The 141,268-nt window shown below is 41.4% G+C and overlaps 7 protein-coding genes across 8 annotated transcripts; 3 read left to right on the top strand and 4 right to left on the bottom strand.

Annotated features, from left to right (window-relative positions):
* Nucleotides 1–2,228: 2,228 nt before the first annotated feature.
* Nucleotides 2,229–17,809, bottom strand: lrrc28 (leucine rich repeat containing 28). Its single transcript, XM_069657836.1, has 10 exons — nt 17,700–17,809; nt 16,926–17,130; nt 16,752–16,792; nt 16,462–16,499; nt 16,219–16,356; nt 15,436–15,642; nt 15,251–15,353; nt 14,894–15,078; nt 3,450–3,609; nt 2,229–3,302 (listed from the first exon to the last, which is right to left on the bottom strand). Exons 2-10 carry the CDS (start codon nt 17,091–17,093, stop codon nt 3,233–3,235), a joined length of 1,110 nt encoding a protein of 369 aa, XP_069513937.1. The 5' UTR covers nt 17,094–17,130; nt 17,700–17,809; the 3' UTR covers nt 2,229–3,232.
* Nucleotides 17,810–18,527: 718 nt separating this feature from the next.
* Nucleotides 18,528–73,181, bottom strand: igf1rb (insulin-like growth factor 1b receptor). The gene is made up of 21 exons (XM_069664644.1): nt 73,082–73,181; nt 63,623–64,189; nt 38,825–39,128; nt 38,316–38,452; nt 37,873–38,017; nt 35,697–35,905; nt 35,318–35,444; nt 33,492–33,724; nt 32,725–32,892; nt 32,418–32,625; nt 30,580–30,884; nt 30,237–30,370; nt 28,896–29,055; nt 28,677–28,776; nt 28,263–28,333; nt 27,951–28,180; nt 27,713–27,834; nt 26,486–26,634; nt 25,831–25,960; nt 25,575–25,709; nt 18,528–24,360 (listed from the first exon to the last, which is right to left on the bottom strand). The coding sequence occupies exons 1-21, from the start codon at nt 73,170–73,172 to the stop codon at nt 23,844–23,846; spliced, it is 4,242 nt and encodes a 1,413-aa protein (XP_069520745.1). The 5' UTR covers nt 73,173–73,181; the 3' UTR covers nt 18,528–23,843.
* Nucleotides 73,182–79,733: 6,552 nt separating this feature from the next.
* On the top strand, nt 79,734–89,702 carry ap3s2 (adaptor related protein complex 3 subunit sigma 2). Its single transcript, XM_069657992.1, has 6 exons — nt 79,734–79,895; nt 81,188–81,279; nt 81,898–82,009; nt 83,466–83,537; nt 86,845–86,952; nt 88,723–89,702. The coding sequence occupies exons 1-6, from the start codon at nt 79,827–79,829 to the stop codon at nt 88,846–88,848; spliced, it is 579 nt and encodes a 192-aa protein (XP_069514093.1). The 5' UTR covers nt 79,734–79,826; the 3' UTR covers nt 88,849–89,702.
* Nucleotides 89,703–97,028: 7,326 nt separating this feature from the next.
* LOC138594717 (aminopeptidase N-like) lies at nt 97,029–110,411 on the top strand. 2 transcript variants are annotated; one of them, XM_069665960.1, is made up of 20 exons: nt 97,029–97,633; nt 97,784–97,926; nt 98,229–98,368; nt 98,579–98,705; nt 100,105–100,259; nt 100,746–100,859; nt 101,349–101,492; nt 102,302–102,367; nt 102,687–102,752; nt 102,885–103,060; nt 103,565–103,641; nt 103,780–103,913; nt 105,055–105,110; nt 105,196–105,343; nt 105,439–105,530; nt 105,645–105,755; nt 105,922–106,089; nt 107,153–107,293; nt 107,633–107,714; nt 107,839–110,411. In XM_069665960.1, exons 1-20 carry the CDS (start codon nt 97,029–97,031, stop codon nt 107,989–107,991), a joined length of 2,898 nt encoding a protein of 965 aa, XP_069522061.1. In that variant the 3' UTR covers nt 107,992–110,411. The 2 variants fall into 2 exon arrangements, with proteins under 2 accessions (XP_069522061.1, XP_069522142.1); XM_069666041.1 differs by having other exon boundaries at nt 98,238–98,368.
* Nucleotides 110,412–112,223: 1,812 nt separating this feature from the next.
* On the top strand, nt 112,224–125,616 carry LOC138601931 (aminopeptidase Ey-like). The gene is made up of 21 exons (XM_069673293.1): nt 112,224–112,270; nt 113,941–114,555; nt 116,002–116,144; nt 116,489–116,628; nt 117,180–117,306; nt 118,350–118,504; nt 118,615–118,728; nt 118,867–119,010; nt 119,289–119,354; nt 119,533–119,598; nt 121,713–121,885; nt 122,000–122,076; nt 122,161–122,294; nt 122,376–122,431; nt 122,509–122,656; nt 122,784–122,875; nt 123,766–123,876; nt 124,006–124,173; nt 124,299–124,439; nt 125,093–125,174; nt 125,347–125,616. Exons 2-21 carry the CDS (start codon nt 113,945–113,947, stop codon nt 125,506–125,508), a joined length of 2,910 nt encoding a protein of 969 aa, XP_069529394.1. The 5' UTR covers nt 112,224–112,270; nt 113,941–113,944; the 3' UTR covers nt 125,509–125,616.
* A 1,904-nt stretch (nt 125,617–127,520) lies between these two features.
* Nucleotides 127,521–128,399, bottom strand: mespaa (mesoderm posterior aa). Its single transcript, XM_069659597.1, has 2 exons — nt 127,716–128,399; nt 127,521–127,607 (listed from the first exon to the last, which is right to left on the bottom strand). The coding sequence occupies exons 1-2, from the start codon at nt 128,397–128,399 to the stop codon at nt 127,521–127,523; spliced, it is 771 nt and encodes a 256-aa protein (XP_069515698.1).
* A 5,073-nt stretch (nt 128,400–133,472) lies between these two features.
* Nucleotides 133,473–134,370, bottom strand: LOC138589408 (mesogenin-1-like). The gene is made up of 2 exons (XM_069659709.1): nt 133,624–134,370; nt 133,473–133,514 (listed from the first exon to the last, which is right to left on the bottom strand). The coding sequence occupies exons 1-2, from the start codon at nt 134,368–134,370 to the stop codon at nt 133,473–133,475; spliced, it is 789 nt and encodes a 262-aa protein (XP_069515810.1).
* Between the last annotated feature and the right edge of the window lie 6,898 nt (nt 134,371–141,268).

Raw genomic sequence — 141,268 nt, forward strand, 5'->3', positions numbered from 1 at the left:
GTAGAACCGCCCACCAGTGAGGAATGGATAGATATAATACACAAGATTTACGTAATGGTCATTCCCACAGAATGCAAAAAGAAAGGTTTTATGGGATTTGGTCTAAATGGACTGAGCATGTTAAACCTGTGAGATCTGATTTCATTTAAAGCTATTGGTAACTTGTGACCTGCTCTCGTCGCCCTGCTCTGTGTTTTATTTTCAGTATTACCATGATTCACTAATCTTCTTTCCACTTTGTAAGACACTTGGACTATCAAAATAAGGAAGCTTTTTCCCTTCCTCTGACTTTCTTCATGAGTGCAGTAAACGAAACAGAGATCAAGAAGCAAATGTTTCACCTGCACTCACATACTAAGCAGGAGCTGATATGACAGCTGATATTTGTTGTAAATATATCATACTCTCAGTTGATGTAGACTTGTATCATGTGTGTATATTATATGACAATGCAGCATGTATTTGTAATTTCATATGTGCAGTCAGCAGAGATGTGATAGTCCCAGAGGGAGAACAGAGAGCCGAAGCACCAGCCAGAGAGGATCATGGTCTTACACTCTGAATCTGAACACTATTGATCCTAGTAATGGAGCAGCTGTGCTTTCAGCTCCACCTCTCCACAACCCTCTGTTACCACTTACATACATGCATACAGGATTAAAGCTTCAAGTGGTCATTCTGTTTGAGAGCAGCTGGAATTATCAACATGGATGTGCTCTGTTTTGAGATGCACACTAGAAAATTAAAGCAATTAGAGCCCAATTATCTGTTGGATGATATTATTGGATTGATGTTCTAACAGTAAGATCGGTATCGTTATATGCTCTTACTCTATACTTTCCAGTACTCTCAGAGCTGTCTGCAGCTCATGCAGCAGGGCATCACAGCTGAGAAGATGATGGTCTGCACTGGAATTGGTTGACAATGTGTTATAACGTTAAATACTCTTAAAAAGGCCGTCTGAGTACTTTTGCCCGGTCATATCAGTTAGAAAAATCCACATTAAAAGGGGCTATTTCTAATCCAGCCGTAAAAGAAAATGTATGACCCGTCATATCAGTAATCTGTGAACTTATGTCTCTAAAATCGGCATCAAGACCTGTCTCAAAAACTCAGGTGGGGTTTTGCTGTAAAAGAGATTTAGCGCCAGTACAACCATTTTGTTTATAGTTTTTAGTATGCAAGTAAAAATTTATGCTAATTCACTCACAAAATGTCCCTGCAGGAGTGCCTCACTGTCTTTGGACTTTTGAGTTTGCTGTTAATTTGCTGATGTCCTTTTCCAGACTCATTCTGCATTAAAAGAATTGCTGAAGATAGTCAACAAAATACTGAACAGGGAGTGTTTCCAGTTAGTGTAATTAAGAAGATATTGATTAACTCCCAATACTGACTCAGGAGTTAATCAAAGCTCCCCTTGCAAGTTTGGCCTAAAGTAACTTGGCACAACCCCTTCCCGTTGCCGGGAAGTCTGTCACGTCTGCATCCTGCAGGCAGGGAAGCTAAAGAGCCTGGTTGTCTGGACTCCTGACACTTAGAGCTACATGAAGCTCATTGACTGAGTTACATGAAAGACAGTTAGAGATATTATTTAAGAAACTATAATATCTCCAAACACATGCACATTTATTCAGAGGACACAGAAAGCAACTACATGAATTGGAGGAGTTTAGGATTGATAATCTGGGTAAGTGTTGAAAAATCTTTAAGGGGCGGTATTATGCTAATTTCAAGCTTCCTATTTTACTCTGTCATACCTGTGGAGTAGCTTAGCATCATTTACAGTGAAAACAACTCATCATTTTTCTTTTTACTTTGCAGGCCCTCATACAGCCTCTGCCTGAAACTACTCAGTCAGCTCTTTCCCTTTAAGAAACCCTGCCCCTATAAGCCCACTTTCTTCTGATTGGCCAGCTCTCTGAAGCCTGCTGAGTCTGCACTTTGTGACTTAACAAAGTGCAGCGTGTAGAATAAACTGTGTGAAACCTGGCGTTCACAGCAGACTGAGCTGAGAAGCCTGGGGATTACTCCAACATACTTTTACCTACAGATTTGAAACTTCACCCACGTTTAGAATGAGCATCCAACAGTGTAACATTATATATGTATGTGTTAAAATGTGAAACAGCATAATTCCTCCTCTGAGTGTTTAACATGCAGATACCCAACTGTCTCTGTATCACCTTTCCATGTTTCCACTCTTTGGTGTAGAAAAGATACAAATTCACTGAAAGCACAAACATCAGTCAACATTTACTGCCAATGCAACACAACAAAAACAAATGATAAATTAGAATTGTACAACACAGTAATGAACAAAAACACACAGGTGTCAGTTAAACAGGAGAATCGCACAGTGCCTCTGAAGTGTACACACACGTTTTAACCTGCAGATGACGACAAACATTTCACTTCAAACTGAAAAAGTCTGCAGACATAAAACATCATCAGGGTTGTAACAACAACTCAATCATTAAGGGTTCAAGCTATTTTACACAGAGTGCGTTTAAGTTGATGAAATGATAAAAACTATAGTTTTTAATCATGCCAAATGTTTTGGTCAAAATGTTAAAATGGGTACCTGTCCTTCAATATGGCTGCAATTCACAATTTACTGTGACTCCAATCTTTGGCTTGTTTATTTACTGGAACTTAAATTTTATAAATAAATTCCTCATTGAATGTCAATAACACTCTGCGTCGTCCCAAACTGCAAAATATAAACCTTCAAAAATCAGCAAAACAACCTTCACTACAAATGTTTACACCTCAAACAGACTCCACATTCAGCTGGACGTGTCTGCTGCAAAACATGTCTGTGCGAAAAACGACCGATTTGACAAAACCAAACAGTGCTTGTCTTTAAAAAGTGCACATTGTGAGTATTTACTTCACATCTAACACTGTTAGTTTCTAGACAAAACTAGTTTAATGAGCAGAAAGATGCACTCTCCACAACAACACCTCACAGGCATAAAGTCCTCCTTCAGGAACATCATGTAGGTTTGAGTCTTTGAGTTCAAAGTGTGTTGATACGTTGCTGAATGAGCCGTGTGTCCATCATCTGCAGCCCCAAACCTCTGCTGCTTCTCATTGGTTCTCAGTACTGTCAATTAAGCACAGAGCTCCTCCTGCAGACTTTGAGAGCCACACAAACTACAAGCCGCTTTCTGCCACCTTCTGGAAACCGCGCAGCAGCTCCTGAGCGAATGTGTACAGGAAGAAAGGGACGTCACCCCTGGAGGTTAAAGGTCCGGAGGCAGTGACTGGAGCAGCAGTAGGCAACGAAACTCACAGTCGTCCTTCAGGGGAAAGAAGAAGTGAAGAAAGAGATGAGCTGAAAACACTACACTGTAGCTAAAGAGACGGAAGTTGCTGCTTAGTTGTTACTCATCTGTAGTAGCTCTGTAGGAAATCCAGGTAGTAAATAAAAGTGTGTTTGTACTGACCTGCGGTGCACTCCTGCCAGAGCCGTGTCACGGAGTGGGAAGAGTTTGGGGTAGATGATGGTGAACATGGCCTGACTGCAGCGGTGACAGTGTCCCAGGGGGAACTGCAGCAGGTCCAGCAGGCTCCTCGGGAGGGTGATGGGAGGTAGCAGGTTGAGGTCTAAAAACACAACAGGAAATTTAGTATTTATTAAAGACCAGCTCCAGTCATGTTTTAAGACATAAAATAATAAATTGTCTGATATGTTTTTTCTGCAACATATGTATAATTACCTAAAAATCCTCCCAAGGCATCTCCTCCTTCTCCCTCATTAAAAATTCCCCAATCTGCATCGGCCCCGCCCACTATTTACTACGTTTCACCTTTTGTAAAATTACAGCTGAAAACAAAACTGCCGTCGTTTAGTGGCAACTTCTTAAAACTTAGCTAGCTTGAAATGTAGTAATTAGTATTAGTAACGTTAACGTTAGTAGTCAGTAGTTTGCAAACATTATGATGACGGTTACAGATGGCTCGCGCATCGCCGAAGTGGTTGCCATAGGATACACATAATGATATGCATAGTGTAGGAGCCGAATGCAATGTTATGGGGAAGCAGGGTGAATTTGTATTTTTTGTTGTTACAGTAGGTGGCGCTGTGGTCATTTAGATCACAGCAATAAAGGTAGTGGAAAATCTGTAGCAGGCAGTGTGACCCCGGAAGGGCAAACGGTTTTTGACCGCTAAGGCACAAGATTGGAATGTCAAATGTTTGGATGAAGGGACGCACATTTTTGTTGTGCAACGAATGAACCTTGGTTGATGGAACAATCAATGGAGACGTGTGGACTCGTTCCTGAAACTTACACAGAAGGAAGTTTGGACAATTAAGCGTGTCAGATAAGTCGCTCCTGGGTCAAACCCCTCAGTAGCTTGTAGTAGACTAAGCTCCTTTAACACATAGTGTCACCCCGTCCATTAACGGGATTGGCTCCTTAGGTTTGTGACGTCTCAAACCTGCCAATCTGAAAACGTGTTGTTCAGCCTGTCCTTGGTACACTGCAGTTTAAAAGCAGACAGGCCCAGCCATGGAGATGACTGCTGATGTTGTCCCTGATTTGTCTTGTAGCACATGAAGAACACCACACGGAGACGCTCAAAGAGACATACTTCAACACTGAACTGTAAATATCTACCTTGACATGCTACTTTAAAAAACTTTGCAGTACGGTTTGGACAATTTGGGAATCATGGAAGTTACAATGTTACAATTTTCATTTTTTGACGCTTTTGTCCAAAGCGACGTACATCTGAGAGTTAATACAACACAAGCAACAATCGAGACAGGAGGGAACAAAGTCAGTAAGTGCCAACAAACAGCTTCAAGTGCGATCGGACACTGGTGCCAACAGTCAGTGCACAGAGGCAACGCACAGGGTTGTTTTTTTCAGTTCTAGTCTTCTAATCAACCCTAGACCAAAACTTAGTTTCAGCTCTTTTGAAAGCCTTGTTCCGAGTTTTTCACACCCAGCTTGGAAAACTTTACAGCCTGTTTTATTTGTGATAGTATACCGCCCTCCTGGCGCATACTCTGATTTTCTAACTGAATTCTCAGAGTTTTTATCAGATTTAGTCCTGAGTTCAGATAAAATAATTATTGTAGGGGACTTCAATATTCATGTAGATGTTGATAATGATAGTCTTAGCATGGCATTTATGTCCCTTTTGGACTCTATTGGTTTCACTCAAAGTGTAAACCAGCCTACTCACCGCTTTAACCACACCCTTGTTCTAGCTTATGGCCTTGAAACCGAAAACTTAATTGTCTTCCCACAAAATCCTCTTTTATCAGATCACTATTTAGTAACAATCGATGTCCTATTAACCGACTACTCTCCAGTTAACAAAAATGTACTCACAAGATGTTTGTCTGATAGGACTGTAGCTAAATTTAAGGAAACAATTCCAGCTGCTTTTAATTCTTTACCACATCTGTTTACTACAGAAAGCTCTTATGCTAATGTTAGTCCCTCTCAGCTTGATCAGTTTGTTGATAGTACTGCAGGTTTGCTGAGAAGTACTCTAGACTCGATTGCCCCCTTAAAAAAGAAGATTATTAAACGACAGAGGCTAGCTCCATGGTATGACTCAGAAACTCGTAACTTGAAGCAAATGTCACGTAAATTTGAAAGAATGTGGCGATCCACCAAAACAGAAGAGTCTCGTTTACTCTGGCAAAATAGTCTTAATAAATACAGGAAGGCCCTACGGCATGCTCGAGGTGTCTACTACTCCTCCCTCATAGAAGAACATAAAAACAATCCCAGGTGCCTTTTCAGCACTGTAGCCAGGCTGACAGAGAGTCACAGCTCCACTGAGCCAAGTATTCCTATAGGCCTCAGCAGTGATGATTTCATGAGCTTCTTTAATGACAAAATCCTAAAGATAAGAGACAAAATTTGTAACCTCCTGCCGTTAACTGGTGCAGATGTATCTTTGGAAACTGCTCAAAAACCTGATGTTTACCTTGACTGTTTTTCTCCAATTGACCTTCCTGAGCTAAATTCTCTGATATCTTCGTCTAAACCATCAACCTGTCTTTTAGACCCGATTCCAATCCAAGCTGCTTAAGGAAGTCTTTCCCTCAATTAGCACTTCTTTACTAGATATGATCAATATGTCTTTATCGACGGGCTATGTACCCCAGTCTTTTAAACTAGCTGTAATTAAGCCACTTCTTAAAAAGCCTACCCTAGATTCAGGCACCTTAGCTAACTATAGACCTATATCTAACCTTCCTTTTATCTCAAAGATCCTTGAGCAGTCGCTAATCAATTATGTGACTTTCTTCATAACAACAGTTTATTTGAGGACTTTCAGTCAGGATTTAGAGTCCACCATAGCACTGAGACAGCCCTTGTGCGAGTTTCAAATGATCTACTTACTGCTTCAGACAGAGGACTTCTCTCTGTACTCGTCCTGTTAGATCTTAGTGACGCTTTCGACACGATAGACCATCACATCCTGTTACAGAGATTAGAACATTTAATTGGCATTACAGGATCTGCACTAAGTTGGTTTAAATCTTATCTATCAGATCGATCTCAGTTTGTTAATGTTCATGATGTGTCTCTATGCAAACCAAAGTTAGTCATGGAGTTCCACAAGGTTCTGTGCTCGGACCGATTCTTTTTACCTTATATATGCTTCCTCTGGGTAATATCATGAGGAAACACTCCATTAATTTTCATTGTTATGCAGATGATACTCAATTATACTTATCTATGAAGCCGGACGAAACCAATCAGCTATCTAAACTAGAAGCATGCCTTAAGGACATAAAGATCTGGATGACTAGAAACTTTCTGCTACTTAATTCAGTTTTCTGAAGTTATTGTGCTCGGCCCAAAACACCTTAAAGACTCTTTCTCTAATGATATAGCTGCCCTAGATGGCATCAGCCTGGCATCCAGCACTACTGTTAGGAATCTGGGAGTTCTATTTGATCAGGATATGTCCTTCATCTCCCACATAAAACAAATATCAAGGACAGCCTTCTTTCATCTTCGCAACATAGCAAAAATCAGACACATCTTGTCTCAAAACGATGCAGAAAAACTAGTCCATGCATTCGTTACTTCCAGGTTGGATTATTGTAACTCGTTACTATCAGGCTGCCCTAATAAGTCACTAAAAACTCTGCAGCTGGTACAAAATGCTGCAGCACGTGTGCTGACAAGAACTAGGAAGAGAGATCGCATCTCTCCTGTATTAGCCTCTCTGCACTGGCTTCCTGTAAAATCTAGAATAGAATTTAAAATCCTTCTTCTTACTTACAAAGCTCTTAATGGTCAGGCACCATCATATCTTAAAGAGCTCATAGTGCCATATTACCCCTCTAGAACATTGCGCTCCCAGGATGCAGGCCTGCTTGTGGTACCTAAAGTCTCTAAGAGTAGTGTTGGAGGTAGAGCCTTCAATTACCAGGCCCCCCTCCTCTGGAACAATCTACCAGTCAAGGTCCGGGAGGCAGACACCCTCTCTTCTTTTAAGAGTACACTTAAAACTTTCCTCTTTGACAAAGCTTATAGCTAGGGCTGGCTCAGGCTTGGACTAGCCCATAGTTATGCTGCTATAGGTTTAGACTGCCGGGGGGATCTGACACACCAAGCTTCTCTCTCTCTCTCTCTGTCATATTAATGCAGCTCATTAACTCTGTATCTTCTGGTCCCATTAACATTACTAAACACATATCTTCCCGGGAGTTCTTGTACTCCCTTGTCTTGAAGGTTCCTGAGGATCGTTGCTGCAGACCACCTGCTGCTGTGGACCTGCTCGACTGCAACAACTACTAACATCAGCCTTCCCCATAGTATCATTATTGTTGCTGCTAATGCTAATAGTAGACCTGTTGACTTCAACTGTTACAATTACGATTACCTCAGCCCTTATCATTACTCTGCTTCTCTCGCCAATTTATTTATTTATTTATTTAGCCAATCTTCACCCTAGTCTACCACTATTATTGGCATTGTAACCATAAGTATGTGTCTGTTGTTGTTCATGTAACAAGGACATATGTTGTTGTGGTAACAAGAACATATGTTGTTGTTGCTCTCTTTGCCTGTCTCTATCCTGCATCTCCTTCTATCCCATTTTCGGCCCATCCAGTCGAGGCAGATGGCTGTTCACCATGAGTCTGGTTCTGCTCGAGGTTTCTGCCTGTTAAAAGGAAGTTTTTCCTTGCCAATGTTCCGAATTGCTAGGTGCTACTCATGGTGGATTCATGTTGGGCCTCTCTTTAAATAACTTAACAAAGAGTCGGTCTAGACCTGCTCTTTCTGTAAAGTGTCTCGAGATAACCCTGGTTATGATTTGGCGCTATACAAATAAAATTTGATTGATTGATTGATTTTGAGTGTGCAGGAGGGAGTGTAGACCTGGATGAGGGCGTTCAGGTAGGCAGGAGCCGTTTTTGTTGCTGTTTTGTAAGCAAGCAACAGGGTTTTGAATTTGATGCGAGCGGCGAGCAAGTGAAGGGATATGAGCAGTGGATACTTGACATAAAGCAAAGAAGGATGTAATAGAAAAGAGGCCTCAAGTCAACAATTTAAAAACAGCAACATGGGGTGCTGGTTTGGCTCAGCTGGTAGAGCAGGTGCCCCATGTATATAGAGGCAAAGTCCTTGTCTCTTCTCCATATTTTTCCTCACCAGCTTTGTTGCCTGCTCCATTCACTCTCTCATTTGCAAGACAAACACCAACAAGCTGGCTTTCCCCTCCTGGGATCCCACCCAGGTCTCGTGCAGCACATCGAGGGAACCTCTCACCTGCCTGCCATAGAGGAGCTCAAAAGGCGAGAAGCCCCTTGATGCTTGGGGCACCTCCCTGTAAGCGAACAGGAGATATGGGAGCCACTTGTCCCAGTCTTTGGCATTAGTGGAGATGAACTTCTTCAACATGCTTTTGAGAGTTCTGTTGTACCTCTCCACTAAACCATCGGGATACCTTTTCAAAAAAATGTTATCTCTTTGAAATATAAATGAGCTTTGAAAAAAGAGTGAATATACTTAGAGGTATTTTAACATTAGGTAACATTTGATTGACAGATGTTGATTTTGAATGTAAACACGCAGGCAAAAAATGAGTAGGAGAAGAAATGGAACAACGGAACTCATCAAAGTCACATAGAATGCAACTGAACATGAAAGGCATAATTCCGTGACATCATCTGGTGCCTATAAAAGAGAGCAGACGCCCACAGTCAGATCGTTCCAACCCTTCATTAGTTACACTACTAAGAGAAAGAACACGCACACTAAGAAAATGCACACTGACAAAGCGTTGCAGGAGCATCAAATAATCTCTTCCCTAAGAGCCGAACTGGACTCCCTCCGTCAGAGGATGGCAGAGGAGGTGGCTGTCCTGCAGCAGAATGCCTTGGAGAAGGAGAACAAGTTCCAGACAGAGCTGGAGGAGCTGAAAGCTCAGCTCTGTGTTCGTAAGATCGTCCAGCATGACTACGAGGAGCTTGAACTGGAGCACAAGACCAGCCAGCAACGTTTCACTGCTGAGCTACAGGAGGAGAAGAAGAAGAAACAGTGTCTTCAAGCAGAACTGGAGAGGTGCAGAGAACACAACCAGCAGCTCGGCCAGAGGTACCAGTGTGAGGTCCTCACTCTCCGACAGCAGGCTGAGAGCGCTCAGCATCAACTTGAGGCTCAAGTCAAGTTTCAATCGGACAGGCTGTCGGAGAGCCAGGAACAGATCTGCACCATGAAGGCTGAGCAGGAGGCCATGTGTCAGACAATTGCACAGGAGGTGAACATCATGCGGCAGCACAGTGCAGAGACGGAGAGCCGTCTTCTCAGGGAGCTGCAGGAGCTGCAAAGTCAGCTCAAAGTTCAGCTCCTGAGAAATGGCGAGCTCTCCAAGGAACTGCAAGCTAACAGAGCAGACTTAATTTCTCAGAGGAGAAAAAGAGCAAGGCGAGAGGAGCAGCCAGAGGAGCCGATGTGCCTGGGAGAGAACCTCCCAGGTGCAGCCGCCCCTGAAGATGTGGAGATGCCGGAAGTGTCTGAGGAAAAAAAGACACCGTCCATCTGGACGCGGGCCAGACACTTCCTTGGGTTGAAGAAGCCTCAGAAGTGGAAGAAAAAGTAAAAGTCTTCCCTTCCCCCCTTCCTTCCCCCCCTTTTCCCTTCTTCCTCCCTCCTTCTCTACCCCCCTTCTTTTTTCTCCCCCCTCCTCTCCAAACCCTACCCTTTCCCCTTCTTTTTTCTCCCCCCCTCCTCTCCAAACCCTACCCTTTCCCCTTCTTCCTCCCTCCTTCTCTAACCCCCCACTTTTTTCTCCCCCCCTTCTCCAAACCCTACCCTTTCCCCTTCTTCCTCCCTCCTTCTCTACCCCCCCACTTTTTTCTCCCCCCTCCTCTCCAAACCCTACCCTCTCCCCTTCTTCCTCCCTCCTTCTCCCCCCTTCTTTCTCCCCCCTTCTTTCTCCCCCTCCTCCTCCCCCCCCCCACCCCCCAACCATTTTCCCAGCAGATATTTTGGATTGCAATAGCAAAACAATCCAAAATATTTGCGGTCTAAAAGGTTAAACTGAAAAGGGGGGCATGGCGGTGCAGTGGTTAGCACTGTCACCTCACAGGGAGAACCTTCCAACCAGCTGGTAACTTCCTGTGTGGAGTTTGTATGTTCTCCCCATGCCTCCCTGGGGGTTTTTCCCCGGGATGCTCCAGTTTCCTCCCACAAACCCAAAGACATGCACAGCAGGTTAATTGGCTACAGTAAATTGCCCCTTAAAAAATAAATAATTAGGCTAATAAACATTTAAAAAATGCATATAAAGTTGTATTGTGTTTGACATTCAATTTATAAAGATGGTGATATTAACTGTTTATCTCGCTTTGCTTTTTACACACAAGTTGCATAAAAACACAGCTTCATGTCTGTTTTGATGTCTTCATGTCTGTCATTGGACCTCCTTCATTTTGTTATGTGTAAATACTTATGCTCCTTCCTGACTGTCAAAGATTCAATTATTCTAAAAAAGTTGGTGGTAACTATCTACCTCAATATCATTAAATGCAGAGGTGTTCATGACAGAGCTGAGTCTTTAGCTTCTTCTTAAAGGTGAAAGGGACTCTGCGGACCGAATGGAGTTTGGGGGACTACTGAGAAGTACAGTCTAGTTTGCGACTTAGGGCCCTGTTGTGATGGGAGTACCAGGCGCCTTTCATTGGCAGAGCGTGTAGACCTGGATGAGGGCAGGAGCCATTTTTGTTGCTGTTTTGTAAGCGAGCAACAGGGTTTTGCTCGAACAATGAACAAGGCAGATTTTTTTTTTAACACCTTTGTGTGATCATCATCAAAATTGTAGGCCTGCTCAATGAATACAATTCAACACTAATAAAACAAGTAAAGACACTAAATGTTGCCACTTAGCCAGCAGATGTCCTACTACAACCTTTGTTTTACTGCAGCTTTGTAGTTAAGCTTAGTTAACTAAGCTGTAGTTAAGAACATTTTATCTTTACAATGGTTCATTTTAACGTCACACATTGAGCACTAAGGAGCAGAGACCATCAGCAGCAACAGCAGTTCATGCAGCAGGTTGACCAGGAGACCTGCAGCGCCACCCAGTGGCCACATGTTGTAATAGTTGGTGGCCAGGATGAATAGGGAAAGATATGGGTTACTTGTTTTATTTACAAGCTACAGGAATATTGTTACCAAGTAAGAAAAGAGGACTGTGGACTCAAAAAAAAAAAGTGCTATAATTTATCAGAAAATATATTTGACAAAAAAAGGGCATATTGGGGTTAGAATAAATACTTTGTGTTGTTTGACGTTTTAAAATGTTTGTTTTTAATCCTGACTATAATACTGGAGTATGATTATGTACGGCCGTTTATTATTCAGTATTTTTGGTTTAAGAAGAAGTTTGTGTATTTCCTACACAATCAACAAGGCCAGGCTCACCCAGAGCACAACCCAGGTTAGAGTCCTCTTAGAGATCCAAGAGGACTCCCTTGCCAATCTCCTCGATCAGCTCCGAGAGCAGTGAGAGCAGCTGCCAGAGGTTCAGCCCAAACATGTCCGCTTTGCTCAGAGGGAAGAGGACACTCTCCTATCAGTGCTGAGGAAGGTCAGGGCGAGCCTGAAGAAGGCTAACAGACACTGAACAAAAATGTAAACGCAACACTTTTGGAGAGAAGCCACAACCAGAAGGAGATGGAGAAAACAACAGCCTCCTGTCTCACTAAAGTAGATTACCAGAGACATAAAAACAAGAAGCTCACATCTGCTCTGAAGGAGGCTGAGAAACAAGGCGTCAAGTGGAAGAAGGAAAAGTCAACCCTCCTTCAGACCACAGAAGGCCTCAGGAGAAGTCTGCAGAACAAGGAGCAGCAGTGGAAGAAGAAGGAGAGCTCCATGAGGTCCCAGCTGACAGACCTACAGAGACAGAACAGCGAGAAGATGTGCAACCAAACCTTGCTCACCTGCCTCGATGTCTTTTAAAGAGAGCGTTGGCTGCTGCTGACGTGCTCAAAATAAATAATGAGCATAAAATAAAAAATTAAATAAACAAACACAAATGTATGTTACGTTGTTCTACTGTTGTTGTTGAGAATGTAAAGTTGTATTAAACTCACGTGTAAATGTAATCCCTCCCCAGTGTCTCTCAGGTGCATTATAAAGTGATGAACTTACCTGAGCTCCTTGTTTAGAACGTGTTACCTTTTTAACCTGTTTACACTATTAGACCTTCTTAAGTAAATGAACCGTCTCTAAACTAATTATTATGCTCACCGTGTCCTCATGCTTTTTGTTTGTTCCTTTAAAAATAACTTGATTAAACTTTGACCTTTGACCCAGGGTGTCAGTATAACACAGATGCAATACTGGTTTAACCTGACCCAGGACCTGTGGGCTGTTTAGACCCTGATATTTTGTAAGAGTAACTGCACACTTAAACATATTTTGTGAGCTGTAATCTAAATTATATTGCTGTACTGAGATAAAACTCATCAACGCTGGTGTTACCAAAATTATTTCATTTCATGGGTTGGAAATGGCTCAAACACGCCATCTACTGTTTTAAATCAGCCCTGAACCTTGCCAGCTGATGGTGACGTAAAGGCAACAGTTTGGGACAAAATTACATCAAAATTTATATAAAAAAAAGGAATGATAACACCTGTCAATCAGAGGGGGGCGGTACACCCCCCCGGCCCCGTCTTTGAGAGGGAGTCTGTGAAACCGCACTCATTTTCAAAAATATATCCTGATCCAGACATCATTCACTGGAGTTTACACTATTTTTGCTAGCACACTGTACATTAGCCTTCTAGCTAATGTTATGTTCCACTCAGAGACTGCGCCCATTCTCTCTTCAGAATCAGAAATACTTGTAACAGGCTGCACGCGCAGTCAGCACATACGCACTTGCATTGCCTCGGCTCCGAAAGCTCCGGTTACAGGCGTTAATGGGGCTGGAGCCAACGGCTCGAACTGATCGGGCTCGGGACCACCACGGCCCTCCACCACACTAAAGTGCTCTTCAGGGGACTCTGGAGGGGAGAAGTCCTCCACCTCAAAAGAGACCTCTGTGGCATATGTGCCTTGTGACTCTGTGTCGCTCTCCATCTTTCTCTGGCCAGGGGAGGGGATGTCACTGAGCTGCCGGACACACCCACCCACCTCGACCCCCCTCTCAGCCCACTTTGAGCATTTTTCAAAATTGTGCAGTGGGTGGAGTTATGGTCAGACCTGTGGGTGCAGTTACAGTTTAAAGACCAGCTACAGTCATGTTTTAATACATATAAAATGCTCTGCTTGAAATAATAAATTGTCTGATATGTTTTATCTGCAAAATATGTTTAATTATCTTGTAAAAATCCTCCCAAGGCATCTCCTCCTTCTGCCTCATTAAAGATTCATGAATCTGCTCACTATGCACATTTCCAACCGCCCCCTCCGTCGCGAAAACAAAACACGTCTCTGCCGTCATTTAGCGGCAACTTGTTGAAACTTAGCTAGCTTGAAATATTGTAATTAGTAGTAACGTTAACGTTAGTAGTCAGTAGTGAGTTTGCAAATATTACGATAGACAGTTACAGCTGACTCGCGCATCGTTGAAGTGGTTGCCATAGGTTGCACATAATGATATGCATAGTGCCACCCCGTCCATTAACGGGATTGGCTCCTTACGTTTGTTACATCACAAACCCTGCTGTTCTGAAAACGTGTTGTTCAGCCTGTCCTTGGTACACTGCAGTTTAAAAGCAGACAGGCCCAGCCATGGAGATGACTGCTGATGTTGTCCCTGATATGTCTTGTAGCACATGAACCGTTGTGCTTCATTTCTATCATTTTTAATACTCAAAAATAACCTAGATTCCTGTACAGAAGCAGCAGCAGAGTCACAGCACAGAGAAGCAGGAGTCAGATTTCACCCATCACATGACGACAGAAAGGAGAGTTGAATCAGAGCCATGTAAACCAACAGCTGACCAACAAGGACAAGGACGTGGGAGCTAAAATTAAAGATCAAAGTCATGCAGCATTCACAGGGATTCAGGCAGACAGCAGAAGAACAATAACACACGGAAATGAAGATAACAATCAAACAGTATGACTGAGGGCAGAACTGCAAAATCATTGTGTTTTCATCTTGTGTGAGGGAGCCGAGTAACTTCGGACAGCAGTGTTTACTGTCAGCATGGCCGTGTCGAATTCATAAGCCCTGCTCTCATCCACTGCCTACAATGGTATCTAGTTTGCTGTCTACTGTCCGTCTGAATCACTGTGAATGCAGCAGCGCTCTAAAAATTAAGGTCAACAGCAATCATCAAAAATACTTGTTGTAATCAGTAATACTGGTGTTGTCATAAGTGTAATAACAGGAGGGAAAAATGTCACCCTGTGACATCTCAAGTGTTTATTCAACCTCTCACCTGTTGGGCGTTGGCTGTAGATGCGGTGCAGGGTTCTCATGGCGAGCTCCTCCAGGGGCACCACGTTATCCGTCCCTGAACCCACCACCTTCACTTCAGCTGGGAGCCCGACCAGAGCCTCACTCAGCGCCTCACCCAGTACCTCACCCAGGACACCCTCCAACACCTGCCCTGACACGCCGCATCTGTACGAGAGCAGGACACAGATACGGCCTTAAAATCACATGTAACATTATGTAACTGCATTTCTTCTGAGGTGTTTCTGCTCTTTAACTGATTACATTTATTTGATCTGATTCATTAGAATGAACTGAACACCACTTTAAATCTGTATGCCACAGTAGTGAAGTGTGTTACCCGCTGCAGCCGATGACCTTGTTATACAAGTAGGACGGGAGGCCCTTTAGGTCCACGTTGTTGTCCACAAACACAAACTGCAGCTCCCGGGATCTGCCCAGATCTGAAACACACACATACAGATATGAGCAGTGCCTCACTTGGTATATCACTATGGCAACATGCAGATAAGAGGGTATATTAACCTAGCGGTAGGAAGGTCAGCCGGTTAGCGGCCATGGAGAGCTGGTTGAGGCGGTGGAGCCAGCAGATCTGGCGGGGAACGTGGCTCAGCAGGTTGTGGTCGGCTGTCAGGTTCTGCAGAGACACACAGCGGTGCAGCCGGTCAGGCAGAGACATCAGCTGGTTCATGGAGATGTCCAGGGTCTCCAGCTCCTGCAGATCTCCGATCTCTGAGGGTATCACAGAAACAGGATAGACAGCCTGAAGCAGATGACTAACATTTAAAAAATCAACACATCTCAGAAAAAACAGCATAAAGATTTACTAAATGGATTTTTTTAACAGGGTAATTTGGTTGCTTTAATCCTTTGTCATTTTGTATATATGCTAACTAGGGGGTAGAAATGTAAATGTAACATTAAAATATAGTTGTAAAGTTAAGCAACAATCTTGTTTATCAGTCCCCTGTGGTATGATAATACTTTAAATAATCTTGATTTTAGTTTCAAATTATGAAACCTGGTTTTATCTCTATTTCATCTATTTGAGATTGAGAACCTCTGACACCCTCTGCTGGCAAATTAAACACTTACAACTCAATACAGGTTGGTATTCTCACAACAAATGTAAAAGGTGAAATGTTACAATCTTTGATATACTGTACTAAAGAGGTTTCTGTTACAGTATGTTTATGTCAGCTTGTAATATAATTCATGGTATTTTTCTCATAAATAAACTTGACCTTTCACTGGACAAAGACCATTTCATGAGAAATATCTCTAAGATTGACTGGTACTGTGTTTTACCTGGAGGAAGACATTTCAGGTGGTTGTTGGACAGTCTCAGGTGCCGCAGAGACCTCAGCCGGCCGATCTCTGGACAGAGGAGCTGGAGTGCGTTGTTGCTCAGGTCCAGTGACTGCAGTCTGGCCAGGTTTCCAATAGCTGAAGGATCAAATTAAAGATGCTGTCAGTGTCCTTAAAAGACAAACTCAACATAGCTAGACTAACTAGAACAGATACGTGATTATGATATAACAGAGGACTTACCTTGAGGAATAATAACTATGTTGTTTGAGTGCAAATACCTTGAAAGAAATAAAAAAAAAAGCATACATTTTAAAACACCAAACTATTGCATATATTGTAGTTCTATGCTCTTAAAACAGCTTGAGGCCTTACTTTTCATGTCTTGGAAGTTACAGAACAGCCAGAGCATCTGTTTTACCAGCCATCCCATTACAGTGTCTAATATTTCCCACAGACTAGCATAATATCATGGAACTATTGGCTGTCAAAAAGCAGTTGTTTAAAAAAAAACACAGCTAAGCTATACTCACAGTTCAATCAGATTTGGAAGCTTCTGAGCAAGATTGTCAGGCTGAGAAAGACAGAAAGAGGACAAAACATTTTTGTGTCACATTCTGTTAGGAATTTGTGTTTATACTCAACAATAGGAACTGTATTAGTGATGTCTTATGGTGCTTAATCAGCATGCACTGTGTGAATAATACCAGTGTAGTGAGTGAGTTCCTCTTCATGTAGAGTCTCTCCAGAAACTGCAGGCCTTCATCCTTCAGCAGTTCTACAGGGAAAATATTCAGGTTTCGGTAGTTCAGAAAAAGGTTCTTATGGCGCTCCTGCTTGGCCATGAAAATTGTCTCATGGAGTTCAGTTGCCATTTCTGCAGTGCCTTTTCCTTTATGGCATTACGATTTCCTAAAAAAAAAGAAGAGGGCTTTAGTGACAGGAAAGCAGTGTTTGTTTTCTTGATATTTGCAGGTGAGAGCAGGGTTAAACAGCATGCAACAGGATCATCAAAGCTAAACGTTGTTGTACTAAGTCAGTTTTGTATGCCCCTAGTTAATGGTCTACTGGCAAACATACACCAGGGGGGTATAAGCTCGTTCAAAGTTTTACAAAAATGATGACACACACGAGCCCAGCGAGCAAAAAAGTCTAAAGTCTGATTGTGTATGCGTAATTTATTTTATGTTGCTGCAGGAGGTAATGGCTGCGTTGACAGGCCACTCATAGCTGAATTACAGCCAGTAATAAACTAAATCAACTAAGTTCTCCGGTGGTTTTGACACTGAAATTGCAGAGAAGCTTGTATTTAGAGACATAATATATACATAAAAACGACACTGCAGCCTGTAGCTGGCATTATGTTAGCGCAGACGAAGTGACATGATGCTCGACTGTTATACATAGGACAATTAGCATGCTAGCTAAGTGGCTGCTATTACAGTTGATAACAATAAACCGCAACGGAAGCAGTCATTTACCTTAATCGTGCAGGACCATTTTATTCTAATTCATCAGTTAAATACACACTATAAGTCCGTAAAGGTACATAAACTAGCGCTTAGCAAGGGGGTGATGAATAGCAACAGTTATTTGCCGTAAACAACGTAAGACGTCACGTCTAGTCTCGTGTCAAAGGTCACGCGCATCTTTTTCTTCTTCTGCTTCTAAATTCACTGCAGACAGCACACTGCTGCCACCTGCTGTTACATCGTTGAAATTGAGGTCATTTTGAGGTTTTACATTACACCTCTACTCCCCTTCAGTTAAAAGCAAAATTTACTTTTCTCCGCTAAATATATTTTCCAATTATAATCAAGATTTTATATTCAGCATGGATGATTATTTAACAGAACTAACAATAATAAAAACATTACCAAGCACAATATACAATACCTTTATACTGTTTTCAGTGCATCTGGTGTCTTTGCTGTAAATTCTGTCTCAAAAGACACAAATGTACTCCACAGAAAACACAAATATGTTCCGCCCAGTGGTGACAAAAGTATTAAAATCATTTTACAAAGCTACGATATGAAGAAATAATTGCCAAAAAATGTGCTTTTTGTATGTTATTTTATGTTTAGGTGTCATCTTATTTTACTAGTAATAACTTGTTACCCCAGCCTTAATGGAATAAAAGGCTGTTAAGCTCCAGGGACTCCAGGGATATTCCACTCTCTCTTCAGTAGTCTGAACCAGTCCTCCATCTTTTAACCGTTCAGTCATGGCTTCAGTTTTATATTAAGTTGTTAAGCTAATGTACTCTGCTTGTAATGATACACATGTTCAAACAGAGAGACAAAACAGTTTGCATACATTTTTATTCATCTTAAATCTCATGTAGAAAAAAAGAATCAGAGAAACAGACATTCTCTTTTCCTTCAGCCAATAATTTTTCCAAGTACTCAGAATATATTGATAAACAGGAAAAATTCTTACAACAGCATGTACAAAAGAAAAGCAAAATGAAACCTCAGTCTAACAGATCATTTCAATAGAAACGCAAAAGTTGGAAGGCTATGAATAATTTACACACATCAAAATATCGGTAACAAATTGGCCATCAATGTAACAAAAAGGGGGAAAAAATAAGAACAGAGATTTTTGTTCGATTTTATGTCCGCTCTGTGAGGTGTTCCAGTGGTAAAAGTGAGGCAAAAATCAGACCACAAACACTGAAATACACATCCTGCTCAGTCAGCTGTGGTGAAAGGACTCCTAACCAAAACATTGGAAACTCGCAGCCTGAAACTACAAACCTGCTATGAAGGAGAAGAACGAAAACCGTGACCTTTAACCATTAATGAGGAGAAACAAACAGCTTCCAGTGAACATTTAAGTCCATTTAAACTGTGCGGGAATCCAGAGTACCGGTCTGTTATTTCACTCTTACAGAGTCTCATGCTCATTTTCACTGCAGCAAATACTTTAAGTATTAATGAAATAATGCCATAAATGTGTGTTGTGCTGATAGTTAACTGGTTTAACTGTCATAAACTAGAAACACAGATCTCCAGAGAAAAACTCCCTCTTTTTAAGCAGCCACAAGGGACTAACAGAGGTCCATTAATGCCCCTCTATGGACAGGTATGTAGTGAAACATCAGCTTGCAGACATGTATATTAATGCTTCAAATTCCAATCCTAATGTGTCAAGACGTTTAAAAAAACTGCTTGTTTAGACACACGCCTTAATCCAAGAAACATTTCTAGGATATTACTGTAACACACCCCGTGCTTCAAGACAGCACAGTCGTACTACAGTTAAAGGGATCATACTTCCAACCCTTCTTATAGCCCAGTTTGTGCATCTCATGTATGACCATTACAGAGCAAAGCATCCAGAGTTGTTTTGAAGGTATTTCCAGAATCCTTTTTCCTTCATCCAAATAAAGATGGCAGCCAGAAATCCCATACCAAGTTTGTAGGCAAAGCTAACAATTATAATAGTCTATATTTAAGTTACATTGTGTTAATTTACATTTTCATTCAGAAAAACGAGTGAAGATTTTTCTTATGTTGTCTGAAACAAGAAAAGAGATGTGTCATGTCCATCTACCTGGATTGTAAAATGTATTCCAAGCTTGGGAGACAGGTTACAAATCTATATTTCACAACAGATGGGACATTTTTTCATCCATTTTTAGGAAGGATGGGTTTAAAGTTTTATATTTACTTTTTTTTTCTCTGCGTTGTAGCTAATAGTATCGTTTGTTGATTAATTCCGTTGTAATTTAACGTCTCTTTTCTCCTAATAAACTAAATAAACTAATAGAAGCATGAACTACTTTGCTCACATTTGCTTGCTGGTGAAAATGCTCTACTGTTCCAAAAGTTTATTGACCAATGCTAAGTTAGCTTCAATATATCCCCAAACAAAAGGAGGGCAAAGAGAGGATGAGAAGTAGTTCGAAAAGTCTTAAAGGATTCTGGACTCCGGTTTATGAAAGAGCAACAGGTATGTAATTAAAACCCGGTGAGCTGGATGTAATGGTGACACATTTGAGGCACAAACTGGGAGAGACGTCAGGCTGCAGGTTAGAAAACAGAGCAGTAATCAGGGAATAGCAGGAGGAATTCTAATCTATGAGGATCTTGAATGATTTGTTGATCATCTGCAGATGGAGAGAAATATATATCTACCAGCATCAACCTGGACTTCTCTATTTTCCATCATGTTTCTGTGCCCCCTCCCCTTCTCCCCTCTCAGGATGGTTTGGTTTGTGGTTTGAATTTGACCGTATTAACAGCACCCAGTGAGATCGTCTTTACAGCCGGACAACAGAGATGAGATGTGTGTTTTCTGTACATGTAAATAGATTGAAAAAAAATAAGACAGTGAGGTAGATGGATGGTTGAAGGGAAAACAAAACCTTCCCCCAAAATAGCAAAAGAACATCTAAATACCAGAGGGGATTAAAAAAAAAACAGGTGGGGAATTTGTACAGTGATTTACACTTCACAAAATAAAACAACATAAATAACGAGGGAATATCTGCGCTTCTGAGGTGGATGAGCCATAAATATCTGTTCTACATAATCCTCTCTGTTTGTACTTTATATTAAAGTGTTTCTTCAGTAACCTTTAATACAGTCTGTTTAACGATGTTCAGCACAGGGGTTCAGATACAAGAATTGTGTGATCAAATGTGTTTTTCTGATTTAATAAAAACACGTTCTGATCTGCGTTTGTTCCTCTGATGAATCAATGAAGTGTCGTCCTCTATATCTTAAAGCATGAAACAAATCACTCAGTGCTGTTAGATAATTCCACTTATCTCTCAACCCAAATTTAACTTCAGCAATCATCTACGAATACAAGCTAATATGTTGGGAAAAGATAAATAATTACTCCAGCAGCATACAGAGAACCACCCCTGATTCAAGAGAGAAGTGGATCAGCAGGAAGTGAAATCACCCTACAGACAGATGTTTGCTTTTCTCTTGTGAGAAATGAGTTGCTACATTAAATTAATTATATTTCGCATTTACTTTGTACCTTGAACCCAGTGTTATTACACAGCACAATCATATGGAAGCCTGAAACTGACAAAATGTAGTTAACTGTTATCAGACAGGTCAAAAAGACAACAGAATTAACCAACAAGCAGTACCGTCAGCTACAACGTGGAGTTAAAAAGGAAATATAAAGCTTTAAACTCATTTATCTGAAAAATGTATGTGACTTTACTCCTCTTTTGTCTTTCTCATTTTGTTTTTTAACTCCTTACTTTTCCTTTTTCTGCTCTTAGCAAACATTCAATCATTTATCTGCTCTAAACCCTCCCCACATCATCGTCATCAAAACTATGCTAACAGTTAGCTGGCTAATGCTATTCCCTTGTTCACCGACACCTCGGCTTTTATCTTCATTTCAGGTTATCTTCTCATCTCTTGTCTACAACTCTAAGACTTTGTGTTGCTTTAACACTGACATTTTTCAGGACGTAATTTAACGTCTCCTTTCTCCTAATAAACAAAAGAAACTAATAGTAGCATTAACTACTTTGCTAGCATTTGCTTGCTGGCTGATATGTTAGCTTCAGCTAGGTAGCTAGCTAAAAAAAACAGCCCCAAACAAAAGGAGGGAAAAGGAGCATGAAAAATATTTGATGTGGGCCAAACTTTAATAAGGAAAACTAAGGTGTTGGAAAACAAAATGAGCCAATTAAATATAAAGAGGACTAAAAAAACCTACATTATAATGTATTAAAAGACGCTTTAAGTCTTTTAACATGGTTTGATTGGCGATAAAGGGGAAGTTTTGGGATTTATATTTCTTTTTCCACTTGCAGCATTATTTATTTCTGTATTAAATAATATTTTGACTTGTCTGGTTACTACTTTTTGTCAGTAAAGGGGCTCCACACAACCAGTGCATCAATCCATCCAAAACTGAAACTCCCATCCTGGTTTCTGACTGTTTTCAGAAACACTCCTCGTGCCTAATGATGAAAGTAAAATGAACTATAAGAGTCAGGGGGACATAGAACCAGACAGAAGTTAACACACATACACCAGGCTGGATGTTTCTGGATAGAACAGCACAATAAAGAGTTGAAAAAAACAAACAAAAGGAAAGCAGAAAAGGATTTAACTTTTCTCTTTGACCTGAGATTTAGTTGGGCCTCAGCAGTGACCCCTGACCTCCACCCTCTGAGCGAAAACCCAGAGGAGAGAGGTCGAGGCGTCCCGAGAGAACATCGATGGACCATCACTGTCCTCTAGTCAGACGTGAGGGGAAGTTACCGGTGTTTCAAACACAAGGCAAACTCTCGTACCTTTACGGGAACACAGAAAGGAAACCAGCTCAGATACACTTTACACAGTAACAAGCATAAAAAAATGGACTGTAGTGGAAACGCTCGTAGATCTGACCTGAAGGAGTTTTTTTTCTCTTTTTATATATAGATATTAACTATATTACAACCACAAGAGAAATAAGGAATAGCAGCTTCTTTCTGTACATGATGAATGTCTCCAACCATATAAAAGTTAGAAAAGTGACACAAACAACTGGTGCGTACATAAATGCTCTGCCCACGTAGAGGTGTTGGAGACTAATGACTAGTCTAAAAAAATACCTGTTTGTATACAACAAGGATCCTGCTCGAGAGACTCTATAGATATAGTGTTCATATTTGTTTCCTCTGTATGCTCCTCCCTCTGCAGTCCTCACTCAAAGGATGATTTTTTTTGCTTCTTTATAGACTGGATTTGGAGTTCAAACCGTAACAGAACAGCACTTTGTGAGAGGATGTGGCTCAATTTCAGATAAACTGATGTAACCAAGGTCCATGTAGTGAATTTGATAGAGTACAGTAGCTGTACTTATCAAACAGGGGTAGAGAAGTAGTGTGTGTTTGTCTTTGATCACAGATTTTAAGAGTGGCGTTTTAGCACATCAAAGGGCTTTTCTGTCGGAGGATTACAGGGCAAGACTGCAGAGGACTGAATTTTACAAAAAGTACAATTTTGGCAACAAATTTGGCAGATTTGACCTGTCTCTCTCTCTCTCTCTCTCTCTCTCTCTCTCTCTCTCTCTCTCTCTCTATCTCTCTCTCTATCTCTCGCTCTTTATCTCTCTCCCTCTGTCTCTCTCGCTCGGGTTATTTCAACGGCCGACGGAGAACCCTAACCTCTCTGAAGTGCTTTTAACTTTAGATATGCTTCAATTTCCACTTAATGCCCGCCCAAAAGCGACCAACTCCGGTCATTTATAAAGGCCTACACATTTTGTTTTCCCATTTGGAAATACAAGTAAAAAAGTAACAAACAACAATTTATAAAATAAGTTCAGCCATAAAGAGGAAGCGATGTCTTCCCAAAATCTCATTTTTTTCTTTCCTTTATCGTTTTTTTTTTTGGTCTTCACACTCAGCAGCGAGGGCAGTGTCCCGTCTGACAGCCAGCTGGTAGAAACCAAAACTAGAACAATGTGAAAAGAGAGTGTGGAGGTACAGCAGAGCATGGACTTTTCTCCACCTTCCTGTGAGTCTTTGCTCCTCTCTGAGTCGCCGCACCCAGCTGGTGGACATGGTTTTGCCGTATGTGACTTAAAAAAAGAAGATCCCGCCCACTGAGGCGGGAGGCAGGGTGCAGTCCGTGGGTGCTTCTGTCCGATCAGCAGGCAGACGACTGCGGGAGAGGCATGGTGCGTTCATTTTTGCGTCCTCCGTTCATGTGAGCGTACGGCGGCAGTTCGTCCAGAGACGGCCGCACAGACGCTGTCCCGAGCCCTGACCCTGCCGCAAGCCCCGCCCCTGACAGCCCATTGGCTGCCTGCTGGCCTGAGGGCTGCTTGTCCATGGCAGCGGCCGACGTACAGGGAGAGGAGGGGGAGCTGGGGGCTAACGAGGGGGCGGGTGGAGCTTCTGAGCTTGGTGAAGGCGGGGTCTGTTGGGAGACTGGCGTTTGCTGCGATTGTGAGGAAGAAGCCGGGTCCAGAGGAACGTCATCCATGTCGTCCATCTTGTCCAGGTGGAGCTGCGGAGCGTCGGGCGGCTTGTTGTCGGCGCTGTAGAAGAAACTAGCCTCTCTGAAAGACGGCTCCAGCTCCTCCTTTATGCTGCTGATGATCTCCACAAAGGCAGGACGCATCTTAGGATTGTACTGCCAACACATCCGCATCAGCTCGAACCTACACACAAAGACACACAGGTTAGCTCAGGAGCATGTTTTCCTGTAGTATTGGCTCTATCCAGAGGAACTGTACCTTCCTACTGACAAGCCAATATTTACTTTTGCCAAATGTTTGCTCTCTGTTGCTAAAATGGCTGCACGTAAGCCCCAGACTTCTTGTTGATGAAGCTCTCACCTGGTTCCCGCAGCGGGCAGAGCAGCTTTAGATCAGGCCTAAATCTGATGGGCCTTACACATCATGATGGAAACCTTCAAGTTACATCGAATATAGCAAGTGCTTTCTCTGGCAGAAACACTGGTCTCTTGATATTAAAGGAGCATCAGGACTTTTGGGTGAAGATTATTTTTTTGGTTTCTATATATGCAGTTGCAGAGTTTACAGCTGATGATCTCAAACCAAAACTAAAATGTCAAACTATTCCTTAAAGGCTGAATAACATGCTCCCGAAAGGAAACTGTGTATGCCATTAGGTTTTAGGTGACAGAACTGTAAGTGTCTGATGCAAAGCTAACATCAACACACTCACTTTAAGAGTCTCAATCTCTAGTTTCAAGTCTTCTTCACACAGTATGGAGTTCATTCAGTAAATGATGGAGAATAAGATAAAACCAGGGTATGTTTTATGGCTGCGCTACCTTGTGATTAACAAGTTGCAACCTCAAATTAACTAGACACCAATGAGTCAGCTGGTCATTTCACCCTGTTAAACAAGCTAGCACTAGCATTAGCTTATAAGCTAGCGTTTCCTGAAAACTTAGCTCTCAGCTCCTCTCCAGCTTCACCCCGTCATCTTATATGGTTAACTTTTTGGCTCTAAAAAATCCCAGGGTGGTAATGGACAAAATGCCAAACTCTAGTTCTTAACTTAAGTCTGTAACTTTTACACCGTATATAGTTGAGAATATGTTCGAGAGCATCTTATTATTAAATGACAGTTGTAAGAAAACCCTGTGCCTCTGTTGATGTGGATTTACACTCGAGCTGGTTCATATTAAGAACAATCACAACGTGGAAAACACGGTGACAAACAGGCTGTGGATGCCATCAGCACTGTGGTATGGGAATCTCAATAACCGCAGGCTAAACAGCAGCAGTGCTGCTTCACTCTTTGTTATTATAAATAATAAATGTCTACTCTTCATTCACACAAAGTAGAGGAAACATGGCAGACAGATTGTAGAAAGAAATGTGTGAAATCTACAAATGCTTACAGCATGTCAGGACAGTTCTGTGGTTTCTCCAGCAAGCCTCCCTCCATGACGAACCGGAGCACCTGCTCATTAGACAGACCTTGGTAGGGCTGCTCTGCCAGAGTGGCTATCTCCCAAAGTACGACCCCGAACGACCTGCAGTCAGGGAGAGAGGGAGGGGCTTAAATCAGCGTGTCCTCCACTATCAAAACCACACTTGGTTCATATTTTTTAAAGCAGTAAAAATAAAGCTGATGTGAGTTTGTTGTCTGCTCACCAGACATCAGAGTTGGTGGTGAAGACTCCGTCCTTCAGAGACTCGGGGGACATCCAGCGGACAGGCAGGAGACCCTTACCTCCTTTGCGGTAGTAATCTGTCTCATAGATGTCTCTGGTCATGCCAAAATCTAACAGGAAAAAACAAACAAAAGCAAAACCACATGATCTGATGAAGATGGCTCCTTAACAGCTGAACAAAAAGTAGTCTATAAATGGCTCCCTGCCTCTTGTTGTTGTGTCTTTCAGGTATTCCACAAGAGGGCGCTCTTTCCTGAGATGACATGGCTAGACAGTGCTACAGTAACTTTTAGGCCTTCAAGATTTCTATATTTGTTGTTACAGACCTTTGAAAATTGTAAGCATGTTTAATCAGTGGTTAACCTTGATGCATGTGAAAGGGTCTCCTTATTCTCCGTTAGGAAATCAATCTGGAGACAACATGTTTACTTGCATCTCATTAATACTGGATGAGGTCACCTGTGGATAAACATGTTGACAAAGCTATACTGTCGCCCCTTGAGGGTTCCCTTCACTGGGATAAAGGTTACATTAGTGATTTGGTTGTCTAATAGACATTTCCAGTAAATTATCATGCTGCAAACCCTCCCTCCATATTGACCTTTTGACCTCTGACCTCCTTCACAGTACTTTACCTCCTATCTTAACAGTGAAGTCCTCGGCCACCATGCAGTTCCTGGCTGCCAGGTCTCTGTGGACAAACTTGTTGGCATTGAGGTAAGCCATGCCGTCAGCGATCTGCCCGGCCATCTGAAGCATCTTCTTCAGGGGAGGGAGAGACAGACTCGACCACTGTTGCTGCAGAGACACAGACAGAGAAAGACGTCAGAAGAAGAACAGCTCAGCCACAGGTTAACAGCTCCTTAAAAGTATATACTGTGTTTAAAAAATATTATTCTTTTTAACATAGAATAAAAAGTGATTATGCAGCAGCTTTGACCAGTAAATGTATTCTGAAACCTGTTATGATGCTGAAACACAGACTGCTGATTGTTGTTACATCAATCACTTCTATCATTAAAAGGTATGATTGACTGTGGCCTTTTTTTCCACACAAACTTCAATATCAGCAAAAATCAAGTAATTTCCTTGTTAAGGAAACTACTTTCTTACTTCCTTTTGCAGAACTTGGTTTTCATCTTGTTTATTTTCTCTTGTGGCACTAACATATCAAGGAAATTCCTTGTATGCGGTACCTTACTAACACAAACCTGGTTCTGACTTGACAGATTGGCGACCAGGACCCTGTTCTTCAATAAGGATCCTAACCAGGTATGCTGTCATCAGACCAACAACATTGTATTCCTTTTGATTCAGCTTATTTTGTTCTTCAAAGACAGAGATTGGTATTTTATTGTGATTTGAACTTTATTTTTCTACACTGCACTTTTTTTGACACTTCCATGTTGTACGCTGAATTCTTATGAGTGACTGCAGTTAGACCGTTTTAGCCAGAAAGCAGATTTAGCCATGTGACCGGTTCACAGCAAAATATTTACTAAAACACTTCAGTTTATAATCATACTCTACTCTGGAAAAACAGACTGTTGCAATCCGAGTAAATACAGCTGTGCTTATGATGCAAGAAAATTCAAGTAATTAATGTGTTCAAATGATAAATCCCATTCATGAATTATAGTTACACACAAAGTGTTTTGGTACAATCTACCCGTCAGCAGTTGCAAAACTGAGTTTATTTCTTTCCTTATCAGAGTTAAATCTTTGAGGGTGCGTATTTTATTTGTGGAAATTATTTGTGAAAAATAGAGGCCGGGGTCAATCACCAAAAATAAAATCAAGCTAACACAGATATCCACATGCTCAGAGCAGGGAGCTGGTGGTCAGGAGCTGATGCAGGTTACAGGTCAGACAGTACCTCTTTAGGTCGCAGGGATCGTAAGTAACTCTTCAGGTCTCCTCTCGTCATCAGCTCCATGATGACCAGGGTGGGCTGGCCCTGAGACACCACTCCAAGGAGACGAACCTGCATGAAGCACAACACCCCATATTACCATGACACATAAGGGGTACATTTGTGAACCATCACTGCTCTGCGTGATATAGATGTGTGTGTGTGTGTGTGTTTATGCGTGTACATACCACGTGGTGGCAATTGAACTCCTTCATCACAGACGCTTCATTCAGGAACTCTATTCTCTCCCTCATGCTGGCCGATTCGTTGACGGTCTTTATGGCGACCCGAGTCTCCGGTTCGTCTTTGACCACGCCCTTCGCCAGGCCCTCGTACACCATGCCGAAGGACCCCTGGCCGAGCTCGCGACTCAGGGCGATCTTCTCCCGAGCGACCTCCCACTCATCGGGTACGTACACTGAACAGAGGAGTTAATATGTTATTGAAACCCTGCAGAGATGCTTGCTAAAGCTACGCCTGTCACAGAAGGAGTCACTCACTTTCTGCAGCGCTGAAGTACTCGGGGTTAACTGAAGCATACAGGACTCCGTTTCCAAGACGGTCACTGTTTCTGACCGAAGAAAAACAAAAGTGTTTACAGACACACTCGCACATACCTCCACACCCACACACCACACGTGCATGTATGCATACTTTTGGGCTCTGCATGGTGTATAATCACTCACATCACAGTCTTAGCTTCCAAAGAATATAAAATACCAAACTGATATACTTCTGTGTAAAAGCCTGCTGGGGTTGGAGCTACTTGAAACACTGATTTAAGATGAGCAGAGAACTCAATTTATGACTTAGAAAACTATTTCAGAATGGCAGGAGTTGTTGCATACTGTATTGAAACATTTGCTGTGCTCTTCACACACACATATAACCACATCACACAGAAGCACACACACCTTTTCTTGTTGAGGAACACCAGCATTGAGACAAAAAGGCAGATCAGGAAGACGATGATGATGGGAACAAAGATCATAGCGTAGAGGACGTTTTCATATCCTGTTGAGTCAAACACATTGATTACTTCACGTTAACATTATGTATGTGCTGTTAGAAAACAGGCGTGCAGATACAAAGGAACAAAGCAGTTTGATGATGAGTGACAGTGCGCGTCTTACGTTCAGCTACGTAGAGATCCAGAGGCTGCGTCCAGGAGCCGTTTCCAGCCAGTGACGTTGCTCTCACTCTGACTGAGTAGTTTCCTGGACTGAGGTTGGACAGCCGAACGCCTCGCTGGGCCTGATACATCTGACCAGAGACACACTCGTGCTTCTCGGTCTGACACAAACACACAAAGAAGAGTAGTTATCTTAGACTGATGTTTACAAATCGGCATCCAAAAAGAAGAAAGTCTTGCTGTTTGTCATCTTTACTGTGTTATAAATAGTAAAAAGAGTGTCAACAGCGCCACACTCATCCTCCGTCATGACCAACAAATGACATGTTGGACATGTCTGGTCATTGGGTCAGTTGATTGGTCAATATGTAGCTCAACATGTGACACTTGTTGCCACTAACCCAATTGTGGTTTCCTTGGTTTAATGGTTGCGTGTATGATACCTTACTCTCTTCACTGTTTACTGGGCTGATCTCATACTGTGTGAAAAATGTGCATGTTCTGTTTCAGATGTACCTCTCCCTGCGGTCAGACTGTTAGCTAAAAAGGTTGAATGCATTCATCAAGGTTTGGTCTACTGCTAAATTAGTCTAAAGTGAAAGCTAACATTTTAGGTCAATTCATAGAGAATTCTCTTTGATCCAACATGTTGACGAGCTAAAAATAGACCTTTGGTAATAAGAAGTTTGACGACACGCATGTTTTGTTTTCGTTAACGAGACTTGATGGGACTGAAATGTTAGCAGTGGGATGTCGCACATTCAAAATCCATGATATTTCCCCCACTGTGCGTCTAATCCGTCTGTTGAAATACAAGCAATGCATGGCTGTCACTGGTTGAATTGGTTGAGGGGCGTGTGCAGATCCCCCGTATCCGACCCAGCCATACAGGTGTTCATGTCCCAAAGCGGGCGCTTGACAACAACGCATACAAAACGAACAGGTATCATGAAGGTGGTTATGAACTTCCTCTGTTAACCCTGGCTTTCAGCTTCAGGCTTTAGATGCGTGACATAACGTTCCAGAAGTTTCCTGATACACATACAACCTGAGCTGTGATGACCTTTTATTGACTAAAAGTGGACTAAAACTATAAAGGGTAAAAATGACTGAAAAGTGACTCAAACTAATAAGAATTTTTGTTTTAAGACTAAGACTAAAATTAAAGTCAAAGCCAAAATTAACACTGCTTTGATCAAGGGTAAATCAGAGGTCAAGGGGTCAATTTTGATTTCTACATTGTGAAAACAATAAGGCAACAGACTAAGACTAATAACAGTCTAAATAAATTACTTTCACTTCATGGACTAAGGGTGTATTAATTTCCCATGGCTGGTCTTACCTCAGCAGCCAGCTTGAACTTGATCTCATACATGAGGATGAGTCCGTTGGGGTGGTGTGGCTCTGGCCAGCGCAGAAACACCCAGTCCTCGTGGCCCTCCCAGGTCACCGGGCCGGGGATGTCGTCAGCCTTTTCTGCAGGACCACAGGGAGGATAGGTTAGCACGGAGGTTTCCTGCAACTGCCTTGTGTATCCAGTATGTGTCTTTACATCATCAGTGGGTAGGTATTTCTAAGATTCAGCTGCTGCCTGTAGCATTTCTGCAGGAAGATTACCTAAAGCAATACACTGCTGGCCAAATATGTTGTTTAGCATGTACTTTAAACAGCTGACTTCTTCTAACCTGCAGGCTTTGTTCTGGAGAAGACAAACTCTGCGGCGCTGCAGCGTTGAACCTGTCGATTGCAGGCGTGGATGTCGATGCGGTACACTGTAAACGGCTGCAGGCCGGAGATCTGCAGCTCCCGCTCCGTCACAGCTTGCTCCACAAACTCAAACTCTCTCTCAGCTGGCTCCACGTCCGCGATGCTGCTGTTACCGGCCGCTTGGAGAGGAGGGACCGTGCTGCTGTTGCTGTGCAGGCGGTTGCGGCGCGGATGAGTCGCGTTGGCTATACCGAAGAGATCTCTACGGCGGCGATCTGGTGGCCTGCAGGTGAGAGGAAGACAAGAGGGGGAGGAGGTTGGTAAACAAAGGACAGATGACAAAATTCTACAATTCAATGAAAATACCAGAAGTTCCTCCCAAAATCTCTTCCATTAAACCTTTTGGCCTTTTTGGGGTCCATAGTGACCCCAGACTTATTACAAATCCTTCCTCAACCTTGAGTCCATCAGTGCTTTAGGCTTAGGGCCACCAATTAACAGCAGTATATGTGTGTAGGGGACATACCAAATTCACTACTAACATACTTGACAACAGTGCAGCAAGTTTTGCAGGTTGTTCCTGAAGGGTGCTAGTGTTAGTGCAAACTAGTGCAAACTAGGGTGTTAGTTTGGTCCGAGTCAAAGACCAAATTGTTACAGTGTTGCATTTTGCCTCGAGTTTGGTTTGTGTTCATACGGCAGCTTTTACCAGCGGACCAAAAGTTTTGATGTGCGAGGAAACTGCTCTCTGATTGGTCAGAATTTCCTTGTGGGAAAACACTCCTCAATCACACTCAGCACGATCGCGGACTTTAATGTTTTGTTTTTGGAGTTGTTGTTTTTTTTCCACTTTTAACCGACATTGATCCACAGCTCGATCAGCTGCATTCTCACTTTTTCACTGGACTTGAATACCTCCATATTTTTGTGCGTTCCACAAGCATTTGTGAAATTGTTTGGCCAGCTCATATTTCTATTTCCTCGTCGGTCCCCTACGTTTGTCCTCTACTCATCATGCTGCCTGGCTGCATGTCTGTCTCTGCAGGTGTCAGCACCCGTCAACAACCCACAATGCAATGCAGTTTTTGGGTTTTCCTCCTGTATTAGGTCCTACTTTAAGTCCGTTTATGGTCTCACCTGAATCGAACGGACCGTGGTTCATTTGGTAACGGGCCGAGACTCATCTTTTCAGGCGGACCATGGTCCGGTGGTTTGGTCAGCACCAGAGTTCAAACACATATCCTCACCTGTCCAAACAAGCCGGACTTTCCGAGTACAGTCCCTAAGTCCAGACCAAAGCGGTCAGGTGTGGAAGCCCCCTTAGATTGTGTTTTCATCTCCATGACATTTGGTTGAATGGGAGAAGAGTTTGTTTTGCGACAGGTTTCTCAGGTGTTTGGCCTCATCTGGAGAGTGTCTACAGGTTCCATATTTTAAGGGCATTACCTTATTATCTGTTATTATATCATCTTAAGTTTAAGGCAGCAGGATGAGTCCCTTAATCAAACAGAAGCCTACGCAGGAGCTCCTTAAGTGTAAATAAATTAGTAAAGAAATTACAAGGAGGAAGACAAAAGTAGGGACTGTATCGTCACCCCTCATTGGTTGCTTGTTTGCTTTCCTTGAACTATAAGCTTAACTAACGATAACGAACGACGATATAATGATGACAGGTTCTAATCTGCAGATAATAACCTTGAAAATTATCCTCAGTATGGAACAATTGCACTTTCACCACAGTGCAAAAAGGGTAATTTTTAAAGACATCATCATCATCTTGGTTCAGACAAAACAGACTGACAATGAGTCGAGTTACCTCGGTGTAAAAATCGAGTTGTGCAGGAAGTTTTCAAAGACTTTTCGGTAAGAGGCGTCAGCAGCTTCGGCCTCCAGGTCCTCCACTGATTTGGGGCAGGGGCAACAGGGGCCTTTGTCTACCCCGTCTGGGTCTGGCTTTGTGGGCTTGGTGTCCTCTTCCTGGTCTCCTACACCTATGGCTGCGATCCTTATGGGGATCTTCAGCTCTGGAGGAGGTTGAGGAGGATGCGTTCTATGATTAGTGAACTAAACAACAAGCAGTTATGTCAAGGGTATAAGGTGTGTGCGTGCGTGTGTGTGTGTACCTTTAGAGCAGTAGTTGTGCTGATACAGCTCTCTGTCCTCGGCTTGTTGCTGCCAGCGGACCAGGTAGTAAGTTTGGTTCCCATTTGGTGAGATGGGGGGAGACCAGCGCACCACCAGCTGTGTAGAAGAGTTGGAGTACGCTCGCACATCCTGCGGCATGGAGGGCGCTGAAAGAGACACAAGAACTGAATGACTCTGATCTTTGTTTCACTCTGTGGATGCTTCATTAAGTCAACCTGATTTCTAAGGACTTGTACTGTAGGAGATGCTTCCTCCTTCAGGCGGAGATTCTCTGTCTGCCAGTGCAGATGTGATTCTTTGACATCATCCCACTGCAATGACTTTACCGTGCAGCTGGATTTATTTGAAGCAGTCTTGCATTTCATCTAATTACATTAAAGTTTTTGTAAATCAGGCTTTTCCTCCACCTCTTTGACTTGCAGCTGTGTTTACAAAAACAGTCTTCCTCTCCGTCGCCTTGCACCATGTTGGGATTACATCCAGAAATGCTATCACGCTCATCTTGAGACAATACTACTTCTGTTTAACAAACAAGCAGCAATGCGAACACAACAGTTAGCTGCGTGAGACCGAAGGATCAAATCAAAGTGCAGCATCATCGACCTTCTAATCTTTCAGCAATGGGCTGAGGCTTCACTAAAATATCAGTCTCTCTATTGTAACACCTCTCTGCTGTTTGCAATCACTCTAGGACCACAGTAACGTACTATCTGCCTACGCAACCTCTGACCTTGAACTTATTTACCTGAGGGGCTGGTGCGGATGTAGACCACCTTGCTCTTGGCACCCTTGTGTTTGTCCTCGACCATGAGAGTGATGGCCTTAACAAACACTGCGTACTGCGTCCAGGGCTTCAGGTTTGACAGCAGGACTCCGGGGTCGGTGTCCTTGTCCGGCCTCAGCTCCACATCCACCATGTTCCAGCTGTTGGAGCCGCAGCCGTCCTGCCCCTCGAACTCTGTGATGTTCTGAAAAGGCCTAAAAGAAGACGGTTAAAGTCAGGGATTAACAACATTTGGCTTTAGTTTAACACACTTATTTCTGTATATATTGTAGGTGAGAGTGAATTTTGTGTGTTTTGCATGTACTCATATTTCCTAGTCTCCTAGTTCATTCTTGTGTTAATCACTGATTGAAACAAACCCTTAACAGCAATAGAAAACTATGTCTGTGTTTCCATCCTTTTTAGGTGTATTTTCAATTTGCGCATAGAAAATGGCCCATTAAAAACATGTCAAAATATCACAGCTGGAAAACTTTGTTTATCCGCAACGTAAAATGTGACATGTGACGTAAAAGCTTCAACGCCAAGGAGAGACAAAAATAGTGTCTATAGACGAACCCAGCGACCAATTTCTGTGTAGCACCGTCTAGTGAAGCAGCCATCACAGCGGTGGCAACTCCGTGTCTGCTGCTGCCTGCTGCCTGCGACGGCAGCATAGATAGTAAAGATGCGAGACAGCTGCCTCCAGTTACTGATGAAGGTACCTTCAGGCCATCTTAACATTATTTAGATTTTACATATTAAACTGTCAAAACCACAGCCTGATTACATCATGGTGAAACCATCCGCCACATAAGTGCTGTGTAATATAACACTAATTTACTAGCTAGTTAGCTTAATCATTAACAGCTGCATTTCATTTTCACAGACTAGTTGCATTGGCAAGTATGTTTTTTAATAGATATTCATTCACAGTATGTATTTTCTATTTTTCCACTAATGCACCTGCTCTGTAATGATTACATGCAGCTCTTACTTGATTATGCTAACTAGCTAGTAGAAGAACGTTATACAAGTTCATTTATCGCCTGGCGATAAACAAAATGCATCTACAGGTCACTCAGAGAGGGGCAAAATTACTGTAGTAATAATAATAATACAATTCTAATATTCCTGATCCCCTTTTTAAGAATATCTGCGCGGCCAGTGAATCTATGTAGAGTGTCCGGTGTCATACTTTATGACGTTAATGTTTGTGTATGGTGCACTTTTTTTCCCAAAGTTAGTTTGTCACGACTGTTAGAGCCACTAATTAATTCAACAGGTTCTTCCCGATGTCCTTAACATGCTTGTCAAAAGTAAAGTTACACAGAAACGGTTAAAGAGAAAATGGTTCACTTCTGAGGACAGCTTGCATTCAGACGCGCAGATGTTGTAGGGAGACGCCACAGCAGTAATGGCGGATTGTCAACTTCCGGTAATTCCCTGGATTCATGTGTATGTGATCTGTTAGGAGTAACAACTAGTCTCTAACATTCCTCACATGAATTCACGAAACAAGAAATGTCACACTTCCATCATGTTTTCTAATTAACCACCACTCTTTAATCACTTCATCTCGAGAATAATGCTACCGCTTCTCTCAATAAGATCAACACATTTACTCGCTTTTTATTTTTTGCCTTTTTTTTTCAGAAATGTGTTAATGTTTGCAGTGAATTTCCCAAAAACTAGTTAAATTTATTTGTCTATTAATTAGCTAGGGATTCAAGTTGCAGCCCCATTAGTCATTAGTAGTCAGCCTGGGGAGGAAGCAGCTAAGGACTGGTGCTATTCTAAAAACTTACGCCTCCTTGTAGTAGACGATGAAGCTGATGAGGTCTCTGTAGTCGCGGGGACGGTAGCGCTGCCAGGTCAGTTTGATCCTGGTGCTGCTGGTGCTGTTGGACTTAAACTTCAGGATAGCGCTTTCACCTGGGGAGGCAGGCATGAGGGAGAGAGAGCCGAGTTTAATCAATTAACTTAACTGTGTTTTTGTTAAAATGAGCAGTAATTAGTCTTGTTGACAAAGCGGGGCAGTCGATGCCGACATGAGCTGCAGAGCAGCAGCAGGCTCAGAGGAGGAGTTGGCAAACCGTTAGTAAACTAGAGTAAATCTCTACATGTAAGTGAACATAGTAATTTAAATTTCTGTGGTCTTCAGGCTGCAGCTCATGTGACCCTTACAGCTGGCTCTGTCGCCGTTGTTTCGGAAATCGCTGTCTTCAAAGCGGCCCTGGATGCCCGTCTTCTCCCACATCTTTCGGATCTCGGACATGCAGAGCTTCGGGTTCGCCCTGAAAAACAGCTTCCCTGCCTTGATGGTGAGGTTGTGCTGCTTCCAGTCCCAAAGATACTGAAGCTGCTGGTTGTCAAACGCTGAGAAGGCGTACATGCTGGAGGGAAGAAACAAGAAAGGATGAATGAAAAGGAGTCAACAATGTGGGCTGTATTATGCTTCTGTGTTGGTTTATTGTGTGTATTGTGATTCTGTGAGCTGAAGGACAACTGTACCATCAGGAACAATGCCTTATTTTCAGTGCATAATGGAAAACTGCACACTATGGTGTCAAAGAAAGACGGCTATATTGTGACTTCTCTATACCTGCTAGTCCTTTTCTATGAGGGGAGGCTCGGCGAACTGCACGGAAAGAAGCAGCAGGGTACCTCTAAGTAAATCTCCATGCTCAGCTGGTGCTTTAGTCAGTAGGGGGACTGGATCACACAGGGGGATAAAAATGACCTGGGAAACTAGATTAACCAGGGACTGATTTCTTGTGTTGGAGGGGAGAGGTGGTGCAGTTTGTATGAGTCATTGGGTAACACCCAGACATTCAGGAATGACTGTAATGTGGGCCTTGGGACAGTAAAATTCCTGTGAACTCAAGGAGAAACAGACTGAGGGGGAGTGAAGGCCTCGCCATGACCCACAGAGAAGCTTTCCTTGGACTTTTGGAAGTTATGCTGCATACAAGGTCTTACAAAATAGGCCCATCAGCTCCAGTAAATAAGTTTACTTTTCCAGTTAGAAAAGAGAGACTGAAGGGGCAGTGTTTTTTGTTATTTTAGTGATGAAATTATAGTTAAAAACACCAAACAAGTATGTCTGCCCTACATAAAATCTTTTACAGTCAGCGCCTCCACAGTCAAAACACAATTCCCCATTCTTTCCACACAGTTTTTGTGACCTCCTCTAGTAAAATGGAGCAACAAAACTGATTTTTCACCCAGTCAATACACCATTCCTTTCTGTTGACTATGGGGCTATGAGTCTTATTCACTACATTTAATTACTACAGAGAAAATCCCACACCAAAATCAGTCTGCACTATGAGCTGCTGGGAACACCGGCCTTTGTGGGTCTACCAAATTGATGGATCCAAACCTGAATGAACCAGCAAGGCTTTCAGTTTCGTTCTCTTTGGCGGCACCTATGGCGATAAACAGTAATTGCGGGAGCACACTTCCCAGATATCCAGACAGTGTCTCATGTGTGACGTCCACAGTTGGCTCCGGCTGTAACTCTTGATTTTCCTCGCTGACGGTCGCTTTCCTTTTTAGACTGTTTGCCTTCATCTGAGCATCGACTTTGTTTCTTTTTCTTTGGATTTTCACTTATTTTTGAAGTTGTATCTGTAGTTATCCATCTTTTCTTTGTTTGTTCAGCCGTAGTAGATTACTGTTTACTCATAACACTCGCAGAGACCGGAAAAGCAGCCGCTTAGCTCCGCCTACCCTCTCTGGCAGACCAACCACTGCTGGCTGATGGAAAGCGCAACACTAGAGTTGCAACATCACAATGGCGGATCATGGAGCACATTGGACCTCCACTGACGCGACTCTCTGTCTATACAGCTCTGGATACTTTGTTCGGGGCTGCTCCTTCACTGCTCGTCCGCTGTTCTCACCTACGTCCACAGCGCGCACCTGCTTTCAAACATGTTGTCATTGGCCTCATAAAGACCGTCCTTGTTAACACATTGGCCACAATCACCTGACGCGGTCAGCCACATAGGTTTTGACCTAGTCTTGTTTCTACTAAACTCGCACCAGACACCCAGTCTGTAATACTGCAAATGCAAAGCATCCATAGGCTCAATCACCATTGTGTTACCTCTTTGGGCTATAGACAGTGACTTAACAGACATTTATTTACATGAAAATCTTCAAGGTCACTACTTTAAGGTCTTCATAGGTGCAAAATAATGTGTTTCTCTTGTGATCAGCCCTGACTGAACATTATACAAAATGTGGACCCACGCCTACACAAGTCCTTGGACAGTTCTCAGGTCTGGGTAGACGCGTGAAGATCTCTAGTTTACATAATTAATTTACAATGTAGTGTGTTTGTCTGTGGTCTTACTCGTCCAGGAGGACGTCTCCATCGATGTATCGGAGGCTGCGGAGGAAGGCCAGCGAGCTCAGGGTGTGGGAGTGTCTGATCCGCACGTAACCCGTCACCCTCTGGATCAAACCTGTGAAACTCTCCAGCTCTGCCACCATGTTGTCTAAACACACACAAAGAAACACACAGACACACTGTTGGTTCCTGTTTCTTTATGTAGATTAATATTTTATCCATTTTTAAAGCTTCACATTAATGTATTTGTTGTTGTTGAATGTCTGGAATTGTTAGCCTAAAAAGTTATGTACAACTTGTGTAGTTCTCTTAGTTTGACATGTGCCTCATGGGGCTTCTGGTGTAGTCACTTATGGTTTAACAATGTGTAGATTTTCTGTTGTTCCTGTGGTATAAGAGATATTGTAGAGATGTTATTTTAAACTGTGGCACACTGCAGTACTTACGGCCTCTGCGGATGTTGATGTGCAGGTTGCCTTTGATAACGGTGCAGCCTTTAAGAGACTGAGCGGCATCCATGGAGTCGATGACCTTCTCCTCGCACACTTTATCACAGAGACCATCACAGGCTGTACAGAACATACTGGAGACAGACAGGGAGAGATAGGGAGAGACACGAGACAGTAAATGAAGAGGTACATTCATCCTGTGAACCCTTGTAACACTCCTCTGACCTTTAATCTCCTTCTGTTTCCGTCCCTGACAGATTTTACGTCAGTGTTTGTCAGTTCCAGCTAAATGTTTACAAGAAACTTTGTCGTTTTACAAAACAGCTGCAGGTTTATGACGCGGCTGAGAATCAATTGTTTTCTATAAACTAACTGCCCTTTCCTGCTTCTGCCTTGATGAAATTTAAGAATGGAAACTGATACGAGGGTGTGGAATTGGCTTACAATAAAAGAACCTCCACCCACTGGCTCCACTTCAGCCTACATCAGAGTGGATAGCGGCTCACCTGTTGGGTGCTGCGCGGGTGTACCCAGGTGGGCATTCAGACATGCACTCTCCCTCGTGGATGACGAAGCTGTCGTAGTCGGGGAGGTGGACTTTGGAGCAGAGATCATCACTGATGCAGCGCCAGCCTTCAAACTTGTAGGTGCCAGGAGGGCAGTCTTCCACGCAGCGTCCTTGGTGGTAGTAATGCACACACGCCGCGCATGCTGTGTCACTACCGGGGGCCGTGCAGCTGCCCAGACACTGAGGGTGGCAGCACTCGCCGTCCGCTGTGCACGCTCGCCGTGGGCACTTCACTGGGCACTCTGGTGAGGAGAAAGAAGAGGGTGTTACACTTATGTAGATAAATAAAAAGTCAGTGCATGGTTTCACTAATACCTCCCTGAATGTCCCTGTTCGTTACACACTGAGCAGACGTCCCAAATGTACAGGACCAGTCGGTCCCTGGTTTGAATTAGCCTCTGGCAGGATGCTATTGGCTACAGTCCTGAACAAATGATTTGCATTTGGTGGAGAGTGACTGACAACAGACATGCAGACGCACAAACATAGCTTGTAAAATTACCCATAAGGAAGGCTGCTTCAAACCAACTAACAACTTTACACGTGTCTTAAATATCAGTCTGAAATAAATGTGGAAGCAGCTAAATAAAGCTGTCACATCTTCTGCTGCGTGTGCTGGTGTTGAGCCCAGTGGTGCTGTGTGGAGTTCATCCCAGATCCACGGAGAAAAAAACTCCGGGTTTTCCACCGAGCCCAGCTACAAATAACTCTTCCAGTTGCTGTGGTGTCCCTCTAAATAAGAGGATATTGTAACTGATGACAGGGAGATACTGATTGAGGAGCCCGAGAAGGAAAACACAGGACTGACCGACGTACGGTGCAGAAAGGAGCCACACCTCGCGGGGGCCTTTGTCACTACAGCCCGGGGATTTAAATTAAGCATGATGTAGATGTAGTGAAGCAGCTCCTTTCACTATTCGACAGCTTTACTTTCACTATTAAGTGAAGCATTAACTTTTAACCCAGCTGGATCGACAGAAGCTCATTTGTTCAACATGACAGTACAAACAGAGCCAGAACCTCATTGGTTCAAACTCACCTTACAGACATGAAACAGTCTGCCGCAAAAACAAACACTAATTGCTATGGAAACCATTTCATCCCTGCTTCAGATTACGTGTGTGTGTGTTGGTGAGTGTGTGAGGCATAAACAGAAGTACAGGCATAACTGAACCAAATCAACCAGATGAACAGAAAATCAAACTGTAATTCTGCTTATGTCATCCTCTTAGGTTAGCCAGAGGCTCTGTTTAAACACAAACCAAACACAGTGAAGTTATGGGAAATTATGTGTTGTTTACAGGATGCTGAGTGATAAAACACTGAAGCATGTCTCAACACGCTGCCTCCGCCGTCTCTTACAAACAAACTAAAGACACCCGGCCAGAGGAGATGCCTACTGCTACTCCCCTTATTTACATTTCAGTGATTTATCCAGAATCAGTGTTTACGTTAGGATATTTGCAACTTGTACTTGTTTTATTAGTGCGTTCATAAAGTGTAAACTGATGCTGAGAGAGCTGGATGCTGAATGTAACGCTGCAAAAACCAGATGTCAAATTGGAATAGGAAGTCGTTTCCGGGGCCTGAAACACAAAAGAGAGGTTCCAACCATCTGCTTGATCTTTCAGCGCTTCAGGATGTTTGCTTTACGGGAAGAAAAAAGGCTGCAATAAAAAGACTCTGTTGAATTTTGTCTGTCGACATGATTATATGTTATTAGTTTGCAGACAAAAGGTTAATTCTTTATTCATTCAATTTATGAACAAACCCTGCAACTGAAAAAAGTGCAATCCAATAAGATCGCATCAGGGAAGACCAGAAAATACATCCAGGAAGCCGGAAAGATTTGGCAGTTCTGCCTGAAGCCCTTTTTTGTTGACTAATCAATGTATCAGATAACTGCTAACATATAGTAGCAAAGTTTTGGATATAGTATTTTATTACACGGCTGTGTTAAATACTTGATTCTGATTGGTTAAAAAGGAATCCTGGGGTCTGCTATTTCTCGATAACAGACCGTTTCTATGAAGAACAGACCGTTGCTAGGGGTTCGTTTCTAATCACAAAATTCAGGAGAATAACTGTAATCATATCAATCCGCTGAAAGAAGTCTGGTAAATATGGCGTTGACAAAACAGCAAAGAGAAAGCAAAAAAAATTGTAATATCAAAATGAAATACGATGCAAAAACTGAAGACGGCACATGAAGTAAACATTAAACTGAACACAGTACGGCGGTGTTTAAAGACAGTGAATGGGGAAGAAAATGTCAACAGACTCAGACAGCGACAAGACAGAAAACCTCAATCAGGTGCTGCGCTGATTCCTGCGGTCCTGTTCACCATGTCTTACTTCACCATCAGTGGAAATGTTTCCATTTAATGTGAGTAAAAAAAGCTAGGTTAGCTCATTTTAATGTGAGTAATAACAGCTCAGTTAGTTCATTTTAATGTGAGTAAAAACAGCTAGGTTAGCTCACTTTAATGTGAGTAATAACAGCTCAGTTAGCTCATTTTAATGTGAGTAATAACAGCTAGGTTAGCTCATTTTAATGTGAGTAATAACAGCTAGGTTAGCTCACTTTAATGTGAGTAATAACAGCTCAGTTAGCTCATTTTAATGTGAGTAATAACAGCTCAGTTAGCTCATTTTAATGTGAGTAATAACAGCTAGCTTAGCTCACTTTAATGTGAGTAATAACAGCTCAGTTAGCTCATTTTAATGTGAGTAATAACAGCTAGGTTAGCTCATTTTAATGTGAGTAATAACAGCTCAGTTAGCTCATTTTAATGTGAGTAATAACAGCTAGGTTAGTTCATTTTAATGTGAGTAATAACAGCTCAGTTAGCTCATTTTAATGTGAGTAATAACAGCTAGGTTAGTTCATTTTAATGTGAGTAATAACAGCTAGGTTAGCTCATTTTAATGTGAGTAATAACAGCTAGGTTAGCTCATTTTAATGTGAGTAATAACAGCAAGGTTAGCTCATTTTAATGTGAGTAAAAACAGCTAGGTTAGCTCACTTTAATGTGAGTAATAACAGCTCAGTTAGCTCATTTTAATGTGAGTAATAACAGCTAGGTTAGCTCATTTTAATGTGAGTAATAACAGCAAGGTTAGCTCATTTTAATGTGAGTAAAAACAGCTAGGTTAGCTCACTTTAATGTGAGTAATAACAGCTAGCTTAGCTCATTTTAATGTGAGTAATAACAGCAAGGTTAGCTCACTTTAATGTGAGTAAAAACAGCTAGCTTAGCTCATTTTAATGTGAGTAATAACAGTTAGGTTAGCTCACTTTAATGTGAGTAAAAACAGCTAGGTTAGCTCATTTTAATGTGAGCAATAACAGTTAGGTTAGCTCATTTTAATGTGAGTAAAAACAGCTAGGTTAGCTCATTTTAATGTGAGTAATAACAGCTAGGTTAGCTCATTTTAATGTGAGTAATAACAGCAAGGTTAGCTCACTTTAATGTGAGTAATAACAGCAAGGTTAGCTCATTTTAATGTGAGTAATAACAGCAAGGTTAGCTCATTTTAATGTGAGTAAAAACAGCAAGGTTAGCTCATTTTAATGTGAGTAAAAACAGCTAGGTTAGCTCATTTTAATGTGAGTAATAACAGCAAGGTTAGCTCATTTTAATGTGAGTAATAACAGCTAGGTTAGCTCATTTTAATGTGAGTAATAACAGCTCAGTTAACTCATTTTAATGTGAGTAATAACAGCAAGGTTAGCTCATTTTAATGTGAGTAAAAACAGCAAGGTTAGCTCATTTTAATGTGAGTAAAAACAGCTAGGTTAGCTCATTTTAATGTGAGTAATAACAGCAAGGTTAGCTCATTTTAATGTGAGTAAAAACAGCTAGGTTAGCTCACTTTAATGTGAGTAAAAACAGCTAGGTTAGCTCACTTTAATGTGAGTAATAACAGCTCAGTTAGCTCATTTTAATGTGAGTAATAACAGCAAGGTTAGCTCACTTTAATGTGAGTAAAAACAGCTAGCTTAGCTCATTTTAATGTGAGTAATAACAGTTAGGTTAGCTCACTTTAATGTGAGTAAAAACAGCTAGGTTAGCTCATTTTAATGTGAGCAATAACAGTTAGGTTAGCTCACTTTAATGTGAGTAAAAACAGTTAGGTTAGCTCACTTTAATGTGAGTAATAACGGCTAGGTTAGCTCATTTTAATGTGAGTAAAAACAGCAAGGTTAGCTCATTTTAATGTGAGTAATAACAGCTAGGTTAGCTCACTTTAATGTGAGTAAAAACAGCAAGGTTAGCTCATTTTAATGTGAGTAATAACAGCTAGGTTAGCTCACTTTAATGTGAGTAAAAACAGCTAGCTTAGCTCATTTTAATGTGAGTAATAACAGCTAGCTTAGCTCATTTTAATGTGAGTAAAAACAGCTAGCTTAGCTCATTTTAATGTGAGCAATAACAGTTAGGTTAGCTCATTTTAATGTGAGTAAAAACAGCAAGGTTAGCTCACTTTAATGTGAGTAAAAACAGCTAGCTTAGCTCATTTTAATGAGAGCAATAACAGTTAGGTTAGCTCATTTTAATGAGAGCAATAACAGTTAGGTTAGCTCATTTTAATGTGAGTAATAACAGCTAATTTTCAGAACAGACTATTTTTAAACAGAATCAATATTTTGTGTCAAATAATTGATTTCATAAGTAAAAAGCCGCGTAATAAGTGGGATATTTTATAGTGAGCAGGTGAGCAGGTGAGCAAGACTCGAACCCTGTCGAGGTTCCATTCTGGGAAAACAACCTGCTCACTATACAATATCCCTTACTCAAGATGCTACATTTATTAACTGTGAAATGAACAGCATTTTTATGCTTAGAAAACAATTTTAGACAGTATATGTTGATAGAAATAAATAAAAAATTCTTAATATATTTTCAAAGTCACAAAGTCAGAAAGAGGTTCCTGGTTTTATGTAAGCTTTTGCTAGTTTGTCGTCACACTGAAATACAGAGTTTGAGCATGCTGCAGAGCCCGTCAGGACACACCTTTCTGACCAAATGTATGATATATAATGACGGCCAAATACAAAATGCCTCGTTTGGTGAAAGCAGTCGAGCATACCTGCCCAGAAAACTCTAATGTCATGTTTGAATCACTCAGATCAGGTGTTCATTTTTCCATTCATAAAGTCATTTCCTCTGAGCCAGATCTGAAGTCTGCTGTCCTCCCCACATGACAAAAAACTGATCATCCGGCAGTGCCCATTAGATGACCTTCCTGCCCGCCTCCTGACTGACACAGAGGCCAATCAGAACCTTCAGACTGTGTGGTCCCACCAACCATTCAGCGGGCTGTTTGTGCTCAGCAGGAGGGAACCAGTGCCGCATTTCTCTGGCACAGAATGTTCTTTCTCTGCTCTGAGCCCCCGCCAACCCCCGACTCCATGTCGCCCTCTGACCTCTACGATGGGATGATGGGAGCTGTGTCGGAAAGGTGTAATTTTGCAATGTGATAATGTACAGCCTGAGGCCTGTTGGAGAGGAAGCCGAGGGAGAGGAAGGAGATAATCTGTGCCTGAAGTTTGTCTCAGGCTGTTCGCGTCCTAAACACAACTCAGTGACTGACCCGGGGAGGGTGAGCAGTGGAGGAGGGGTCGGTGGGTACGTACAGTGTACATCAGCATTCCTCCAGACATCTGCAACATAATGGATCCCAGCTTTACCCTCCTTACTGCACTTTTAGAGACAGGTTGATGCAGAGCTGCAGCACGAGGGGAGGAGGTGGAGGAGGAGGAGGAGGAGGAGGAGGAGGAGGAAGGGCAAGGGGTAGAGGAGGAGAGATACAAGGAGGAAGTGTAAAAGATGAGGCAGAAGATGAACTACTGAAGAACGGGATGTGGAGGAAGAGGAAGAGAAGAGAGCATGGAGGATGGAGGTGAAGAAGGAAAAGCTTTAAAGATGGAGATAAGGGGGTGGTAGACGAGGAGGAAACTAAAAGCACCATTTAACATATCACGTCTTTTTAAATGCCTCACACACACGCACAAACACGACACACACACACCTACTTGGCAGGGCTGCCAGCTGGGGGAGCCAGACAACACAAACTAACACAAATAGCACTAAGCTGGTGCTGAAAAGGAAGTGTATCAAGAAATAATGAGCATGATTTAAGCTTCTTTACTTAAAATATACGGTATCCTTAAAGATTAGACGACTTTGGCCCTTCACACACACACTTTTTGAGTGTGTGTTAGTGAGCTGTGGACTATAAGTTGCTTTTTAGCCTTTATTTGTTTAGATTTTGACAAACTGGCACCATGAATGTTCTTCTTTGGTACATTTAATTAGATAGACTAATCTAAAGAGGTAATTGAGTCATTGCATTAGTTAAATAGGGGTATAAGGAAACTCGTGGGCTAGGTTGTAGAAAGTTACTCTAAATAGTCAGAAGTAGTTTGTAATAGTAAGTGTTCACCTTTTCCATTCTGTCATCCAGCACACGGCCTGGCTGTGGGATAAAGATCGCTGTGGTGGGTCGAAAAAGCCGATACAGGGCTTCCAGGGAAACAGAAATACCAGCCCAGCAGGAAGGTAGGCTGGGAAACTCACACCAGTCACCAGCCAAAAGGCGGGAAAGTGTCTGGGTCGTTGCTCCTGAACTGATTCACTATAACAGCAGCTTAAATCAAACAGGAGTCAGTAATTAAATATCTCGCCGGCCAGTTAAACAATGAAAGCTCAAGGTGGGCTGATGTTTATTCCTCTCTCTCCTCTTAGATCAGCTGAGAATTAAAAGCCTTCTTAATTGTTAATCCTTGTTTTCTGCCCTGCACCTCGGGGTGGCAGGGACAGGATGTGCCGCACAGACACACAGGTGCTGTGATGAAGCTCCAGGCTTCAGCAGTGTTTCCTACTCAGCCTCACAGCACCTCGATAACAAGCAAAGACAGACAGACGTCTGGGCTGATGAAAGCAGGGTTGATTTGAAAATACACGCAGAAATCTGTTTTGGCGTTAATTCTTACAGCACTGACCGAAAGTTTATTAGTTAATATATCAGAGGTGAAGGTTCAATCTAGAAGTTAGCTCTAGTTTTAGGGACAAATAAGTCTAACAGCAAACTTTGGCATCCGTTTAATCTGCCTAGCTCCGTCTCTGCCAAGTCAAAGACCACTGAACCGCACTTGACAAGTTCTTTCAAAATAAAAGCCCATCTAGCATCCGTATTTTAAGATTTGGCAAACAGTACTTTCAAATAAATAAAACGCACAGTAAACAATAAAAAAAGACATAGTTTGATGACTTCATGAAGTAGTGTGGGATTATGGGAGTTGTTGTCTTCACTGTTAAACCCCTACCATTGCCCATCTAAAGTGACCACGGCTAGAAATCATGGTCACAGACAAGGTTATGATCTAAAGTTGTATTCATGTTACATTTAGCCTTGTTTGTTCTTGTTTAGTCTTTCTCTGGAAAGAGCCTCCAGTTACATTAGCTCATGTGTCAAACGTTCACCAACTTAATTCCCCGCTCTGACAAATGACACACACCGTTATCTTGACTCAAATCAAGGTTTTGTCTGGGCTTGAACACTGTTGGAGGAATTTATTAAAAATGTGTTTTTGAAATGTATCAGCCACTTTCATACTTTGTCCGCCTTTGGATCAGGCTAATTTCCTATACTAGTAAGAACACGACTTAACAAAATACATCACATATGTAGGTCATTTTTTTGTATTTAAGTGTGGAAATATTACTTAGAACAGCTTAAATAATTTTTTTCTTCAATATTATAATTGGAGGGGGTGCTGGTGCTCAGTTGGTAGAGCAGGCGCTGCATATACAGACGTTATAGTCCTCGATGCAGCGGCAGCAGGTTTCCCCTCGCTGCTTCACTGTCCTATCAATAAAGGCAAAATGTCCCAAAAAAATAAAATATTAAATATTAAAATTGGAGTATGACGTTTAATACATCACCTAAGTTTTGTTGAACAATAGGAAGGTTTTTATTAACCTTTTTGTGACTATTTCATTATTGTTTTCACACAGAAAATAAATCTTCAACCGGGTTTTAGGGTTCATATAAATTTGACTTGATAAGGAAGTTTGATGAAAATGGCTGTAGTCGATTTCTGTTTTGTTGTGCTTCAATCATTGGGTTGTCCCCATGACAAAGTCTGCCAGGAACAGGCCCTCGGGGTTCCGCCAACTTCCTGTTTGATTTGGTTGTGTAATTACCGGTCCTCATACGATGGGTAATGTCTAAGAATAAATGTAGGTAATGTTTTTGATGCTATAAACAGAATTACTTTCAAAAGGGCAGATCAGGCCTTATGTTCTTTCTAAGTGAAATACCCACAATACACCACTGTCTGTGTTACTACAGACCAGCAGACAAAACAATATTGATCTGCACCAGTTCATTCATTAGCATTTAGCCTCATTCACAGCATGCTCACTGCGGCTTTGATTCTCAGGCTGAACTCAAACGGGCGGGATGCCTCTAGCTGTAATTTATCTTAATTCTGTATTTTAATTCAAACCAATTGATTAATTGGATTTTTATTCTTTCCACAAATCGAAACACACAGATACAAACTTGTACGACAAAGTCTGCATCTGCTGCCTTGGCTGACCTCGCGCATGTCCTCCCAGTGTGGTCCAGTGCTCAGGCTGAATCGGGGAACAAAACGCACCAGTGCCGTCTCCTCAGACTGAGCAAGACATTCATGATGGACCAAAACAACAATATTGTTTTGTTCCCAGCCTCACACAAAGCGTGTTCTTTTACTTCCAGACAGTCTGTCAGCGTGTAGGTTGAGTCAGTGAAGCAGTCATTCAGAAAACCGGTCAGTCAGTCACTCGTGTGCGTGCGTGTGTTGTCTATAGGCGGATTCGCATCAGTAGAACAAGGATCTCCATTCATTCAGCCCATTCACAGTTCCACATGCCTGACTAGTACTGTACTGTTCACCTCTTAAGCCACCCAGCAGACACCAGACATGACCACCAACCGGTCAACTGGTCCAGTGCGTAAGAAGGCCACAGACACGACCACCTGCTGGACGCGCTGCACACAGAGTGCTTTAAGGACAACAACAAAGAGAGAGCACAGCATCACCGCTCACATGTTTGGACTGCTAAAATCCACCAACAATCAAAATCCCTCTATTTAAAACACAATAACAATATGTAGGAGGGTTAGAGGGTTACAGTTTCAGTTATGTAATCTCGTCGTGCCCTCTTGAGAATATCCCCACAATGCTCATTGATTAAAATGCACTTACTTGCCTTAAGCCTTTGCTCTTCAAGGGAGCTGGGGACCATTGACAAATGTCTTCCACCAAAAATAGATGAAGATTAAAATGCACACTGTTTCACATTGCATTTGGTGGATTTTCTGTGCACAATTTGGATGGAACAATTATTGGAAACAGGACACAGGAAGCAAAATATTCATTGGCTGATGCAAAGTAGTGTTTTTGGATGCAGGTTAGATGACTCATAGAAGGAGCTTCATCGGGTCCTGCACTGATTAAATTATAAATGAATTATGTACAAAATGGTTTTCAAATTCCAAAAAAGCTCCACTTTTAAGCTGAATCAACTAATATAACTTCACATTTTAACACTGCAGCAGACCCTCGAACAAGTACAGACACTCTTCCTGTTAAGCAGCAGCTGTGTTGTACAGGTAAAGAGCAGTGGTTTGCACAGTGTTGCTGACAGGAATATCAGAAGTAATGCTGGATTTCCTCCTGCTCCGCCTCTGCTCCTCCCAGTGTGAGGAGACATCCCACAGGAGATGTGTGGTCTGAAGCTTCCTGTTGATAATTACAGTCTGTTCAAAGAGAAAAACACTAACAGAGGTGAAGCAGCCTCAAAAACATTCCTGGTAGTGATGAGAAGCTGGACATGAGTCTCTTAATGGCTCACTCTCTCTCAGGAAGAGGATTCACACAGACGACCCTCCTGCCCGACATCTCCGAGCACTAAAACAAGATGGACTGTGGCTCCTGAGACACTGCTTCAAATATAGTTGTATGCTTTCTGATTCATGTGACAGCATAACTACAGGTTGACCTGTAGTGTGTGACGGTCTAGAGTAGTCATTCCACACTAGTGAGTAAGAAGGGTACGTTAAGGGGATCATTTGCAGATGCTTGGGGAAATAAAGACTGTGTGCATAAAAAATGTCCAAATATATGTTCAAATAGTCAGCTTAAGTTGATAGAAAATGTAATGGACAAATGATAATGAATAAATAGTTGAAATAGTTCCCCAATAAAGGAACAGTTGAGATATTTAGCAGTGACAGACTGCTGAAATCACTGGATTAACAGCTGAAAAAGTAAGATAAAAGTAACCTGTAGGTGAATTAAAGAAATGGCTAAAAGTATTAGGTTATTAAGCAGTTAGCTAAATACTTAAGTTAGCTAAAAGTAATTAATAATCGATGAAATAGTAAGCTAGAGATTTAAAATAGTAAGATGACAGTTAAAAATAAACCGTTGAGATGTAAGTAAACAGTAAATGCCAAAAGGTCTAACCAGATTGCTAAAGTAGTGTTTAATTAATGGTTTAAATAGTTAGATAAAAGTAATGAATAAATATTATTATAAAGCATAAAATACTTAATAAGGAGTTAAAATAGTTAGCAGAATAGAAGCTGGCAGAAAGAATCAGTAAATGGGGCGGCCGTGGCTCAGTGGTAGAGTCGGTCGCCTCTCCATCCGAAGGTTGGAGGTTCGATCCCTAAATGCTACAGTCACATGTCATGTCCTTGGGCAAGACACTGAACCCCAAGTGGCTCCCGGTATGAATGGGCATAGATGCTGATCACTTAGGCCTTTGACATCAGTGTGTGAATGGGTGGATGTGACATGTAGTGTAACAGCGCTTTGAGGGGTCAGGAGACTAGAAAAACGTGATATAAGAACAGTCCCTTTACCATTTAACAGCTTTCTAGAGGTAAAAACCAAACACCAGAAGTACTGTAGTCAGCAAAATTAATGGATAACTCTAGATTTCTTGTTGGGAATTAATCAATCCATCCATGCATCCATTCAACCAAAGAATTAATGGATACACAGTAATGTAGTTATCTAAAATTTTGGATAAACAACTTATATCCTTGGCTAACAGACAGGGTTCTGATGGTACGTCTTATTAAAAAGGTCGAATAACAGCACTATAGTGAAAGTAATTAACAGTAAACATGTCTCTCGATATTACTGCTACACCGCGGTTGACCAAGTCTGGGCTAGCAAAGTCTTACTTCTGGAGAAATCCATGACGCATTAAAGAAATGGCCACAGTAGAAAGTCAAACACGTACAAAGGCCTCTCAGATGGCCTGGGCATGTTGCTACAGGGAACTGGTGAGAAGGTGAAATAGCAACCAGGAGGCCCAGTTTGAAACCTTATATGACACAAAGGCACAAAGACAACAGGTTATTGTTCTTATAAAGGTCGATGTAGAAAGCACACCATCATTGGTTATCTTAATACCACCATCCCATTCCAAGTATGAGGCATAAGAGGAGAAAAAACAGGGACAATCCTTTCGTCACTTCCAATCTGCAAACACTACAGTTTCCTTCATTACTCATTCAGTAAGAAAATGTCCTGGAGGTTCAGACAGGAAGGGAAACATCCATGATAACAACCAGCAACCTTTCTACATCTTCACCAGCTGCTTTTCATTCTATCAAATCTCCACACGCACGACACAACAGCAAGGAAAAAACACGGGCTATCAGCCATTCAGCAACACAGTCTGCAAATCATATACCTTATAATTACCTCGCAGTCAAAGCGTATGTAACAACAGCAGACACATATTCTGTTTAAGCTAGTCTAAACAGAGCCAACAGTTGAACTTGTTGTGAACAAACATCTGTCAGATCAGCTGACACTACAGGATAACTACTGACGGGAGGAATTCCTGGCATCCCCCTGCTGACTGACCTGGAAAAGACAAGACAAATCAAATACTCGGGTCCCCGGAGCCTCCACACAGGCCAGACAATAACGGGGTGAACGAGGCTTACAAGGAGCTGTAACATCAGCTGTTTCCTAATACCTACAGCTCCACGATGGGTTACAATGAGGACAGACATCACATGTGGTTACAGTCACAGAGGGACAAAGAGTATGTCGATTTGGAGGGTTATGTCTCGGTCAAACAGCGAAACTATTGAAATGTTACACAATCCCTAAGGTTCGGGTATGACACACGAGGGGAATGCTGGAGTAATTCTGATGAAACATCACATAGTTTCTTTTCTGGAGAAAAAGGGCACGGCATTGAACTCAGGTCAACGTACTCCTACCTTAAACCTTCCTAACCCCCCATCTGTGGTCAGTTTTCACTTGGACGGGCTCATTCTATACTTCATTAATATTTGACTCATTAACTGCTCCGTCCTTTTAAGATACTGTTGACTTGACTACTGCTAGCTAGCTTTAGCTTTTGGATGTTTAAAATTCCAGGTTTAATACGGCAGATTAAATTCCCAATCCAACTGATAAAATAGGAGTCAGGGTCAAACATAGGTTGGCTTAATTTAGATTACACAGACCACCAACATCTGCACATACGTACAGGCTGCATCAGAACGAGCTGTCTGCATTCCTGAGTCTTTGTGTTTGCGTGCTTCCTTGGAGTGGGAAGACAGAAAAATCCCTGGAATTTCATGGAAAGGATGCAGGAGGCAGGAGTGTAAGATTCCCATTCACCTTGAGGCTACCCAGCCTGAAGGTCGGCTGTGCTAGTGACCTACTGTACCTCACAAACATGTTCGCAAACCTACCCAAAACAAGGTCTTCAAGGTCTGGATGTCTTTCACGTGAACCTCTTATCTTGACAAGCAGAGACGCTCAATGCTGTCCTGTTCTGATACACGACGGTGATGTATCTGAGCCCTTCACCAAACCCAAACCAACCAGAATCACAAGAGCTCAGTGAAACAGTAGCGGGGTTTACATGCACACTTTTAAACCGATTATAATCAGAATATTAGGCTCCATGTAAACCCAGCTAATGCTTTATAGGTTGGTATTATCAATGATATGCATGTCATCTACTACCACAACTTATACGAGTATGGCAGCCGCGAGTCGGACCTGCAGTTGTGGCAGGAAAACTCCCAAGCAGGGGTATGTCTTATTGTCTGAGTATCTGGTATCTAACAGTGAGAGCACACATTGCTATATTTCATTCAACAGGATTGCTCTTTGTTATGTCAATTGTACAGAGATTCAAGCATGTAGCCTGTATTTATGCTGTCGTCTGTTTGCATGTGTATGTGCACAGCGGCAGTACAGCCTCCAAACCCATCCTACTTTCCCCTTCTGCTCTAAAGTGGGTAAGACATAAGAGCAAAAGCATCAATGCATTTTGGATAAAGTCATCATTAATATCATGTTTTGCTTTTTATGATACTGTATGAAACTTGTGACATATGCAGACAAACAAACCACTCTACTGCTAGACTGGAGGGCACATAGTCCAAGGTATTTTGCCTGTTTTCTCCCTTTCATCTTTATTCGATGGATGATGGAAAATGGGTCCTAACAACAAAACATGGACTCTTCCAACCGGCCTCAAATCCAAGAGACTCATCTGAGTCCCTGGTCAAAGCTCATCCCAATCTGACGGTGTTAACAGAGCACAATTAAAGGCCACATAATTACAGTAGGCACTTCAACACAGCCAAACCAGTAATGTTCTCTTCCAGGAATTCCAGGGATGGGTGTGACTGTTCACTAAAAGTAGTCATGGATGTGCCTGGTTTACAAAGCGGCCCCTATAATTACCCAGCTTGACAGCCTCCGGGTTCTGGGTCAGGGTACGGGGTGCATGAGTACTAGTGTATCATCATGTTGTGATTTTAGTTTTGATGATCAATATCTGCTTTTAGAACAGATAAAACTGAAAGCAAAGAACAAGACCGCCATATTTAAGCATCTTTACAGACTGAATTGTAACAGTTTTCTGATGGCTTAGAAAACAGGTCTGAACTCCAGTGACCTCACAGATCATTTAACCAAATATGACTTTTATCTGGAGGAGTGGCTGTTTCAAACCCTTGCTTCACCGTGTGCCCCCACTATGACTGTATAGCCATGTATAACACCATCTAAAAATAGGACCTGACACAGCCAAGTCAAGCACGGGCCATGCATGTTTATCTTGGTAAACAAAGAACAAAGTTTTATTCCTGCCAAACAGACACATTAAACTACTGTGTAAGAGTGGGTGTCTACTCAGTTAGTACATGCTGATAGAGTTAATCAAAGCAGACATGAGCAGGAGTCCCTGTGCTTCCTTAAGCTCAAAGCACTGGGTCACACGAGGGGACAACATGACCTCTCCGCTGGAGCCGGGACTTTGAATCGCTCTGATCAGAACACCTCCACCCTCTCCCCTGTTGCCTTACATAATGCATACAGCACATACTGTCGCTAGTGTAACCTCCGCTGCTCCTTTATGTGGCTGCGATGTATGGGTCAGCATGTACTGTACTACTGTACAGGTCCCAATATAATCCCACTTAAGAGATTCCATTTTATTTTTTCTTGTCCCTGTTTTTTCTCCTCTTATGCCTCATACTTGGAATGGGATGGTGGTATTAAGATAACCAATGATGGTGTGCTGTCTACATCGACCTTTATAAGAACAATAACCTGTTGTCTTTGTGCCTTTGTGTCATATAAGGTTTCAAACTGGGCTGCTGGTTGCTATTTCACCTTCTCACCAGTACCCTGTAGCAACATGCCCAGGCCATCTGAGAGGCCTTTGTACGTGTCTGGCTTTCTACTGTGGCCATTTCTTTAATGAGTCATAGATTTCTCCAGAAGTAAGACTTTGCTAGCTCAGCTTCTCCAACATTTTTCTGATTTCTGCATTTTCCAAGCACAATTTGTCATAAAAAACACTAGTCGTGTGATGGACAAATGTAGGTTCAATACTTACAATACTTACTTACTAAAAACAACCTGTATCTTTTTAAATCTAAGACAATATTGCAGTATTCTTAAGCAAAGAACGCGCTTGAATACACACTTCCCTTTCACGGTTTGTGATTATGTATAATAGGGCTCTGTACCCTACAGGTCCGGTTGTCATGCAATGCGTGTATGAGGAGGTAAAGCCGTGCACTTGTTTTATAGCCGCCTCACTTCAAACTCAAAGAAACAACATCAGAACCTACTGAAACACTGTATCATCTGATTTGAACGGATATGAATTGCTTCAACCTTGTAGAACAACAAAGCTTTAGCACCAACTCTCACTGCCTCAGTACATCACAACACCATTCATTCCTTTCCTCCCTCTCTTCATTTCCCCGTTCAGTCTTTCAATACCTTTCTTCATCTCAGTTATTCCGTCCTTTCATCCTTCTATCATTTCTAAATAACACAGCACCACTGTGGAGAACACGGCGCAGTTAGACTACTTGTAGCTGAATCTAAAGCCTCTGGTCCACATCCAATCACTCACATGTATAATGACTTTTCTGAGTTTCTGGAGGCACACCAGCAACCCCTGGCTGCAATGTTTTCTCCCTCTATCATTTGATGTTGATGATTTGATGTTATTGGTAGAAGAAAGATATGTCAAAAAAATGTTCAACTGTATAAAAACTCCATATTTAGGCATTGAGCTACCGTGCACACACACACAGCGCATACCAATGAGAGTTAAACAAGCGCTAGTTCCCTTCTCTCACTTACTGCGTTGTCTTTTTAGAATAGCTTGCTAATGATAAGCAGTTACCACAGAGCTTTAGAGAATGCTGTTAACTCATAAGCACAACAGCAGAAATGCTCCCCCTGTTACAAACTACATCAGTGTGTTATAATACATTTCAGAACTTGGAGATGAGCTGCAGTTTATTAGTCTATTCTGCGAGTCTGTAAATATTATATCTACAGTGTTCGCTGAATGTGTTTGGGCATCTAAGACATCCAGAGGTTATTGTCTCTCAAGCACTGCAATCAACATATATAGTTAATACATAAAACTTAACTACTCCTTACTACTAGCCAATATGGTGCCTCCTTCCCATAATGCAACAGTCTTTAAAAAGGTATAATAAGTAGGATTCAGGAGGTGCTATTGTGGTTCCCTGAGCCAATCATAGCGTATAGGTGAGCCTGGGAGTGGTTCAAATTAGCAACTGGGCAACAGGTAGGTGCCTCAAACCAGGTAGGACAAGCTAACTGGCGGTTAGCATGCCAGCACAAAAGTAACCGGTGGATTGCATGCTAGCGCAAAGGAAACCGTGATGCTGTCGGTGTTAGCTCGGCAGGGTGAACGTGTTCTAGCACGAGAGAGTGAGAGCGAGCTTCTGGTGACGAAGAGCGCAGGAGGGGGGGCCCAGTTTGAATGTGTTGTTGACAAAAAGCAAGAAACAATCCTACTTATTATACCTTTGAATAAAGCTTCAATTCTCAGTGGTGGCTTTCTAATTTGAGTTTGTAGTAATGTGGCACCACTTTCCATCACTTTGCCCTAATGTTATTAAGTGGTGATTGAGCCCTACACCTAAAGATGACATCTGAACTCCACATGATCTAAGTCACTGTCACAGAAGAAAAAAAAGAAAGTGAGAATATACAGTACTTGACTTTTGGTTGTTTTTAAAATGTGCAGGGACAATGTGGAGTTGAAAGGATGCTCTGGATCTGGAGATATTAGTTCAACAAAGTCACAAGCCAACACTGACTTTCTTATCAATGCACGTCCATTCAAGCTTTCTTCATTCTTACTCATGCTGGGAGAAAGAAGTTTTAAGGTCAGCACAAAACCCCAAAAAAACACCAGTGATGTAGAGAGAGAAAAAGGCCAGTTCACATTAAGAAAATACATGTTTAAAAATGGATTCAGATTTAGCACTAGAGAAGCACTGAGTAAATAAACACTGGATCTACCACGTCCAAAAGCAACCAGAAAACAGGAGCGGGAGGGGGGACTGGGACTGACTCCACAACTCGCTAACTCGAACCGTGTTGAACTATCCTCAGCTCACTCTCTCTGTCTCTCCCTCTCCCTCACATACACACACACACTGACACTGAAGTGTGTTTTCCTGCTAGACAGCTGACAGTGTGTCGCCTACATGTCAGCTCACACGAACAGTTTCAAAGATGCCACGGCGATGTATTCAGCATTTTAACTCAAAGGATGACAGCACTACTAGTTTCTGCAAAAACAGAGTAAACAGAATCCGATAAACAGGGATTTGTTGCATCACCCTCGTTTGATTAACCCAATCAACAACATCTGTTAGTTTCATGTTAGCTTGAATAGCACAGGGGATGCTGCTGATATGAAGGCTTAACCACAAAGAAGACTCTGCTGATTCTGTATTTTTCTAAAAGGCAAACACTGATATTGAAGATTAAGGATTAAAAAAAATAATGTTGCAGCAATGCTTTTTAGTATTTTAGCATACATTCACATTTGTTTATTTATTAATGATGTAGACATGAAAATCTATGTAGCCTATATTATAAATAAAAACTGACGGGAAAAGCGCCCAAAAACTCTTTTTTGTTCTTTTTGTTTACGCTTTATTTCAGACTGTATCAGCACCAGCTATGATTTGAGCTGTTGTAAATGTGCCTTAAACTGACAATCTCGAAGATTTCAGTTGCGTTCACTTGGGCGCCCCCTAATGGCGATAAATGGTAATTGCGGGAGGACACTTCTCAATTTAACCAGACGTCTACGGTTGGCTCCCTTTGTCACGGCTGTAACTCTTGATTTTCCTCGCTGACGGTCTCTTTCATTTTTAGACTGTTGTCCTGGTGGTGGGGATACCCGTGTGTTTTTTTTCTTTTATGATACTACAACTAGACGTTGCTAAAGTCCTACAAGGCTTCAAGTATAAGTACACTACTTTTCCTAACACTGTACTTAAGCTAATTGGACCAAAGATGTTTTGTTAAACAGGACACAAAAACACATTATACAATCACGAAAATATTTACAGTTTGCACACATGCACAATATTTTTGTCTTTAAACACCTTAGTAAAAAAACACATTCATTCATGGTGGTCCATTGTCTCATCAGGATAATGTGTCGGCTAATTGAGCAAACACAGACATGTCAAGTATTGTGAATTAATTTAGCGGAAGATTGAGCAACAACCCTGAAGACAATCCTTGTAGTTTAATGTGTAATCCCTTCAGCCAAGGGTTAACAAAAGACAAAAAATTCCTTCCAGTAAATCCCAGAAGACCTACTTTGTACTTTAATGATGTGCTTTCATCTCCTCAGACCATACAAAGCACCGGAAAAACATCCCCCATGCTGCTCAATGTGTGAGCGTGTGTGCGGGTTGCTGTGCTGGATAGAGAGTGAGACCGTGTGTTTGCTCCCAGCATGCACGGACATGGTTCCTCTTTAGAAGAAGCCTGTGAGTTATGAACGAGACAAAACACCCAAACCAGATTCCAAAAAACAAATGAGGGAAGTAAACATGGGAGAATGTGGCCCCCACCACCACCACGGCTAAAAAACACTCGACTTTCCCAGAGAAGCAGACGGGCTTTGAACCCGCTTTTCTCTGTAACAGTTTTATGAATGAGTTCAGGCTGAAAGCATGCCCTTTATATAGCCTCACTGAAAACAGGGCTAGCACTTTTCCCTTCCGTCATTTATTGATCTGATGAATGGCAGACCAGGTCTGGTAATAACACGCCTGTGGATACAAAGTTGACTGTCATGCCAGAACAGCAGACAGCTTGTGAGCAAGGCACACATTCAAACAATAGATCCCGGGTTAGATTACTGAAGCCCGATCAGGGCGTTAACAGACGAGACAAACAAAAACCATCATATGGTTCTCAATGGTGAGAGCGTTTGCTGTTCCTGGTTCAAATCAGGTCAACACAAGATTGAAAGTACAGATAGTAGGATTATTAGAGTAGTTATATAGAGTCTAGCAAACAAGTACACTTCAGATGTCTTTGTCCCCAACTGTTGAGCCCTGCACACATCTATGGCCGGAGATATACCTGCTTTTAACTACGTGTTCGTGTGGCGATGATAGCTGCCCTGCGTTCGCTGCGTCTGTTTGGAGAATCGGCTCCAACGTCGGCAAAAGTAATGCTACACAGTCACAAGACGCAGTATGGACATGAACAGTGGGGGCAGTGTGGAGGCCGGGGGATGTGACAGCGTCAACACAGCAGTGAAAGAAAGTTTTGAAGACAAACTGATAAACCAAGCTAGTAATTATCCAGATCAATACGATGTGTCAAAGCCACTGCACAGCAACAATCCTGCGGTGACAGATATGTTCCATTTTAGAAGTTGCGGGGAAACCTGCAAAACTAAATGGAAACGAGTCGGGACCGTTACATCCGAGCACGGAGGAAAATGTTGGTTAGTTGCATGAACTGGCTACAGAGTTTTGTCAGTCACCGGGCCACTGAGAATTCAGAATTAACATAATAGTAACGTTCTTGAGTGTTGCCAAGTCTGTTGTTTACATCTCACACATACAGTAGGTGCATGACGCAGAACATGAATGCAAGGTTAAAAAACAAGTCTATCTCCGTCAAACTGCTGCTTTCCAGGTGGCTAGTCATGTGCACAAAGAGAATCAGACAAAATGTACTTATTTTTACACTTGGTGATTTATCAGAAACTGAAAAGGATAGTAAAACTTGAGAGGGACATCAGGCTATATTTCAAAGAAAAGAAACCTACAATAACCAATTTGCTACCGTTACACAACAGCTAAAGTTAGCTGAAGTTTTTAAACTATAGTCTGTGGAAACATCTTGAACATGTCATTTACTGCAGCATGACCCTAATATACACCACCAGTCAAAAGTTTGGACACACTTTCCCATTCACTTGTATGAGAAAATGTGTCCAAACTTTTGACTGGTAGTGCATCAATTAGCTAAAAACAACAGAACAGCAAGTCCTTCTCCACACAGCAGCCCGTCCCTGCAGGTTCATACCAAAGGAATAACAAAGGCTCTAAAGGGTTAAATCTCTGCAGATATAAAAGGTACTGTACGCTGTTGTAGAAAATAAAATGAGTCTGGTGTTTGTACGAGCAAAAGCTGCAGTCCAGGAATTCTTGTCAGTTCAGAGTCTTACGATGGAGCATTACTAACACTTCTTGTGTTCTTTATCTATTTCTTATTGAAATATGTAAGTATCTGAGTTCATAAACTTTAAGATTAAGTACTGAATAAAACTAAGAGCTGTTAAATGTTTACATTTTTCAAACATGTTTCCCTTGCTGAACCGTAAATGTACCAAACAGTGACCCAGAAATGGCTTTCTTTAACTGTTGCAGCCCTGTTATACCCAGCCTCTGATCTGCAGGTACTGGAGCCACAAAACAACAACTTGAGGAAATGAACACTGTTCAGTCGGCCAGCTCGACTACTCAAACTATCGGCCTTCCTCGCTTTAATGAAGCCTGCCTTTACTGCCACCAGACTCCTCCAATAAAGCGCCTAATAAAGAGCACAACAATGCAGTCTCTGCAGTGAGAGCAGCAGAGCTCATGTTGTTTCAGATCACTGCTGTTTTAAAGGCAGCGGCAGCAGCCAGTGATGGCCCATTTGCCCTGGCTGACAAACTCCCTCTGGAGCCAAGTTGATTGCTTGTGCATCTTCACAGGGTCATTCTCTACTTCTTCTATATTTAGTCTGCTTAAACTGACTTAACAAAACATGTCAGACTTTTGGAGAGGACGATGCCAACTGAACACAAACAAATTAGTCATGCCTAAAAGTGTCCCATCTGTCTAGTTAGTCAGTAGCAACACAGCCTACATTCATTCGCCTCAGAGACCTAACTTGTCTCTCCCATTTCTTACGTTATAAGAAATTAACTTCTTTTCAAACAGACACTTTAACTGAGCTGGCAGCAGTTTTTCTACCGCAACGAGGAGCAGGGGTCTGTGGGTACATCTGTGTGTTGACTGTTAGGCTCTGACATTATACAACAGCAAACAAGAGGGATATGGTAGACGACGCAGTAACAGTAGTAACTGCTGTAGTCTTAGAAGTAGTAATAGTAGTAACAATAGTAGTTACACTAGTAGCAGCAGATGGTTTAGCGGTTGAGGCAGTAGTAAGAGAAACACTAGTAGCAGCAGCTGTTGCTCTACGACTGCTTATAGAAGTTCTAGCAAAGGCCTTTAGCATTAGTTGTTGGCTATTTAAAAAGAATATCCAAATCTATTTCCTGTCCTTCCTCGCCCTCTGCTCTCTGAAAAACAACATGTTTGAGTGTAGACTCAACAGAGCGCAGACAGAAACATTAACTTTTATCAGGACGAACTCTGGTACAGGTTTCTGTACAGCCATGTTACACTTGACCTCCTTATGACTGTCTGGTGACAAAATGCCTTAAAGTCACATTTCATCATTAGTATTATCAAGTACAAGTGAGATTTCTTAACAAACTAACCTGAATTCTATTGTGGCCTTTAGTCTGGGACGTGACAACCTTTGAGCTTGAGTATCAACATGACCAACAATATTAGTCTCACACAATTCGGTGTATAAGAAGCACTTTTAATACATTTTCTACGATCTAAAAAGTGGGCAGCGTTCTATATACCGGTGCGTCCAATGTACCAGTACCAAATGCAGATAGAAGTATTTTAAGGTGTTATGGTATTTTATGCAGAAGATGGTGCTATAATCTAGCTAAAGCTTTGTCACAGACATGCGCCATCATGATCGCCAGTGCAGCCGCCAACCTCACAACAACAGCAAACCATCAAAACCCAGAAAGGAATTAATGTTAATACTTTGTGAATATTTACCTGAATAACACAACATCAACTAAATGTTGTCATTTACAGATACAGGTAATGCGCCTTAAAGTCTGTGAGTCCGTGAGCATGTGAGCGTGGAGATTGGGATTTAGCCGATCAACGTTACCATAGGCTGAGCTCAAGTAGCGCACCGGTAGCTAGCAGGATTACAAACTCACCCCTGTTTTCTGCATGACTTGTTCTGTACAAAAAAAGTATTATATTAAAATATTGCTGCATATAAAAAAAACATACACTTATACAATATAAGTGTTTTATCTGTAATAGGCCTATATTGGTAGAACAATATGTCAGTCTGAATTTACTGTAAATATTACATAGATTAACTTTATCCTAAACTCTAGTTGCTGGGAAAGCTACCAAGATAGCTTATTTGACACAGAGTTTTAGAGATTGATTATCATAGAAATGTCCTCCTGTCCTGATAAAATGTTTGCGCTCTGAGTCAAAGCAGCACAGCTGCAGGATGTTGTTGAGTCTATGGTGAGACAGGAGGGGAGACAGGTGGCCTTCTTGCATGTGCAGACACAACTGTAGATAGAGCTTCTGGTGGATTCACTGGGTCACCATCAGAATATATGATGACTGGTTAAATTATCTGGACTGATATTGTGTCTAACTACTAGATGAGTAACACCACCCTTTTATAACATGAGTCTCATGCCCTCTGGCACAGAGGGACAAAGAGTAGAGTAAAGGTATACATTGTATTGTCGACTCTCTACAGTGTTTCCTTGCTGACGAGAGAAATTAGTTCAGCTCCTCCACCTGACACCCCCTCCATCCATCCAACATGTCTTCCTCCGACATATTCCACCTCCTGTTTTCTTCTCCTGCATGCCCACGCTCTGCCACTCTAACAACCCACAAAGCCGGCCAGGTGTGTGTGCGTATGTCACACATATTTGCATCTCCGTATAAATCTGTTTACATTTGCGTGTGCCTGCATCTCTCCGTCCGAGTGTGTTTAACGATTGTGCGTCTATGTGTGTATGTACATGTATGCAGTCCAGGCCAGTGCTGCGACAGTTCCATGTCACAAGACTGAAAACATCAACATGCTGAGTCTGCAGCAAGGCGCCAGTCACCAGGGAAACAATTCAGCCAGACACACACTCAGTCAGCCAAAACACATCGTCTGAAACGCACCAGCAAAACAACACTGCAGTCGTAAACACAAAATTAAAGGGCGACTTCACACTCATCGTGCCTGGAGTAGTTTAATTAAACTCTGAGGCATTTATGTCTCTAATTCTGTTTGTTTAGGCACATGAGAGTATTCAATTGAACTTTCATTGCACCTAATAAACGCCACAAGACACCTGAATATATAAGACACCTTCAGAGAGGAATGCAGAGGACTGCATGACGTCAGGTAACCACCCTAAAATACATGTTTTTTTACACAGGCAAAGTTGCAGTCTCAACCGGCACCTCTGTTAAGCTCTTAAGGTTTTCTTAAAGGTCTTTTTGAGAGGGATTGTTTGAGATCATTATCAATAGTCATTGTAATACCTACAATAGATGGCAGGACACTCTTTAGCCGCTTTCCCACTGGTCCAAAAACCTGCTAACACCTGCTAACACCCAGCTTTTTTGCTTAGTGGGAAAGGCTACAATCGGCATTCAGACCCGGGTCAAATGACTCTGCAGTAGGCCCGGGTATTTATGACCTCGGCTCCAATCAGCATTGATGGGAACACATAACCTGTGTCGACACGCTAATCCCCACCCCTTTCTGATAAACAGACTGAATGAGTAATAGATACAATAAAGACCTAACCACCGTAACATCTTCACTGTTTACTAACCCTGTTTCCGACGCGTTTGTGACACCAGGCGGTGACGCAGCAGAAAAGAGACTGACAGGAGTATACTTCACTGGCAATGGGAAAAGAGACAATCGGCATTTATAAGCAGGTCTTCCCGGGTCTGAAAAACCTGCGTCAACGCGTTAATTATGGTGGAAAAGGGGTATTTGATAAAACAGCCCAGAAAAAAACAAGCATGCAACGTCTTTGAAAAGAATTTCAGTCTGATCTAGCGTTGGCACTATCCCACCCAAACAGCTGATCTGGCAGCTTCACTCAGAAAAATTTGGTGGCAACTACAAAGGTAGCTAGCATAAAGGCAAAAAAACAAAGCAATTTAGCTGTTTAGAAATAATTTAGATTCAGGAATGACAACTCGGTACAAGCACTGCCACTGTGGTAAACATGCTAAACAGCAGGTGCGAACAGATATAGGAACTGTAAGTTATTGCTAATATGCTCATTTCAGTATGAGCATGTCATATCATCGTTATATTCCAAATTCTCCTCATATCATGCAGGCCTAGTGTGCAGCATGTCTAGGTATATGGAAGGTGTACAGTTGAGGAAAATGCAATGCCAAAGAGGGCAAGGTGAAGCGGTTAAATAATTCAAATATAGCTGATTTAACTGATACCAGTTTTTTTTTTAAGGTGGGGCTTTTATTTAGTAGCTAAGATTTGTTTAGCTGCAAACCCCGACCACAGCGGTACATAGCTTATCTTCCGTGTCGGTACTCTGGCTGCTTCTCCAAACAGAGGCTGAGCTGACCACTTGCCACTGTAGGTCATGTCTATTGATAAGAAACTCATACCTCCTGACTGAAGAATTTACCAACTGTCGCTCTATCTTGGATAAACACCCGAGATATATTACAGCAAAGATATGCAGACACGTCAACCATGCATAACAACATCCCCTGCTTTCCTCCGTCTTGCAGTCAAGACACAACAGCTAAAGCCGTTTAAGTGACAGGTAGCAGGCCGCAGCTGAAGGCACAGAGTGTTTATTACACTCCCAAACACACATGTACACAAATCAGGCCAAAGGCTAGACTGCCTGCATGATCTATTTGCAAATCAAATCCCAGATGAGCTATCGCGTGACGGCCAGCTTACCTTTCTGGCAGTGATTGGAGTTCCAGCAGCGGTAGTTGTAGTTGTTGTTGAAAATGGTCTTCCTGCACTGAGGGTTGTTCTCCATGATGCCTGGACACACATCGCTGCACTCCTTGGACTGCTTGTTCCCTGCGATGTAGTTATTGAACTCTGCGTCCATGATGAGGGACCAGTCTATGGAGTCCAGGTAGCACAGCTCTGGGTTCTTCTCAATACGGATGGCGCCGCGGGTGATGTTCCTCAGGTTGAACAGGCCGATGTCCTTCAGGCTGGTCATCTCAAAGATCACCAGGGCGTAGTTGTAGAAGAGCTTCTGACCGCGTATGACAGTGAGGTTGGGGAAGAGGGCGCTCAGACTGTCCAGGCCGGACACCCTGAATAGCAGCAGGTAGTCGGTGATCATGGTCAGCTTGGGGAAGCTGAGCGAGCGGAAGACTTCCTGGTTGATGTTGTTGTTGTTTTTGTCACCGATGAGGAGGATCTGCAAGTAGCCCTCCACCACGGTGCAGTTCTCCAGACGCCTGAATTCACTGATGTCGTTGCCGATGTCGATGCTGGGTCCACAGACTGCAGAGGGGAAACAAAAAGAGACAGTGAGGGGTCTTTATCCTTAATCAATGGTAACTTAAATATGTAACATCTTTTTCTCTTTTCTTTGTTTTTATTCGCTGTAACCATTCTTTGATCAAAACTGTTTCATCATAATACACAGCCCCGCCTCTTCAAAATAACTATTACACAAGCATGTTCTGACAAATGATCTGCATATTTCATCTTTTATTCACACACTCTTCACAATAAATCGCTGTTAAACGTAACAATATGCAAAACAATGTCCTCCATCCTGAAATAGTGGTATTTATATAAAGATGTTTATCCAATACATATCTTCAATATTGACAGTACACTTGAGCTGTGCCGTTGTTGACAGAACATGTTTGCCTTGCAGTTTTCATTTTCAATGCCAACCTAACCTGGTGTGACAGAGCAAACACTTGACTCAGGTGCTATTCAAGCTCAGGTTAACAGTGCAATAAAGTTTACATTGCTCTGCCTTCAGGCTATCGCTGCTATTGTTTCCACTTAATATCACCCCAGATTCTTTGTTTAGTCTGCTTTAACAAGCTTTCATATACAATGACATCAAAGGCATAGAAACTATCCTTTCATATAAGACATCCATAAAACATGTTCATACTGTCATTTGATCAAAAGAGTCAGAAAACAACTTGTTCAACAAAAGACTGAATGAATCATGACAGTTTCAAAAGTGCAATTGCAACATCATCACCATGCTAAAATGCTCACAATGAAAATGCTAATGTTTAGCAGGTATAATATTTACGTTTAAGAATGCTAACATGAATGCTAACATTTGCTAATCATCACTTAACCCAAAGTACAGTTGAGGCTTGTGGGGAGGTGAATAGCTTTGCAGATATTTACTCATTAAAGTAATTTTCATTTAAATAAATGTCTGTTAAGTCACTAACTATCCCCCAATGAGGTCACACAATAATGACTGAGTCTATGGCCCACTGATGAAAGCCTTTACATTTGCAGTATTATGGACTGGCTGTCTCCGGCGACTTTGCCAGAGAAAAATCACAAGCGGCGCCCAGTTAGTGACGCGTTTTCCATCAGCCAGCAGTGGTTGGTCTGCCAGAGAGGGTAGGCAGAGCTAAGCGGCTGCTTTTCCGGTCTCTGCAAGTGTCGCGAGGAAACAGTAATCTACTGTGGCTGAACAAACAAAGAAAAGATCGATGACTACAGATACAACTTCAACAATAAGTGAAAATCCAAAGAAAAAGAAACAAATTGGACGCTCAGATGAAGGCAAACTGTCTAAAAAGGAAAGCAACCGTCAGCGAGGAAAATCAAGAGTTACAACCGGAGCCAACCGTGGACGTCACACATGCAGCACTGTCTAGATATCTGGGAAGTGTGCTCCCGCTATTACCGTCTACCACCATAGGTGATGCCCACGAGAATGAGGATAAGATAAATTCTGACCCGTTGATGGAGCTCAATAAAGAAGCTGAGAAATCCTCAGTTAGTATAATTCATACATAAATCTCTCGCTAAATTTCACAATATCCCTTTTTACACTGCGGTTCTGCCGCAGCGCCGTAACAAAGATCCGCTGTCATGCTGCCTTAGTCATTTTACTTTGGACCAAGCAATGGCGGTGTAAAGCCGCCGAAGTGTGTGTTTTTACAGCATTCTGGCGTTGCAGAAGCAAAATGTGTGCAGGTTGTTAACAAACACAGCGTGCTTCACATATACACACACAAGGCGCTGTTCCTCCCTACTGCTCCTACACTGACGCCGTTTCGCCAACTACGCACCACGATTCCACCTCTGTGCGTTTTAAATAGAAGACAAAGCGTAACAGAGGCGTAATTATCCCGCCTTGAACTGGTAGTGTATAAAGGGCTAACGTATCCAATAATCATGAAGACATTTATCTCGAAACTTAAACTGTCATTTCTGATTTTGGCACTAGAAAAAGAGTCGAGGGATCACCAAAGTCAGACAGACACATCTCCTGGGAGCCACGGATGGGAGTAACACTTTTTATACCAATCCATCAAGTAGGTGTTTAGGGGACCATGAATGTCTGTGTAAAATGTCAAAGCAAAGATACTGTATTTCAGTTTAGACCAAATCAGTAGACCCACAAACAAACAGATTGTTATGACCATCCCCAGAGCCCTGCTGCTAACAGGGCTAAAAACAGCAGCTGTAACCGCAGTGTAGCGCCCCCTACGGGAAAAGTATCAACCTGTGGCGGTCTTTGCATACTCTGTAATCTTGTGAATTGAAGGATTATCTTTGGCAGAAGTGAAAATGTCTGGGCCTTTGATCAAACGACAGACAACAAAGGACAGTTGTCTGGCCTTTGATGTGAACAAATTGTAAAAACATGTATTTATGCTGTTTTATGTTCAATTTAAAACAGATTTGTTTACATTTGTTTTGTTTTTAACCTCTTGAGTGCGTCTTTGTTCTTGTTACTAAGACAGTCAGTGAACTCTGGATCTGTTTAGACAAACAAATGGGCTACAGTGAACACAAACCAAACAACTACAAAGCAGAGTATATAAAAAAGGCACTGCTCTCAGTTCTGGGAAGAGTCTGAACCCACATCAGGAAAACTTTTGGTAAAGGCCTGATGGTGATGGTCGGTAATGATAAGTGGAGTGTTTGCCTTTCCAACTTTTCCTCCCACCTGTGTGCTATTCTCTAAACAATACTTAGCCTGAAGCCCCAGCAGCACCCACAGAAACATGGAGGCCATTATCGCACATCACTGCGAGGAGGATTTAGACTTCAAAAGCTGGAGGGCAGTGAGTCATGGAAAACTCACACCGACCAGCTAACAGGTTGTCACACACACTACTACTTTAATGCTGGTCTATAAAGTTTTACTGTAGGAACGTGACGCAGGGAGGTTTGGGGAAGGCAATGCAGACCCAGCAGATAATTAATCGTTTTCTTAATTACAACTTTTCATAACTTAACATTTGATGCTGGTGTTGCAGGTTTAATGAGGCAAAATAAAGATAATCTTTTATTAATGGATTGTTCTAAAAGCAACACCTGGAGCTACAGCAACATTTCCACACTGGATCACAACACAGAGCTGTACACATGATTCAAGATTATTCGTTATTGTGTAATAGAAAATAACCTTTGAAGTATGCTTCATACACACTGAGTATATGTGTCCATGACAGTGGTCCCAATAAAAACGTGTGGTTCCTCAAAACATATGTGGTGTTTCTTCACAAAACAAACTTCTCCTAAAACAAACCTTCATTTCCAAAAGAACACAGTGGACCTTTCTGCTGCCATCTAACGTTTTCCCAAACGCCCAAACATGGTTTGATGGCGCAACAAAACTAACCAAAGTATTGGAAACAGATTAAAAAATACAAACAACTAACACCACTTAATAATCAAAGTGTTGTGATTTTGGGGTACTGGTTTAGTTCAGCTTGCAGAGCAGGCGCCCCATGTACAGAGGCTACAGTTCTCAACGCACTAGGTGTGCTGATCATTTGGTGCATGTCATCCCCCGCGCTCTACTCCCCACATTTCCTGTCTCTCTTCAGCTGTCCTATCTAATAAAGGCAAAAAGCAAAAAAAAAAAGTTCTGATTTTAGCTTTAACTATTACAAAATAATATTTTATAAAACTTTATTCAAAAGTTAAATAATTGCTTTGGTCAACACTTGATCCAAATGACAAAGAAAGTCCTCTTATCGACATGTAAATAAGATCACCTGTGACTTATTATCATCAACATTATATCTAACAAATTAGCATGTTTTAGTCACGTAGCTTAATGGCTGTAAACATAAACACTAAACGCCAGCTCAGGAGTCAAACAGCAAGAGCTGCTGCTATGATTGTATGACACTACCTTTAAACAAGCTTACTTGGTAAGACAAGTAAAACATTGAGTATGCAACAGTAGTAATCATCAGTTAGGAAGGTAAAAGTCCCATTAAGTTTATGCAAACTTGTGTGTACTCTTTCGTTTAGGGACAAAAAAAAGACATTTTCATTACTATATTTCTCCAAATAATTAAATAAATGCCGTTCTAAACTTGTAAACTTGATCAACCATAAAAGTTAGATTTGGTGAAGTTTGCATTGATTGTGAACGCTGCATGTCTTACATCGACAAATATAACAATTAGCGGTTATGTAGGCCATGCTGTTTGGTAATAAAAACATTTAAATGATATCTTCCTTTAATTTCTTTGTAGTGTATATTGTAGTTACAGAAATTCAGTGTAATTCTGCTCTGCTGACCAGCTCTCAAACTTAAAAAACATAGCCTGATAGATGTGTTAAAAGTTGAGCCCAGCTGTCGTGCAGTTCACGAGAGGCAGAAAGTTTCCTATCCCCATTTGTTTCACACACACACACAATGATGCAGGTCAAACCAGCATCTCCTGAAATGGGACTTTAAATTCCTGATGTCACAGCAGTCTGAGAGTACAGCAAAGAGAAAGGGAAGCACATTCCCTCTTTTTCATCTGCTACATCGTAAGCAAGAATACTGGATGTATAATTTAATATCATTTAACATCTTAAAAACTAAATATTAAAAAACAAACATGTAGAACACGACGCAGCAAGTGAAGGTGGCAGCACTACATGCTGACAAGTCAATACCAGGAAACACAGTGTCCGCTGATGTCTGTTCACTTCATGGACTTTAGATAATGACTGCAAACAGCAATGTATGTGTCTGTCATGATTATACTGACCTAAATAACAATTCTACCAACAACAAATTGAACTTGTATATACTTAATTCCCTTTACCTTACTTTTATTTAAGAAAATGTTATTTGCATCACTGATAGGACTCAGCTTTTAAGTGAGCAATAAACACTCCTAAATAAGGTAATCATAATTCCTAAAGTTTGGCTCTATCAGTAAAGGATAAATAAACACATTATTTAAAGATCAAAGCTATTTAGACAGCTTTGAAAGTCACTTATGTAAGGAAATTACCATAATCAACTCATCTTGAGTGTTTTCCATCATGATCCTTGTCCTATTTGTACCTATAGAAACTGGCAAGAGGCACCAATAAAAAAAGGGTGGATGGATATAAATCTCTCCACCAAAAACCAGAAGTTTGGCCCATTTGTACAAAATTAATTAAAAAAACATCTCATACAAGTTTAAGACTTTCCCATAATCACTCTCCCAAAAAGGCATGCATCACCACAGTAAACTCTGCAGACAACAAATGTATCCAGTGTAAAACTTTCCCATGGCTGACCTCCGTAAACCCCACTTTCACACAAGTTTCAAAGCACACTGCAGCTGTGGCTCATAGCGTATCAATGCTCTGCTAAAATTTGTATAATTGGGGATAATTTCACATAAAATAGAGCGCTAAGAACTGTGAGCTTTTCAGCCAAGCTGCTGAGAGTTTAAGTCTTCTCTAGAGAGGACGACAGAGCCTTTGGTGAGCCATTATAAAATGCCTTTGGTGTGATTTAAGGCAGGCAGTGTGCTGGTATGGCGGTTATGTCTTTCTCTGTAATCTACTTGTCAGTGCACACTGTCAGCAGCCCTCAGCAAGCTGCATACCTGTTAATACAATCCCAACACCCGGGCCTGTAAAAAAAAAAAAAAAAAGACACACTGCCTGGTGACGTTACATCACCACAGCCTCGACGCTTCACCCTCTGTGGCCTCTCTGCAACGCCAGCATGGCCGTCTTTCATGGGAACTGCTTCTGACCACGCTCGTCCTGGACATACTAAACAACTTTTCCTGATCGTAATGTACATCCTGTGTGAAACGTGAAAACACAAATAGCAGGTGTTGCAGCCTAATAACTCCCCCCTCCCTCTCCTCCTCCGACACTGACACATTTTAAACAGCTGAGTACACAAGCCTATCTGTGCAGCTTTGATGAGCCTCCAGATCACATATTTACTTTTGATAACCTTTTTCCCAGCTGGCTGCAGCACCCAGACTATCCGCAGACAATCAGAGGAAATCCACTAGAAGCCCCATAAGACGAGAAATAGGAAGCAATATGCCCTCTAAGCTGGTGCTTCATACACTGCCACTAGACTGCAGCAAGTCTGTTTACTCCTCATTTCCATCCTGTTAGTGACAGAGCGCCCGAGGGGGAACGTATTCATAAATACTTTTCCACATGAGAGGCAAGGTGAGAAGAAATGTGCTGGGAAGCTTTTGCAAAAGATCACTCTCCACAGATAAAACTTGTTTGGTTCACCTGAAAGGCAGTGTGTGCAGCAACAGAGCTGAACCTGGTTAACCCAAGGCTACCAGCTACTCTTTAGTCCCATGTTACTGATACAGTAAACCAGCAGGAATGCTCAGAGTTTAGCCACACAAGGCACCTTTACACAGCTCCACAGCGGAGTGAGAATAAATGTAGGATTTCGATGGGAGAACCTCTCGGCTCCCAGGTTTGTCCTGTGACCACTGGGGCTAACAGTAAACCCCATGACACACAGTTCACAAGCTCCTCACTCTTTCCAATCAACAGAACTTAGTCTGTTTTGCTTGCGAATGTACTTTGGCTTGGTCTATTTTAAAACCCAGACCCTGGTTCAAGCCCCCAACCCACCCCTCCCCAACATGTCATGATGAATGGGATGAATCAGGAAGCCTAGTTTACAGTGTAGCTGGAGACATGGAAAAATTTAATGTGGCAGCACATAAAAAGAAATTCTGAATAAATAAAGAAGCTAAAATTCATTAAAATTGAAGGTTTACAAGCCAACAGAGGCCATGAGGTTCACCATGCTGCCGTACAGTATAGACGGCAGAAAGCCTCCTTGCTCTGAACCATCTGTGCGGTACCATCTTGTGCTTCTAAAACATTCTTTCAGAAAGAAGTACAGTTTACTTCTATGGATCATCAGGGGATTACCATCCACAACACAAGCCCTTTGTGGCTCCCCTCATTTGCCTGATGGCAGGATGTTCCTGCACCTGATCAACACACTGAAGCTTCAGCAGTCTGAGACTCATGACAACATGTCCAAGGTCAAGGTATGCCCAGGTTTGTTTTATAACGGAGAATAAATTACTGTTTGCTGACAAAGTAAAGCGTGGTGGCACCTTTAGATTAATAGAGTTCACTGCTGCGGTTTATGTCAATATCAAGGGAGTGTTATTAAAACACAGACACACAAAAGAAAGCCTAAAACTAATGAGTAAGACCGTGTGATGTTCACTCAGGTGAATAAGTCCATGTTGTCTCATAATAAATCGTTAGAGGTGAATCAAATGTGGCAATGCTTTTCTATACACTAGTATTAATGTGGCGGTTATGTTTGTGTGTTCAAGCTGAACTCTCTGACTCTACCAGGCTGTGAACCAACACATCTTCACTTCACTGACAAAAGCTTCCTGTAACCTTCACTAAAATAAAATTCACAAGTGTGTCTATGTATGTTTGTTTATCTACATCACAGTTTGTCGTACTTTTTCTTACTTCAGTCTGAAAATATCTCATTATTGGACCCAGAAGAAGACAAGCCGAGCTAAGCTTAACAACCTACCTTTTAATTACTCACATCCTATTTCTGTTTGTGGTTTTCTGCAGGGATCACAGATACCTTCCACTCTTTGTTGATTCTAATTCACCACTTTGTGACTCACAGTTGACAATGTGGTGTGTATATATAACTTGACAGACTTTCTCCACTGGCTGAGTCACAGTAATGTATTTATCAACACACTTCTACTGAGTCATTCTTGGGGTTTGTTTTAAAAACAAATTGGAATATTACAACCTGGATTTCCATAAAAATATATTAAGCAAAACCAAGGTAACTACACTTATTTGCACTACTTATACTCTGGAATTGTTTCCCCCCCACCATCCGATTCCCTCCCACTATTGACATCTTCAAGAGTCGACTGAAAATACACTTGTACTTACTAGCTTTTAACTGCGCCCCACTAAACTAGTTCAGGTACTGCTCCTGAAGTCTTTACTATGATTTGTCACTATGGTCATCATTGTTATTAATAATGATTATTAGTATTATTGGTGTTAGTAGTAGCAGCACTACTACTATTAGTATTAATATAACTATTATTATTACAATAATGTCTATTACTACTGTTACTATTGCTAGTGTTGATGTTACTACAAATCTTATTTTATTACCTTATCTTTTACTCCTCTATTCTGTGTTTGTTTCATTCTCTGCTGTTGTTTTCCTCTGTGTTTATGCTGTAAAGATCAACTGTGTTGCGTGTAAAGTGCTTTATAAATAAAGTTAATTTGATTTATACAACAACATAACATATTTGCTTTTTCCACCAAGACAATTTCCTCCATATGCATGTACAGTATTACTGTGTAATACACAATTTCCTCAGAGTAGAGATTTTCTAAAGCCACATAACTTACTTAAACTGTGGCTCATTATTAGGGGTGGGCCAAAAATCGATATCGCAATATATCATCGTCTTGACTGGTGTGATACAATTATCATATGGCTTGCAACAAATTGAAAACTGAAACCCAATTGAGGTGAATAGCCTACATGAAATCTGCCTTTCACCTTGTTTGGGGCATTTTGTATTCTTCAGTTAATAAGATCTCGGGATGTATCATGATAAGATTGCTTTGCAATATATCAGTTATCGCAGAATCGCTGTATGTGATATTACATATGTATTTTTTCTCTTGTATAAACATGACCCCTGAATTCTGGTATTTTCGGCATAAATGCTCAGATAAAAAGATGCAAATTGACAGAAAACATTGTTGTCTCTGTCTGCACAGTGCTTTATTGTGCATGCAATGTTTAATGTAAATATTGTGTTCTCAGTGCAACGAAAGCTGGTCTTATTTCCCATATTTAAGCAGCACTGGAGCATGGAAAAAGAGTGTTCCCCGTGTGGAGCAGTGTGGAGCAGCAGTACTTACTCTCTGCGGTGGCGGGCCGGAGGCAGGACGACAGACCCAGCATCAGACCCCAAAACAAGGTCAAGCGGCTCCTTTCCACTCGAGACCTCATTCCTGGATGAGTAAATCCTCCCAAATCCTGTGAATAAATATGTCGAGGGGAGGAAACGTGGGCAAAACCTGGTCAGAATTACTAAAGCGCTGTTTAATCTGCAGCCAGCACCTTGTAGCTGTTAGCCGGCTAATGGAGCTAATAGCTGCTACATGCAGGCTAGCAGCCTCCTCACGTTTACAAGGGGGAGTCCAATCGTGCTCCAATTTCACCGATTTATTCCTCTTGCCAAAAAATATTTATTCATAGTTTTGTTTATCCTTGCAAAAAACAACACCGCACTGAAGTGTAGAAGGAAATCAATGCGGCTAAACTAGCGGCGGGGATTCCTCTGTAATCCGCATCTTCACGCTCCATATCCGGAGGAAAACACGTTCAACGTCCCGCTGCTGGAGGATCCTCCGGAGGTAGAAAACAGCTCAAATACCCTTAAAATTAGGATGAATAAGGCGGTCTAGGGGATAAAAGAACTTATCATATAAATACACACACCCCTTGTGTGAATGAAACGACGTTTCTTTGGAAATATCCAGGATAAAAATCTGGTTTCAGACCGCAGCCTCCTTCTTCTCCTCCTCCTCCTCAGCCGCTCATCATGCACACACGCACCGCGTTGTTGTGGTAGCAGTAATTCACCTTCATTTCAACGGAAAATGGAGGATTTCACCGTATTACTTTGAAATAAGTCGAAACGTTGGTTTAACTAATGCCCTCGGTCGATAGATAGCTGGCCAGGAAGCGCAGTTAGACAGATAAATGTACAGGTACATACACCGTCTCCTTCGATCAGTCTGCAGTCTGCCGTGTTCACTATAAACACGGCGCCGTGCGCAGAGATCGTCTCTGTTTCTGAAGATGAATCACTCTGGCTTCTAGTCTGTGAAAGTGGGCGTCGCTTTGACTGCAGTTTAGCCACCATAGGAGAGCAGTTACCATAGTGACTGGTTTGGTACTCATCACAAGAAAGTCTGTTTTTATCTCTGGTTGTTAACACTATCGTTGAGGGATTAAACTGTACAACAGAGCACTATGTCTCAGTTTCTCATTATCATTTGCGCCAGAGGGAAATTTCACTATGTTCTATTCCAAGCAGAAACTAAGGCAGGGGGTTGTACGGCGGACCTAAATGGTGTAACACTGTTTCCAAAACAAAAATACTTTCCAACTTGACGTTTAAATTTGCGCATGTCTTCGCAAAGTACATCTTCATCATAACATATAAAACGTGTAAACAGAGTGAGACCTCTGTTATTTCTACTCCTCTCTGCTAACCGCCGTAGCCACTCCGTTAACGACGCGGTTTGAATGAAACCCGGGATGCTGATCCAGGATCAGGGTTGTTTTGCTGCTCACGAACACACAGCTGAGGGATTCCGACAAAAAGATCGTGTCTGTCTGGACCACCTGTAATTACTGTCTCTACGCAGTCACAGGTGTGTCTATTTAGGTACAGTGTTATAGTGTCATTCATGTCAGAATATCACAAGTGTCTGTACAAGTCACTGCCTCTATTTATTTACCTACACTAACCCGTGATATATTGTTTTTATATCAAATGATGTTACTATTTGTCTCTGTGTAATGTTATGTAGTAACATTCATATTTCATTTCAACAAACTAAAAAATCATAATACCTCATTGTTCTTAAGCCTCATCCTTTGTAATATTCAATAATAAAGACATCATTTAAAAATATTGTTCACTAAAATAAAACCACTTTAGAGATATGAAATGAGTGGTTGATTCTTACAGAATAAACACGGAACATTTTGGAAAATCCCCTCAAATACATCTCATTATGTAGACATGTTTGTGGAGCTTGGCAGCAAGTCATGCAACAACATTGGGTTTCCTCTGAAAAGACACCGAAATGCTGCCATCTTGAGGGAAGAAGAACAAACTGCAGACTTCTGATCTACTGTAAAATAAATACCAAGAGGGAAGGGGTAAAACTGTACACCACTAATTTGCTTAAGGAACTTTAGGGATTACACTATTAATATTTCGTCGGAAGACATGGTTTAAAAAAATTTGTTGCATAATGTAACTTGGGGAAGCACTAAATATAGACTTGACAGGGATTTTCTAATGTCTAATCTTGGCCGATTGCATTACCGGTTGAGCTCCAAGAAAGCAACTGAAAAGAGGAGTTTTCTCTCATATGTGATTACTTTGAAGCAGTTCATGTCATCACACTGACTTTCACTTTGTTTGACACACAGTCAGGTACAGTTGCAACGATCCTCTTTGGTCTGAGGTCCAGGCTGAGGAAGTGGGGGGCCCTTAGCTTGTGATGCTGTGAGAGGAGCAGACAGTAAACAAAACCATCCATAGAAGAGCCCCTGACAGTTTTGATTATCCCTGTAATTACAGGCTGCTTTCATCACTTCACAGAGCAGAGCACAGAGGCATTATTCGAACGCTGCACATTACCTCAGCCCTGGCAGACAGCACTCGGCATCTGTCACAATCCAACAATTAGCACTGGGAGCAAAAAAATGCACATTAAAAATGAAGTGAATATCAGTGGCCACCCAAGAGTCCAAATACAGTGAGTCACCCTCTAACAAGTGCTCACTGTACCAACATGACCTCCCTGTGCCAGAGAATGTTGTGCCTGTCCACTTGCATTTGTTAAGTCCCTATTAAAGTCCCCATGAAGGCAGCCGGCGGGCCCACCTACCTCGACTGTCCCGGTGGAATCCATTCTCGCACTGCACTCATGTGGAAATAAGCCTGTTTACCACCAACGGGTCACACATGCTAATGAGCGTCTGTTTGTTTTCCACTGTGCTCATGCAGGAGGAAGGGAATTTAGAGGGGAAATAATAGATGATATGCAGACAACAGCCCGGGTGGCTTTGCAGCACTAATGATGAAAAACGTAGAACAGAGAATTAATGGATATGAAATCAGAACAGGAAATGTGGTCCGACATTTTGATGATGCTGGGTCTGATCACACAGATATACAGGATGTCCACTGGCCTGGTTTGATAGAAGTGGTGTGATGGTGGCATGAGGATCCCCTGATTGACTGACGTTTGACCACAGACCAATGAGCTCTGTCTGATGACCCTCATCTGACAATGAAGGTACGATACTGTGTACAGTTAGATACTTGTCCACTCAACAAAATGAGAACCCTATATTCAGTCTAGGGCATACATTTTAGATTCACCATCTGCCTTTTCAATACCAATACCTGGACTGTGGGCATCAGCCCTTAATTGAGTAACAATCCGATTTCAGTGTTTTATAGATAATATGCTTCAATGTGTGGGAGAGACTGGATCAGGTTTGACATAAACACTGCAAAAACAAAGATTAACAACTTTGCAGTTAATGCAAGCAGCCCTTGAACTTAGTAACATAGCAGCTGTGAAATACCTACAGCTGACACTGCCCCTCCTTCTGCCTGGTGTGCCAGTGTCGCACATGTAGATGTAAACATAGAAATGGACGGGCAGGCCCAGCATTGGCTTCACCGTCACAGTACCCGTCCAGCTAATGGAGCCAGTATTGGTCTGATTTCAGATATTTGCTATCCGATATATTATTGTTGATTCCTTGTAGACCTTAATGACACTATCAATATTTAGAGAAGTTCTTTTTGTATTTTCTCTCCTTATTTAAAAAATACATAAAGAAAATCATATTAAAAAGCCAATTCTCATTTTGTTAAGAAATAGGTTTCTTTTAATAATTGTGTTTCACTGTTGGCTAATAGCCCACACATGAATACATAAAAATAAACATATCAACTACGAGAACTACAACTGCTACACAGCATTCACTCACCCATACAGTCTGCTCATCCATGAACATGCATTTTCCTTTTGGAGATATAAACAGGAACTTTTATTTCCCCAGCTAAGGTTTATTTAGCTTACTTGTGTATTCTCATTACTTTCCTCATTAGCACTATTGAAGTCCTTTTTAAAAAAGGTAACCTTAGACCGTTTAAAGCTGCCCGCTGGTCAACAGGTAAGGCACTGGGTATCCCTGGCAGGTTCCAGGTGTGAAAAGTTTGTAAATGTTTAGGACAGGACAATAGCTAAAAAGAGTCTCTGTTCTTATTCTTGATAAAACACAGTTTAAAAATGCTTCATCATATTTTAACCACTATCCTTACAGCCACATCCGTAGCAGTAGCAGAAATGCCTTGCATTGAATGTCTGTGTAGTATGTAAAACTTTAAAATATCAAATTACAAAATACAAACTCACTTTTTTGGTTTGTGTGTCGTACTGTATGAATAGAACCTTACACTACTTTCTTATACTGGAAGCTTTTTTGCACATCATCTTGCACATTCCTGCACAACTGGACAGCTCCTCCATTACACCTGTTGTACATACATTGTACAAATGTTGTATTATCTTGTTTGTCTTTTATATTTTTATTGTTTATTTTTATCTTATTCTGCTTAAGTTCCAAGACATGCTGCTTCCTACTTTTTTATTCTACCTCTATGTTCATTGTTTTGCACCAAAACACCAAGACAAATTGGTCACATGTATGCCTAAACCTACTTGGCAATAATGCCGATTCTGATTCTGATTTTTTTCTGCTTAAAGATGCAGAAAAAGTCAATGTTAAGACCTCGTTCTGAGATTTAAATGGGACATTTGTCTTATCAAGCACAGGTGTTACTAATAACATTATGGATGTCTGATTTATTCAAGTGTCCCAGTGAGCAATTCCACCAAAGCTGCATGCACGCTGATTTCAGCCATCAGTCATTTTATCATTTACACGTGTGCATTTCTAGTTGTTACATGTCACAAACTGATCAAATTGGATGAGTTTCTTGTGTCCGTGGAGGCGACATTTACCTTACACCAAGGCCCAGGAGTTGCTGACCCTGCTCTTTGTGAGGTTTGAGTGGTTTTAAAGCCTTGTCATTAGGTGAGGTGGCCCGGAAAATAAAAAAAGTCTGTTCACAGCTTTGATAAAATCTCCCTCTTCGTGACCTCAGTGACCCTGATTAAGTATAGAGGATAAGTACATTCTTATTTTAAGTCATTTACGTAGAATATTGTACATGAATATTGTAAATTTGATCGTTTTATCAGCTATTATATTACATTATCAGTTTCTTTATAATCAATATTTCTGACAGCGAAAAGCAGAGATGAGCCATGTTCTGCCTTTCACTGATGTAACACTGACAGTTTACAGAGCAATATTAAATAGGTAAAAATAAATCAAATTACAAATTGTAAACAGGTGTACCAGTTTAGTGAAAAAGTTCATGACTTTGTTTTTTTTGGATGCTTTGGAAGGTTTCAATTCAGCTGAACAACTTGGGAGGCCGTAGTTTGTATTGAAGGTTAACTAAAAGCCCTTGAAGGGTGTCGGCCTATTTATGACCGTTATTCCTTTTTGCTTATACAATTTTTCATTGTGTGTTGATTTTCTGAGACATTCCGCCGCTACGTTACATATATTTGCTTGTGATGCAGATTCTTAATTGACTGTAGGTCACAACAAAGAAAGGTACAGCTGGTGTGACGTCACTGCTTTGAGATCTCAAGGCAGCGAAAAGCAGCCAACAAAGGTACAAAGGGTCCAGTAATTATGTGGTGCCTCAGTTGCTGGTGCATTAGTCACAAAGACTGCGAAATGATGTAATGTGGCGGGAAATTGTCTCAGAACTCCTGATGACACAGGGAACCGCTGAAAAAGGCAAACGGTTGGACCTTTCATGGGGTATTGGCTTTACGATGCAACGCAAAGCTGAAAATACTGTCTGAACGAAAAACAAAGCAATTATTATGAACGTCACTAAACTGATATACTGCAGACTTCCCATATTATATTGTATTATATGGTGTCAGAAGTCTAGAGGTATGTCAGGTCTTTGTGAAATCAAGTTCTGTGTTTTATTATGATAGTTTGAGTGATTTTAAGCCACAGGTAAGTTCTTTACATTCACCCAGCCCCAATTTATTGAATAAACTCTGACTGAACTATGATTTTAGTGCCTTTTGGACTGTTCCTCTTAGGTTTGGTATGTATTACACACATTTGTGAAAAATGCACATTTTCACCAAACATTTGCTACACAAGAGATAATAATAACAGTAATGTTATGAAATAATCAAGGCCCATGTTTCAATGGGAGGATTCAGCTTTTGCATCCCAGTTTAGCACCTTAACTTGGTTTGAAATAACTTGGGAATTTGTATCTCTAGTAATATTTAGGTATCTGATCATCAGTGTGCAACCGTCTTCATTTCTACCATCTCAATCACTATGTTCTGTTTCAACAATGAATATCGTTAAATCTGGAGAGGTGTTACCATGCCACAGTATCCTGGTTCCTACCAGAGAACTTCAGGTAGAATTTCCAGATTTCCTAAAACAGAGAGATGAGATTTAAATGCACAACATAAAACCGGCATACTCAAATAACCTGGAGTAGCCAGGAATAATACTGTGCTTGTAAATGCACTCGATGAACTGCCCGGAACAGAAGACTGGGGTTCTTTGTTGGAGGTCGACTGCTGAATGTGGGGACTCAACCGGATGTAACCGATTAAGTCATCCGGTAAATGAGAGGCCGTTTGGTATCCTAGCTTACGTTGTATAAGCAGGCAAAATATAGATTTACTTCGTATTGTGATTTAAGAACTCAAACGAATAAACATGATTAAAGCCATCTTGATATTTAACAACCACGGGAAACCGCGGCTGATCAGATTCTATCAGTATTTTGTGAGTATTTTGGGGGATTGTGGTTCAAAACATTAGTATTTCCTCTAGCTGTCTTTACTATCATTTGGCTAGCAGACAGTGGTGGGTTGTTTTTTTTGGTCTGCTGCAACAAATGTTTTCAACTTCTGAATCTTTGTCTAATCGATTTGATGTTTATCAAAAAACATGTTACAACCAAAACAAACGTTAGTCGATGCTAGCTTGCTGCAGTTAGCAGGCTTATCTAGATACTCATTAGTTTCAGTTCCTCCTGTTCAGGCAAACATGTCTTTTTATATCATATTTTAAGAATATACACCTGGAAAGAATGTAGTTCCAGGTTATACATGATTTCACGAAGATAAAACTCGAGTTACGTATGCTATTTACAAATACATTGTAACTAGCCTATTTAATTATTGGCCTAGTTAACCAGTGACCAGTGACGTTTGATCATTGGTGACCTGTCGCTTTACATTCTAGCTTTTAGTCAGGAATTAACATAAAGACTAATGGGAACATTATAAAAACTCCACCAGAAACTTTTGCTTTGGTAGATACTGGTACAATGAATTGAGAGTGACTTTTCACGTTAGGTTGATAAAACAATTCAGTGGCTACAGCAAACACATAGCTAAATACCGCAGTTTAATAAGTATGCTTTGTGATATGACAGATTTTTTGGTTTGGAGTTGAGTTGTTAATAATGTTACTTTAATATTGAACATGTTATCTGGGGTTGGCGAGGCTATTATTTTAAACATCAGCATGTTCCTGTGATTGAATGCTTGTGTAATTGTTTTTAAACTTTCTATCATGCGGCAACTTTTACCACAGACAAGTCAACTAAATGTTAAAAATTAACCAAAAATAATTGTTGGTTGCCTGTAGAGTGAGATTATGAACCAAACACAGACCACATTTTCTGTAAGAATCAGAATCAGAATTGGGGTTTATTGCCAAGTAGGTTTACACATACAAGGAATTTGTTTAGGTGATTTGGTGCAGAACAATTAACACAGAACTAGAATAAAAATAAGTAAAAGACTTAAATAGAATAAGATAAAAAAAAATAGGCATTAAGAGTAAAAATATAAAAAGCAATATGTATAATACAAAATATGTACAACAGGTGTAAATAAAAACTATACAAATATGGAGGATATTGGTGAGTGCAAAAAGTTTACAGTACAAAAGTAAAGTTAAAAATAATGCAGTGTCCAGACAATATAAGAGTCCAGTGTGCGTTAATGTAATGCATAGTCTGAATTAGAGTTGGCACTCAGCAGTCTGTGTAACTTGTTTTCTTGCAGGCGGAGGACATGCAGCAGCAGATCATTCGGGAGACTTTCCATTTGGTATCCAAAAGAGACGACAACGTCTGCAACTTCTTGGAGGGTGGAAGGCAAGTTTGGCTGTTTGCCATGATTCTGTAGAAAAATCCAGCATCACAAAGTGTTGAAACTTTCTGTGCATCTAAAAAAGATTAGAAAGATGTGTTTGTTTATGGTGAGCGATACACTCTAATCAGAAAAGTTACAAACATAATAAAATGATTTGTTTTTTCATGTAAAGACTGACTTAGTGTGACAAATTAACATGATACTCCATCCATCTGGAGATGGTAAAGTTTATGTTGAGTTATGATGTGTTATGACACTAAAGTTCACAGACTAACTACTATAAACCCAGATCCCACTTTTGTGGCTTTTCCTTGATTCAGTCTGGTGCATAAACTGACGTCACTTGACAACAGAGGTTAGTCGCTGATCAGTAGATAAGTGCAGACGCAGTAGCATGACTGATCCATTAGATGGAGGCAAACCCACAAAAGTAGACCTGGTCTCAGTCACTTCTCTTTTCTCTAGGCCACTCATTCACACCTAATTGTAAAGCTTATATTTATTTGCATGATCAAGTTTCAGCCACAATAACAAACAGCACAAAGCAAGACTTAAGTGTTCAAATTTCCTTTTGGGATTAATAAAGTCTTTTCTCAAGTAGCATCTTTATCTTCTTGCAGTCTCATCGGTGGCTCCGACTACAAGCTGATTTACCGGCACTACGCGACTCTCTACTTTGTCTTCTGTGTGGACTCATCTGAGAGTGAGCTCGGCATTCTGGACCTGATCCAGGTCAGCCTCTACTTTATTTAATTACTTTAAAGAAATACAGAGAGGTGACAAGTAGAAGAAAAAACCTGAATGCCAGACTCCTTCAGGGAGAGGATCTGGTGGCTGTGTTTTGTTGTGAAGGGGAATTTTCCAGTCACGTTTGGGTCCACTTGTGTGTTACTGCAATAACTACAAAGCTGTTCTGAGTGATGAAATTTATCCCGTGATGAAACATTTCTATCTTAATGGGAATAGTCTCTCTAGAATGACAGCACCTCCATCCATAGGTCTCGAGGAATAGCTAAAAGGTTAGATGAAAATAATGTGATGATTTGATATGTCCTTCACAATTACCAGAAATAAAACTGACTAAACGTCTCTGGGAGATTTTGTAATAACACATTTTAGACAGTGCCAACACCACAGTCAGCAAAAACACCAGATGAGGGACGAGCTTTTGGTAAAGACTAGTCATCCCTCCAGTAGAGATCAGTGACTTATAGTTTGTCATCTGTCTATAATTGATGTGTTTTTTGTTGTAAAAACACATTTCCCAATTTCCTGTTTCAACCTCTTTCTTCATACAGTGATTCAAGCTTAAATAGACGACACTCTGTCCCTCCCTTAGGCTAATAAACAAGCTCCTTTCCATTACATGACCTGTCTTGGATTCACTTTGAAAAATCATTTCTGCCTTCTCCTCACTGGTTGCGTTTCATGCCGGTGCTGGTAGGAAATGATACTTACGCTTCTGGTGATTTCAATGGAAAACTCTCTGGATAAGAAGAGAAGTCATATACTAATAAAGATGTCGGTTGGGGAACACTGATGTTGCAGATACAGGCCGTACACAGTCTTCACGTGAAGTGCAGTTATGTTCTTTCTTATCAGAGCTGTAAACTGGTCTCACATTTGTGTTGTCCATGTGGGGAAATGTGTTCTGTACTCGTAGAGACATAACACATACAACAGTTAGAGCCCTAAAAGGTTGAGTAACATCAGTGTTCAGTTCAGTAGAAAGTGAGTCATCCTGTTTAGTGCTCCTCCTGATCAAAGACATCAGATAGTGAGCGACACAAACCCCCATTTATCACTGAGGGAGAATCGAAAATACTACAAAAGCTGCAACTGGTGAGAAAGGGTTGATTGAGGGATCCTTGGAGATGCTTGACTTTCAGTGTATAATGACAGATTTGCACTTACCTGCATACTGTCAATATCAGTCTAAAATGAGTCACCATTTCTGCATTTGTTTAGCTTATAAGTATGAGTCATATGTTGCCTTTACTTATTAAGTTAGCGCTCTTGAAAGATCTTGTCAGGACAATAAAATTCCCACAGAAGATGCAGCTTTTTTTGTGCACTGAGAGTAATCTAATCTTTGTTTGTCTTTCAACCTGTCAAAGTTCACTCTTTCACATAAAGGAGTTAATTTGAGACATAATGTGTTTGACTGTCCAAATCCTCTTCACTGTAGGTGTTTGTGGAAACTCTGGATAAATGCTTTGAGAACGTCTGTGAGCTGGACCTCATATTCCACATGGACAAGGTGAGTGTGAAACCGTTCCCATAGCGGTCACCTTCAAGTGTATCTCCTGCACTTTGCTGCTGCTTTTGCTACAGTGTTGAGCTCAGAGGCACATGAAGAGCTTACGGTACATTTTACTGCCAAAACAACCAGCTGCTCTCTCACTTCAGCTCCGTACGTTCTCAGGAATTGTCCTTTCACAAGTTTAGCACACCAGGAGAATGTCCGTCTCGAACACGTGCTCTACTGCTGGACGTAGTTCGTTTGGTTAAAGTGAGGGGTGGTTCTCACCACTACATGCATTTCTTTATATTAAAACTATCCAAGAAAGAATGAAACGTTCTATGCCGGCAAGCAGAAAACAGCACAAAACGGTTACACTCAACAACGTCACCATCATGACCATGCGCTTGTTGTGAAGAGTTTGACAGTTACCGTAAATTCTTGAATATAAGTCACTCCAGCTTATAAAACGCAGTCTGTTATAGGGGGTCTACAAGAGGGGAAAAAGGTTTCCTATTGCTATTTATTAGTAAAAACCTGTAAACAAGTTTTTTCAACACCTTTTCAATGTATCTTTATTTGAAACACTTTAAAAACACACATAATTGTTACTGTCGTGGCTTTCCCAGCTTTAGTGCAAAACATCGCCTCTCATCACTTCTAAAAAAAAAAAAATGATTTGCTCAAAGTCAAAGTCGACCCAAGCAATTTTTAAAATTAACTTCCTCAAGAAATGAAACGAAACAAGTATCAAAGCCATAAAAAAATACTAGTGGTCGACTTGTGGAGACTTCAAACGACTTCAGCTGTCGGGACATTTACCGGCTGGGTAGAAACACACCCACAACACCTGCGCACCATTTCTTATTTTCATCCATGGCCTCAAGTTTAGTTTTGTCTCGCCGCCGGTAACGGACCGTCTTCTTGTTAACATTAAACTGTCTTCCTGCGTGACGATTTCTATTAAGTTCAGTCCACAGTGTTTCTGTCAGCTGTGTAGCTCTTTCTAGTAGGTTTACTTTTCAGATATGTTTATATTCAGATATGTGTTAGTTTATATTTTAGATTAATATAGTTGAGGTTATTATTTACTATTGCTGTTAGAATTCCTTGATGTACACTACCAGTCAAAGTTTGGACAAACTTTCCCATTCACTCGTATGAGAAAATGTGTCCAAACTTTTGACTGGTAGTGTATATATTCCGTCTTCTAGTTTTAGGGTTATTTTTAATGTGTATTTATTTTCTCCTGTGCTGTCGTCGCTTTGATAACCTGCTGTTATCAAAGCGATGCCACAACGCCACAATTTCCCAGTTTGGGATCAATAAAGTCCATCCAGCCACCAACCACCTTCTGTTCCTGCCACTTCGTTGCAATCCTGCTAGCTACCGGTGCTGTAGTTGAGCTCAGCCTACAGAAACGTTGATTGTTGTGAGGGTGGCGGCTGCTCTGGCGGTCATGACGGCATATGACCATGACGACGTTTTAGCTAGATTGTAGCGCCAACTTCTGGGTAAAATACTGTAACGCAATAAAATACCTCTCTCTGCATTTGATACTGGTATATTGGTCGCACTGGTATATAAGGACACAGCCCACTTTTTAGATGACATTAAAGTCTTCTACACCTAATTTTAGGTGCTTAGTTCACACAGCGCCTCAATAGGACGTTACACAGACTTACTACGAGGAGACTGGGAGGGTTAAGTCTGTTTAGCGTACAGGTCAACTGATTTGGACATTTGCGTTCCCACATGCAGCTCCTCTGGGTCATGTCTGGATAAGTTCAGGGCTGCAGTGCATGTGTGAAAGGAGCTCTCCTCTGCTGTTTCCAGCTCTCACATGTGATATTAGTTTGCTGTTAACTGTGTCACAATTTCAGAACTTCTGTTTCTTCTGAATCAGTAAGTCGTTGCACATGTTTGTTCTTTCATTTTTACTGAAAAGTTAAGATGAGGGCATGTTTGTATTTCTGAATGAACCGCTGAGAGACTTGAACCTGAGGTTATGTGTGCGAAGGTCTTTTCCGTACAGCCAGATGCTTTTCAGGAACAGCTGCACTGTAACTATCAGTGGTCCAGCTCTTATTGTGAGTGGGCCAAACATTTTTACTGTTCGTGTATATCAAACTGTGCTCCTCTACTCTATGATACACCGTAGAGCTCTGAAATCCCCCCTCCTCTTGACATTTTTAACCCCGAAGACAGACAGTTGTCAGAGCCTGGGGACTCATTTTGTGTCGAAATTGTAATTTTTCTAAGAAATGAAGAAAAAAAACCGTCATTGTTCAAGGTTTCTTGTGTTGTTGTTTTTTCAGATGATGGATGTAACAAAAAAAATACTGCATTAAAGCTCTGTGCAGGCTCCTTTCAGTATGAAGCTCTGTATTGTTCAAGCTCCAACAAAGCCTCCTTTTCTCCGCCTGGAGCTGGGCAAGAAGTGTTGCTGGAAACTAATCAGACACATCCACGGCCATCTTGATTGAATTTTCCCAGCAGGAAATTGACATCATGTGGTGCGGTGGGGTTTGGCCTGAGGAATGTTCCAAGATGAAACTTGGAAATATTTCTTAGAAATAAAAACCTTTCGCTCTCAGAGGGCTCTCGTAGCCGGGCAACACTGACCTGCACAGCACTGTACAACTGTCATTTGCACACCTATGCAGGCTAATGAATCAGACTTTATACTTCTAGTCTGTCATGAACGTGTGCAGTTTTAATCTCCTTCTCTTTGTTGCAGATGTTCCTAACATAAGTGTTGTGTTCAGGGAGAAAATGTAGAAATATAGCTTCATGGGATACTAAACTTGGAAAATCTTTTTTTCCACTGTGTCATCCTTAACCTCAAAGTCAGTCTGCAGTAGAAGGGAGCAAGATTTTCCCAGAAAAATGTTCTGCCCGCAGGAATTCCCAAAACTAAAGTTGAAAGGGAAATTGAAACTCTGTCCTGGTGAGCCGTGTGTTTCAGAGACGACAAATCCCTCCGACAGCAGATTTTCTACCTGTTTTGCATCTGATGTTATGAAGAAACACAGAAACTCACATGAGTTGTTTAACGAGAACGGATTATTCAGTACTGAACTCTGTACAGCCTTCAAACAGTGACATCTGGTTGCATTTAGGAGCCTGCTTGTTGTGTAATTTAGAGTAATCCAGTTTTTAATGTTGGGTTCCCTATCTGTTACCACTGTTTCTTCTACATGTGGCAGTGTTTTCTCTGTTATTTCACAGCAAGCACACAAAGACCACTGCTTTAATGACTCTATTGACATGTACAATGGTGTACACACTGTTGTATTCACTGCTGTGTTTTGTCCGTCTACAGGTCCATTATATCCTGCAGGAGGTGGTGATGGGAGGCATGGTGCTGGAGACCAACATGAATGAGATCGTAGCCCAGGTCGAAGTGCAGAACCGCATGGAGAAGTCAGAGGTCAGTGTTGTAGCTACGTTACAGGATAATGTTTCATCCCATAGGCTGCACTTTGTGTAGATGCGTACACTAGGTTTTTAGAGAGATGCATGACTCGCTTTTGCTTCCCAAGCAGCCACACTGGTTGTTATCGACTTTGCTGTGACACTTAAAAACCTCCTTGAGAGATTATCCTCTCCGTCCACGTCTTGCATTTTTCCAGCATCGGGATTTGTGCCCATTGATCTTGATCCCTGTGATTTAAAAAAAGCATCTGACCAATCAGAGCTTAGTATGCACAGTAGCTAAGAATAGGGACATTAATAACAAATAACAGCAGAAAATTAAAGACAACTAAGGTAAGTTATTTTAAATCCACAACACTTATTGGGATGTCTTTTGTTCCTACATTACCCTCAATGCAACTTGGCCAACAACAGTTCTGTTGGTGATTTGGATGCGTTATGCTCGTAGTGACAACGTCAGCTCGGAGCCTCTAGGTACTTATTTTTTTTGCTGTTTTTGAACTTTTTTCATTGAACCTGTATATAAGTGCGTTTCCATTAAGCCATTTGGTGTAGCAATGTCAGTGAACCAGTTGACGCGCGCTGCTTCAGCCGTGTAATGTACATCAGTTACTCTCAAGACATTTCCGTTTGCTACTTTGATTTATTGCTCACATATATTTGCCTTCAGGTAAAACATCAGTTTTGTAGCCTAACCAAACTGCTACCTGCAACCTGTCACCCTGGCCACGGTCAAAAATCTGTTCAACACACCTGACTGCTTTTCCCCTTCCTGTATATATGCAGTCCATGGCATAAAACTGCTCCCTGGTGTACAAAAGTGCATTACAACAAAAGTAAACAAAAAAGTCAAATAAATAAATAAATGGCTTACACCGTAGTTTTCAGCTAGTGACATCACTTGAGGCAAATTATCAGACTTTTTTGCTCCTCTGGAGCCACAATAGAGTTCCCCTTTAGATCATCATATAACTTCTGTAAGGAGCCACTATCGCAGCTTCCATGTCAGCACAAAAACTTGACTGTGAGACGGATATGTCACCAATGACTGATTGGTTTTGGCAAAATAAATGAACCCCCCTTCACATAAACACAATGCCAGACTGAATAAATGATATGAAATGGCAACTTATTCTGATTGTCAGGCTAACTCACTGTGGTATTTAGGACTGAAAGTATTTATCCTCACTAGCAGTCTGATGCTGTAGGGACTATTCTTGGCTGACCACCGGGGTCAGCCCTACACATGGGTCTGTATGTGACTGACTGACTGAATGAGTGAGTGACGGTACTTTCACAGCTGTAGAGAGAGAGAGTTGCGACATCGCAATGCCGGACACTGTGTTTGGGGAGTAGGCGGGGCTGCTCCGTCCGCTGTCCTCACGTACATCCGCAGCGCGCACCTGCTTTCGAACACGTTGTCATCGGCCTCATAAGGACAGTCCTTGTAACACATTGCCCACAAAAGTGCTCATTGACCTGATGCGGTCAGCCACATATAGGTTTTGACCTAGTCTTGTTTCGTTGTTGCATTGAAGCGCTTTTTTTGCTGCTCATTAATTGTTCCTTTTGCAAAAACTCTTAACATTCATGAGTAACTGGATGTCTCTATAAATGACACTTTGCTTTTAAATAAATGCTTGTTTAAATAAAATAATGACAGTAGGCAGTAAGTTTCTTGTCAATACTTCAAAAGAAGCTCTGATCACATAAGAATTTCACACGGTGGCTTTAAGGTGTTTTCCCCGTTGTTTTCCTTTGGCAGGGAGGTCTGTCGGCAGCACCTGCTCGCGCCGTGTCTGCCGTGAAGAACATGAACCTGCCCGAGATTCCCCGCAACATCAACATCGGAGACATCAATATCAAAGTGCCGAGCCTCTCCCCGTTCTGAGGAACAGTCCAGCTGAGCTCTGCAGGGCTGATGTACTACTGATGGAGCTCCCCTCCACCCAGCTCTGCTGGTAATAGAGAGAAAACTTTTTTATAAATGTATCATGGAACCACAGCAGCTTATAATCGGCCTCATCCTTCTCATGTGAACGGGAGAGAAAGCTTCAGATTTTTGAGTTCTACTGTACAAAAGCTACAGATAACTCCAGTTGAAGGATTTGCACAATAATGTAAAGTTTGATTCTGTAAAGCATCAAGAGTAATAATATTATCTGTTTTCTGCTGTACTCTGTGTTTCTCTTTCCAACTCTTTCCAAATGAAAAATGATCTGTGTTGGACCTGTGTGTATGTTCTGGCACGCTCTCCAACATTCATCACCGGTCGTCCTGTCTAACACATTCCCCGTCTAGCTTTTGGACGCAGCACAGTTCACTGTAATAAAATCCTCTGGCTTCTGTGTCGGGCTGTAATTACTCAAACACATCTTTATCTCCTGCTCCAAGTGTTCACACAGACTGGGATTAAACTCCTCTGCGTGGCTCTTAAGAGTTTATTTTTCCTTCTCTGTAATATAGTGTGTCTCCGACATCCTTGTGATTTGTGAATAACATTATTGTTCTCCTGGGTGCAGATTGTAACTGCTGTTAAAGCCAAGTTTTAATGTGCTGTGGTAGGATCTTGCCAACATCTGTTCAGAGAAAGCGCAGACTTACAAAGACCTTTTTGGGGGGGGGGATATTTAAGTGTTTGTATAAAGTGTTTGTGATTTATTTGCTGTATTAAGGTCATAAAGAATCAGATCTTTTAAGCCATACTCTGTGTTAAAGACATTCCTTGGCAAGGTAAATTAAAGAAATAAAAATACAAATCCCTCTGCCTGTGCTTTTTTCTGCACCAACTCATTCACAACAACCTGGGGTTTTTCTTCTTCGTCACTAGGTACCGGTAAGTCGAGTCACTCGACTGGTCAACGGCAAAATGGTGTGAACACTATGTACCTCTGAGGATCATATGCAGCGCTTTCAACCACAATGAGTTCGCAGTCTTGTTGATTCAGCCGCATTCTTTCAGCCCCCCTTCCAACCAATTTAGGGATTTTTTTTTTTTTTTAAATTGAGGGAATAGTTCCCTCCCTACATCCCTAGGAAAACCTGTGGTAGCTCTCACCACCTCCTACCTCCACCCTCACAGATGCAGTGTTTCAGCCAGGATCATTTCAGCTCAACTTCTCCGTCTCTTCAAGTGGGGGCTTCAAGTGGACGTCCAGCTACACAGGGTTTGGTATGTACATGGTTGGCATGTTAATTTATCCAACATGCTGATGCCAAGTCTCTCCTTTGGTTGCTAGTTGTGTTTTTCTTCAAATCAAAGGCTCTGTAAAAGCCTGTGTGTTAGCTCTTTGACATCTGGAGCGCTATTTAGCTGCTACTTTTACACTGAAGAGAGTTTCTCAGAATTGGTCTGTAACAAAAGCGTCCCCCCGGACTGGTGCATGAATACAAAATAAAACAGTATAAACATTAGCCTCTTCCTGCTTTATTCCCCTTCTTTTAATTTCACAGCTTTCAGTTAAAGATCTGAAATATGACAAGGGTAGTAACCAGTGGTATGCAAAAAACCTTGTGCAACACAGTTGTGAAATGCTTCATGTCCCAGTTCGACTCATGGCTCTGCTGTGCATTTACTGGTTGTCTGTAAACATCCAGTGTGGGCTGTACTGGATGTAAACTCTGCGGCTGCTACAGCTAACTGAGGCTTGTCTGTACAATGTGGAGCTGAGACCACACAGAGCTGATAGTGCAGGTCACAGGTTCATGTGCAGGTAGAATGATAATGCAAAAGTGTGTGTGTGGGGGGGGTACTAAAAGGTATTTTACCTTCACATTCTCCAGATAAGATGAACTTTATTGAACCCTCGCAGGACATCTGGTTGAAATGGCAAAGGACAAAGAGTAGAGATAAATGATGCAAAAACAAACGTAATGCTGGTAATGTATTTCTCAATATGCGTCAAGTAAGATTCAAAGTAGAAAGCCAGGTGTCCAGTTCAGTCCCTCCCAGCTGCCACGAGTAATTCACAGTCCTGTGCAAAAAGCTGAATACTTGTATTACTTCTAACTCCTCTCACAGGTTTTGACCAATAAGAATACACGGTGTGCGCAGGGAAGCGAAGAGGGGAGTCTGTTAGAATCACAACGTGACACAGAGGTGGTCACATGACTCTTTTGTTGTCATTTTTTACTCCGTGAAAATATGTGATTTTGTTCCCACAAGACAAACATTCCCACTCACAAGATTATCCAACTCTCGGCTGGCCTGGGTAAAGTGCTTATGAGTTGTTTGGCTTATATTGCTCATTAACTTGGCCTAAAGGGAAACGTGGGACATTAGAAGCATTTATCTGAACAAACTGCTGATTAATTTCCACTAATTACTAGTTAACCCCTGCAATCTGAGCTAATAGACTTTGACAATGACATAATAGCATTTGACATTTAACACAGACTACGCCTTGACTGGACTCCGTCTGATTATACACAATCTAAATATTGTATGATATCAGTATTTACTTAGACAAATGTTGTTGTGACTTTATCTATCAGCAACAGCCCTGGGAAAACTTCAGAATAGAAGCATTGTGTACAAATGAAGAGAGTCTCTTCACAGAACTGCCAGATAAGTGTTACTTACATACTTTGTCGTGCCTGTGGCATATTCAACAGATATAGAAATCAGCCAATACAATGTCACTATGACTCTCCACATATAATATTTACAGTCTGTTTTGGGCGCTGAATCAATAAAAGTCACAAAGCAAAGGCTAGCTTGAGCAATGGTCACAGCAAATATTTGCTATTTTTTTCCCCTCTATTTTTTTATCTGTAGATGGAAAATAGAACATTTATGAATTGATAATTGGCTATTAGAGTTTGTTATTCACAAAAAAATGAGAGCGTGACAAGTTGAATCCATCCATGACAAGAGACAAAACAACAGCTAAACTAAGCTAACTAGCTCGTCAGATCTCAGTAGCTGCCATCTCAGTTCATCACTACATTTAATGTGATTTGGTTTGGTTAAATTATTATTAGTTAATAGATTTCTTATTTCAGTAAAAATATAACTCATACTTGGAAAGACACCTTGCAAACATTTAATTCCTAGACGCTAATGACTAAGTAACCAAATGTATTAAGATCGTTTATTTGTTTAAGGGTAAGGGCAGGATGCAAACAGCAAATCCTCCGTAGATCAGACCGTCTCATTTCTAAGCGGTCTACACAGGCTACATGACACATCCTTTGTAGCCTGCATCCTTCAAAGGATATAGCCCCTAAATTAAGACACAACTACTGTCTATATTCGCTTTCTGTCAAGGTTAATCAAAGGCAGATTACAAAGAGTGTTACAGGAATTTCTGTGATTAGGTACTACGGCAATCATTTTTAAACTTTGCTTACCAGCCTGAAAACTTTAAAAGCTTTCCTCTGAACTCCAAAGCCACCGTAGTCTAGTTGTTGCTCTCTGTCTTTAAAGTAACTTTTTTAGTAAGTGTACTCAGGGCATTGCTACAGCAATACCACAAACTGGAGACGTCCTCATCTTTCAGACACTGGAGAAGCACAGAGGAGTGAGAGCATGTTTCATGTTACAGAGTTCCCACAGTGTCTGTAGATATTTGTGTGGTCTTGTCTGCAGAGTTTAATCAGATTCAGATTCATCATTTCCAGATGTTCTCTAGGGTGCTGAGGTCAGATAGCATTCACTGTCAGAGAGTGTTTCTTTTTCTGTTGTTTCTTTTTACTGCCCGTAGGACTCTTAGATCTTTCCAGCATCCGTGTTTTTCCATTTATTTTTTTCATTTATTACAGGCTGAAATACCAAGAAAAGCTATTTGTTTTAGTAACTGAAATTCCCATAATCGATCTTTCTCCTTTATCAAAGTGAATGATCAAAATAAACCTGAATGCAAAAAATAATGCAGAATAATCTGTATGCAAATTACATCTAAAATTAGTTATTGTTGTCGGTTGGGTGTCTGGCTTCAGTCAGCTGAGGTAAACGTGCTTCCAAATAAAGGTTGCTTGACCAAAATAAATCTTATCTGCCATCTGCCAATATCATATCACACCCCTTGTAAATGTTACTTAATCATTAATAGGAAGCTGTGTTGCAGACTTTCAACTCATTAGCTATGTTCAGTTCCACAGTGTACATTAACAGTACTCCCTACTCCTTGCTTAGAGAACAATGGTTTAAGGAACATAATTCCTGCTTTCCTCACTTCCTGCATCTGTTACATGACCACCTCAGTTACTATTCAACTATTACAAAACATCTATTAAAATGTATTTAACTTGGATAATACATTTGAATTGATACATTATTAGATGTAGACTGTTGTTTAATTTCCGAAGAGATTCATACTATGTAGATTATTTACAGATGATGTAATTTTACATCTAAAAAAAACATTATTATCATTAGTTAATATGGCTGCCATTGTCCTCTGCCTTAATGCTCAGGTTGGGAAGCTCAAATGCTCTTATAATGTTGTTCTGCTGTGTCAATGATTGCAATGCGTATAAATGTAGAGAATCTGCACAGCATCCAGATTGATGCAGCAACTGAACAGACAAGAGTGAAAATCTAGGAGGGACATCTTGCCTTACTTTCAAATAAAACAGCATATTTGACAATCCATTAACTACTGTCGACCAACAGCTACTGTTAGTAGTCACTGCAGTCCACAATACCATTTAATGGTGTTACACGATATGTTAGGCTAAAGGTCTAGCTAAAGGTAATGTTAGCTCGTATTAGTATTTTTAGGCACTTCCTAGCTAACAGTACCATTTAAGGGTGTTACATTACATGATAGGAAAGGCGTAAGCTAACGGTAATGTTAGCTAGAATTAGCATTCAGGCACTTCCTAGCTAACAGTAGCCTACTGTTAAAGGGTGTTACATGATATAATAGAAGGCACAATTCCTAGTACTAGTATTAAAGTGCTTCCTAGCTAACAGTACCATTTGAGGGTGTACAAATGGGAAAGGCATAAATTCCTAGCTATAATGTTAGCCAGCTTACATTGACAGTTGGCTAGGAATTGATTAAATAGTAACTTAAGCTGTTGTGACTTCGCTGTTGGTACCTAATAAGTAATCAAATATGTTGAACTATAGCCTGATTTTCTCTGTCTATTGTCTTCTCATTGGCTGGTAGAGCTGCGAAATCATAAAAATGACCAGATTTGCTGTGCAAATACAAATTTAAAATCTTGAATACAGGAGTACAACTTTATAACAGCATCTTAGCTTTCCAATCTGAGCGTGAAGTCAGAGGTAAATTTTGGCCGCCCTTTGAATAGTAGTTATCTTCATTGGCAGATAAAGTTTGCTCAGTTATCATGGAGATGGTTCAGTTGTCATCACTTAAAGACTATGAAGGTCCAAGGTTAAGAATGAACTTTGACTTAGCTTACAAAATCAATGCCATACCGTACTTAATTTAATAAATACATGAGGATTACTCCTATTAAGTTCAATCTATTAGAAAGTGGTAGAAAATACTTAATACATATTTCAGTACACTAAAAGTATATTATTATCAAACATTTTCTTTTTAAAGGTGATCAATAAAAGATGGATAATACATCAGGACACACCTGTTTCTTAACAGTTGACATATCTGCTGACATCACTGTAGTTATACTGTGGGCGTTTCTCATACAATCCCACATGTATAATAATTAGATTACAATGTTATTGGAGGACACATCTGTATGCGATCCAAAAGAAAGGAAGGCAGAAGTTATAAAATATGCAGTTTGTTTGTTTTGTATCATGTACTGTATGTCAGTATCCAGGCAGCTGCTCCCTGTGCAGTAACTGATAATGTCAAAGTATCTTTGATACAGTTAGGAAGGAGGAAACACACCAACTTAGGCCAGCAGAATTATGTCACTGCATAACACTAAAAAACTTTTAGGGACAAAAACACATTCCATGTTTACCCCCCGCATGTATGCTGTAGCTGAAAACCCCCCTCAGTAATACCAGTAATAATAGCCTAGCCCAAAGCATGAGAAAGAAAAAAAGCAATAAAAGAAGGGACCTGAGATTTGACTTCGAAGCCCATCTTGAATTCCTCAATATACTGCCGTGCTCCTATTCTACACCAAGAAAGAAGGCAGAGATATTGAGTAAGCAAAATTTCAGCAGGTATCTGGCTATATTATTTTCACTGCAATAATATTTTCCGGCCATATTTATACTTGTATTCATGTTGATATTTATAGAATGCATAATCATGTGCAATACATCCGATTATTTATTAGTACCACGTGCAGTATCAGGAGCAATATAATACTTTTATAACTCTTGTGCAATAGAAGTTCTTACTGCGTAATAACAATAAATCAATACTACAATTAAACTGCCACCATTACTTCCTGCCTACTTTTATAGATGACTATTGTAATATTGTTTTTTCTTTTAGGCACTGTCTCTTTCGCATCAACTCATACACTTTATATTTTATATTTTCACTTTTATTTGAGTTATTGTTTGTTTTATGTATTATTTGTATTGTACTGTATTTTTTGGAGCTATCTGGCACTGTAATTTCCTTTGGGATTAATAAAGTTTTTATCTTATCTTATCTCTCTTAGCAGTCAGAGCAAATTTTCAATACTGAGCAAGAAGTCTCCTTTCCAACATGATAAGAAACAGTCACTGTTTGAATACAATCAGCAGAAGTATTAATACTTAATCAAGCAAAAGCATTTGGGGTCAAAATGCTTACTTGCCTCCTTGCCAAGAATGAGATGATGAGATTGATACCACTCACAAGTTTGTACACTAGCAGCCAATTAGCTTAGCTTTGCTATGTAGGACTGGTAACAGCCGTAAAAACAGAATCCACAAAGTAAAATTACATCTTGTTACTTTTGCACTTGCACATGCCATATACAGATTCAATAAACAAGTTATGAAGTGTTATTCTGTAAGCTTCAGCTGTGCTGGTACAGATATTGTCAGCTTGGACAAGAGCAAGCAAGCTGTATCACCATGTTTTTTCTTTGCGCTAAGCTAACGGTTAGCATAGGTTTACTTACCTTAATTTAAAGCTACGAATACAAAATTTCCCTCTTAAAGATTTAAAGTAAAATTAAGAAACAACAAAATGCATGTTTGCTCGATCTAATAAACTCAAAGGTTGTGCAGTTGCAGCCTGATTTCGTGAAGTATGGTATGACCAGTAGCCTAGCTTATAATATACCCAACTGTAGATAGATATAGCTCAGCATCTGTCAGTCAATCTTTTCAGCAATTGCTTTCTTCCTGATAGCTATCAACTGATTTTTATTTTTATTGCTGAATGTCATTGTACTCCCCATGGCAAACACTACTTCCGGATTTATTCCATTCATTTTGATTGACTGGTTGTTAGAATCGATCTTCATCACATTGCCACCCCTCTTTATATGGTTTTCAACCTATTTTGATTGCAAACGTTGCATGTAGTGATATTTTTTGCAATCCTACAATTGGCATTTGACAGGAATCTTAGTCAGTTTTTATTACCGACATTGTCCAATGTTTACAAATGACCTTTACACAACCGATCACTGAACTTTTCCACGAGATTTCTTGCATGGTAGACTTTGCAATGCATGTTATTCTTAGTTCTGCATAGTGTTAAATAACTGGTCTTTGGCAGACACTGAACACAAAAGACACATTTGTGAGTCAAAGTTTGCCAACTTGCTTGTGGTGGATGATGTAAAACAGTATATTGCACTCTTTACTGAAGACCAGTTGATAGTGCTGGTAATGTGTATTCATGAAAATTAGGCTCAATAAAATGAGTAACTGAAATGTTATAATTCAGACTACTATACATTTTTACTGCTCTGTAATGGTAACAATAACAATAACACTAGAATGCCACTTTTAATAAGCTTTATATTGTGCTCTATTACTGACAGCAGCTGAGTTGCAGACAAAATAACCAGAGTCTTCTCATCTTTCCATTTCTCCTTAGGTGTTATGAAAATGTTTCTTTTGCCATGTTAATAGCTCAACCATTAACTGAGGAGGGAAGTGACCTGCAGTGTTGGACAAACACAGACTGAGACTCCTCAGAGTCCTTCTCTGACCGTCTCCAAACAGACATGGGGAAAGTCTACTACATCAGTAAAAATGTGGGCCTGGGGTTGCTTATTTTGGCGGCCATTGCTCTGGCTACGATCATAGCTTTGTCTATCGCCTACGATAAGGAGAGGGCCAAGAATCGAGGCACGCCTGGAGATGGAGCAGCAGACAGCACCAGCACGTCTACACCTCCCACCACCCCCTCCACCCCGAAGGAGCCCTGGGACCACTACAGACTTCCAGACTCCATCATTCCTGTCTCCTACAATGTGACCCTGTGGCCCCGGCTGAAGCCCAACACAGACGGCCTGTATATCTTTACTGGACACTCAGCCGTGCACTTTAAATGTGTGAAGGAAACAGACCTCATCATCATCCACTCCAACAAGCTGAACCTCACCAACTTCAATGGGCACTTTGCCAAGCTGAGTGGCCTGGGTAGGGCCGCTGGGCCCGCTATACTGAAGTCCTGGCTTGTTGTGAAGACGGAGTATCTGGTTCTTCAGCTACGCAGCAGGTTAGCTGTTGGAGCGTCATATGCTCTTTACACTGAATTTGTGGGAGAGCTGGCAGATGACCTGGAAGGCTTCTACAGGAGTGAATACACTGAGGATGGGGTGACGAGGTAAGCAATGACACAGCCTGGTACACAATCAATGTGCTCTTTGCGGTGAGAGCTAATTATCTTGGTTACAATGTTCCTCTTGGTGGGACTTTGGAGTTTTTCACTTGATTAATGCCCGTGTTGTGTTAATGTTTAATTGGATTTTTGCAGAGTTGTTGCCACCTCGCAGATGCAAGCAACGTATGCCAGGAAAGCCTTCCCCTGCTTCGACGAGCCAGCCATGAAAGCCATCTTCAATGTCTCCATCATCCACGATAGAGACACTGTGGCTCTATCTAACGGCAGGGAAATAGGTTCGCTACATCTTAATTCTCTGTGGAAACTGGCTCAAGACAAAAGAAAATTGTGAAACCTAAAAAGATAACTGTTAATATATAGTTTAAGGTCATTATGAAACAAAGAACATAAATAGTGGTTAGGGCAAGTTGTTAGACAGGTTTGTAATGGTGATTTTCAGATAAAACAACATAAATACACGAGTTTTGTGTGAGACAGTTTCATTGTGAATAATGATTAACTTGGACATGTTATGAGAAAATCAGCAACTAGATGCTGTTAATGCCAACAGAGTCTGAATCTTCCCCTCTCTGATCAGCCACAGAAGACTCTCTCATTGATGGCGTGCCAGTCAGGACGACAACATTCGAGCCCACGAGGAGAATGTCCACATATCTGCTGGCTTTTATTGTCAGCGAATTCATTAGCATACAGTCAACACAAAACAACAATTTGTTGGTAAGGAGCTTCTGTTACCTGTTTTTTCTATCCATGTGGTCAGCATACAGATTAATGTGGATCGTAGATCAAAAGCAGAACAAACAGCCGCTATAAATGACGACCAGGGTTAGAGGTCATATCACCTAGATTATACTGCTGATGCAGAATTCAATTAAAATCTTAGGACAAAGATTTTTTCCTACTGGGACTAAAACAAATTCTTTGCAGATCAGAATCTGGGCCAGACGAAAAGCCATAGAGGACAGGCAGGGTGAATATGCTCTCAACGTCACAGGGCCAATCCTTCAGTTCTATGAGCAATACTACAACGCACCGTATCCACTCTCCAAGTCAGGTGGGTTAACTCTGTTTCAGCAAACCTTTTTCCTGTGAGGATCGAAATGTTGGTCCAGTTTCCTTTATCTCCCAGCATTCAGTAATTTAGTTCATTGTTTGCTGGCTTTGCACATGTGCTGATGGCCAATTGGAAAGTACAGTTGCTAGCAGCTCTGTGAGACTTTGAGGTAAAAACTGGTGGTAAATGAACTGCACTTAAAAAGCGCTTTTCTAGTCTTCCAATCTCTTGAAGCCCTTTACTCTACATGTCACATTCACCCTTTCACACACATTAATACACTGATGGCAGAGGCTGCTATGCAAAATACCAATCTGCCCATCAGTATTGATCTAATCCCATATACAATCCTATGGCTTTACCTTTGGGAGCAATTTGGGGTTCAGTGTCTTGTTTAAGGACACTTCAACATGCTCACTGCAGGCGCCAGGGATGGAACCACCAATCTACCAGTTGGTCAAATGACTCTGCAGTAGACTCGGGTAATTATCACCTCTACTCTGATCGCCATTGATGGAAACATAAAACCCATGTCGACAGGCTAATCTCCGCCCCTCTCCGCAGTGATGCTATGCTCCGTCTGTAACTTCAGCAACTCCTCGTCATCTCAGCTACAAATTCCGCCCATCTCCGTCCAGGCAGCGCTCGAACATCATTCCAAATTGACCGGTGCCGAGTTTGATACACAGACTGAATGAGTAATAGATACAATAAAGACCTAACCACCGTAACATCTTCACTGTTAACTAACCCTGTTTCAGGCACGTTTGTGGAGTCAGATGGTGACGCAGCAGAAAATAGACCAAAAGGAGTATACTCCACTGGCAATGGGGACAGAGACACTCAGCATCTATAAGTGGGTCTTCCCAGGTCTGAAAAACCCACATCAACACGCTTATTTCCGTGGGAAAGGGGTATAAGTGGCCTGAGTGATTGGATTTGAATGCGTCATCAATTAGTCCTGGGTGTGTTCACACCTGTAGTTAAGGCTGTCCACTTGTGATCCAATCACAAAAAACACATGTTAATAACAGGTGTGAACAGGACCACAGTTGTGGGAATTGGTTTTGTCTCTGTTGTACTAAGCTGCACTTTAGAATCCTCTGTTCAACAGACAAATACCACTTGGTCAATGACACAATGCCTTCAATAGTTCAGGATGTCCTACTGAAGTTCATCTCTTCATCATGAAGCCATCATATACCAAACTGTTTCCAAGAGTATTTCTTCTGTCAAATACACCATGTGGATGTTGGACAACCAAATGACAGAGATGTGTTTTTTTATTGCTTTATGTGACCAGGGCCACATTAAGGCTAAATGCACACGGCTATGTCTTTCGTCTTTTCAAGACATTTCTGAACTCTGATAAAACTTCTGATGTCCTTGTCCTCCCCAGATCAGATCGCGCTGCCTGACTTCAACGCTGGGGCGATGGAGAACTGGGGTCTGGTCACATACAGGGAGACGGCTCTGCTCTATGACCCCTTCATGTCCTCCACTGGAAACAAAGAGAGAGTTACAACTGTGATCTCTCATGAACTCGCACACATGGTAGGCCATTCCTCCCAAACTGCTGTCAACACAGCGGTTCCACTTCCAGTTACAGGAGTAAGAGATAAAATGTTAGAGTAAAATAAATGGTAACATTTGTTTTCGCGAAACTGGAGGCTTTCCACCTCAATGGTGAAAAACACAGTCATGTTTGAAACTTAAATTTATCCTGAGAACACAACCTCCCTTTCCAAAAGCAGATGACAGATCATCACATGGGGACAAATTAACCCCGCTCCATTTCAGATGCATTAACCTCTGACATCATAACTCATGTGAAATTCTGTGGTTGGGTATTTTCTTAAGCCCTGCTTGTTCACTTTTTATAAACCTTGGAACAGAACTTTAGTTGTAAACTTTGCCAAAAATCTGACCTCCCTGTCAGACACTGTCAGCATTGTTCATGGAAATATTAGTTCCCTGAGACTGCACTGAGCTTAACTGTGATGTTACTGACTTCATTTGTTTATCTGTGGTGTTTTGCAGTGGTTCGGAAACCTGGTGACTCTGCAATGGTGGAATGACTTGTGGTTGAATGAGGGCTTTGCGTCATATGTGGAGTACCTTGGAGCTGACTATGCTGAGCCCACCTGGAACATTGTAAGAACCACACTTGTAGCTTCAAAGACACTGAGCCCTGTAAAGTACGGAAGCCCTTAGCAGACATGCATCCAGATATTTCTGTACTCTGATAATGAGTAAATGCAGGTTGTTTTCTCGAGCTGTGGACTTAATTATCATGTTATCTCCAGATAACAATGCTGCACCACCATGTCAGATGATCATAACTCGTATCCCCGTAGTTTCAAAAGCCTAAAAAAACCCATAGAAATAGGGTCAACTTACCTCGTTAATGTGGGCAATGGCAGCATGGCATGCCAGAAAATAATCCTGTTATCACAGGAAAACTAGCTTTGTTATCTCAAGATAATGAGTAATAAGTGGAGATCTCGAGAAAACAACCGGCATTAACTTGTTATCACAGGAGACTGGAGTAAATAAAATGTATGGATGCAAGCACTGACCTTTCAGTGTTTCATCTTTCAATGAGCTCTTACAGAAAACCTCATTTAACTGATCTCTCTGCAGAAAGACCAGATCATCCTGTATGACGTGCACAATGTGTTTGCTGTGGATGCCCTGGCCTCCTCCCACCCGCTATCCCGCCATGAGGACGAGATCAATAGCCCTGCACAGATCAGCGAGATGTTCAACACCATCTCCTACAGCAAGGTCTGCTCCTCTGACATAATTTAACGATACAGGACCTTACTCTCAGTCTTTGTTACAACTCACTTATTTCTCTAAAGTACAAACTATTAAATCTGTGCATTTAAAGAACACCTATGTTTGAAAAATGAGGCCATACTTTAGGACATTGTGGTACTTGTTGTTGTCCACTTTCAAAAAGTATTTCCTGGTATATTGACTTTTTATTTTCAATTCACGGGAAACAGATAGGGGCTGCACGGGTGTGCTTTGATTAGAGCTGTTGCCTCACAGCTAGAAGGTCCTAGTTTGAGTCCCGGTTTGGAGGTAGGGGCCCTTCTGTGTGGAATTTGCATGTTCTCCCCGTGCATGTGTGGGTTTCCTCCAGGTACTCCGACTTCCTCCCGCAGTCCAAAGACATGCTCGTTAGGTTCAATGGTGACTCTGTATTTCCCGCAGGTGTGAATGCAAGTGTGAAATGTTGTCTGTCTCTATGTGTCAGCCCTGTGATTGAATGGCGATCAGTCCAGGGTGTACCCCACCTTTTCGCCCAATGACAGCTGGGATAGGCTCCCTGAAGAGGATAAACGATATAGATAATGGATGGATGGGAAAAATATGTTGTTTTTTGTATCAGCATTTGTGTCAGATCTGAGTCTTTTTCCAACAGGCAGCCCTGGCACATGTCTTTTCCTTCCGAGGAGTCATATTGCACTCCTTGGGAAACATCTTGTTTTCTTGGAAACATCTTTGGATAAAAGGCAAAATTGTTTACTGTTATGAGACGTTCAAGCCAACCAAACTCTGTTGGTTTCTGTGTTTGTTGTTTTCAGGGAGCGGCGGTTCTCAGGATGCTGTCAGAGTTTCTCACAGAGGCTGTTTTTGCCAAAGGACTCAGTGTGAGTATGAACCCTATAATAAAGCCTCAACACTTAATTGATACACGAAGTATTAACAGGTCCTGTGATTACGATGAATCATGAGAACTTAAATTCAGTGTTATTCTGACTGTTGCATAAGCCGTAAGCTTAGTGATAGATTCCTGACTTGCTTCTTTCTGCGTGAAAGGTTTTTTTTTGTTTGGATCTGACTGAAACAGGACCTGATGTGTTTAAACCTGTTTTTTAACACAGCTTTGACATCTTGGTGACAGTAAATGCAATGTGTTGACAGTTTCTAATGCTTTACTTTCTGTTCATAAATACTTTCTCCTCCCAGTCTTATCTGAACACATTTGCCTTCAACAACACAGTGTATACAGACCTGTGGAACCATCTCCAGCAGGTCGGTACAGTTAAAGACCTCCACAATCACTAATGTGTTGTGCATGATTTCACCCGATAATGTGTCCATGAGTGTGTGTGTGTGTGTGTGTGTGTTTTCCTTATATTCCTGCCACTCTCTGTTTGTTATCAGGCTGTTGAAAACACACCAGGTACACATATTCCTCACACTGTCCAGGACATCATGAACCACTGGACTCTTCAAATGGGCTTCCCAGTGGTCACTGTTGACACCAGGACAGGAAGTATCACCCAGAAACACTTCCTGTTGGATCCCGACTCTGTAGTGGAGAGGCCCTCTCAGTTCAAGTAGGAATCAGTTTTACCTTACCCTGTAAGTTCCATGTAGACAGAAGATAAGGAGATCTAGTCCTTAATATAATATCTGCCATCAGTTTAGTGTGAGAAAACTGTAACTTCCTACCAGAGGTGGAAAGTGAAGTTCTTTTGTTACTGACTTGGTAGAGTATTTATGGGACGCCAGAGCAAACTGTTGAACCTCCCCGAGGTATCGTGGGCCTAACTTGACCAAACACCTGGTGAAGGGAGGTGCCCACTTGATAACCCTGTTGATGTGGCATACACATTTCAGCCATTAAGGCCTTCATCAGGGCAAGTACTTAGCAACACCCATTTTCACAAACCCATGCAACACTCCATCTGCTTTTTGACTGAGTATCACAGGACTTTGGGGGGATCCTCCTTAGCAGGAGTAGCCCCGTTCACTGAAAGTTGGGACTCATTTGCTCTTCACTCAAGATGGCCACTGAATACTTTTCTTATTCAGCATCTTTATCTCTGTTTCTCCACAAGCTACACATGGTTTGTCCCCATTAAATGGATGAAGACGGGTGTGGAGCAACAACAGTACTGGCTCCTTCAGAAGACAGGTATGGTCAAAGGAATAATCACCGGTCTTCTCTTTAAGATCTGCAAACTAGAGAGGAAAAGATTTCCAACCAGATTATTGGACTTGACATGGCGTTAACTGAATATTTTGCACATCTTTCTTTGATATTTTTTGCCAGACACCCACAGTGAGATGAGAGTTTCAGGGGATGACTGGGTTCTGTTGAACACCAATGTATCTGGGTACTTCAGGGTGAACTATGATCTCAACAACTGGGATCGTCTCCTCACCCTGCTCAACACCAACCATCAGGTGAGTCATAAGGCCCTTCACTGGTACACAAAGTTTTCTCTGTTCATGCAGTTACAGCTTAAAGACAACTACAGGGTAAGATGCATATCATGCATCTTGCAGACTCTCACTCAAGTTCATTTCTTCAAGCTTATTTGTCATTCCAACTTGCATAAGAAGCAGTTGCAGTGATGCATGATTTACTACCCGGAAACAGTGGATTGCTCCCAACAGTTTAGGAGTTAGTAACTGTCATAAGGAAGTTCAAGTATCTTGGAATCTTGTTTACCAAAGAGCCTAAAATGGATTGATGCTGTAAGGAGCTCAGACACGCGGATGGAGCTTGAGATAGAGCTGCTGCCCCTTTGCATTGAAAGAAACCGGCTAAGTTGTTTTGGCAGCTAGTTAGGAATCCTCAATGGCGCTTCCCTTTGGAGGTTTTCCAGGCATGTCCAACTGAAAACACTGCTAGGAAGAGGGTCGTCTGACACTCACTTAACCTTCTGCCACCATATCCTGACACTGGATAGTGGAAGAAAATGGATTTATGGATGGAATAATGTATGGTGTGTACATCGGAAGTTTGATTTAACCACCCGGTGGTTAAATTGCACAGCCCATGTTGTACTCGATGCAATGGCCCCAGGTTCAACTCTCACCCTCAGCCCTTTGCCGTGTATCATCCCTCACTCTCTTCCCCTGTTTCCGACGCTATCCACTGTTCTCTCACTTAATAAAGGCATAAAAGGCCAAAAATATAATCTCCTTCTGTTTAGATGCATTAATCTGCAGTAGAGAAAGGGACTTTGGAGTCTGTCAAAGGGCAAGTCGGTGGGAGGAAGAGCTGCTTTATGAAACAGTATTTCTCCGTTTGTTTCATTTTCTTGTTCTGCTGCACATGTAGGGTTTCAGTGTTTTAATTGGTTGTGTTTCATCAGAAATGTGCTGTTTGGGCAAATTTTTTCTTGGAATTGCATCCTAGGATTCTAGTTTTAAATGTGGTTTCTGAAACTGCAGACACTGACGATGCACAAGGAGAGGTTTAAACAAAATGTTGATGGCTTTTTGAAGGAGTTTCAGTTGTTCTTATTGCTTCACCGTGCATGCTTGGTTGTCTGTGTACACGAATTTGGATATGTTTGTGATTGAGCAATTTTTTCAGGCTTTATCGATCATCAACAGAGCACAGATCATAGATGACGCGTTCAACCTAGCAAGGTAAGTAAAATATGTATTTAAAGTGCATCACACATTGAACATTTAGGTCTGCAAAAATTATTAAGGATTTGTTCTCTTTATGTAGAGCCAAAATAATCAATACAACATTGGCCCTGAGAACTACCAAATACCTGTCCAAGGAAAGAGACTACATCCCCTGGGAGTCAGCTCTGAGGAACCTCAACTACTACATCCTCATGTTTGATCGCACTGAGGTCTATGGAGTTTTACAGGTCAGTCCTGTTTTACAACGCGTGCTAATAACAATAGCAGTTTTCATATGGAAAAGTGTAAAAACCATTATTGATAAACTGTAATTCATTTTAAGGCATACCTCAAGAAACAAATCCAACCACTTTTTGAGCACTTTAAGACAATTACAGCCAACTGGACCAAAGTACCTACAGGACACACCGACCAGTAAGATGTTGAACACCAGAAGATTTGAACTTTCCCACAAGCCTCCCATGTGTTGGATATTTCCATGCTATAGTGCAGTTTTCCCACTTTTCTCAAACATGTCCCTGTTCTCAGGTATAATGAGATCAATGCAATTGGAATAGGCTGCGTAGCTGGTGTGGACGGTTGCAGGGAGCTGATCAAAGGCTTGTACAGACAGTGGATGGAAAATCCACAACACAACCCGTGAGTACAGAGCAGTTCATTCATACTTGTTTGAATATTTCTGTTTGTGCAGTCTGTGTTATGTTAGCTTTAACTAGCTAGCAATGTGCCTGTTAGCAGTGAGCATGTGCGCTTGGTGCAATGTTAATGTTGTATTCCTCTGTATGTTTACCTTGATGTTGACCAGCATCCATCCCAACTTGAAAAGCACAGTTTACTGCAGTGCTATAGCCTTTGGTGGAGTGGAAGAATGGGACTTTGCCTGGACAATGTTCAAGAATGCCACTCTGGCATCGGAAGCTTCCAAGCTAAGGGCGGCAATGGCCTGCACCAAAGCACCCTGGCTTTTGAACAGGTATGTGCTAGTACAAGCCAGATTTGTGGAAGCAGCCTCATTACGGCGTACAAGAGGCTTTGTTTCACTGTTTTTCTGCAGGATTACAGAAGTAAATAGCAGATTTGACTCAAGGACAACATATAATAATGACCAAATTAATTTCTGATAGAGTTGGAAATATATCCAGTATAGTTGTTGTGACTGCAGATTTGCATTTCACATAAGACTGGACTATAGGCCTTTATGGAGGTCTGTGCTAGGTCTTCTAGGTCAAGCACTTCAGTTAAGCAGCCACTTTTCCTTGCACACATTCTACAATTAAAAAAACAAACACTTCTGTAAAGGTAGAGAAATTCACTTTGGTCACAAGAAACAAGTACAGGACAATCAAACATAAAATCATTGAAATCTTTATGTAAAACAAACTGTATAGTGCTAGAACGAGAAGCAAAGAGTCATCAAGTCAGAGAACTAAGTAATCAGCACTCAGTCTGTTGAACAGCAATATCTACCTAATGTTTGCTAGCATTGGCTAACACTAGCCACAACAAGCTAATGGTCATAAAAGCCCAAAAAAGGCTGTAGCACCAGGAAACATGTTATAAGATAATATGAGCAATTGTTTTTTAAAGGCTATGCATTCAACTCTTCACCTATTAGAGGGAAAATATGCCATATTGCACTATAAAAAAACTCTTCATCATGCGCTTTTCATGCTCATTTAAATGGTGGTCTGTTGGATAATGTGTTTTATTACACTGACATTCTATATAGATGCTGGCTTGACTGTGTTTTGGTTCCTGCCCAAAATGTGGCTGATCTTTGATCTCACCAGTTGAGAAAATATTATACTAGTCATGTTATTCATATTCATGTTTTTTATTTCACTGTGTTTAATTTGTGTCTAAAATTTGCATAACATTTTTAAGTTCATTTGACTTGGCTATTTAAGCATACTCGGCAAACCTAATACAAAGGCAACATTTACATTTACTGATTATAATTTGGTTTCTGAAACAGCTGTTTTAAAACAATGTTTGTGAAATCATTTCTTCATTAAAAAATGTTTTTCTTGAGTCAGGTATCTGACGTACACCCTTGACCCAACTAAGATCCGCAAGCAGGACGCCACCTCCACCATCCAGTACATCTCCCGAAACGTGGTGGGGCTGCCGCTGGCCTGGAACTTTGTCAGAGCAAGATGGAGCTACATTTTCCAACAGTGAGAGCTCACTCCACACAGGAGGGTTTTTGGAAAAACATTGGGCACACTAAAACAATTATTGGCAATAGATGAATATTATACATTTTAACGTCAATATATAACTTCTTTAAGTGCTATTTTTCCTTAACCTACTCATCCAGTTCACTAAGTATCAAGCATTTCTTCAAGCCTGCCCAGCGAGTTAACAGAAAACATGTTTGACTCTTTGGAAGTTAACCATGAAAAGCCAGATAGGAATTGCTGAAATGTCCAACACCAACAGACTTTATTTGCTCTCACTGCAGATGTTGCCTTTTACAGTGATAAGCGATTGAGTTGAGTTTTTTTTATCTTTAGGTATGGAAAAGGATCATTTTCCTTTGCTGGTCTCATCAGCGGAATCACAAAGAGATTCTCTACGGACTTTGAGTTGCAGGAGGTATGCGGCCCATGCAGCCACAACCACAGTGAAACACACACTGTTATTCCCTGACAGTTTAAAAGAAACAAAACAAATGCTGAAATTCATTTTTGCTCTCTTTGCTTTTTGTGCCTTTCTCCAGCTGAAGAAATTCAAAGAAGACAACCTCCATGTTGGTTTTGGCTCTGCCACCTTGGCCGTGGAGCAGGCTATAGAAAAGACCACAGCCAACATCAAATGGGTGACAGAGAACAAAGCCCATGTGTTGAAATGGTTTACTGAGGAGTCTACATGAGGACACATGGACAGTCAAAATGACACACTCTGTTTTTGCACTGCCAGCGATGTGTAATGAATGACGATCACTATAATCATCAGCAGAAAACGACCAGCCTGTGACAGTGGGTAACAGTTGTGTAAAGACAACGGACGTCAGACAATACGCCACATCATCATCAAAGCAAAGGAAATGACATATGATGAACAGTGGAGCGCATGTATCGTTATATATCAGAGACATATCACTCAACAAATAACTGGAACTCTCACCGCTACTCTGTGAATGAACACTATTTACCAAATTGTGACCCATGTACCACCACAGATCATGGGGTGGGATGGGTTCCAAGTTTTTTAGTTGTATAAATGTTAGAAATATGACAAATGATTATCATTTCATCGCTTAAAGATTTATTAGCATCTAAAAATACAATGAAGTGTGAAATCTGGAGGAACGTGTGGCCATACGTTTGTTAAAACAACATGTTTAAGAACTCATAAGCTAAGTCTATGTGAGCATTCAACCAGCTCCTAGCTAACAATACCATTAGCTACAAATGTACGCCTTCTTGTGTAATCGTATTACACAATTTAACAGTGATGTTAGCATTCAACTACTTCCTAGCTAAAATTACCATAAGCTACAATTTTATTTTATTTACACTGTAGTGCTGTTAGCATTCATTTACTCGTAACTAACGGTAATGTTAGCTAGGAAGTGGTTGAAAGCTAACATTTGTATCTGAGGGTAGCTAATGGGTCATAATATATGTTCTTTTACCTTTAAATATGGCCTCATATCCTTCAGGATTTTCACTCTCATTTGTCCTTTTAGTTGCTGATGAATCTGGAATCTGGAAGCATTGAATGTTTAGGATTTTTCAGATTCCCAACGTTCATACCACTCACAACCTGGAGTATGACATAATAACAGCATTTGAGCTTTCCAACCTGAGCATGAGCACAGAGCAACATGACCACCTTGTAAATATGGTTAATGGGTACATGAAGTTAAGTGTGGGACACAGGAACAGTCCTTAGCAGCATTGCAGACATTACATTTATGTATAGACAAATCCAGCAGCCAATTTGTGTGTTTTGCCAATCTTGTGTATTACTGCGGTGGCAACTTCGTGTCTGCTGCTGCCTGCTGACTGTGACAGCAGCATAGATAGTAATAGATGTTAGACAGCTGCCTCCAGTTACTGATGAAGGTACCTTAATCAGGCCAACTTAACATTATTTAGATTTGGCGCCGCGTATCTGTGATGAGGTACTGTTTAATATAATGTTAATTTACTAGCTAGTTAGCTTAATCATTAACAGCTGCATTTAATCATCACAAACTAGTTGGCAAATACGTTTTAATAGATATTCATTCGGCATGTTTTCTATTTATTTGCTAATACAGCTGCTCTGTAATGATTACATGCCGCTCTTACTTTATTATGCTTATATATGCAATAGTTACGCCCTGTGATTGACTGGCGACCAGTCCAGGGTGTACCCTGCCCTTCGCCCAATGACAGCTGGGATGGGCTCCAGCCCCCCCGCGACCCTGAACAGGATAAGGTATAGATAATGGATGGATGGATGGATGCGATAGTTTCATAAACCACCTGGTGATGAACAACATGCTGCCATCTACAGCTCATTCAGAGGGCCAGAATTACTGTTGTAATAATAATATAATTAGAATATACTCAAACCACTTCTGAAGAATATCTTGGTCTTCTTTGCGGCCAGTGAATCTATGTAAAGTGTCCGGTCTCATACAGAGAGAGACTTCATGAAGATGTTAATGTTTGTGTATTGTGCACTTAAAGTTAAAGTTTGTCTGTCTGTTAGAGCAGCTAGTTCACTCCACAGGTTCTTCCTGATGTTGTCAAAAGTAAAGTTACACAAAAAATAACAATAAAAGTAGAAAATTGTTCACTTCTTAGACAGCTTTCATTCAAACACGTAGATGTTGTAGGGAGACGCCACAGCAGTAATAGCGGCTGGTCAACTTCCAGGTAATTCCCCAGATCTGTGTACAGACTACCCTCATAGAGGAAACCAAAGATTGTTTTACTTGCATAAAATGTATTTTTACTGTCAGAAAGTCTTTCATTGATTCATTTTATTTTCTTTAAACTTCACATTATATGTTGGTACCTATTATGATCTATACCATTACCATCAGGCATAGGGCCTGTTGTAGAACACCAGAGCAGCTGCTGTGTCTTCCGACTTTGATTTACAAGTGACTGAATCCTGTGAGCCTCTCGAGAGACTATAATCATATTGGTGTGGCCATAGAGTGTATATAAGATGTGGTGATCGTAGCCTCAAGCTTTCAAAGGTAAGTACACAGCCTAAGTGCCTAAAAGCTGTATTCTTTGTAATGGGCAGGAGGGGGCGACACTGCTGGTTTTAAAAAGAAGTCAGATTAAAAAGGAAGCAGATGAGAAAATAACCCTACTTCTCAGTTGATTTATTACCACAGTAAACATTTTCCTAATGGCTTCATGGTCTCAATCAATTGCTGCAAGTCTTCTTCAATACAACATGATGTTTATTATGTAAATTATGGTCTAATTAAGGGTAAAATTAACAATAAAGTAAGGTATACTTTAGGGTGTGGCTACCTATGGTTGAAGTCACCAACACAGCAACCTTTCAACCAGGATAGAGAGGAAGCAATGCATACACAACCTGTTTACCAAATATGGCCAATTCTGGTTCCAACTTAAAGCTGCTGTGAGGAACTTTTGGTTTGTGTTGATTTTGGCGCCCCCTGTGGACGAAGCCGTACCTCTTACCTCTTTGCTGATTTTGTCCTGTACATGCTGAAGTGGTGGTTTTTAACAACACTACTTATAATTCATTGAGAAAAACATAAATGAAGTTTGGTGGCTACGTCCTCTTCTATGATACACTCCATGGATGTGGCTTTGCTTAACAGTTTTTTAATCAACTCTGTTACTTAATTATTTCTGCTGCTTCTTCCATGTTAGGTCCTTCTGAACGCTGGATTTCTGGTTAGAGTGACAATCAGATTGCCCTCCAGGGGTAGCAGAGAAACCTTTTGTAAAAAGTGATCTGAATAAACGGAGTAGCCTTTTTTATTCAGCCTCATGTTATTTGGGCAAAGTTGGCCTTTCTGTGCGGAGTTTGCATGTTCTCCCCATGCATGCGTGGGTCCCTCCGGGGTCTCCGGCTTCCAAAGACATGCTTGTAAGGTTAATTGGTGACTCTAAATTGCCCATAGGTGGGGGTGTGAGTGTGCAAGGTTGTCTGTCTCTGTGTGTCAGCCCTGTGATTGAGCCCCCCCCCCCCGGTATAGATGGTCGGATGGAGGTTTGATCATAAATCATTGCCACACGTGAAGTCTATGCAAAAACTTACATGCATTGTTGATCTTGCAGACACTTACAATTGATACACTATCATTGAACAAAGATAGAAGACGAAGATTAGCACAGAGGGGAAACTTTCTTGTTTCAGCCTGTTTGAAACAGTTCAAGGTGAAAACGGGAGCTGATAAGAGCTTTTACTGACTTTTTATCACCTGCAGGTTCAAAATAATGAAACAGGTTAAAGGGACTCTTTGAATTTCTATGTCAAACTTACTCCTGTGAGTTATGTAATGGCTTACGCTTCTAAGACCAGTGCCATTTTACTTTGTTTATTGTTTAATGCTACTGAGCTTTAAAAACAGTAGCTAGGAGGCCGATTTAGATCAGCAGTTGTTCCTAAAATGTGCTAAGGACTCGTGCATCATTATATTATCAGCAGGCATTGAATGTGTTGCATGCTAAAATCCAAACTACAGAGGTATTTGTTAAAACATAATACCTAGGCCTTCAGCTCAATGTAACATCACTGACAAAGTCTCAAACTTTGTCATATTGAAACACAATTGCTCTCTGCTCTTGAGAAATGGCAGTAATCTAAAGCATCACATTTCATAAACTCCCAGGACAAGACACAACAAGCTCAGGACCAACTGTGGGTTACAATAGTTGTCAATTCATCATCAGGCCATTGTGCAATCACTCTACCGTGCATCATCTGGACTGACTCGATCTGGAACTACGAAGGAAGTTGCATGTATCGAATGACCTGGTATAAATACTGTTTCCCTTTTACAACAAATGTTCTCTTCCTTTTTCAAATGAGAGATCTGATGCAGTTCTTGGCGCAGGCAGACAAGCAGCTGATGTGCAGAAAGTGAGCGCAGATTAAAATCAGATTCAACAAACCACAAGTGAAAAGGCTCCTGACTTCACCGGGTCACAACTAAACACCAGGTAAGAAAAGTTACTGTTAAAAGTTGAATGTTTTATTATCATTGAATTAAATTGTAATTTGCTGATTGTCTGTCTGCCTTTTATGCGGCTCTTTAGAGTATAGTGGATATCATTTAGACTCCTATCAGACATTCAGACTAATTAAAGACCTGTGTTTAAGACTCAGGGGCCCGCTTTGACAGGGCCACGTTGCTTCAGGTCTGAGTGAGACAAGTTTGAAAGGTCATCAGACTTTAAAGTACTGTTTCCCTCTACTATGATGCAGTTAACTATGACGGAGTATTAGGGACACGTTCACGAAAGTCGTAATATTATGAGAATAAGAATAAAGTTGTAAATACGAGAATAATGACGTAAAAATGCGAGACTGAAGTGAGAATAAAGTCGTAATTTCTTGTGATGTTATACTTGTAAATAATTGCACAGGAGGCTTAATACAACTTCAGCCACGGCAGCATTTATTGAACACAGGACTCTGAAAAGGGATTTTATTTGAAAATGACTTGTGATTTTAGTCATTCTAGCGCAGGCGGCAGAATTTAACGTGAAGTTCTGCTCATGTAAGGAAAAGGGTGTGGAAGTAAAATGTTTCAAATTGTATAGTGTAAAAGACAAGGCCACACACGGTTCTGTATAAAAACCAAATGTGATCACGTCTACACAAGAAGAATCAGCTGTTTCACACGTAGCAGGTAAAATCATTTTTATCAATACTGCCCTCTACACAAGACCACATAAACTTAGGGTGACTTAAAGTGTCTTTTCAGGCCCTAAATTAAAAAGCAGTGATTGTATTTTGGAAATGTGGATGATCTTCCACGTTAACGGTGCCTGACCACACCCTGTACAGAGGCTGAGGGAGGACTGATGCTGAGGTGCTGCTGCCTCTGCAGCCTGTGCAGGCTCTGACTCATTTATGACACGTCATTCTTAATAAGCATAAGAGTCACAAAAGTTTTCATTGTGCGTCTTGCTTTCTGACATAATGATGAGTTTTACACTTGTGGTTTTAGATTTTGCGTCCGTCAGTCTGCTGAAAGAGTTGATCTGCACAATTATTTCAATATTTTTTCGTACTCTATTTGCAGACCAAAACCCAAATGCCAACTGTCCTGGTGTTAGGAAGACATTTCTGTGACAGTTGTGTTGAGAAAGGCGTCCATGCATTTAATGTGTTTTTCACTTTAACCACTGGAATGTCCTCATTTCTTAAACCCACAACTGTTCTGGTCAAATGTAGTGCTTGCACATTTGAGGCTAAAAAATAAAGCTTCATTCAGTTTCATAAGCTTTTGTTAAGGCAGTTTCTTTACACAGCTTACACTTCTTCACTATTGGAGAGCCAGATATGTATACAGTTGACATTAGCAGAGTGTATACACACACAGAGACACGCAGACACAAGTTCTTCTGTATTTACACTACCACATAATTAACAGTGCTGTACCAGCAGAGACAACACAGTGCTTCTGAAGAGGGCCTTCATGCTGGTATAAAGTTCACAGATTAGACAGGATCCTCTCTTATCTCAAGGACATTTTACAACTCAATGTTTTGGACTATCAACTGTTATCCCCGCCCAGGAGATCAACCATTAACTTTGGGTGGGATTTTAAAAAGGTCTAAATAGCAATCGACATCCCCCCTTCTGTGGTCTTCTTCTCTGGTAGAGACATGGGGAAAGGCTTCTACCTCAGCAAAGCGCTTGCAGTGACCTGCGTGGTGGCAGCCATCGGTGCTGTGGCCACCATCATAGCCCTGTCTGTGGTCTACGCTCAGGAGAAGTCAAAGAATGAAGGGGCATCCATTCCTCCATCCACTCCTGGCCCCATTACAACCTCAAGCCCGATCCCCACCACACCCTCTACACCAAAGGAGCCCTGGCAGCGCTACAGACTCCCAGACACCCTCGCTCCCATCTCCTACAATGTGACCCTGTGGCCCCGGCTGGTGCCCAACGCTCAGGGCCTCTACATCTTCCTCGGGAAATCCAAGGTGGTCTTCAAATGTGTGAAGGAGACAGACCTGATCCTCATCCACTCCAACAAGCTGAACTTCACCATGTTCGCTGGACAACACGCCAAGCTGACCGGCCTAGACGTGGCCACTGCGCCCGCCCTGAAAAAGACCTGGCTGGAGGTCCCCACACAGTACCTGGTGGTGCAGCTCGGCAGCCCACTGAAGGCCAACAGCACGTACGAGCTCTACACCGAGTTTGTTGGAGAGCTGGCCGACGATCTGGGAGGATTCTACAGGAGTGAATACATGGAGGATGGAATGAAAAAGTAGGATTTTTAAAGAATATTTTGCCTCCGTTTTTAAAGTTGTGATACAGTGAAGATTTTTTCAGCTTAAAATATACACCAGACCTTAAAATACACAGTCCTTTGTTTTGGTAAATATGCTTATATGCTTTATTGCAAGAGCTAGATTAGCAGATTGACACCTCTCTGGTGTCTGAGCGTTAAACACTAAGCTACATCCAACAGTCAGTTTGCTTTAGCTGCGTTGGCTTTGTGCAAAATATCCTGTTTTAACATTATGCAGGCAATCAGTAGAAAGAACCTGAACCCTTTTTTTCCTACTAATGTAGTGGATATGATTAGGCGAATAAAAAGTTGTGTCCCTTGACAGTATAACAGGGGTCTTTCTCATTACCTCATCCATGGCGTTTTGACTTTAGATGCAAACATATGCTTAAATAAAAATAATAAAATCTAATGAAATTCAGTTATTTAAAAAATAAAGAGCAAAATCTTGAAAAATGTCCATCCTAAGCACTCGCAAACGTTGAAATGGATAGGCCTAGCTATCATGCTTTCTAACTTATCTGATATAAATTAGGTAATAAACATATAATAGTTTTATAGCCTTATTATTCAAAAACAGCAGCACTAATTACAACATGCAGTAAGAAATGGTTCCCATCAAAGATTATTTAAGGGTACCACACTAGACTCGCTACTGCATTGATCTTGACAACCGTGGTTGCAGCCAGACGAAGGCATTATCATGCCGATAATCCCATGGACATTATCACGTCTTGATAAAACTTGCCTCTTGGCACAAAGCTGGTTATAGTTTGCCACATGACTTATTACAAGCAGATGCATGACACAGGAATGTTTCACTCAGCAGCTGAACTTTATGGGCTTGTTAGCTTTTCTACATCATGATATCTTCGGTGCACTTGACCTTGCCAAACTCAAGGTGATATCAATAATCTGCAATCAGGATGTTGTCACTCCCATTGTTTCATCAGAATTCATACTGTGGAAGAGGTCTACGCACGAATACTGCTGCTGTAATTTCTTAAACACGTCCTGCTCAGAGCCCCCGTGAGACACTCAGGGTTCCCTCTTAACAGCGCTCCTGTTACTAACCACAACACTGACTCACCGCAGGGAAATGTTTCACTACTTAAAAACTACAATAGCAAATGACACCAGAGGTTTCAGGTCCTCAAAAGAGCTTCTTCCTTTTTCATACTAACATGAAACGGAATACAAATGTTTGAACACACAGACATGCTTAATTCTGAGGAAAAAATTTGTTGGAAGAAATACTCGCTGTCATTTTGCTGTTATTTCTACAACACGCTTTAGTTCACGTGCATTTCTAATGGTTGCGGAAATATATTCTGAAAAGTGCAGGAAGTAAAAAAGGTTTAGGGACCTTGTGTACACACATCCACTTCATCACATCATAACTGTTATACCTGCTGTTGTCAGAATTGTGGCCACGACTCAGATGCAGCCGACAGATGCCAGGAAGGCCTTCCCCTGCTTCGATGAGCCGGCCATGAAAGCTGTCTTCCACATGACTCTCCTGCACCCACACGGGACTGTGGCTCTGTCCAACGGCATGAACCACGGCAAGTTACTGTTTCAGCATTCAGTGCAACATTTTACACGCGACCTGTCCAGGTGCAGTGTATCCTATAAATCCGCTTTAAGTTTAATTCATCTCACCTCAATAATATTTGATGGATTTCAGTAACAAAATGAAAGACATCCAAATGTTTTTTTTACCTAGTGTACTTTTTGTTTTGTTATTCATGACAGTAACAGACTTGAGCTCAACATGTTATTTGCAGTTAAAATGATTATAAAAAGTTTTACAGCTGCAAATATGCTTTTCTCTGTTGTATTAAAGTCTCACATATCATCCTCATTTCTCCATGTGTAAAGAATCTGCTGCTGTCTTTACCCCTCACAGAACCTGTTGAGGTCGTTGTGGATGACACGGCTGTACTCCAGACCAGCTTCGACCCCTCAGAGGTCATGTCCACCTACCTGCTGGCCTTTGTTGTGTGTGATTTTACCTTCAATGGGACGAAACCTGGTGCAGACGTTCTGGTAATTATGCATTACATCTTACAGTCACAATGTGAAATACAACAAGTGTAAATTATCTGCATCCTTTACATTTAAATATCTTCTTTGAATACCTGTATTAGGCATATTGTTTTGTGATGTGCGTCTCTGATATTTTGCAGAGCATGTAGTATTTAATTTGATCCTTTGTTAATAGTTATGTAATTGTAGCATTTTGAGCAGTGCTGAAATGAGACTCGTGTCTCAGATTACCACACTTCAAAGCAAATCCAGGTCCACTTATACCACATACACGGCATTTGCTTCTTCTGCTATCTGCTAGCTGTTACTACTACAGATAGAATCAGACCAACAAATAAGCCTAACAGAGTCTGAACTTCAGTCGACAACTCAAACATGCATTTTTCCTAAGTTTCTGAAGTCATTTAAAATGAGCTCATCAAGGAAATTTCATGGCACATTTGTGTATGTTGGTCAGAGTGTCTCTTTGCCGCCCCCTGCTGGACGCAAATCTCAGCTCAGGCCTCTGGTCTTTGGTTTATTTTTTGTTTAATAAACTGTGTTTTGTTCAGATCAGGATCTGGGCCCGTAAGAAGGCAATAGAAGAGGGTCAAGGGAACTACGCCCTGGAGAAGACTGGACCCATCCTGGCTTTCTTTGAGAATTACTACAACTCATCTTATCCCCTGAGCAAGTCAGGTAGGAAGCCACACACACACACACACACACACACACACACCTAGAAACCACCACAAGGGCAGTATTTTGCATCCATACATTTTATTTACTCAATTATAGCGTGATAACGAGTCATTCCCGATCGCTTTTTCGACTTATTTATCTAATATTTAAATAATGAAACGTCAAGTGATCATAACTCTTATCCCCAGAGTTGCAAAAGCACAAAACAAACAATGCGTATAACTTAACTCATTGGTGTGGGCAGTGGCAGCATGGCATGTCCTGGGGCCTTTCTCAAACCTGACCCTCCCCAGTCCCACTCCGTCTCAGAGAAAATGCGTAAACTCTGTTCGACGTCACACTCACAGCTGAATGGAGCACCATTCGTTTAGTCGAAGGGATTAAATACAGCGCCAAGCTTTGAGACGAGCTCCCCTCACTCCGGCGGAGACAGGAAATGTGTGTAACCATGGTTTCATGTCTATGTAGCACATTGGAGGAAAATAAACTTCGAGCTTCCTTGGAGGCTTTTCCTATCTGTAGATATATTTTTCAATCCAATGTTAATGAACTGCTGAATTTTTAACAACCGTCCCTATAAATATAAACATTCGACGCTCAGATGAAGGCAAACCGTCAGCGAGGAAGATCAAGAGTTACAACCGTATCAAAGGGAGCCAGCCGTAAGTATTTGGTCATCTGAAACATATGCGCCCGTAATTTCTTTTTATCGCCGCAAGGTGGCGCCAAATAGAACGAAAGTTAGAATTTAGAGATTATACCTTTGCGGTAGAAAGGACAAAACATTTGGAGAAGTAATTTTCCAAAAAGCCCTTCTTTTACTTAAATCTGTTTATGTCATTTATATAGGCTACATGTGTGTATTATTATGTTTTTTAGAGTTTTTGCTTAGATGTAAAGACAGCCCATGTTCTACTTTTATGTTCTATAAATAAAATGTGTGACGGATAGCTCTGTAAGGTATCTCATTAATCATGAGCAAAGGTTAAAAAATGTACAGCAAGGAGTCAAACATTTAATCGAGTTATGTTTTTTTATAGACCAGATCGCTCTACCTGACTTCAGCGCTGGAGCCATGGAGAACTGGGGGCTGATCACCTACAGAGAAACCGCCCTCTTGTATAACCCGGGTGTGTCGTCCAATGGAGACAAGGAGTGGGTGGCAACAGTCATCTCGCACGAGCTCGCTCACATGGTAATACACTTATGCTGCACCGCCCTCCAAAAACATCATCACATATCTTTAATACACGTTGTTTTAAGCTTCGGAAAAGGTGCTGATTAAATGAAACTCTGTCCTCTCAGTGGTTCGGGAACTTGGTGACAACGAGGTGGTGGAACGACTTGTGGCTCAATGAAGGTTTTGCTACCTATGTCTCTTATCTTGGAGCCAACTATGCTGAACCAACATGGAACATGGTGAGCTTTGTTCTCTATTGGACACCACTGGTAGAAATATAAGTCCTGACAATGTGGCTGTAGATATTATTTAAACGTCTTTATGTGTCTGACAATGCCACCATGCTACATACAAACATGTCTGCGTGTATCTTCCAGAAAGATCTAATCGTCCTGAATGAGATCATTGGTGTGATGGGTGTTGATGCGTTGGCCTCCTCCCACCCTCTCTCGTCCAAAGAGGAGGACATCCAGAAGCCAGAGGACATCAGTCAGCTGTTTGACTCCATCACATACAGCAAGGTACAGTATAAAGGAGGTGAACATTATAACATCTTTACCTTGAAGTATTGTTCTCTTCAAGCCCCACGAGACCAGATATTGACCTCCACTAAACTAAAAAAGGGCGAGTTAAATTGTCCCCGTGTGACCCTCATCAAGGACTCGTGAAACTCTCTTTGGGAACAACAGAATTAAATTAGGCCACTAATGAATCACTGATCCTCATTAACAAATTGCTCTAATTATATCCCATCTGATATGCCTCCCGCTAACTCTGCTAATATCCTCGTCCATCACAGGGAGCCGCAGTCCTCAGGATGCTCTCAGAGTTTATCACTGAGAAAGTCTTCTCCGAAGGACTCCATGTGAGTATAGCTAATTAAAGTGATGATGTGTATGTGTGCTGAAACCGTCATGAAGTCATCACAAACACTCTCCTTCTGTTTATGTTGGCATGTAAACATAATATTGACCTGCAGCTAGCTTATTCTGTTAGCTTCAACATCACTACTACAGTTTAACCATGTTTCTATCTGTCTGCAGACATACTTAGAGGAGTTCAAGTATAAGAACACAGTCTACACAGACCTCTGGAAACACCTTCAAATGGTAAGATGTCACTATTAGCACAAATGCTACCTTACAGGGAAATGCCTTCTTTGATCACAATGATTCATTCACTGCCAAAAAGAGTTGCTGAGGTGAAGCCCAACGGCTGCTGAGGTGAAAGAATAATGATGCTTCTGGTAGCTATTTTAGATTTAGTCTTAGTATTTGGACGAAGATGCTTATTAGTTTTACTCACATTTTATTCATATTTACCCTTTATAGTTTTAGTCGACGAAAACTCAAAACATTTTAGTCATTAATTTTAAGGCCATGTCTACACGTACACGGGTATTTTTATAAACGTAGCTCTTTCTCTGCGTTATGACCTTTCGTCGACACACAATCACCGTTTTAGCTCACTCAAAATGGATAATTTGTAAAACTCTGGCCAGAATGAAAACTTTTAGACACTGTTTCCACGGAGACGGGGTAAACGAGGTAAAAAGCCCAATACAGTCAGCAGAAATTGGTATCAAGATGACAGATTATACCAAGTGTTGTGTCTGTAAAGCACCATTTCACTCTCTTAAGACCTTTACTTGTGTAATATCCAGATTCCTTACCATAGTTGGATAATCTAGCCTAGACTCTCTCACAGATTCTTCCCACTGAATTTGTAGCCACAGGGCGCCTCTCCGTCTCCCGTTACTACAATGCATTGTGTTACATTGATAAAGTGTGTCCATCTGCTTTTTATTAACACTCTATCAGAATGGTCATGCCTAATGAAAAGTGTATACTGTAATAATTGTGAATATATAATTCATTGATGTGAGAAAGCTAGATATACCAGATAGACCTGTAAAACCCAGCTGTCATGTCTTAGTAGCTCTTGTAGGTTACTGAATATCTCCAACTACAGTGAATGTTCTGTTTCTTGTGAATCTGTCTATTCCACCATTTATATAAATGTAAAAACAGGCTATTAAATACAAATATTTGAGAAAGCATATATAATTTAGATTAGGGCAGCAGTAGTCTTATATGTTATGGATAGGTGGGGGCAGCACAACAAGCTTTAAACACACCAACAAAATATTATCACCCAAGTAGATTAGGCTAACTTGTTAGCATACGGCTGCCAGCAGACACAGAGAAACTCTGGTGTTTGATGACACATAGTCTGACAATTAATCACTCTCAGCTCTGTTTTTGGTCACCACCACCTCCTTCGGGAAATATCTGGCTCTTGCTGTCTGTCTGTAACTGTCTGTGTTGTTGCTGTTGTCTAAGCAGGTCTCACTTTAGAATGAGACCACGTGTCTCAATGAGACTACCTGTCTAAATAAAAATAAAATAAACATATGTTCACAGTGCTTGTCACAACTTAGCTACGTCCCAATCCAGGGGCTGCAGTTTTCGAAGAAGGCGGCCTATGGATGATGCAGCATTCGTAGCCTGCATAGACCGTTAAAACCGAACTAAAATTAGACGTTTTAGTCTACGGAGGATATCCTATTCGCGTCACTAGCTGTCCTTAACCTTGCATCACCAAATGCTGCTCCTGTTGCATAACTAATGTCACATAAGCTAGCTATTGGATTGAGTTGAAAACAAAAACTTTTACATTTAAAGTTTATTCCTCGACCGCTTAAGAGTCTGCCTTCTCGTTTGAATTGCTGGACAATGAAACTCGGGATACGTTGGGTGGCAAAGGATGCACCCGATGGATGCTTCATGGCCCAGGAAAGGAGGACGCATTTGTCGCATCTGAAAGAGCCTTTGAATTGGGACAGCCTTCGATGCGCCGCTGTGACGCAATCTGCCTTCAGCCTCTGGATTGGGACACAACTCTTGTTTCTCTTGTGCTACAAGCTGTTGTTGTTATACCAATAGCTTATGGTGGCTAATGTTAGCCAAGGGTAGCTATCTTTATCGCTATATGTAACTGACTTTTTCTACATGAGCCACTTATCACATTTGAGGATTAAAATAGCATTTACCATTACACAATAACTGCCACTTGTGAGCACATTGCACACGCTTAAAGGAGATATGTAGGCTCGTTAAACATTTGTTGAATTAATCTGCCTGAATTTCATTTTAAACTGTCAAAAAGTAAAATAGGGTACAAGGCAGTCCTAACACTAATATGTGTATGTTCCTGTTACCAGGCAGTGGATAAAGCCGGCATTGAGCTGCCGCACCCTGTGGAGGAGATCATGAATCGCTGGATCCTGCAGATGGGATTCCCAGTGGTCACCATCGACAGCAAGACTGGATATATCTCCCAGAAACACTTCCTGTTGGACCCAGACTCTGCAGTGCCTACACCTTCACCATATAAGTATGAAACATGTCTAACGCATCATAAGAATAGAGTCAGATTGGACCCTGTCATAGGAAACTCACCACCTCTCTCTTTATACTGTTTACCTACATAAACGCTGGGTGGATGCAGCTATGAGTGGTTTGTCCCGATAACATGGATAAAAACTGGTGTGGAAAAACAGCAGTACTGGCTTCTTAACAAAGAAGGTGAGATTTATTTCAGGTATAAGTTATTTTAAGGATGATGAACACAATACAAAAAATGTTTTTCCTCAATCTTCATCCAAACAGTTACAAACCCAGAGATGACTCTCGGGGCTTCTGATTGGTTGGTGGCCAACGTAAATATGAGGGGCTTCTACAGAGTCAACTACGACTCTGACAACTGGGAACGTCTCCTGATCAAGCTGAGCTCCATTCATACGGTACAATGATGCTGCGTTACCTCTGAAGTGTTTCTAAATGACTTTCCAGTCCCCAGACTCAATGTCTTGGTCACTTTTCAGGACATTCCAGAGATCAACCGAGCTCAAATCATCGATGATGCTTTCAACCTTGCAAGGTGAGGCTGTGTTTCTACAAAGTTTTTCTGTCAGATGTTGAAAGAGAAAAGTGAGCAATCACGTGTGTTGCTTTCAGGGCAAAGATTGTGAAGACAACTCTGGCTCTGAGGACCACCAAGTTCCTGGATAAAGAAGTTGCATACATGCCGTGGCGGACAGCCAGACGCAGCTTGGACTACTTCTATCTCATGTTCGACCGCAGTGACGTGTACGGACCCATGCAGGTCTGTGATGAATGGTCCACATTTGTTCCCCCTCTATAAATCCATGTGAAGATGTTAATGCAGATGGTTAATCATAGATAATCTGACTGTGGATGAAACACAAAACATGTACATCTTCATCCCTCAGGCTTACATAAAGAAACAGGTCACTCCTCTGTTTAACCACTTCAAAGAACTCACCGCAAACTGGACGAAGATCCCAGAGGGACACACCGACCAGTAAGAATATTTACACACTCCAACTTTACCTCACAAAACCTCCTCCACTCCTTGTCTTTGTCTCCAGTATCTCTTTCATTTACTTTTACCAATCTATTCCAAGCCGAGCCAATCCCGCTAATAGACGGGGAGACGCTATGCGTATCATTATGTGTAACCTATGGCAACCAATTTGGCGATGCACGAGCCAGCTGTAACCGTCATTGTATGACGAAGTTACAGCTGACTACTAACGTTAACGTTACTACTACTAATTACTACATTTCAAGCAAGCTAGGTTTCAAGAAGTTGCCACTAAACGATGGCAGAGACTTGTTTTTTTTTCTGCGAAAGAGGGGGCGGTTGGAAAAGTGCTTAGTGGGCGGGGCCTATGCAGATTCATGAATTTTTAATGAGGGAGAAGGAGGAGAGGCCTTGAGAGGATTTTTACAAGGTAATTAAATATATTTTGCAGAAAAAACATTTCACACACAATTTATTATTTCAAGTAGAGCATTTTATACGTCTTAAAACATGACTGGAGCTGCTCTTTAAGTCAAACACACAGAGAACACCAGAGAGGTTTATTTACTCAGGTTATCCAGGGGTTGTTTATATGACACATGGTTAAAAGCGCAAACATCATCTGCACTTTACGTAACCAGGTTGTTTTTTAGGCCAATGGCAAACATCATCTCTAACACATGTTTAAGCAGTCTTTTTCTCTACTAAGCAGAGCAGTGTTCCCATTTTAAATCTGGTAAAAGAAAGTAAAAATCTGCTAAAGGAAGTGACGCCTTCTAGCATGGGCACCCTTTTCTCTTACCATTGACTCACGGGATGTGAGGCCTGCAGTTGGAACCTTCTCAATCAATCTTCTGACACTTGTATCTTCTCATGTCTCTCTCCAGGTACAACCAGGTGAATGCCATCTCCATGGCATGCAGCACTGGAGTGGAAGGCTGTACGGAGCTGACCACCGGCTGGTTCAGAGAGTGGATGGAAAACCCAGAAAACAACAAGTACGTAGTTTTGTTTTATTGAAGTGTTCTCTTTGCCTTCATCCCACCCTTTCCCACCTGACCTCTCTGGTTCCTTTTCTCCCCACGGATTAGTCTTTAACTCTGCGTCCTCTTTATCACTGGTTCCAGGATCAGTCCCAACCTGAAGTACACAGTGTACTGCAGTGCGATCGCGGCAGGAGGAGTGAAGGAGTGGGACTTTGCCTGGTCCATGTTCAAGAAAGCCACCATCGCCTCAGAGGCTGAAAAACTCATGTCCGCTCTGGCCTGCACCAAACAGCCCTGGCTGCTGAACAGGTCAGTAACACCGACATGCTGCAGGATGTTCTGAGTAAAATTGAGCATATATCATCGTCCTACATCAGCAGCAAACAGTGAATCTGACATATGAGGCTTCTGTCCTGACCGTGAGTGTGTTTCAGGTATCTGGATTATTGTCTGGACCCAAAGAAGATCCGTAAGCAGGATGCCACCAGCACAATCGTTTCCATTGCTGGGAACATCGTCGGTCAGCCTCTGGCATGGAACTTTATCAGATCCAACTGGGAGCATATATTTAATGAGTGAGTTATCCCTGATGCACATGTACAGTTTATCATATCAAATGATGATGTTACAGTGCACACAGCTGGTAGAGAAGTGTAGTCAGGGTTAAACACGTTGTTTCTGAGGGAAAACATGTTAGAAGTGCATTTTTTTTTATGGTTGTATGGATGATTTTGGTGGTCAAAGCCGGAGAAACTCAAGACTTCTTTTGGATGGATCACCATGAAGTTTAGGATAGACAAAGTCAAAGTCCACAGAGGATCAACCAGTAAACTGCAAGACACATACCAGTATATACACTTCATCAAATGAGCTGAACGGCTTCAATTGCTACATTTTAAAACTATAAGAGACAGTGAAAGTTTGCAGAAAGGTGCAGGCTTAACAAAGGAGTCTTCTGTCTGCAACTTCCTCTACAGCCATCGTCAGGTCCAAATTTTACAAAGTATCAAAGGTTAGCATGCTAACATACTAAATTAAGATGATGAAGAGTCTGAAGACTATCGATACCTGCTAGACGTCAGTATCTTAGCAATCTGACGTTAGCATCCCTCATTAGCTGATGCCTTGGCTTAGACTCTTGGCCCTTGTTTTAAGAGCGTCTATTGAACATAACCACCATTTAGTTTGCAAAATAATCAAAGCCTGCCTTGTTCTTGCTTTTCTTCAGCTACGGCGGTGGATCATTCTCCTTTGGAAGTCTAATTAGTGGAGTGACCAGACGATTCTCCACTGAGTTTGAGTACAAACAGGTACAGCTTCTGTTTTCTTTAAGACCTCACGACACAATGTTTCATTTCACATCAACAGTTCTGGAATAAATTAATGAAGAAAATGTGATTATGGTTTGAAAAGTATGTTACATTAGGTACAGTAGATGCGTTAATTCCCAGTAACCCTCCTCTTCCTCTTCCTCTCCTGCAGTTGCTGCAGTTTAAAGAAGACAATGCAGGGCAGTTTGGCTCGGGCACAGCGTCTCTCGAACAGGCACTGGAGAGAACCAAGGCCAACATCAACTGGGTGGCCATGAACAAGAAGCAGGTGCTGGAGTGGTTCAACAGTGAAGCGTCCTCTTCAACCGTCTAACACACAGTTTATCACGTGTAGAGTTTCTACACAGTTTTTACTTTCTACAGCTGAGACCAAAGTTAATGTTATATTGTGATGAAGCTTTTTTAGATGTAAAGTTTTGATTAAGCCTTTTTATGAATAAAGAGTATTTAATACCACAGTATGGTTTTTGTATGTTGAATATTGTCATGGTTTGGAGTTTTTGTGTTTTGGTGTCTTTGTATTTTTTCCTGTGTTCTCCTTTTGTGTCCTTCTGTGTTGCCCCCCTCCCCTTTGTGTTTCAGTGTGTGTGGCAGGAGGCTGACCTACTTTCTGTTCTCTTGGGCTGCAGCTGAGGCACACCTTTTGTACCTGCACATTTAAAAAGTTTAACAAGCTTGGATGTTACGAAAACATAGGAAGAACTTTCGGTAACACTTTATACTAAGGTCCTTGTAATAAGCGTTAGTTAATAGGTAATAAGACCTTTATAAGTCCTTATAAGATGTTAACATTAAATATATGTTTTAAGACTATAAGTGTTAATAATAGTATAATAATCATGTTTGTTGTTAGATTATAAGACATTTATAAGCTCTTATAGAAAACTTGTAAGAGTTAAGAGCTAAGAGCTTTAATAAAAGCCTCATAAGTTTCTTATAATTGTTTATAAAAGCATTACAAACTCATTCATTGAGTGTAACTCACTTACTTATTATACCCATTGTTAAGCCTTTACTTAACTTTACAGTTGCTTTATTAAGATTAATACATACTTTATTATGCAGTAATGAGCAAATGAATATGCACTTATTAACAGTTAACTATGCTTTTTGCAGCTCCCATTTGTAATCAGCACTACATGGGGGGTCAAGGTTGATGAAATGTAAATAAATCATTACATAAACATAAAATGTTAAATTTTGCCTAAATAAAGCATAATTCACTGTTAATAAGCACATAGTTATTTGTTAATTACTGCATAGTAAAGTATGTATTAATCCTAATAAAGCAACTGTAAAGCTTAGTAAAGGCTTAACAATGGCATAATAAATAAGTGAGTTCCACTAAAAGTTACACCATTAACGCTCTTAAGCTGTCTATAAATTGTTGTATATAAAGTTCTTATAAATGTCTTATAATCTTACAATAAGCATGATTATAATACTATTATTAACACGTATAGTCTTATTAACGTATGTTTAATGAATAATCTTATAAGGACTTATAAAGGTCTTATTACCTATTAACTAACGTTTACAAGTGCTTTTATATAAAGCATGACCAAACTTGCTTTAAGACCATCCAGTGTTTTTTACGAAGGTTTTTAGCTCTGTTTCAGGAAGTGAAAACAAATGTCATTTGAATGTAAAAACAATCAGTTATTGTATGAAGAGCTGCTGCATGCCTCTGGGAAACATCACAGATTATGTGTAAAGACACTGACTGTTCAGATGAAATAATGGCTGATATGTGGACGCGGCAGAGAAACATCTTCCAACAGAGACGATCTGACCTGGGAGTGAAATAAAACAGGCCAAATTTCTGAACTTAATCCAGGTCTGGTTATTTATCATGAGCTCTTCCAGGGTCTCACCCAGCAGCCATGTTTACTCAGGAGAGGAAAAGGTGCCAATTAACCGGCCCTGGCTCAGCTGCCACCTCTCTCAGTGGGGGTCTTTCCTTAAAGACTTTAGAGGGGATGTGCTCCCTGTTTAGCACCTCACCGTCCTGACAGCTGCTGTGTTTGTGTTAGGAAGTGGAGGTCAAGCACCAACTTTTTATGATGATTTTATATGTTTAATTTCTAACAGTTTTTAAAGACAAACCCATTTGAATGAATGCCACAAGTCGAGTATTAATTTCATAAATAGTGTTTATTCCACGATGTGAAAGCTTAATAAATACACATTTTTATATACAAAAACACAGGAAAGGACAGAAATATTTCTTTCTCATAATAACAAGATGAGAAGTTTTGTCCGTTAATATTTGTAGAGGTCATTGTTGCAATGAAAATAGTTTGATCAGATCGATCAGTGTGTCTCTCAGCAGTGTCCAGAGAAGGTGGTGTTCTGAAATTGTTGCTGCTGCATCCAGTACTGCTCGCTGCTGAAGCAAACGCCATCAGAAACCTGACAACAGATAAAAATACATGGTTAGAAACACATTCAAACTGTAACAAACCTTTGTGCATGAATGGCTATGACAAGGCATATTTTATGAGCAGGACTTGAACATACCTGATATGACTGCTGCATGAGGGGCATCTGCGCTGTGCTCAGGCTGCTACACTCTGCTTCCTGTGGGCTGTAGCTGGCTGTCGGCTGACCCAGGAACTGGTTGAGGGTCTGTGGCTGCTCCACAAAGCCCGAGGATCTCCTCTGCTCCAGCACCTCCTCACTGAGGCCCAGCTGGGCCGACAGGTAGGAGATGTAGCGGATGGTGAGACGCAGGGTCTCAATCTTGGTCAGGGTCTGTCCGGCTGGCGCCACTGACGCCGGCAGGTAGGACCTGAGGTGATGCATGGACTTGGTAAGATCCCTCATCCTCAGCTTCTCCCTCTCGCTGGCGGTCTGACGCTTCTTCCCCGGGTACCTGGACCTGGATTTCTTTGTGGTGGAGGTGGTTGAAGAGGATCCAGAGCAGGGCTGTGCCTCCTGGGTAAGCTGAGGTGCAGTGGGGCTTTTGAAGATGAAACAGTCCAAAGCATCTTGTTCGCTTCCGGCGGTCTGAAAGGAGGTGGGGGAGAAGCAGAAGGAGTCCACAGAGGAGGTGGGAGACAGGCTGCTCCCGGCGCTGAAGTAACCAGGGTCCGAGGCCGGATCGAAGGCCAGAGGATCGTAACACTTGTCCAGCAGAGACTCGCAGTCAAACAGGAAAGAGTTGTCCTGGAGCTGGAGAGGAGAGCATTGGGAAACTTCCATAGTTGTTGTTGTGTTCTGAGCAGTGAGCTGTCAGTGTGTCTCTGGTAGAGCAGGCAGAGGATAGTGAAGAGGACCAGCGAGGCTGCTCCATATATGTGGTGGGAGGTGCGAGGTTGCACCTCCAGCAGCCACCTCTGGTCCTGAGAGGCTCTGGGAGCAGGGCTGACACCACGGCCAGGGGGTCTCATGGGAAACAGGCCAGCTCTGAGGACAAGGTGTGACTCGGGAGCTCGCACGGGCATCATAAAGTAAAAGAAATCACACGATACACCGAAGCAGCCTGAGAACACGTCCAGGACAGGAGATGAACCTGGGTCACAGGTCGGCCTCTGAACCTGAGGAATACTTTAATACTTTATTTATTTATTCTTTTTAGAAATCAGGAGCTTCTTTGGCTGTGACTGGAAGCCAAATTATTGCTTCCCCAATACATCCAACAATCTAGTATCACTTTTTATGACCAGCTAAATGAATGAAAGACTAAGCTGTGTAACTCTGAGGACAGTAAAAGTCAAAGCTTAATCCCATCATCATTTATACAGTGTAAGTTGTTTGGTGTTGTTTTATTTGTCAGTTGTACCTCTCTTTCTCTCTGCCTGGTATCTTGTACAAGTTCAGGCCTGATAAGTGTGCCGGGGCAGCTGTGAGGTGTGAGGAGTTTACACCTTGTCCTGTTTAGACAGCAGTAAGCCTCAGAGGCCTGGGAACCCTGATCTGCAAAGAATGTGCAGAAACAATAAGTACAAACACACCTTAGATTTGAGGAATTGGACTCAACTTAATAAAACTACACAAGAGTCCAGATCAGCAAGGATGCATAACACAGAATGATCTCTCTCCGACAGAGCCAAGGGTCATCTAGGGCCCTGGACTAGACCTTAGACCTCAACATACTTATCAATGATCTCCTATGTATATTTACTTTCAGTTTCTAGATCACTAAGATTACAAATAAAATGACATATATACATAATAAGGTATGCACCCGGTCACTTTCCTCTCTGATATTTCTGTGGGTTTCATCATCAGGTGTCGACTGTGGATCTGAGTCCCGCTCAGCGTTCCCACAAACCAGCGCGTCACATTTGTCTCCTGCCCTGCGGCCGAGGTGAAACCTCTGAGCAGGACGTGTGAAGCGGTCTCGCACTGACCTCCACCAGCTCACTTATGCAACAAAAACAGACTTCTGAATTAAGGAAAATACTCAGAGTGAGGATGGGAATCTTCTCAGGACCGACTCTAAGTGCTGTTGATTCTGAAGCTGGTTTAGTCTTTTTTTTATTTGTCTCTAGTTGGAAAGTGTGCGAGGTGACACCAGAGCTGACAGCTGATCTAAGGACTAGGTCTCTTAGTGACCTTTGACCACCCACAGGAGCGATAACATGGCATGAGTCAGAGGAACGACAACTTATCATTTAAGATTTCTGTCATTCCTTGTATCAAAACCTTTTTTTTTAAAAAGCCAGTTAAAGACACATCGTTTAAATCTGGCTGTGTATTTGGGGCAAGTCTGCTGTTAAGTTGATCTTATTTTACTTTTGAACTGGTTTTAATATTGTAACACTTTATTGTTTTTACTGTTGTAAGATTTCAGTCTTCTATTCTATCTAAGATAAGATAACGGGGACATTTTCAGTGTCAGCAGCAAATGACGAAAAGCGGCACTCGGCGCTCAATGTGATCAAACATTTCTGAAACATTTCCAGTTATGCAGAAAAACAGAAAAGGTTGGACATGTTGTTGCACATTGCAAGTATTATTGCACATGAATATTGTGGTTCTTCACATGTATTGCACATGCTAATATAAATACTTTCAGTTTGGATGTGTGTTTTGTTTTGTTCTGCTGGGAGCAGTCTGTCTGCAGCAGGAAGGAAGGATTTCCAGCATCTGATGTCATAATGACGTCCATTTCTGATTTTATTTTGGCTGCATGTTTGTATGACAGATTGTGAAATGGTCCAGTAGGCTGATTGGAGAGTCACAGCTTAACCCAGAATCCCTGCGTAGCAGACAGTTTGCAGAGGATGGCGGGCTCTATTTTAAAAGACATTGCAGCTTCTTCCGTCTGGATGAAGGTAAATGGTACCAGCCTGTAAAACCAAGCGGTACAAAAAAAGCTTTGTCCCAGCAGCACAATTCTGTATTATTGATCCACTATTTCTGGATGTCTTCATATTTGATCTAGTTTTCATTTATCTTGAGCACGTCTGTCACTTTGTACATCGTGTATCATGTCCCAAGTCTGTCTTGTGCTGTTGATTGTGTGTATTTAAAAGGAGGCCGATTCACTCACTGTAAACCAAATCTACTAATGAAGATGACGACATACTTTATTAATCCAAGAGGGGGAATAGAATAGTTTCACTCTGTTTTTACAAGCATGCTACACACACAAAGACGCGAAAGTTATCTAAGCTAACTTATAAATAAAGTTAGAACCTCTTTCATTTTTATTCATTCCTGATGATAAACCATTAGCTGATTGTTATTTGAAGCTTCTGCAGACTCCCCTCAGCTGTCAGCCTCCTTCCTTCCCTCCTGATGATGGAGAGGATCTGACCTCTCTTAATCCACATTAGCTGTGACGGTGTTTACTCACATGTAATGAGAGAATAATCAGCACAGCAGTGTTAACCCTTTCATCTAAAACCCTTTTAGCCCCCTGAGTTTATTAGCTCTTCTGTGATGAAAGAGCTGAGTGAGTATATTAGGCTTTATGTGTTTGATGTGCTGCCTGCATATCAAATGACCTGCGTGTATGTGGCAAACTAAACACTGAGGCCTAACTCTCCGGCCTCCTCTCCGCTCTATGAATATTAAAGGCCTCTCTGTGGGCTCGGGCAGGTAATTAGGGCCGGAGGTGAGAGAGAGGGGGGAAGAGGAGGCAGGGTCTTCTATCTTAGTCTAGACTTAGCGGTGCCAAAGACCTCCGTGTGTTTGCAGAGCCCTATTAACAGAGATACACTAAATAAACTAGATAACCTGTGGCAGAGGCTGATCTCAGGTCTGCTGTGGAACAAACCGCAGATTTCTCACAGGCTTCAGACAGCGAGGGGAAATTACCATAAAGATTCTGCAGAGGCTCATGTCTCTGTGGCTCCCCACTGCTCTAATATAATGCAATATCACATAGGAATACTTATGTCCTCTCTATGGCATACATTGCTTTGCCTGTGACATTTATTGCATGCATAATCTACTGTAGAATCATTATAATCACAAACATCCTCAGAATGTCTTGTTATGAATTATGTGATATATGCATGAATCCTTGGCAGCATTTATCTTAAATATAAAGTATTTTTTGTTATTATGTGTTGCATTAAATTCCAATTTATTATGGAGTTTCATTTGCTGTAAATTCTTTTCCTTTCAAACTTTAACAGAGCAGCCAGATGTATTAAAACCTGCAGAGTTTGCACAAATGCCAAGAGGCCTGTATGCTGTGAAAAAGGTCTATTCTGGAAGAATTTGATGGGAAATGTGCACAAAATTATGCATAGACCTCTGGGATATTTCCGTCTGTTTCTTTATGGGATCCTTAACAGTGCTGGTCCTGATGGAGGGAGAGAGCTGGTCGCAGGATGCAATCAAAATCGCAGCTTCACAACAAACGTCTTTACTGTCCGACCACAGGGATGCACCACGTATACTGTTCGTGTGGTGTGGACAGTATTGGGGTTTCAACATGTCACTCTGTATAAACACAGTGTATAGAGTTATACTTTTACCATCTGATACAGAAGAGAAATAATCAATGTTTTTCATATGTTTATTAGATGAAGTACTGAATGAAGGAAAATGGTTTTATGTATTCATTTCTCAGGTGACCTGACCATATCAGAAATTAAACAGGTTTTAGTTGCTGTAATTATTCCTCCTGTTATATGGGTCATTTAAAGATCCCTCCATTAAAACAATATAGTGTAAGTTATGGGGGATCATTTTATATTCCAAGGTTTATTTGATGCTAATTTTGGGCTTCAGTATTTTTGATTTAGACAAATCAAAGTTTAAAATTGACCAGATTCACTTTGTCACAATGTTTTCAGACAATATAGCAAGGTTGGGGGTTGAAGTTGCACAGTCTGTAGGGACTTGGCTTGGGAACCAGAGGGTTGCCGGTTTTAAGCCCCCGAGGGGCCAAGTGGAACCGCCACCTCTCCTGCTACCAGTCCATTTCCTCTGCACTGTTGAGGTGCCCTTGAGTAAGGCACCCAATCCCCCAACTAATCCATGTGCAGCCCCACTCGGGCATCTCTCCATTAGTGCATGTCCATCCTGTTTGTACATGTGTGTATTTTGGATTTTTAGCATGTCTCTAATAATAACCCTTAGGGATTAATAAAGTATCAAATAGTAAATTATTAAGTATTTTATAATTTTATTCTAATTTAATGTTTAAAGAATATCTTATATTGTAACTGTTTTAGAGGAGAATAGAACCTGATATTAATAAATTATATTTAAAAAAACCTTACTGATCGTCTTCATTCAGACTGGAGGCCAGTGCTGACCTTTGGGTGTCAGTGTCACTGTATGACCAGCAGAGGGCGGTGTGCAGCATATCTGCTACATTCTGCCTCCCTTCTTTAAAGTACATCCACATACACAGGGTGCTCACCAGTGCAACCACTGGATACAGTGCCTTGCTTGAGCACATACTACAAGTTTTAGTCTTCACCCTTTATTTTACAGGTCCACATCTTGTGTAAGTTTGTGCATTTCTACCAGTAACCTTACTTTAAAGAGCCCCCATATTTTCAACATGCTTAAACAATGAACTGTCTGCATGGTCAATGACAGAAACCCAACTGCATCATGGGAACGAGGAAGTGAGTGACAACAAGTTCTGACATTTTAATATTTTATTATAAATAGTGGTATAAAGAAATATAAAAATAGTTAGACATATCAATATTTACATGGAACATTTCACAGGACAAATAAATAAAAAGTAGAACAGTTTTATATATATTTAAAATAAATTACTTGTTTCACAGTGAGGCAGTAAAAACAGAGAAGTAGTTTGTGTCTGTTGTTGGACGATGACGCTTCAGTGTGTCATCTTTAACCCCAGTACTCTCTGGGAACCAGCGGCATGCAGCCCATCTGTAGGAAACAACAAGAAATATGATTAGCATTTTGTGCTTTTATTTTGAAAAGCAGTAAGACGTGTGGTTTCAGCATAAATAATGTAAATGAATGAATGTTCACATACCTGATAGCAGGGCTGAGATTCTGGAGTTGTCTGCAGGAATGCATCCAAGCTCATGTCTCCCTGAGGAGCTTCAAAGTAATGATCCACTCCAAAACTACAGCTCCCAGAATGCAGCAGGGTGTTCTGGCTGTGGCACTGGGCTGTGTACAGGCCCTGGTTCAGGTTCTGGCTCTGCAGGTTCAGGCTCTGGGCCTCTTGCTCCCCCATGGAGCCGTGCTGGAAGTAGCTGAGGATGTCGGGTGAGGAGGTGTCGCTGGCTGAAGTATCTCCCTGCTCCCTCCTCTGAAACAGCACCTCCTCGCTGAGCCCCAGCTGGGCCGACAGGTAGGAGATGTAGCTGATGGTGAGGCGGAGGGTCTCAATCTTTGTCAGGGTCTGTCCTGCGGGGGCCACGGAGGGCGGAAGGTAAGACCGGAGGTGGTGCAGAGCTTTGGTCAGATCCCTCATCCGCAGCTTCTCCTTCTCGCTGGCGCTCTCCCTCTGCTTGCTCCTGATCCGGGGGGCTCGACCCGACTTCCTGCCTCGTCCCGACAAGGAGCACGGTGAGGATTTGAGGCTCTGAGAGTATCCGGTCTTTGCTGCCTTCAGAGTGGACTGAGGCAGCTGCTGGTAGGAGGGAGAGAGGCTGGAGTCCATGGAGGGGACAGGGGAGAGGGTTTCCGGGGAGGAGAGGCTGGAGAGGTCCGAGTCGGAGCACCACTGGTACTGCAGGCTGTAGTTGAGCAGGGGGACTGAGGAGGTATCCATGTTGTAAGGTGAAGGGTCTCAGTGGTCTGACTGGAAGGACTGGGAGGCTGTGAGTGCTGCTCTGCTCTGCTGCTCTGGCTTATAAGTCCAGGGCCGGCCGCAGAGGTGTGAAGTGACACCTCTGCAGATTCTCACAAACCATCACTGTCTAGAGCAGAGGCTCCTGAACACACACACACACACACACACACTCCCTCGCTGGGACCCTGTCTCCGTACCTCTCCCTCTCCTCTGTGTCTGGGAAAGTTCAGCTACAGGAGTGGAAGTGTGAATTTTGACTCCTGCTCAAAACAATAAACAGATTTTGCTTTTCGGGTCCCTGCAGAAGCTCGGATGTATTCTGCACATGTTTGAGGGAGCGGGTTTGTTTTCAAGGATTTCTCTCGCACTCACTTTTCAACACGAAAGCCAAAACACTGCTCTGAACGATGAACGTTACGGGAAAGTGTGAAGAAGCCAAACAATGCAAACTAATGTATTGTGCTTGGATAGAAGACGGTGAACACTCCCATACTTTTTATAAACCATGATTGTGTTTTCATATTTTTTCACGACAAGCTGAAGTATTTAAAAAGTAGGACACAAGTAATGTGTCCATATTTCCAGGTTGAATTGCTTCATTCAGACGTTTTACTTTTAAGAACTGTTTCCAAGATGATCTCCCTCTGAGCCTGTTTTCTTTTCCAATTTTCATCAGAGAGTTTAACAATTCTGGATCTGAATCACCAACATATGCCAAGCCACATTAACATAAGTGGTACATAATAAAATCCCACCTTTCCTTTTTATGTTATGACCGGTGTGTGGCTGATTAAAAGCTTTGTGGGTGGAGATGTTACCCCTGCATGATGGAGTTTATTTGAATGTCAATTTAGCTGCTGGCCTCAGAGTTTGAGGCTTCGATTGCAGGTTTGGTGTCAGTCTCTTTAATTGATACTACTTAATTCCCGGCAAACATCATGTGTAAAACATTTTGGGCCAGTAAACTGCGTGTCCTGCGCTTGAGAGGCATTATTATTCATTCTTTAATTGTCGTATATTGGGATGTTTAAAATGGCAAAGTGGTACTGATGCTGTTAAGGTAAAAAGTGTGTCATGTGGCGGTTAAATCGCGCATCCCACCATCGGCCCTTTGCCGCGTGTCATCCCCACTCTCTCTATCCCTGTTTCTGGTATTATTCACTGTCCTCTCTCTCTAAAATAAAGGCATAAAAGGCCAAATAATAACAATAATAAATGCTTTTCAGTGTGTTAAAATGAGAAGAATTGTTATCATAAAGAGAGCAGAGATGCTCCTGTCCTCCTCATCTTAAGGCAAACCTCACTTCTCTTGCCTTCTCACCTCTCTCCAACCTTGAACCTGACATCTGTGTGTTCTCCTGATCACCTCCACTTTAAACCCCTCCACTTCTCACCAACACGATCATTTTATAGTCACAGCGAGTCACGAGCTCTGACTCTTTGACCCTTTACTTTCCTTATCTCGATCCTGGAAATGGATATTCTCCTCCTGCTCCTGTTGTACGCTCTCCTGCGTAGGAACCTCCACGTCCTGCATGGCTGAGATGTAAATGTAGAGAATGTAAATAGATTTAATGAAGCTTAATGAGCTGCGTTATCCAGTTAAAGCTGAGGTGTGATGGTTTCACACTGATGAGAACTGATGAGTCTGGAGGCGTCTATTCACACCTCGGCTGTGAGAACCAGGAATGCTGGGAAACGCTGTCAGTGCTGAACTCTGCCTGTCCCCGTCTCTCCCCTCGTCTCCCAGCATCTTTTTCTGAAACTTCTTTCTTGTTCCGTGAAGAACAGAAAAAAGGTTTAACTATGAAATCTAACTTAGAAGTCATTTTTAAAGCCTGAACCTTTTAATATTTTGCACACTATGATACTTGGACATGGACAGTATGAACTTAAGTTTTAGTTTGAAATATCTTTGGATTTTAGAGAAAATACATCCTTTGAGTTATATATTATATGTATATATATATACATATATATATATATATATGTATATATATATATTACAAATAATTCCTCCACTTTTTATTACTAAAATAACAATATTACTTTAACAACTTGAATATTTAAGGCATGTTAAATGTGTCATAACTTGGGGTGCAGGTTTAGCAGAGCAGTGTTGCCAGATGTACGATAACTATCGTATTTGTACGATGAATTTTGCCCTCTGTACGATATACGATCAATAATGCCATAAAAGGCCGAATGTCGGATAATTTTGCCCTTTCAAAGAAACCCATAATGACAGTTCAGAGATGCATCTGTCACTCATTGCATCTCTTCACGAGCGCGGCTTGCAAGCAGCTTCCCCGGATGTGCGAGGGTTTAGTAGATATGGTTCTTTTGTTTTGAAGGGTAATAACGGAAGGAATGATTGTGTAATGGGCTGCAACTGACTCTGTTGTGTGAAGCATACAGTTGCTGTCTTGTACAAAGGACGGAACCTCTGTGTTGTTACAGTAATATGATACGCAGGGCATAGTTTTGCAATTCAGTGTGGTATTTTCACCCTTTTTTGTTTTTTGTAAAATACGATCATTTTAAAGCTGCAGCACGATATTGCTGTATTTTCATTCTGGCAACACTGAGGCTCAGTTCTCGAAGCAGCGGGCCCGGGTTCGACACCGACCCCGACCCTCTGTCCTTTGTCTCATGTGGTTCCACTCTCTCTTCCCACATTTCTGACTCTATCCAATGTCCCATCGAATAAAGGCAAAGGTCAAAAAAAGATAATCCCACCTGGGAACACTGACAAACTCTCTCGTGTATAGATTCTTTCTTAGAAAATCGTCATGTCCGAGTGAACGCTGAGTCAATGCTTGTTCACTTCCTCACTGTGTTTTCCCCGTCCAGTCTGACTGCATTCAACCACAGTTTATGAGCTATGAGGAGATTTCTCTGCTGTTTTATTTATACTGTTTATGAAATCATTTAAATATCAAACCTGTCTCTGGTCACCACAGTGGATAATTCTAATTTCAGCTCAGTGTCCATAATCACCAGCGTTCTGCAAGGTGTCATCGTCCCGGATGGAGGGCTGGCTTACAGTATAATAGATGAGACACAAAAGGGTAAATAAATATTTAATAATAGGTTGAATAATGAGATGTATTATAAAAGGGCCGGTGGTTAAACTGCAGTGTCAGGCCGAGGGCAGGGTGAACTGGGGCTGAACCCTCCCTGCGACCCCGCCGGTCCCCCCTGACCAAGGTGAGGCTGTGGGAGCCTGGCTGGGAGTTTGGCACCTCTGGGTGGACACACACCCACAGCAGGCTCTGAGGCTGGGCTGCCTGCCACCTGTCTGAGCCTCCAAGGTCCATCAACCCCAGCACGACCTCCACTGAGCTCATTCCAACAGGGATTAATGAAATGAGACACAAACTTAAGGACAGAATTAGAAGACTAATTAAACGATCTACTTTATTTCTGTGCCTTTCGAGATCTTTAGAGCTTTTCCTTCTCTATTGGGAACCCATTTAGTACCAAACAAGCTGCTGTTTTTACCGTAGTGTGGCTCCTCTGGGAATCTATAAGAAGCACTCTAGTTCACTACTTTAATAAATTTCATGTTTAGCAGGTCATCAAGGAGGAAAGTAGAGGATTTAGTTCTCTCCAGGGTATCTTTGTCTTTGTTTTGGTACATTCAGAGTAACATAAACTTATTGAACTCTTCCAGGGAGTCTGCTGAATGTGCTGTGAGATCAGAGAGTGAAAATACTGTTAAAAATCACCAGGAGGGGAAAAAACCTTTCACCATTACTAGTTCTGCTCGATGGGAGAATTTGCTTATGATCCCTATACAGGGGAATTAACAGCTTTGGTTCAAATATCAGTCCGGTTTTATAGCTCCAGTTTTTCCTGACCACTCAAAGTGCTCTACGCTGCATGCCATTAACCCTTTTCACATACACGGAGGGTCATCAGGAGCAATTTAGTGTTCCCGAAGACACTCGTCGAACAAACTGCTGACCTTCTGATTAGTTGATGACCTGCTGTACCTCCTGGGCCTTAATGGAGGAATTCAGATGCTTATGGAGGACACACGGGCTCATTTAATGATTGGATATGTACGGAAGTGTTGCTCTAATGTCCTAACATCTACAGCAAGACACTATTGGAGTTACCTTTTACATCACCCATTACAGTTAGTTTGCCACACCTAATTCCCTCTAATATGTAACACAAATGTTAATGCTCCTTGGCCTCTGCTCTACACTTATATGGAGCACAGATAACTGTCTCATGACATAATGTAACAGTGTGTGAATGTGGCCTAATAAAGTGGAGCAGGCACTGAGGTTAGTATTCATTTCACAGTTAAAAAGACAATAAGATTGTTTAATATGAATCAGTGTTTGTTGATATTAGGTGTGCTGAAAGCCTGAAAAAGCGTTTCTGTGTGTGTGTGTGTGTGTGTGTGTGTGTGTGTGTGTGTGTGTGTGTGTGTGTGTGTGTGTGTGTGTGTTAGAGAGTGAGGTGGTAAGTGAGGGGGACAAATTCTGCACCCTAGGTGTGAAACATCACTGGAACTGGAGGGTCAGCCAGAGGTGGACAGTAAATTTCCTCTAATTGTAAGAGAGTGACATCCACAGATCATTTAATACAACAATTTAACCGCAGGAATTAAATTCAGTTAAATTGTTGAAACCGTGAAACATGAATTGACTGCCGACTTGTTTGTAAGTTTGTAACATGCTATTTGTCAGACCCCCTAAATGGTAATTAAGCATATACTTTATCATCTAAGTCATATAATTAACACTTTAGTAAAACTAGATCATATTAAAACATAAGTTCCAGGGTAAATACATGTCTTCTGTTTCTCTCTAGTTTGACATCCTGAAAACCGTGTAGGCAGATGAGCAGAGTGTCTTTCACACCTCAGCCAGAGTAAACACATCCTCCTACTACCAGCACTTGCTCACACTTGTGTGCTGCCATGTTTTTACAAGCCCTCCTCATTTTACCCCCCGACACACAGCTGCTTCTGACATGGGAACAGTTATATCCAGCTCCCACTCGCTGCTAAATATAACATGTTTCTAGAAAGCAATCTGAGGTCTTTGTTTCACACTAATTTATGAGTTTCAGATTCATACACTGTAGGCGTTTTTTCTTTGTCCACCAGTTAACTTTCCTCTGAACATCAGTCCATCTGTTAAGGTTTCATTAAAAGTTAAAATTTCAAGTTATAAGAACATTTTTGATATCTCATTAGCTATCATCAAAGCACAGCCAATGCAAGCAGTTAGTAGATCCTGCCTTATATTACCTTTAGCTGTGTTGAATTCTAACATTACTTTTGATAGTATTACTAAATGGATAGGTTTCTAGCTAATGGTAAAGTTAGCTAATGGTGTTGAATGCTAAAATTACTTTTTGATAATATTTCAAACAATAGAAGAGAGATAGATTTCTAGCTTACGGTAGGCCTACTGTTAGCTTAGAAGTGTTGCTAACAGTTTTTGATAGTTTGAGTTAAAACCATAGGGATAGATTAATTCTTACATAAGATACTATTAGCTAAGAATTGTTGAATGCTAACATAACTTTTTGATAGTTTTACTAAAAGAATAGGAAGTGGATAGATTTCCAGCTAATGGTAATGTTAGCTAAAAAGTGTAAATTCCTTTTTGATAGTTTTACTCAAACAATAGGAGAGGGACAGATTCCTAGCTTATGGTAATGTTAGCTAAGAAGTGTTGAATGCTAACATTACTTTTTGATAGTTTACTCAGTACCATAGGAAAGGGATAGACTCCTAGCTTACGGTAAGGTTTACTAAGATGTGATTGAATGCTAACTGTTGTCTGATGGTAGCTAATGGGGTATCATATATGTTTGTTCAATTTTAAATATGCCCCAATCCCTATGTATTTTCACATTCAATTACTCTTTCAGTTGCTGATCAATCGAAAAGCATCAAACGAATTGTCATCCCTACATTCATATGTTCATTATTTGCAACCTGGAACATAGGAGTTTTTTTTTTTTATTTGCCTTCCTTTGAAAAATGTGCCATTAAAAGTTCATCAGTTCACTTCACATTCTTTGTCTATTATCGACCAGGAAACTGGATCATAAGTCCTCAGCTTTATTCAAGTCATGATGGAGCTACTATTTTACAGCTAATATACACAGGTCTACAGTATGTACAACAACAAATAATGGTGGTCAGACTATTGTGTTTCAGTAAATTCACATACAATGGTTAAAATCACACACACAGGCACACAAACACACACATACACACACAGCTCAGACATGCCAAAAAAGTAACATGCTCCTTAGAAATCTTGACACATGTTGTCAGAAATGCAGCAGGTTCTGTAAAACTGTTCTTCATCAGAACGTCAAAATAAGAGCATCATATCAAAACATCTAATCTCACAGTTTTGTCTTTTAGAAAAAAAACATACATTAATAAACAGAACAGTTCCTCACACTTTGTCATGGCGAGATGTGACAAATTGAACTCTATTTTATCACCACCTACAGAACACAGCGCTACAATTAAGGACAGACACGAATATTTCAGTCAGAGCAAGATGAAAAACAGGAGGAAAATCCAGTTGGCTGTTCAAATTGGATCAGCTGGGAGAAATGAACAGCACTGGATTCAATTAAAAAAACTAAAACAAAAAAATATTGCTAAATAAGACTATATACACCACAGGACAGTGCAGAATAAATAAAGACTGGGTGAAGGAAAGAGATGTTTCTCTGAATGACAACTCCAGCAGTATATCGCTGCTGAGCCTTGGCAGTGAATACAACAGGATTCAAATACAATCCAAGTTAGTATAAGTCCTCTCTCTTTCCTTTATTTCCAACAGGGGATGGACTCAGAGCACGACATGGTCACATGAACTACAAC

Source organism: Semicossyphus pulcher, unplaced genomic scaffold (assembly GCF_022749685.1).
Source record: "Semicossyphus pulcher isolate SPU_LCO1_2020_fin unplaced genomic scaffold, fSemPul1.0.p SCAF_1, whole genome shotgun sequence".
In the NCBI taxonomy this organism is placed as follows: domain Eukaryota; kingdom Metazoa; phylum Chordata; class Actinopteri; order Labriformes; family Labridae; genus Semicossyphus; species Semicossyphus pulcher.

Bases quoted from the DNA above. Each gene is read 5' to 3' on its own strand.
- lrrc28 (XM_069657836.1), bottom strand. From the start codon at position 17,093: ATGGCAACTGAACTCCATGAGACAATTTTCATGGCCAAGCAGGAGCGC. The intron at 16,793-16,925 runs GTATTATTCACA...TGTCTTTCTCAG, and splicing joins GGAACTCACTCACTACACTG to CCTGACAATCTTGCTCAGAA. The intron at 15,643-16,218 runs GTAAAACACAGT...TGATACCCTCAG, and splicing joins CCTGAAATGTCTTCCTCCAG to AGATCGGAGATCTGCAGGAG.
- igf1rb (XM_069664644.1), bottom strand. From the start codon at position 73,172: ATGAGGTCTCGAGTGGAAAGGAGCCGCTTGACCTTGTTTTGGGGTCTG. The intron at 25,961-26,485 runs GTAAAGTACTGT...TTTTCCTGTTAG, and splicing joins CTTCACTGTTAAGATAGGAG to ATTTTGGCATGACCAGAGAC. The intron at 25,710-25,830 runs GTGAGCAGACAA...CCCTGACTGCAG, and splicing joins ACCACCAACTCTGATGTCTG to GTCGTTCGGGGTCGTACTTT.
- ap3s2 (XM_069657992.1), top strand. From the start codon at position 79,827: ATGATTAAAGCCATCTTGATATTTAACAACCACGGGAAACCGCGGCTG. The intron at 79,896-81,187 runs GTGAGTATTTTG...GTTTTCTTGCAG, and splicing joins TCAGATTCTATCAGTATTTT to GCGGAGGACATGCAGCAGCA. The intron at 81,280-81,897 runs GCAAGTTTGGCT...ATCTTCTTGCAG, and splicing joins AACTTCTTGGAGGGTGGAAG to TCTCATCGGTGGCTCCGACT.
- LOC138594717 (XM_069665960.1), top strand. From the start codon at position 97,029: ATGGGGAAAGTCTACTACATCAGTAAAAATGTGGGCCTGGGGTTGCTT. The intron at 105,344-105,438 runs GTCAGTCCTGTT...ATTCATTTTAAG, and splicing joins AGGTCTATGGAGTTTTACAG to GCATACCTCAAGAAACAAAT. The intron at 106,090-107,152 runs GTATGTGCTAGT...TTCTTGAGTCAG, and splicing joins GCACCCTGGCTTTTGAACAG to GTATCTGACGTACACCCTTG.
- LOC138601931 (XM_069673293.1), top strand. From the start codon at position 113,945: ATGGGGAAAGGCTTCTACCTCAGCAAAGCGCTTGCAGTGACCTGCGTG. The intron at 121,886-121,999 runs GTATGAAACATG...GGGTGGATGCAG, and splicing joins CCTACACCTTCACCATATAA to CTATGAGTGGTTTGTCCCGA. The intron at 122,876-123,765 runs GTAAGAATATTT...GTCTCTCTCCAG, and splicing joins CCAGAGGGACACACCGACCA to GTACAACCAGGTGAATGCCA.
- mespaa (XM_069659597.1), bottom strand. From the start codon at position 128,399: ATGGAAGTTTCCCAATGCTCTCCTCTCCAGCTCCAGGACAACTCTTTC. The intron at 127,608-127,715 runs GTATGTTCAAGT...ATCTGTTGTCAG, and splicing joins TCATGCAGCAGTCATATCAG to GTTTCTGATGGCGTTTGCTT.
- LOC138589408 (XM_069659709.1), bottom strand. From the start codon at position 134,370: ATGGATACCTCCTCAGTCCCCCTGCTCAACTACAGCCTGCAGTACCAG. The intron at 133,515-133,623 runs GTATGTGAACAT...TGTTTCCTACAG, and splicing joins AATCTCAGCCCTGCTATCAG to ATGGGCTGCATGCCGCTGGT.